The sequence below is a fragment of the Mastigoproctus giganteus genome, chromosome 14, assembly GCF_048544385.1.
Source record: "Mastigoproctus giganteus isolate SK-2022 chromosome 14, ASM4854438v1, whole genome shotgun sequence".
Taxonomy (NCBI): domain Eukaryota; kingdom Metazoa; phylum Arthropoda; class Arachnida; order Uropygi; family Thelyphonidae; genus Mastigoproctus; species Mastigoproctus giganteus.
In genome coordinates this window covers 90917763-91061941 of record NC_143588.1, presented here as the reverse complement: position 1 = coordinate 91061941, position 144179 = coordinate 90917763, and the positions used below count along the sequence as shown (strand labels likewise).

General features: G+C 37.5%; 2 protein-coding genes across 6 annotated transcripts in view; one reads left to right on the top strand and one right to left on the bottom strand.

The window, feature by feature from the left end:
• The window catches only part of LOC150075345 (chromatin accessibility complex protein 1-like), an 11601-nt gene extending 7278 nt beyond the window's left edge, over window positions 1-4323 (bottom strand). Inside the window, exon 1 of the mRNA XM_090388886.1 lies at window positions 4136-4323. Within this exon, the coding sequence (XP_090245012.1) occupies window positions 4136-4276 (141 nt within the window). The 5' untranslated portion in view covers window positions 4277-4323. The remainder of the gene's footprint in view (window positions 1-4135) is intronic.
• A 28076-nt stretch (window positions 4324-32399) lies between these two features.
• LOC150075344 (elongation factor 1-delta-like) lies at window positions 32400-140824 on the top strand. 5 transcript variants are annotated; one of them, XM_090389208.1, is made up of 10 exons: window positions 32400-32477; window positions 55387-55504; window positions 72617-72694; window positions 91578-91674; window positions 103430-103563; window positions 113764-113820; window positions 116186-116249; window positions 123270-123395; window positions 127759-127874; window positions 140737-140824. In XM_090389208.1, exons 2-10 carry the CDS (start codon window positions 55403-55405, stop codon window positions 140773-140775), a joined length of 813 nt encoding a protein of 270 aa, XP_090245334.1. In that variant the 5' UTR covers window positions 32400-32477; window positions 55387-55402; the 3' UTR covers window positions 140776-140824. The 5 variants fall into 5 exon arrangements, with proteins under 5 accessions (XP_090245334.1, XP_090245330.1, XP_090245336.1 ...); XM_090389204.1 differs by having other exon boundaries at window positions 91563-91674; XM_090389205.1 differs by having other exon boundaries at window positions 32436-32477; window positions 55391-55504; window positions 91563-91674.
• Window positions 140825-144179: the final 3355 nt, after the last annotated feature.

The following is a 144179-nucleotide window of genomic DNA, read 5'->3' as shown; positions in this document are numbered from 1 at the left end:
GATAACTCTTCTCTACAAGGCCCAAAGAATGGGTGATTCAGCTAGAGCAATAGTGGCTCTTTCTAGTCTCACACACTTTTGTTAGTATTTATTTGCAATGAATAAGATAATTAATTTATTACATTTAAAAACATTTTCTTGCTGTCATATGATTATAAACTTCAAATTAAACAATTAGACAGACCTCTACCTGATTTAAATATTGTGGTAAAGCAATTCTCTAATGAAAAAAAAATTTTTTTTTTTTTTTTTAATTTGGCATTATCATTTGAAATCACCAGCACCTGCTACTGATCTCAACTAATAACACAAAATATCAACCACAAATGGTCTTATATCATATATGCTACATTGGCAGAATTGCTACAAGAAAGCATTTATTAATCCCACACACACACAACAGATGCTGAAAAATTCACTGCATTTTAAAACTGTTTCTTTAGAGAGCTAAATGATGTTGTAATAACTGAGAGGAAAATGGGAGAGAAATTGATGAAGCTAAGCATAAAAAAGCCACAAGGGTGGACGGGATCTATCCAATTATATTAAGAGGCAACAAAAAAGGTCAGCAAACCCTTAGTTAGCCATAGTTATTGAGAGCACCGCTGGATTTAGGAGAGGACCCAATGGACTGAAGGTGTGCAAATGTATCCCCAATTAACAAGGGGAAATCAAACAATGACATGGGTAATTACAAACCAGTTAGTTTAACTTCTGTTCCAAGGAAATTAATGGAGCCACTGGTTAAAGAGGTAATGCAGGACCATCTAAACAGAACTGCAGTTATACTTGTCACAGCATGGATTTCTTAAAGTACTATCTTGACTGACCAATCTGATTGGATGCTTTGATGTGGTAACAAAGGAACTGGATACAAAAATAATTTTGATATCCTATACTTGTATTTCGGGAAGGCTTTTGTTCCTGTTGTACACAAAAGACTGCTTTTAAAACTGGAGCAATGTGGCATTAAAGGCAAGTTACTGCTATGGATACAGGGATGGTTAAGTGGAAGGACACAGAGAGTAGTTATGAATTAACCACTCTCTGTCTCAGAATATTTGTCCACAAATGGCAGTGTCCATTGAATGGACACTGCTATTTGTGGACTAACATTATTAGTGGAGTCCCCCCAAGAGTTTGGTGCTGGGCCCATTGCTGTTTTCTGTTTTCTGTATTTATCAATGATATTGATGAAGGTATACAGGGTGTCTCAAAAATACACGGCATAACTTCAGGAATGAGTTCCTCATATGTAGACAATAAAAATATTTTATATCAACACAGTTCCGGAAATGCTTGATTCCCAAGTTATTAACCAGAATGTCTTATCTCCCACAGGTGATTTCCTTCATCACAAGGTACTGACAGAATCTGGTGGTTTTCCATTCCGACCATGTACTCAAATCAGGAGCAAGTTGATATGCACTTTATGTATGGTTTGGCGGACGGCAATGCTTTGGAGGCTCGTCGTTTGTACCACGATTTCTTGGACGACACGCCATTGATCATTCGTCAACAAGCACACTTCTTCATGCACGATGGTGCTCCCACACATTTCAGCCACCTAGCCCGCAATTACCTGAATCGAAGGTTTTCTGGTCGGTGGATAGGTAGAGGTAGACCAACTGCCTGGCCTCCATGCTCATCTGATTTAAACCCACTAGATTTCTTCTTGTGGGGCCATTTAAAGTCACTGGTGAATTTGACTCCGGTAGCTGATGTGGAAACTCTCTGCAATCAAATTGTGGCAGGTTGTGAGTCAATACGAAACATGCCAGGAATTTGGCATCATCTTCGCGAGTCCATGAGACGTCAATATGAGGCTTGTATTCAGGCAGAAGGTGGACATTTTGAACAATTACTATAAGGTGATGTGAACAGTTACGTGTCATAGACAGACCTTCAAAACTCGGAAACAGCATTTCCGGAACTATGTTGATATAAAATATTTTTGTCTACATATGAGGAACTCATTCCTGAAGTTATGCCATGTATTTTTGAAACACACTGTATATTCTTAATGTCTAAGTTTGCAGATGATACAAAGATAGACAGGGTGGTTAATGGCAGTAATGACGGTACGCTACTGTAACAAGATCTAGAAAAATTAAGCAGATGGGCTAAGAAATGGCAATTGAAGTTTAACACTGAAAAATGCAAGATACTGTATATGGGCAGTAGTAATTCCAGATTAAAGTACCAACTGTGTGGTACTACACTCAGGGTAGTGGAAAATGAAAAAGACTGTGGAATTTGTACAGTCAGATATGAAATTCTCTGAGCAGTGCAGATAGTGTGCCAAGACAGCTCAAGGGGTTTTGTCAATGATATTACAAGAATTTCGTTGGCAGGGATAAGGAGGCAATTATACCATCGTATAAGGTAATGTTTAGGCCACATCTTAAGTAGTGCATACAAGACTGGAGACCTCATTTTAGGAAGAATATAGAGTTGCTGGAAGCTGCTTTCCAGATGCAGAGAAAGGCAACAAGGTTAGTGAGGGGAAAAGAGGGTGTTCTTACCAAAGAAGGCTTCGGTACTGCAAATTGCAGCATCTGGAAATTAGCCACTTGTGAGGTGATCTGATTGAGATGTTTAAGACTGAATGTATTGAGCAAGCTCAATGCTGATGGGATTGTTCCTCTTTTCTGAGACTATACATGAGGGGGCATAAATTCAAATTGAGGAAAGATGGTTGCAGAATAGATGTGTGGAAGTTTGCCTTCAGCCAGCAGGTGGTTGATTGTGTATAAGCCTGATTTCTTGTATTATTTAGCATTACTAATACTAATTTAGCTCTGAAAAGTAAACTGATAAATCAGGAAAAATTCTATTTTTCAGACCAGTACAGTGATATATAATGTGCTACCTCACTACTACTTCATTTTTGGTGCATGCAACTAGATAGGTATTATTAGTATTTTAAATCATATTCTAAAGTTGTAATTGCCATTGGAAAGGAAAGTAATATAGCATGAAGTTCCTCCCATTAACTCAAAAGAGTGTAAGAATATTTCAAATATCAGTGTATTTTAATATATCAGTAATGGTTGTGGTCCTGAACCCTTGAGCTTTGGGGATGGGGATAACCTTAAAGGTCGATAAAGTAGAGATTACACCAGGACCCAACTTATACTTATGATAATAATCCACTGACTAGTTGCAATAAAACAGTTACAATGAAGTTCTAAACCACACTGGCCTGCTGTGGCCATACAGAATATAAATTTAACCCAGACAGTCCTGGTTCCTGAAAACACACCCCGCTTGAGTGTATAATTGTCTGGGTTTCCAAGTTAATATAAAATAAAACAAATTCAGGTGAACATATGTTTATGGTAATTCTGTCAGAGTCCTCTAGATTACGCTTATTTCAAATGTATTTGTGTTTAATCTAAAGTTTGTTCTCGTCCAATTTCTTTTGAGCACGTACTGACAACCAGTTGATATATGTGTATACACTGAGTTGGCTTGGCATCAGCAATTACCTACCTAATACCTCATGGGGCCACCTTTTGCCCATGATACATTCAAGATGTGTGTATTATGATTGGATTCATCAGACTTATTAACTTTACCTCACATATATAAACTTTTGTATCCTTTGCTGCTGCTTTGCACACTCAGGTGCAAATGACATGTTAATCTATCCGTTACCACCTAACTTTTCACCCCATTTTTATACTTATTACACATATATATATATACAAATTTTAAATGAAATTTATATTTAAATAGATAATATGAGCATTTGTTCCCTCTTTAATAAAAGTTGTTTTCCTTAGAGTTAGCCCCTTTTACGCGGATATGTGAGTTTGATTAACTTGAATATATACACTGATGTCAGCATGATGGTACATTCAAAGAAAACTGGATATTTATTTTTTCCACTTATTTTATTTATTTTTTCCTCTTGGTAATGGTGGAGGCAACACCACAAGTTAAATAGTTGCTTTAAGAGTTAAAATGATATTCACCCTTTACAGAGTGATTAATTGAATGCATCGGATCTAAGTGGAGTTTTTCTGATCTCGCAGCAACCCGGCAGGCTCAAATATAAGGAATTACTGTTCGACAATTTTTAAACTACTATACAAGTATTTCAAGCAAATAAAAAGATACTGCGACTTACAGCGGCCTTAGAAACGAGAAAAATAGATTCTTGACTCAAAAAAAGAATTTCAGGCGAACTTTTCATAATGGTTTTTACCCTTGCTAAAGGTAAAAGACTTGCTTTATTATTGCCTTTTTGTTTGTCAGCCATAACGACCATTAAAAAATAACAAAACAGTTCCCTTTCACACTCCGGCAAGACGCGATTTAATCACAGACGCAAAATTTCCATCTGTTGCTCTACTCGAGCGACATCTGCAAGAAAGAAACTTATATAGAAAAATTATTTACTACCGTAACTTATTACATGCTCAGATTACTTATTATTATTATTTACAACAGAAATTAATAATCCAATGTTTTATATTCAAAAGTTAGCGAAATACAAAAAAATAAAAAAAAAATGACGCTGGCCCAGTGACGTCCTTCATTATAAACAAATTAATTTCCATTTTTTAAAAAGTAGCTTTAGTTCAAAAGAGATATATATATATAAAAAACATATCATCACTGGCCACTGGTGGAATCAGCAACGGTGATCATTCAACTCCACAGGGCCTCAGAAAACTGGGGCAAATACTATGTAATTTATAAGACAAAATTATAGCACGGTAGCTACTTGTGCTGTGTATATACTATACACTGCGTTCGCTTTGCATTAGTAATGCTCCCTTTTGTAAATTTGTACTGGTCTGTGATGCTGGTCAAACCTCAAATTCGGAAATGGCTGATATAGGATTGTAGTTCGAACACACGGCAATCAGTTTTTTAGCTTCTACAAGGAAGAAAAGGTCGGCATCAGAATTTTTCAGACTTCGCAAATGGAATGATTACGGAGACAATTCCAGCATCCCGACAATAGACAACATACACTGAGTGATCACTGATATATGTCCACCTACCTAATACTTTGTAGGTCCTCCTTTTGCCCTCAGTGCAGCAGCTATCCGACGTGGCATTGATTCAACAAGATGTCGGAATCGTTCGGAAGGTATGGCCAACCAAGCTGTGTGTAATATGGTCAGCAATGTAGATTTAGAGGTGATTGGTGTATCCAGCCGCCTAATATGCCTTTCCATAGTGTCCCACAAGTGCTCTGTACGATTGATATAGGCGGAGTTCAGAGGCCAATCGATATGCTGGAAGTCAGAACTGTGTTCCTCAAACCATTCCTGCACAAATGCACGCTGGCACTTGTTGTGCCATCCGGCACTTGTAACGAAGAAGGGATATAGCGTAGTGACCCATCTAACTAGCCCGCACAACGTAGAAACATCAATATTCACATGGACCTAGTGTTTAGTGTTTTCTGTTATGCAGCACCGGGAGTTCCCCCCCCCCAAATTCCTCGTACATGAAAGTTCACTGTACATTAGCTTATAGGCTACCGCAGTTGACGACTGTTATGGATTCAAGAAACTGGGCCTTGCATGGGCACGTCAACACAAGGCCATCGACATGATAAAATCTGTGGCCTGGTCTAATGAATCCCGTTTGCAACTCTATCATGCTTATGGGCTATCCGTATTTGGAGAAAGCAACATGATGCCATGGCACCTGGATACATTATTTGTACTCGGCAGGCCGTATGCGGCGATGTTCGATCTGGGGTCCGTTTTCATGGCATATTCTGGGTCCTCTGACCACCGAAAAACAATGGCTCGATGGGAATATCGGACTCAACGTCGGCAGTTCCCTAGCGGCGAATTATATAGTTATGTTGTGTTTGTGAAGCTCCTCAAAAGTTCGTTCAAATTTTGGATTACTTTTGGAATTAGCGATTTTAAAGTAGTGTCGTCGACTCCATATTAGTTGGTGAGTTGGTGCATGTATTTTTGTGGCTAAATTTTAAGTGAGTGAGAAGATATTAACGTTTTTCTAATTTGCATTGTACAGACATGCTACCTCGTTGTTGCTTGTATGTAATGGCCGCTCCCACTGTAGTTCTGCCTATGTCTTGTATGTCTTGTAATAATTTCTATAGTGTCAGTTAATACTGTTCCTGCTGCTTGTTAGTTTGATTAACTGTACTTTTGGAACACTGGGGAAATTGTTATTATTTCTATATCAGTTATACTCACTACCAAGAAGACTATGGGGTTCTTAGTATTGTTGCCACATTTAGCGATAAATTAATTAGCAAATAGTCGGCCATTGCTTCTTCCGGAAGCAAGTCACGTGAACAGTGCTTTCTTCTGTGATTGGTTGCTGGAATTCCTGCATTTGAAAACTGCCATGAACCTATATTTTAATTATGCTGCTGCTTATTTTCTTAAATTTATAATCCCCTTATATTTCATAATGTGTTATACAGTATAATGAGTGGAATTAATTCAATTGTCTCCACAATCAGTATAGTTAATTAGTGCTTGGAAACTTGATCAAAACCTTCAGATTGTAACAGCGCGCTATTCGCAGTGCCCCCTAGCAAGTTCGCAGCAAGTGCAAATTAAAAATTATCTCCTCAGACAGCCCAACCTCCAGCCCAACAAGCTGCTGGTTTTTGTCAATGCTACATCGCTACACTTGTGCTTTGCTTTTCATCCTGCACTCCCTTCACCTGACATGAGCGGGAGGGAAAGTTCCAGTTCTGCTAGTGAGGAGGAGCCTGAAACAGTTCCAGAGAATCCCCCTCCAACTAGTACCCTGCCAAAGATCCAGCTCAAAAGTGGCTATCTCGCGAGGAAAAAAGAAAAGAAAAAGAAGGCCAACAAGAAAACTAAGGAGACCATGGAGACATGGGCTGCTCTCCTCTGCTCGGAATTTGTGACCCAAGATGAGGGGCAACCACTGGCATTGGCCCCTGACCAAAGCCCTGTTGCTGAACCCACTGATGCTGCTCCACCTTCTGGGGAAATAGCCTCCACCCATACAGAGATTAAAAGTGTCTCCCAAACTATCACACCGACAGCCCTTGCCAACGCTATCGCAGTTGGGTTAAAACCCTCTCCTAGACTGGGGATACCTCCTCCATCTAGTGTCCCAGAAGGTGAACCCACTCCAGAGCCAGCTACCCTTCAACAAACAATCTCTCGACTTCGTAGGCAGTTGATCGCATTCCTAAACCACGACTCCAGTCGCTTCACCAGAAGTGCAGGTAACCGTGTGCAGGAGTTGTGGTCCACCCTTGAGTCAATTACAACTGAGCTCCTCATTGACAATGAGAGGCTCAAAGCTGTGAATGAAGAACTTCGATCCAAAACTGATGTCCTGGAAAAGGTCATTGATGCTATTGGCAGGCCCCAAAATTGTACTAATGCTGACCCTGACTATATTGAGACTCCGTGCCCCCCTGAGCCTGCTGCGGATGTCACTTCCTATGCTGATGCAGTGAAGTCGGGACAGGAGCCCCTTGCCCGTGGCATGATACAAACTCTCCATGTGCACCGCCCAGAGAAGAAGCCACAGCATCTACTACTGTTGAGAGCAAGTGATACCTCAGAGCTCAAGACTAGCAATGACGTCAAAGATCTGGTGCAAAGCACTATAAGGGCTGATTATAAGAATCTAAAAGTGAAATCCCTGAGACCCATTAGGAACAAAGGAGTCCTACTGGAGACCGCAACAAAAGAAGACCTAACAAGTATTGCCACATGTGGTATTCTCACAAATGCAGGAGTGGTCATAGCTCCTCCTAAAAAGTCAAATCCGTCAATCATAGTGTACGATGTTCCAAAGCACAGTTCCAACGACGAATTACTTGAAGATCTGTTCCACAGAAACCTACAGGACCGGGGATTCGCCTGGGAGGAAGTTAAGGATGAGACCACTTTTAGGTTTGCAACAAAATCAAAATCCAACTCTACAGAACACAAAGTAATCAGCTTCTCTCCACGGATTTATAGAACTGTCCTCTCTACAGATAGATTATTCCTTGGTTGCAGTGCACACCGATTTCGCCCGTTTACAATTGTCACTAGGTGTTTCCTATGTCTGGGATATGGGCATACCTCCCAACGCTGCTCCCACAAATCTCCATCCTGCGGGCATTGTGCCAGGAGTGGGCATGTCCAAGCAGAATGTCCCTACATTGACGAAGAGCCCTCTTGTGTGAATTGTAAAAGGAACAGGCGAGCACATAACCATTCCCTCCGGGATATTTTATGCCCAGAATACCAAAGGGCTCTGGAACTCGTAAGACTAAGGACCGCTGATGCCTAAATCAACAAGAAATCCCAGTTGTGTCCCCGCTCCAGTCCTGCCCACTCTTTCTGGGAGCCTAAGAGGAGCCCCTGTATCTCAAACTAAATACTTGCGAATGATGCAAATAAATGGGCAAAGGTCCCGCACAGTTGCGGATGAAATACGCCAGGCCACTGAGGAGCATTCAATTGATGTTGTTCTGATTCAAGAGCCGTATGCTGCAAGAATACAACCCCATCCAACCTCTAAAATTACTGGCTTTTCCATACACACGCGAGTCATTCAACCTGTCCCAGTGGACCCAAAAACATGTATAGCAATCATAAATAGGGATCTCGATGTCCTGGTTGTCCAGGGCCTCTGCAATCAGTTCTCCACCTGTATCCAGATTACATGTACAGATCAATCATTCTACCTGATGTCACTCTACAGCCCTCCCTCAAGTAACATCAATGAAGCACTAAACTTTTTGGAATTTGCCCTGAATTTTATTGGCTCCAAACAACTCCTGGTTGCATCTGACTTGAACGCAAAATCCCCCTTCTGGCACAGTGCAGTTGCCAATGGCCGTGGCCAGCTTCTTGAGGACTTCATCCTCAGCCAAAATCTTATTATCCATAACCAGCCTAGCCAGTTCACTACTTACTCTAGCTCCACCGGTGAATCTAATATTGATTTAACCCTGTCTACAAAAGACCTACGTCAGTCAGTTAGTTGCTGGAAGGTAACTCCGGATCTGACTGTTAGCGACCATAGAGCCATACTGTTCCATCTTGACTTGGTTCCACCGAGAAACAACAACAGAACAAGGCCAACTGACTTCATTAGATTCTCTTCGAGAAACGTCAATTGGGAAGCATATGACAGCTCCATAGAACTGGACTTTCCAAATCCAGACCCATCACAGATGGACTCGCTAAATGCACAGGACTTGACCACCTTTATCCAGCACTCCATACTCAGAGCCTCATACAGGTCCTCAAGGAAGAAGGTGTTCCGCCCAGCAATCTGCCCATGGTGGACCCGGGAACTTACCATCCTTCGTAAGGCAGTCCACTCTGCCCGCAGGAACTACCAGCGACACCGTGATTGGCCAGCTCCTGATGTCGAACGCCTTCATAGGGATTATATCGCCAAAAAGAATGAGTATACCAAGGCAATTGCAGCCAGAAAGAGAGAAACTTGGGCAAATTTCGTAAAAGAAACCAACCGTACAAATCCATGGGGCCTGGCATATAAGATTTTGAGAGAGAAAACCTTCTCCCCAGAAATATTCAACACTGTTTCAGTAGACGCTCAGGAAACTAAGTGTTGGCAAGATTCTGCCAACCTTATTCTAGACAAACTGTTTCCACCTGATGACATCTCTGAGGATCATCCAGAACACTCAGCAATTAGAGCTGCCAACAGCAATTACATAGCAAAAGAGCAAGCCAACCCATTCACACTAGAAGAACTGGGAGCAGTCCTTAAAAACATTAATGCCAAAAAGTGTCCAGGCCTTGACCTAATAGAATACATCTTCATCAACCGCTTTCACACACTGCGGCCGCACCATCTACTCCTTCTCTTCAATAAATGCTTGGAAGAAGGATGCTTCCCAAAAGAATGGAAATTTGCCCTCATTCGCCTCATCAAGAAGCCTCACAAACCACCAACAGACCCCCGCAGCTTCCGGCCTATTGCCCTGCTGGCTAACCTTGGTAAGGTCCTTGAGCGACTCATGGCTCTCAGGGTTGTCTCCATGCTACAAATGCACGATTTGGTCTCACCATGCCAGTATGGCTTCACCCGTGGAAGGTCGTGTGAAGAAGCTCTGTTCGATTTGGTTTTACATATTGAAAGTTCTGAAGAAAAATTCGAATTGGCCATCTTCATAGACTTCGAGGGAGCCTTCGATACCGTCTGGTGGGATAGTGCCTTGGCACGCCTTCGAACTGCCGCTTGCCCCCAGCAATTATACAGCCTCTTCCAGAACTATTTTTCCGACCGAGCAGTTATTCTCAAGTCAAAATTCCAGCAAGTCACAAGATCAGTAAATCGAGGTTGTCCCCAAGGGTCAGTCCTGGGACCCCTCATTTGGAACATAGTCCTCCAAGACTGGCTCTCCCGCACCTTCAGGAATACAAAAATTGTGGCCTTTGCCGATGATCTCACAGTTGTGGTGTCAGGGCATTCACGGAAGGCCATTGAAGAAAATGCAAACCAGGTCCTCGACGATCTCTCAACTTGGGCCGCACTTAATAAGTTGCATATCAACCCAACAAAAACTAAAATGATGCTATTCAAGAATAGACTGGATCTCAGGCGCCCACCGCAGGTAAAGATATGTAATGCTCAACTGCCAATCGTCACCGAAACCAAAGTACTTGGAGTGATTATTGACCACAAACTCAGCTTTCTTCCACATCTTGTTAATTTAAGAAACAAAGTTAAGAGATTCTCAGGAACCATCATACGCATCTCTAAGAATGATTGGGGACTCTCCAAAAGGTCCCTGCGGTTGTATTACAACGCAGTATTTTTACCAATTGTGACCTATGCAGCTGGAGCCTGGTTCCATCGGGTAACTCTTGTAAAGATGCGAGACAAGCTTGGAACCATCCAGAGGTCAATGTTAATGGCAATCTGCCGAGTGTGTAGAACGGTCTCCACTCCTGCCATTCAGGTCATTGCGGGAGCACTTCCGCTCGATCTACATGTCACCTTCCGAGGGCTGTGCTTCCGCATTACGAAAAATATCCCAACAAGGATCCTTGACATTGAGGTTAATCTGGATGCTGACCCCAAGGCTGAGATGACACGTTGCTACAACGAGCTCTTCAACATTTGGCAAACTCGATGGCATAATTCAACAAAGGGCATTGTCACAAAAAGATTCCTACCTGATGTAACCTACACTGCTACTAAATCTGTACAGTCTTGGTTCACCCCTTCACTAGAAACATCATACCTAATTACCGGACACGGATCCATGAATGAAAAATTACACCATCTGGGTCTCCACCCAACAGATCTCTGCCATTGTGGAGCCAAAGAGAACTGGTGGCATGTACTATTCGAGTGCATTGCGTATGCTGATCTGAGACACAACCTTGTCAGCTGTACACAGATCTCTGGCGAGTATCTAGAGCTCTTCCTACAGAACCCTAACAACCTCCCTGCACTGCAAACCTACTCAGCTGAAGTCTTTAGGCGCAGAAGAAGGATTAACAGACCACCAGTGGCAAACATCGATGACCCAGCAGTGGACTGAAACCGACCATGTATTTCCCCCCTCCCCCCAGCCTGCTGCATGGGCTGTGGAGCTTGTTTCTGCGGCCTGTGTTCAGGAAGGAAAACATCTCTCTCTCTCTCTTTCTCTTCCCCCCCCCCTTTTTTTTTTTTTTTTTTTTTTTTTAATAAATATATATGTATATATGTTTTTTTTTTTTCTCGCATTCTACAATCAATCCATGGCTGTTTTTTTTTTTTTTTTTTTTTAATTTATTTTATTTTTTAATTATTATTATTATTATTTTATTTATTTAATTTATTTTATTTCTTTTATTCTTACTATTTTTTATTTATTTATTATTTATTTATTTTTTCTCTCTTCGCGTTCTAAATCAGTCACATGGTTGTTTTTTTTTTTTTTTTTTTTTTTTTTTTGCGTTCTTCAGGGTTGCTGTCACTTTTTTTTTTTTTTTTTTGCGTTTTACAGTGATATTATTATTTTATTATTATTATTTTTTTTTTTTTTTTCTTTTGCACCACGGGAAAATCTAAATAAATATATATGTTTTTTTTTTTTTTTTTTTTCTCTCCTCTGGAGTGGGCCCCTAGAGGAATCTGGCCCACCTTTTGGCAACATCAGGTGGATCAGAGTCTCATATTGAGACAGTACGTGATTAGCTGAGACTGGCCCACCTTCCCGTGGTGTGGACGAGTACCCAGAATCATCTGTCCAGGTGACTGATGCTTCTGGGTAGCCAAGTGGCCAGAACAGAACAACAGAACACACACATAATACACACAAACCGACGTCACACACATATCTGGCCCATTTGTAGTGATACTGTTCTTCACAGAGATACGAGGCGGAGTTGAACTAACGTTCTAGGAGCCGCCCATTACAAAAACACATGTCCACATGTCCACATCAACGTCGCAGATCACTTAATTAAAATGTATTCAGAGAGCTTCGGCGTCCATAAAAAGAGAACGCGTCATGCCACAAGGCCTTGCTAACTGGTTTTAGAACATGGTGATGAATTCTCTGTCCGCCCAGCTCACCGATTTCAGTTCAACTAAGCATGTCTGAAAACAGCCATTAAATGCCACGACCTTCTACAAGGAAGAAAAGGTCGGCATCAGAATTTTTCAGACTTCGAAAATGGAATGATTACGGAGACAATTCCAGCATCCCGACAATAGACAACATACACTGAGTGATCACTGATATATGTCCACCTACCTAATACTTTGTAAGTCCTCCTTTTGCCCTCAGTGCAGCAACTATCCGACGTGGCATTGATTCAACAAGACGTCGGAATCGTTTGGAAGGTATGGCCAACCAAGCTGTGTGTAATATGGTCAGCAATGCAGATATGGAGGTGATTGGTGTATCCAGCCGCCTAATATGCCTGACACACCTGACAATGTGCGGCATTACTGGACACGTTGTATAACTCAATGGTAGCACTAGTAGACACCCTGCAACGTCTTATGGAGTCAATGTCAAGAACCGTACCGGCCGTATTACAGGCAAACGGTTGACCTATATGGAAGGGGGGCTATGTTAATGCAAAGCTAACTTTGGAGTTACCTTGCATTTCCCAAGAAGGGCTACTGCTAGAGTTAATGGAACTGAGTGCAAGAATTAATGTTGGAACCAACCGGATTCTGCTCCATGCACGATGGAGCAGGATACGATGGAGCACGATGGATGCGTGTACTCGACACTCTCTGACTCTGCTCCAGGAATTGGATTTGCTATTGTCAGAGCTGTATTGGGAATACGTTTCTCAGATCCATTAGTCTGTTATATATAACGCACTGGTGATCTTTCCAGTAACTATTTTAAACCTGTTTCCATTGGCTTTTTATCGTAATATTGTCGAAATACAGTATATTAATTAAATATGGTAATAATATATTAATTAAATTTTATTAATCTAATTACCACATTAGTTTTATTAACTCTAATGATACTCATTAATACGCAGTCGTGTAAAAATCCCCATCCCATAATCTTGAGGCTAAGGGTTTAAAAATGCTCAGTGCACACATTTGGATTTAATAAAGCATGTCACAACACGGCGCAGCTTAGAAAACGGTTTATCCCACTACATACTGTATTTACAATATTATGTAAAGCATATTTCCTCTGTGGTAGAAACTGTTATTAACCACTTCTGGGAGAGCACAATTGATGTCACTATAGCAACACCTGACATTCAAAGTAAACTGATCAACTGGGCTGTTCAAGAGTCATGGACAACATCAGACCACAGAGCAATCACCTTCTCCCTCGTTCGTTCTGTGGAACGTGCACCACCAATTCCTAGAGACATAGTGAGATACAACACCAAAAAAGCAGATTGGGGCCGATTCCAAGAGGAATTGGTCAAGTTTTTTCCGGAAGACATTCCACCACCTATTACACTCACACCTGAAGAAAGCGTTACCAAGGTAACAGCTGCCATCAGGAGTGCCTGTGATGCTTCCATCCCGCATAGAAGACAATACAGGTACGCGGTCCCCTGGTGGAATACAAATTTGCGAGATCTGAGAATAAGAGTCCACCTAGCCAGGAAGACATTTCAACGAGCCCGTGTACACCTTCCCCCGAGAGAAGTAGCTGCAGCACGAGAGGCTTACCGTGTGATAAGAAATGCATATTCCAAAGAAATACGCAGATGTAAGAAGGAGTCATGGCAAACTCTAGTTTCCACAGTGGGAAATGGCGATCCATGGGGCATTGTATTTCGGATCATTACAAACAGGCTACCCAGAGGTGAAGTTTTGGAAACCACACTCAGGCCGGATGGAACCTCGACATACTCTTGGTCTGATTCTCTCAACAACATACTAGACAATATCTACCCAACTGATGACTTGGCACCGACACTGGAGCAACAAGAAATCATTGACAGGAACAGGGCATACATATCAGATACTAGTGAACCGCTCTTCACATCCCTGGAAATGAATTTGGCCCTGGCCAAAACGAAGGAGGGTAAAACCCCAGGCTTGGATTTGCTGGAAGTTGACGTAGTAAAAAAGTTCGCAGAACACTATCCTATAACTCTCTTAAGTTTATTTAATAGATGCCTAGCTGAAGGAACATTTCCTGACTTCTGGAAAATTTCAACACTCAAGTTAATCCTAAAACACCCGAAAAAACCACCTCAAGTACCGACTTCTTACAGACCAATAGCCCTGCTTCCTGTTTTGGCCAAACTCCAAGAACGTCTTTTGCTCTCCCGTCTCACCGACTACTACAAAAAGCAACAATTACCATCTCCGCATCAATTTGGTTTTAAAACGGGCTGCAGTACAGAAGATGCTATCCACAGATTAATCTCTCTAGCTATCCAGACAGAATCTAAATACTCTCTAGCCATAATGGTGGACTTTGCGGGGGCCTTCGATCGACTATGGTGGCCCAGCATACTTCAAAGACTTCGACAGGCCAAGACGTCCAGCATTCTATATAACAGTATAAAGTCCTACCTCAGCAATAGAACAGTGCAGGTAACCAACAAATACCAAACAGTCACCAGGAATATACTGCAAGGCTGTCCTCAGGGCTCTGTTCTTGGGCCATTTCTTTGGTCCATTGTCTTGGATGAGTTCCTGGGGATGGATCTCGGCGAGGTCAAGCCCCTGGCCTTTGCGGATGATCTCGTACTGGTTATTCATTCTGGTACAAGAGCCACATTGGAAGTACAAGCCAACTTTGCACTGGGAAAACTTCAAGACTGGGCTGCCATGCACAAATTAACAATCTCCAGTGAAAAAACAAAGTCAATCCTTCTAAAAGGAAAGCTCCAAATCCGACGGCCACCAGTGATGAAAATTAACAACACCCCAATCCGTCTCTACACAGAAATCAAGTATCTGGGCCTGTATCTAGACGCCAACTTATCCTTCCATCCCCACTTAAAATACCTGTCAGCTAAAATCCGAAAATACACTGCAATGATAAGGCGGATTAGCAGAGCGGATTGGGGCCTAAAGAATAAAGCTCTATCATTAATATATAAGGCAGTATATGTCCCGATTGTGTGCTATGCAGCCTCCATCTGGTGTGAAAAGGCAATCCTGGAAAGGAACAAGCGCAAGCTTGATTCCATTCAAAGATTTATGTTATTATCGGTTACCAGGGCGTGCTGTACTGTCAGCACCCCTGCATTACAAGTCATTGCAGGATACTTACCTCTCTATCTGGAAGTTGTCAAGAGGGGTCTCTTCCAGCGCCTGAAGAAGGGAATCCCAACTCAATTGTTAAACCTGCAATTGAACCATGCAAATGACCCTAAGAAGGAAAGAAGAAAAATTGCAGACTACCTACAAAACCTCTGGCAAGAAACATGGGACACAACGCCTAAAGGAGCAATCACCAAAAGGTTTATTCCCTCAATTAGTCGGACTTCCCCAAAGCCTCCTCCCTGGTACTCGCCTGGATTGCAAGTCTCCTTCCTGCTTACAGGCCATGGACCGTTCCAGCAAAAATTAACAGCCATGGGAATAGAAAATAACCCATATTGCCACTGTGGTGAAGAGGAGTCCTAGGAACACCTTATGTACGAGTGTCTCACTTACGACAACGCCAGAGTTCAATTTCTCACAGAGATTCAAGGAAACCCCCGCAATCAGGAGTCAACTTTACTTCAAGAAGAGGCCACATACCTAGCCTTAACACGCTACGCCCAGGCTGTTTTCACTTGTAGAAGAGCAAGACTTGCGGAACTCAGGGCAGAACAGAATAACGCGCCACCCCTGCGATCCCCTACTGGGATAGGATAATGCAATTTACCCTTGGTGCAGGATACTCACAGGAGCACCTGCTCCTGTAATTTTCAACTCCCTTCTCCATCCTCTTCCTTATAGTGGACTGCCTTCCCTCTTTGGTCCACTCCAACTACTGTTCCCCACTTTTGACCTCTTCTTCTCTTACTCCCCCCCCCATATGCTCTCTTATCTTCTTATTTTATTTATTTTCATTTATTTATTTATTTTATTTATTTATTTATTTTTTTTTACAGCCTCAACTTTTTTATTTTATTTTCACTCTTCATTTTTTTTATTATTTTTTTTATTTTTTTATTTTATTTATTTTTATTTTTTTTTATTTTATTATAATTTTTTTTTTTTTTTTTTTTTTTTATGGCTTCTGTCAGGTAGCTTAGGCAACCCTGGCACAGGCAGCCAGAGTATAATGGGCAGCCTGGCTCACCTCCCAGTGGTTGTGGGGGCAATGTGGAGTCCCAGTAGGGGCCCCGCGGCCAAGCAGCCAGACACAACAACAGAACAAAGCACAATACTACATTAACCAGACATTACACTTTTTTTCTGGCTGTGCAGTAGTTCTGCATTTCATCACAGAGTACATATGGTGCAGTTGTTGTTATTGTTGTTATTTGGTTTTTTAGGAGCATTAGCAACTAAGGCCATATTGCTCCGGTGCGGTGGTCATTCCCTGACCTTTCCGCATGTTCCGTATTTGGTGGTGACGGGCTCGAACCCCGGTCTAATCAAGAAGGGTGTGCTACGCACTGCTGCTCCTTCCCACCTGGCTACGGAGGCGCCTAAAAGCCAACTACACCCGGTATATGGTGCAGATGTGGGAAACCACCGGTGGCGCCTGAACCTAAATACTATGCCACTAACCACTTCATTACTGGCAATTAAATTAGTATTTATTTAATCGTAAAATTATACTATAATAAATCCAATTACGTTCTAAATTAAACGGAATATAATAAATTAAAAATCCATTGTCCTTAAGGGGCTCACATCTGGTGAGTATGGGCTTGGCACACCCAGGATCCTGAGCTGGATATCATCATCATCTCTTTCTTGGTGATTCCTTCTACTTTTGACTCTCTCTCAGGGTAACTCGGGGAATTTTTTTTTTTTTTTTGGCTGGTGCAGGGTAAGCCTCAGGCTTCCTTGCACCATAGTAATTTATAAGTTAATTATCCCCGATCACACTTTAAAACTACCAGTACTTTTTATTTTGGACTACATGAGTGTTAATATTACTCAATTTAATTAGCATGGTTCTTTAATTGAATTAGGTAAGTAATAAATAAATTTTATTTAGCGCACAGGGAACCGTCTCCTTTATTATATGTTAACTGTGCCTTTGATACATGTACACTGCTCCAAAAAATTAACAGAACAAAATGTTTTTTTATGAATATTTTATTGTAAGCAGTGGATTGTTAACATTTGCACTCAAGGATGCCTATTATATCAAATATTCGCCGACGGCGAATATTTCATATAATAGGCATCTTGGCATGCAAACTCCGAGTATACAATGCTAATCGATCTACCACCTTACAGATGCAAATGATGCACTTTAGGCAAATTATACATGCCTATAAAAAAATATCCCAGGGGCTCACATCTGGTGAGTATAGGCTTGGCATACCCAGGGTCCTGAGCTGGATATCATCATTCTTCTCTTCTTGGTGACTCCTTCCTCTCTCTCTCTCTCTCTCTCTCTCTCTCTCTCTCTCTCTCTCTCTCTCTCTCTCTCTCTCAGTGTAATGTTCCTCAGCGTTTCCTGTTATAGTGAGTTTGCCGGACAACCTTTATCACGTAACGATCAAGACAATCAACTCATACTACTACTAAATGTTTAATGTGAAAAAATAAAATTACCGGGCAAGTTCTATCACTAATATTGCATTCCAGGAAACCTGGGTTTTAGATGATCAGCTAGTGGCTTATAATACGACAAAGTCTCGTATCCCCAAGACCTATTCTGTAACGTGGAAAATAGATCGCGACAGACAAGACTGCGTTTCGTTCTCCACTCAGATGGTCAGATTCCAGATGGTCCCTACCAGATGGTCAGATTCCAGAGCGGCCGCACAAGATGGTTCTTTCTCTATTATTTGTGCTACGGAGGTTGTCTGTGGCAAGAGAATGGTTATGAGACAAGAATGATCAAACGGAACATAATTTATTAAACATAGACAAATTACCCAAATAGTAAACAACAAAAAAAACTAATGGTTATGTCATCGATATGGTAACAACATACTATATGCCTTTACCTCAGGCTAAACCATAGATTAGTGTGATAATGTTATACTTTTATAAATTTGTCCCTGTTCTTCATGTGACTTCAGGAGGATAGCTATTACTCGTACTTGGGTGAAACAAACAGGCATCTCGCTGTCCCATCATCTTGATACAAGTGTAAGAGGATAAGTGAACTTGATAATCATATTTAATATTAAGTCACTTATAGTGATGGATCATGTCATTCTAATTCTAAGCGCTCAATAAGATAATATAGATACTCTTTAAAGTATGTATCCAGGAGGAGAGTTGTATGTAAACTAATTCAATATAAAAGGGTAGGTCTTATTGTTAGTCAATTTCATTCGGTTTGCTATCAAACACCAAGAAACAACTTACCAGAAAGCTTCGATGTTTTCTCAGAGATTCCCGATTCTCGACAGCGATCCATGAGATACTCTTTTCATGCACTTCCCCAACAAAAAACTCTATCCACAATTAATTCACGCTTCTCCTCAAAAAAACAGCGACCTGCGATTTTTCTTGCAACTCCTCTCCTCTCAACAAACCAACCTCCTTTCTTTTCCCCTCTCCATATATATATATGTCCCCCTTTTTTGGCTCCCCTGAACTTGTATCGTTTCATAGGTCAGCTCTGCGGACAGAAGAAAGAGGCCAGGGACAGTCATCCAGCAGGCCTGACACAGCCGAGCTGGGATTTATGATGAGTAAGGAGAACTTCATATTTGTATAGGGTTGTGTCTCCGGACTGCCAAGCGGAGGTTATCAGCTATAAAATTCACTCACTCCTACCCAAGGAATCTCCAAAACAACAAACACTCCAAAGATACTTGGTTCGGATTACAACAAAAGTATGTTTCTTTCTAACATTACACCTCTTTACTGACAAAAGTCGCACACTCTCTCCGTTTTTATCCATTTTATATCCAATTTATATCCGATCCGGTCGAATAACGACCTCTCGCTAAGAATTAACCGGACATTTAACGGGTGGAGTAGTGTTTCAACCGCCGCTCTTCCCATCGCGGCGTCACCATGCACGTGCAAAAACACTCAGGGAAACAGCCCTCTACGAAGGTGAACGTCGGTCTACACACATAGGAGTGGCAAAAGTATAGAGTGACTATTTTAACTGCGAACAGAAAGTAAAAATGAAGACATTTTTACAGTAACTCGGGAATTTTTTTTTCTTTTTTTTTTTGCTGGCATAAGCCTCAGGCTTCTTTCCACCATATGGTTAATAATAATAATGACAGGCATAACAACAACCCCGCCTGTTTACTTGGTAGCAATACCCGTCTCGAGGTGCAAGCCCAATCAGGGAGAAATATACAAGAGCAATAATAATAATATCCTTCCTTTCCGTTTTTTGGCTTGCTCAGTGGGATAACAACTTCTCCAGTACTCAGGATAGTAAGTCATCGTCGTTTAGATAATTTTTTTGAAACGGCGAGTCGTTGGATGACTTGAAGCCGGGCAGTGGAAAGTGGAGGTCCCACGTTGGCTTAACGTGTTATACAGTGAAGTCTCAGCACTATGGAAGCAGTTTGTTTGCGCGGGTTGCAGTGGTATCATTACTGTCCTTCCCCACAGCGGGTCGAAAAGGCCCTGGTTCGAATCCCGTCGGTGACGCGAGGAATTTAGTGGGCTTTTTTCACTCCGTGGTTATATCAGTCGGTCTCAGGCATAGATATCAAGGTTCCCCCACCCCTCCCAGAACTGGGGTTTTTTGTCCAGCAAAACAGGCAAACCGACTAGAGAACACATGCAATTTACAGACACAAATACCGGTTTTGTATTAAATTATGGGTAATTTGAATTTTAATGGAAGCAGTTTCAGGAGACAGGAACCATTACAAAAAGAGCTGGCCAAGGTCGACCGAGGGCCACGTCTACCACAACAGACCGCTATCTGGCTCTAACAGCAATACTGAAACTAGGGCAGTGCAAAGGTACTTTGGGCCTGGATGCAAAAGAGGATTTAGGGGCTTTGTTTATTTATGTTGAGACTTTGATGGCTCCCTCGATTGGTATGCCCGATCTAGGGGATACCAATCGAGGGAGCGGTGCATCCACTGCACCCCCCCCCCATTTGCTCTGACCTGACAGAACCCTACAATGTCCTGTCATCAACTGTTTCTTGAGATGGCTGCGGCCACAGGTGAAAACATTTTCAACCCGACTGTGTTAAGAAGGTGCAATTCAAGTGGACTCTAATAAAAATGATTTTTTATTTATTTATTTTTTTTATTTTTATTTATTTATTTTTTTTATTTTTATTTATTAATTTTTTTTAATTTTAATTTTATTTTTATTTTTATTTTTTTATTTTTTGGCCCTCCCTGGGAACCTCAGGCTAACCCAAGGGTCGGCCAGTGGTCTGGCTCCCAGTGCCAGTGACGGTAACTAGTGGTCTGTGGTGTTCCACAGACCCTAGGCTAAGCGGCCAGATGAACAACATAACCCGCACTAATCAAACATGATCATACACTAACATATGATATCTGGCCTTGACAGTACTGTCTTACTTCACAAGAGATTCAAATGCGGAGTTGTGCGAAAGCGCCGGTGCAGCCTATCAAAAAACACTATGTCACTGTCCCAATAACTCCCAGACTAGTGGATTCTCCCTTGTTCAGTGCTTTCGCTTGTAAAGTTAGCTTCCTGATAATTGCTTTGTTTTGTCTGTTCTTGGCTACCTCTTATTTGTGAAGTGTTGGTGAGTAAAATGACTCAGTTTCAAGTTTACAGTTGAAACTAAGTGTAGCTCTTGATGTAAATGGATTTGTAAAACTGACTTTTGTTTGGAATTCTTTTTATTTTTCAGTTATGGCGGCTATGGCTTTCCATATGTCTCCCACACTGTCAGCTTTGATATGTAATTAATTTTAATTGTGTCCTCCCAAATATTTAATTGAGAAGGAATATAGTTTCATTTTTGGACAGCGGGACATTTTTCGGGATACAACGTAGTCAAGGGACATTTTTGACTACTTCTTTGTGCTGGCTTGGATTTATTTCAATTTTTTCAGCTCTTGCCTTTCAAGGACATGAATATATGCAGACATTTTGCCTTCTTCTCCCATTTAGACAAATAATGGCGTCATGGTGGAAAAGATTGGCGGGTTATCGCTCGCTATAGGCTGCCATCTTCGAAAGTGACATCACTAATTTGACTTTTTCTATTGGAGAGGAGATATAGTGGAGTATTCATATACACTGTGCTGATATTCAGATAACTGTGTTACTATAAAATTGTCATAGCTGCTAATGGTTTTGTATTGGCCGGAAACAATCGTTAGAGGTCGCCATATTGTCTGATAACATTGCCCTGAGACAATTCAGCAATTCACAAAGTATAGTTTATTAGTATGTATATTCAATATAATAGTTATTATTGTGTATGTAATGTATATATAGCCTTGGTTGGGCCCTAGGTTACGCTTAGAGTAGTTTAGTATTGATTTTTCTGTGTTTTATTAATATAGCCTGCAAAGTACCACATTAGGCTATTTTTGTGCAGACCTTTAACCCCTTGCTGAGAGCCCCCCCTCCCCCCCCATGTAAGGCCCAACAGAGTGATTCTTATATTTTTGTTAACCATATAAAATTGCTTTTTTCTCAGAATTTTCATAGCGTTCTCTGCCTGTTTAGTTAGGAGATATAGATTCACAAAATTGCTGTGACTTTATATTATCATACAGATTTTCATCCAGATTTTAAGTTGTATTTTTATTGGGTTATTTTTTCTGATATACTGTTTGATATTGCTAACTTAGGAAAAAATATCAGATGATAATGTTTCTCAGTCATTGATGCCAGATGATTTGACTTGCCCCCCCCCGCCCCGATGTTATGGAGGCTAACTTGAACGAATTGCAGGAACCGTTCAAGAAATTTGTTGATCAAGATGGGACGGGAGTTCCCACTTTTGCATTCAACACAAGAAGAGTTGACTAACACTGTAAATAGTCAAGGTGTTATTGTACTTGTAGCTGATAACTTGACATTGGACTTTCATCTTTGCGTTAGAAAATTAACCTTTTAGATGTTTTGAGGGACAGTGCAAATGTTACCTCTTCTAGGATTTTAGAGGTTAGTCGAATCTGGAATTCAATGGAGAGGTTGATGCTGGACCCTAACGATAGAAAATTAGAAATTGAAAGCGAGGATGGATGAGAAAAACTTGCCCTATGACTGTCCAGGCCCCTAGCTTTGCTAGTGTGACAGCCTCTAAAATAGGCAAACAAGTATCGCGTGATAATGGGCTTATGCCGAAGCATATAGTCATTGTAAGGGCAGGACAGATCAGTACCTGCAAAACTAGTGAAGAAGTGCGACAGGAAATCTCAAGAAACTTTAAATCTGAGTTTAAACAGTTAAAAATTAATATCAGTGTGAAAGGTTGTGAAAAAGGTATTTTGATAGAAACTGCGTCACAGAATGATCTAGAAAAGCTTAAAGCTGTAATAAATTTAAAGAATTAAATTTTTCTGTGGACTTAACAAAGAAGCTCAATCCTAGATTAATAATTTATGATATAAATAAAAATGTCTCTGACCCTGACTTATTAGATGATCTTTGCCGATAAAAACTTGTCTGATCATAGAATTAGAAGAATTTAAGCGCACAGTAAAAGTTAGATTTAAAATCAGGCCGCGGAATAAAAATAACCTACACTGGATTATAGAAACCGCCTGGTATTATTAGAAAAAATTCTTAATGGTTTGGGTGCTAAGGTGTGCTTAGGCCGATTCCAGCACGGTGTCAAGGAATTTTTCATCTTCTTCGCGATGTTTTAAATGCTTAAACTACGGACATTAGTCCAAAAATTGTCATCAGGAACAAAGTACCTGTGCGCATTGTGGCGACCAGGGTCACCAAAATTGGTGAGTGCCCAAACAGGAAATCTATTGTCGTTATATCCAAACTTCAAGTTGTGAAAGGGTAAGTCTGACCATCCTTAAAGAGATATTAAGTGCCCAGAATTTATAAGACCTCAGGAAGCCACTAAGGTTAGAACTGACTATGCTTAGTACATCAATTAATAGAAATAATATTAGTGAAAACTTAATATTAGTAAATCAGAGAGTCTTATAATGGGAGATTTTAATTTCCCAGATATTGACTGGAATTTGGGGACTGGTCACTCACACACTAGCAGGGCTTTTGTGGATTTATTGGATGATTGTTTTCTACATCAGCATGTTCGGGAGGCAACTAGAGGGAGTTATACTCTTGATTTGATTATCAGCAGTGATTCTTCATGCATTAAGAATCTGCAGATAAATGAACCACTAGGTGGCAGTGATCACAGTGTGCTGAAGTGGGATTTACTCAAAGAGGTAACTACCATCAGGGGTAAAGGGAAGAGTTATTGCTTCCGTAAAGGTGACTACGATGGACTGAGACAGTATTTAAATTCTATACAGTGGGACCAACTGATGATGTTACCAACAGCAAATTCAAAATGGGAAGCATTCAAAGAACTTATCTTGGAAGCTACTAGGCTTTACATACCAACTAGGAAATATTGTTCAAGGTTTAGGCCAAAATGGATGTCAGATGAATTAATGAGGCATATGGCAGAGAAGAAAAAATGGGATACTTACAAATTAACACACGACACAGAAGCCTATGATAGATACAAGTTGATATGCAACCAAGTTACAAGGAGGTTAGGCAGGCGAAGGAAGATTACGAGAAATCCTTGGCAAGGGATGCAAAGAAAAACAGCAAAGAGTTCTTTACTTATGTAAACTCTAGAAGGAAGGGGATGAATCAGATTGATCCACTTGATATTGATGGGTCAACTGTTGATGATCCTGCTCAGGTAGCTAACAAACTAAATGAATATTTTGCATCGACATTCACACATGAGGAGTTATTCAGCAAGGGGAATGCCAGAGGTGTATTCAACTCTAGCAGTAAGCTGCAGAGTCTTGAAATAACTGGGAGTAAAGTGGAGGAGAATTTGTTGAAGATAAACACAAGAAAGGCACCCGGGGTGGATGGGATCTATCCAGTTATATTAAAGGAGGCAGCAATGGAAGTAAGCAAACCCTTAGCCATAATTATGAGAGCTTCCTTGGACTCAGGGGAGGTACCCATAGACTGGAAATGTGCAAATGTGACCCCAATTCACAAAGGAGGATCAAAGGCTGACACAAGTAATTATAGACCTGTGAGCTTAACTTCTGTTCCAGGAAAATTAATGGAGGCACTGGTTAAAGAAGCACTGCAGGATCATTTAGACAAGACTTCAGTTATAGCTCGGACACAGCATGGTTTTGTTAAGGGGAAGTCTTGTCTGACCAATTTGATTGGATACTATGATGCAGTCACAAAGAACTGGATGCAGGGAATAGCTTTGATATTATATACTTGGATCTTAGAAAGGCTTTTGATACTGTTGCACATGGAAGACTGCTACACAAATTGGAGCAGTGTGACATTGGAGGCAAATTGCTGCTATGGATAAAGGGGTGGTTGAGGGGGAGAAGACACAGAGCGGTAATCAATGGACACTGCTCATCATGGACTAATGTTATTAGTGGAGTCCCTCAGGGCTCAGTGTTGGGTCCATTATTGTTTTCTGTATTTATAAATGATATTGATGATGGTATATCAAGCTTAATGTCCAAGTTTGCAGACGATTCAAAGGTTGGCAGGGTTGTCAAGGACACTACTGACACTATGCTGCTGCAACAGGATCTGGAAAGGTTGAGCAGATGTGCTGAGAGGTGGCAAATGAAGTTTAACATTGACAAATGTAAAGTACTACACATGGGAAACAGCAACCCCAGAGCAACGTATTAACTCTGTGGTACTACACTGACAGTGGTAGAGAATGAAAGGGACTTGGGGGGGGTGGTTGTGCAGGCAGATATGAAGTTCTCTGAGCAGTGCAGACGGGCTGCAAGAGTAGCTCATGGAGTATTGTCAATGATATACAGGAATTTTTCCAGCAGGGATAAGGAGGTGATTATTCCCTTGTATAAGGCAATGGTTAGGCCACACCTAGAGTACTGTATACAGGTCTGGAGGCCTCATTTCAAGAAGGATGTAGAGCTGCTGGAAAGAGTACAGAGAAGGGCAACAAGATTAATGAATGGAACAAAGGGGTGCTCTTACGAAGAAAGGCTTAAGTTTTGCAAATTACAGTGTCTGGAGACTAGACACCATCGAGGTGATCTGATAGAGGTGTATAAAGCCTTGAATCGTTTGAGCATGCTCAATGCTGATGGGATTCTTCCTCTAACTCAGAATAATCACCTGAGAGGGCATAAATTCAAATTGAGGAAAGGCAGATGTAGGATAAACGTGCGGAAATTTGCCTTTAGCCAGCGGGTGGTTGGTTGGTGGAACAGACTTCCATCCCTTGTCGTGGAGGTTGATAGCCTAAATAAGTTTAAGGCTCAGCTGGACAGGTATTTTGAACGAACAGAGGGGTGAAGTGGAAGTGGGTTTTTTTTTTTTTTTTTTTTTTTGGCTGATGCTGCATAAGCTTGCTTTCTTGCATCAAATGCCTCTACTAATGCTAATGCTATTGCTAATAAAACATTGCAATTGAATTGTTAGCATGCAATTGCAGTTATGGGTGATTTGTCAAAGCTCATTGTTGAGCATAGTGCATAGTATCAAACTTCTTGGTTTACCGGAGGTTTACACATATAAGGACATTGTGAAAGGCTTACTTTCTTGTTGTAGAGTGATTCCACCCGTTGCACAAACTACTACAGGAGTTGTGGGTATTGCTATTACTAGAGTTTGGGCTGCTTTAGTGGTGGCAGATCCCAGGTTTATGGTCACTAGGGTTGATAGCCTCTGCACTACTCATTCTGGTTGTGCGTGTTAACTCTCATGGTCATCCACCCACTTTTGTTTCATCCCAGGGCCAGTCGTTTATCGATATTACAATTTCAAACTCAACATTTCGGCAAGGTATTAATAACTGGATGGTCCAGTGACCATAATGCTATAAATTTTGATATTACTACCAATTGTGACGCGCGTTCCTTGAGATGTTCTTTTGATTTCTCTCGTTGCAAAACTAAGGAGGCAAGTTGGAACACTTTTGACACTAAATTACGTGAATACAGTTCTCCAGACGACATTGGAAATATAGGGTGGTTAACTGCCAGCGCGCAGGAGGTGGAAGTACAAAAACTTATAAGCAAAGTTTGTGAAGCTTCATTACAAAAGAAAAAAGCGTAAGAACAATTTTGTTCCCTGGTGGACCAAGGGGCTCCCATCTCTTAGAAAAAATTTAAAGACAACTCGCAAAAATTATCAAAGTGCTAAAAGTGGTAATAGATCTCGGGTGGAGATTAAGCGTCTCTAGGAACTGTATAAAACGGCAAGGAGAGTATACTTTAATAGAATATACAGGGAAAAGCGTTCAGCTTGGGTTAGGTCAGTTGAATCTAAACTTAAAGATGACCCTTGGGGTTTACCCTATAAATTGGTCTGTGAGAAAATACATCCAGACAAAATTCTTTCGTCTATTTTAATTTCGGCTAATGTCGAAACACTTACTTGATCCGATTCTATTAATGCTCTGCTCTGCTTGATGGAATTGTTCATCAAGATGTTACGGTCCCTGAAAGTAATGGACAGACTATAATTAGACTTGAACATTTAACCTATGTTGTCAACAGTTATGAGGATCCTTTCTCACAACTTGAAATTGATAATGCAATAAACATAATGAAAATGGAAAATTTCCCGGAGTTGAACTACTTGAAGTTGCGGTGTTGAAAAGGGTTTGGAAGGTTTGTCCTAAACTCATAATAAATTCACTAAATACTTGTTTAAATGAGGGAGTGTTTCCAAAACCTTGGAAACTGCCAAATCTGAAACTGCTATTAAAGAATTCTGGCAAGCCGCCAAATTTACCTACTTCATATAGGCCTATCGCCCTTCTGCCGATTCTCGGCAACGTTATGGAGGAATTAAATGCAAAAACGGAATTTGGTTTTACAAAAGCAATGTTCACAATAGATGCAATTAAAAAGATAATGGATTCAGTTTCTTCTTCACAATCTAAATATGTTCTCTGCCTCTTCATGGACTTCAAAGGGACCTTTTTCACTCTTTGGTGACAAAATGTCTTGGCGATGTTCCGGGAGGCCGGGGTCTGTGTTCCTATTTACCTGCTTATTTCAAATTACTTTAGTGATAGATTTGTTACGGTTACTTTAGTGATAGATTTGTTACGGTTACTTTAGTGATAGATTTGTTATGGTTACTTTAGTGATAGATTTGTTACGGTTACTTCAGTTTATTGTTCTGTGACCACACCTATCACTAGAGGCTGCCCTGAGGGACCTGTTCTCGGCCCTGTTTGCTGGAACATGGTCCTTGATGGGTGACTCTCTGCGGACTGGGATAAAGTTCTAAAAATTGCTCACGTCGATGATCTTATTATGTCAAGTTTTGGAGAATCAAGGCCAGATTTAGAAAACAGAGCTAATGATATATTGGATTACTTAAATTGTTGGTGTTTTACACATAAATTTAAAATTTTAATCCATAAAAATAATCAGATGTTGTTAAAAGACTACTTAAATTTAAATCGACCCCCCAATATTAAACTTCATGATGAAGCAATTAAAATTACTCGTACTTATAAATGTTTGGGAATTATGTTGGATGACAGCTTTAATTTTGTTAATCACACTAAATACGTATTATTTAACATAAAGGTGTTGAGAGGTAAAATTTTGAGAATCACCAAAAATGTCTGGGGCCTTAAGCCAACTACTTTCAAATGGTATTATAATTGTTTATTTTTACCAATAACTTGTTATGCTGGTGGTGCCTGGGGCTCCAGAGTGAATCATTGTTCAGTTAGAAAGTACCTTTTGGAGGCTCAGCGCTTTTTCTTTTGGCTGTATCTAGCGCCTGCAGAACGGTTTTGACCGTGGCTCTGCAGGTTCTCTGTTCTAGGATATCAGTACAATATGAGGTAATTTTTCAATACCTGCAGTATCATCGTAGGAAACATCTACCGGCTGGTGTGGTGAATTACTTTCTGAATCTCGATTAATCGGAAACAGATGATATTGCTAAGCTCCGGTGTTAATTTTTAGGGGATTGGCAACAAGACTGGAGTGAATCAGAGCTGGGTAGAATTACAAATAAATTCATTCCTCATGTCTCGGAATATAAGAAACAGTTGAATTGGTTTAATCCTGGTCTTAATGTTACGTTTATGTTGACAGGACACGGGAACCTTAACAGTAAGTTATTCTCTTTTGGTTTGGTCAATTCTCCTCTCTGTCATTGCGGTGCTCCTGAGACTGTGGAGCATCTGTTATTTGACTGCAACATATATTTGGACATTAGACGTAAGCTTCAAATCCTAACTGGGATATTTGATTAGTTCAATTGGACTCAATTCTTAGAGAACAAGGATAATTTTATGGCTTTATCTGAATATGCAGATAGGCTGTTTAACAGAAGAAAATCTATAATGAATAGGGATATACCTTGAAGTGACTAACACGATTGTAATGCATTACTTTATTAGTATGTATTTGGATTCTAAGATTTATAGAAGAATGATTGGATATGAGCTGATTGTTTCTTGAATGGAACATTGTACATAGTTTTAAATAATCTTTGGACCGAAATTAAGGGTCCATGTTTCTGACGAGATTGATGATTCTGGATTAAAACTTGGAAAGATTATTAAATGTATTATTAAAGAATATTAAATGTAATTTTGCTGTATTACAAAACGTTAAACCATAGTCCTAGTATTATTAGGACTGAATCAGACAGATGATTGGTTTTCTTGTTTTTGAAAGTGATATGTTATTGAGTATTATGTTTATTGAACCTGGATTGCACTGTTGATACGTAGTTACTCTATTTGAGACTTGGTTTGTACATGGTTGGATTTCTCTTCCATGTATGAGACTTTTGCTCAGAGAAGTATTGTGGGATCTCATGATTGGTGTGTCTAAGCTATAGATATGCAGTGTGGATGAGAGAAGATCCTTAGGTCTTTGTATCTAGCTTAGTGTGAGTAATACATGTTTTTTTTTTTTTTTTTCTGTTTTGGTCTTGAGTTGATTGTAAGGACCAAACTTAGGATAAGGTTTAATTGGTTGTTTATCGTTGTTTTGTGGGGCAGTATGTGAAACTTGATTTCAGCATGGAAAGGATACATGCTGTAAGTTTATATTCTCTTTTACGTGTGTGTTGGTTAACCTACTTGATAGGGTTAATGAAGGTGTATCCTCTAAAATGGAATGAGTTTACATGCTAAAGCTGATTTCATCATTATTGCTTTGTTGTAGAATGTTAAAGTTTCTTTACTGTCTTATTATGAGTGTTCTGATTTCTTCACATAAGTGCAGGAGTGAAAGCACCCTTCCTACAAGGGTTAAATTAAATTAATCTCCAAAAGTGATTGCAGTTTTGATAACCAATTTTGGTATTTATTTATTGGTGTAAAGAGGGATTTGTCTATTCTTCTCTAGTTGAGAGAAATGTTAAACTGTTGGCTTTGTAAATAATGTGCATATTAGTTTTACTTTTATTTGGCTGTGTGGCGTTACCGAACTCTGTAAGCTTTGTCCACTAGTATCTTTTAATCTTTAATCTCTTACTGACTTCCTCTTCTGGGGATGCCTATTTCTTTCATCCCCTTCTTTCCTTTTCTTTCCCATCCATACCATTACCCCTACTTCTCACGCTATGTTCTTTCCTTTTCATTTTTCATTATTTATTGGGATAAGTTTTCTTGTTATCCCTGTATGAGTCTTTAACTGTTTGTGGTGCCTGGCAAGCCCCACGTGGCATGGGATGGGAGTCGGGGGGGAAGTGGACCAGGTGTTCCCTGCCCTCTGGCTGCGAAGTTGCCAGCCACCGGCACTCAACATAAAACACAAACTTTTCACACTTGCCGGCTTTGACAAATTTGCTTTTTAGATGCTACTGCGGTAAATTGGGGAAACCCTCGAGACCGTCTTAAAAAACAAGAATACCTTAAATCCAAATAACTCTGGCATATAGGGCACTGGAGACCACAAGAAAGTACAAATCACAATAACTCCAAGCCACAGCAGAAAGTACAAAATCACAATAACTCCAAGCCACAGCAGAAAGTACAAAATCACAATAACTCCAAGCCACAGCAGAAAGTACAAAATCACAATAACTCCAAGCCATAGCAGAGCTCGTCGAAACTGGTGCCATGAACAGGTGACTTGGAACTCTGTAAATGGAATACAGTTCTGCTCTCTGATGAGTCCGATTTTAGCCTACAAACAAGTTCTAGACGTTATGTCACCTAGAGACAACAAGGAATGCAATACCATCCTTCCAACGTGAATGAATGGGTCAGTTACAGTGGAGATGGTGTTCTTGTGTTAGGCGGAATAATGATAAACGGCCGCACATAATACTGTGATAGACTTCGACACTACGTAATGAGCAAAGGAACAACACTGAATCCAGCCTCTATATATATATATTTTTTTTGCTATTTGCAGGCACCCTGAAGCCAGACAGGTCGAGGTCGGAGGACAAGACAGACGGATCGGCTTCCTCCGTCCTAGACATCTTGTCGGCTGCATTTCCAACTTCCATAACTTACTGAAGATAAAAAGGAATTGGAGAGCAGTCTGGTCGATGAACGTGCTGGCTTTTGTACCTGACTGCAATTGTATCATATACAGTAGTTATATTATTTGTAGTTTATTCGCACTACTTTAAGTAGTATATACAATAAACTATGGCGAATGTTTTGACATCACTTTTTTTTATTTAATACATTTTGCCGTTAAAATTTAAGCACTTATATCCTTTTGAACCAGCTTCGTATTAAGTAAACAAAAACTTCTCTGTCCTAAATAAAGGTGAATTTTCTTGCCTTAATGTCATACTGTAAATTTTTTTCAGAGGTGGACAACCCTGCAGGAGCAGTCCCAGGTAGAAACTAATCAGGCTACAGCCCCGTTATGATCAAGATAATGTGGATTTTTTTTTTTTTTAATTGTGATGCTACATGTGATTAAAGCTTAATGATTCCTTCGAAGGCTACTTTAGGGACTGTCTTTGAAATAAAAACTCATTTAACTGCTCCTTTTATTACAAAAAAAAAAAAAAAAAAAAAAACATTAAACACAAACAAAGGTATTAAAGCTTCATAAATTCAGAATAGCACCAAATAACATTAAGCAAATGTTGCCCATGCGTAATTATTTTTATTCTTAACAAAATAGAGACATAATATCTATTGTTCCTCTATTTCTATGGTTTTAGGCAAATCAGCATCTTAGGGCATATTGCGCTCTATAATATGTCTCTTTAAATTGCGTGTGTGTGTGTTCTGTGGTCGATTTGCTGCTTGCGAGACGAAAAACTCGAGTGGGATTAAAAACCAATTCACCCTTACTTGAGATCAGCCATATTGTGAAAAGGGTCCATGAAGTTTCGCGCGTCCGTAACGGGATTCGAACTCAGGTCTTTTCAACCCGGGAAGTATGGTGATTATACCTACGATGCTACCCACGAGGACACCATATCTATTCACAGATTAACCCTTACAAAAAGTATTTATTCAATTTGAAGATAGGGTAAATAAAGTAACAGATATTTGAAAAAAAAAAAATTTTTTTTTAAAATGTATTTTTCTTTCTATTATTGAGAGCATATTTTGTATTGCAGTTATGTTTGTTTTATAGAATAAATAATATAAATTCACTTTCAATTACTGTATACTTAAATATTGAAAATGAAATACAGAGTGCATAAAATGTTTCAGACTTCATTAATTTTAACACATTTTAGGAAACAAATTTGCTCTTTATTTAAGATTCATCTAAATCGATCTGAACTAAAGTTTCCACCTTTTCTGTTTCGGTGGTTGATTTTGTTTCTCATTTTACTCTGCAGCCTCCTCTGGTGTTGTCCTCGTGGTTAGTTTCTCTATCCCGGTGAGTGCTCTCAAATTTTTGCCTATTGTTCGGTGTGATTTGTGCAGTTTTTGTGGAATGTTTCATAATCTTCGAATACATCAGTTTGGTTCTGCAAATAAAATAATTATAGGACGGCAAAATTCTAATTACCACTTTCACGCAATGCTCAACATTTTTAGCATTGTTCGAAATCATTAAAATATTTATAAATATATTACTGCTGTATTCATAGAGATAATTTTCTTTAAAAATGTCGCATCATTTGGTGGCTTTGTATTTCTTTTGTAAAATGTTTGTTTCATTCTATATTTTACCCTATTTGCTACTCCCCAAAATATGGTTTCAAATGGGATACATTCGCCATGAGCTTGTGTTGCTTCGATCATATTAAAGTCGCTTGTCGTTAACCAAGAAAGTATGGTGCCGATCATGATTTTCTTTTTGGCTTGGGCATTGAAATTCCAGTGGGTGGTTGCCATACTTTGCATAAGTGATTATAAGCAAATAGGTGATGTGGCAGTAATAGTGTTTGGGAGTGGGGAGTTAGTAGACTACAGTAGGATTTCCTGACTTTTTTTTTTTTTTTTTTAACTTCCTTTGCGAAAAGTCGGTAGTTTAAATAAATTTAAGGAAGAATTAGACATGACATTGCTAGAAGAAATGGACAGATGTTCCCTGCAGCCTGCTAGAAAAAAAAAAAACATCTATGTAAGTAGTAAAATGGTAAATACTACTTATACCCCTTCCCTATACCATTGGTGGGAACTAATGAACTGGAGCAATTAGAAAAGTTACAGCATTGAATGAATGACATAATTCCTTTGAGAAGGAAGTATTGGTTAAAATTCATATCTTGGGTACCACTCCACACTTCGACTAAAAGTCTCGCCTACTAGTTTGTAAACAAGCTAGGCGGCCCCCTCCTGGCTGACACAAAACAATCAGAAACAAAATGCCTTCACAATAATTGTCCAATCACAGAACTTGACTGTACAGTCACTCAGTTCTACTCCCAAGCCCACTGTGTGGAGACAAGTGGTACCCAAATAATAGATGTTGGCCCGAGTATCAATTCCACCCCAGCTTATAGCTGCCGTTAAATTAATAGTCTGTTATTCCAATGCAAGGTACTGCATATGGGTGGCGATAATCCCAGATTAACATACTGATTATGTGGTACTACACTCGGGATAGTGGAAAATGAAAAAAACCTGGGGATAATTGTACAGTCAGACACGAAGTACAGTAAACCCCCGCTATTCGCGGTATCTATATTTGCGGTCGCTGATTTAATATAAAATGAAACCTAAAAAAATGTGAATTTTAAAGCGCCGTGAACATTTTCAGCCATAAAAAACATGGGCGTGGCTAAAATTATCTTCCCAAGTCAAAACAGCACTCAGTGGGTGGGGGGAGAGGGGTGACAAAATCGCGAGCGTGGATGTTTCTCGCTAATCCTTGTTCGGTATGTGTTATGCGCTTGCCATGGGAAGTTTCGTCGTTTGTTTTTAATTTATATGCTTATAAATTGAATAAATTTATCAATTTATTAATTGATATGCTTACAAAAGTGATAAATCTACCGTTTTGCAGTGTAAAACAGACTTTTTCGAGTGTGTTAACCCGTACAAAAATATGGCTACGAATAACAAGGGAAATGTGAAAAGATCAAAGAAGGTGATGACATTAGCGAATAAAATTGAGTTATTAGATAAAATTTCTAATGGTGAAAATGTCTCCTCAGTGGCAAAACATTATAAAATCAATGAGTCAACGGTACGATCAATCAAGAAATCGGAAGAAAAAAATCCGCCGAAGTGTCCGTGAAAACGCGCTAATTGCTTAAAAAATTTGCTCTGTAACTCGTGATGTTAGATTAGAAAAAATGGAAAAAGCTTTAAATCTGTGGATAGAAGACCAAACTGAAAATAAAGTTCCGTTAAGTTCACTCATCATTCGTGAAAAGGCAAAACTCCTTTATCAACACTTTAACGAAACTTGATAGCACTGGCGGGATAAGTTTTTTAGCTAGCAAAGGCGCTGGTTTGAAATTTCTAATAAATATTACATTTAATATTAAATTGTTTCTTATTTTCATTTCGATTTTTCACTATGTACTGTCTGTGTACATAGTCATATTATGAAGGTACATATAATACATACATAGACAAAATTTTAGACTAGTTTTTCTATATATTTCATACTTTGGAACGGAACCCCTTTATTACTGTGGGAGCCATAACTCAGTATTCGCGTTTTTGATATTCGCGGCATTTCTCAGGAACGTAACCCCTCCGAATAGCGGGGGTTTACTGTACTCTGAAAAGTGCAGGAGGCTGTCAGGACAGTTCATGGGGTTTTGTTAATGATTGACAGGAACGTTACTAACAAGGGTAAGGAGGAGATTACCCCACTGTACAAGGCAATGGTTATGGCACATCTTGAGTACTGCATACAGGTCTGCTGCTGTGTGCATTGAAGGATAACGAGATTGGTGTACAAATTGATGCCCTCACCAAAAAAGGCTTCAGTTCTGCAAATTATATCTGAAGATTAGGCACCTGTGAGGTGATCTAATTGATGTTTGTCTTTGAATGGCTTGAGAAAACTCAATGCTGGTGGGATTCTTCCTTTTGTTCAGACTGCGAGGTGATCTAATTGAGGTGTATAAAGCCTTGAGTGGATTGAGTAAGCTCAGTGTTAATGGGATTCTTCCTCTTGCTTAGATTACTCACCTGAGGGAGCATAAATTGAAATTGACAGAAGACAATTGTAAAATAGATGTGTGGAGATTCGCCTTTAGCCAGCGTGTTGTTGATAGTTGGAACAAACTTCCATCTGTTGTAGTGGAGGTCAGCAACTTATAAGTTCAAGGCAGAACTAGACATTTGGAGTGAATGGATGGGTGAAATGTGAAGGGTGGGTTTTTTTTTTTTTTTTTTTTTGCTGATGCTATATAAGCTTGCTTTCTTGCATCATATGCCCTCCTAATGCTAATGACTGTGCACATGAGGGGGCATAAATTCAAATTGAGGATGGTTGTAGAATAACTGTACTGAAGTTTGTCTTCAGCCAATGGGTGGTTGATTTCTAGAACAAGTTTCCATCCATTGTTGTGGAAGTGGGTAGTTTGAATAAATTCAAGGAAGAACTAGACAAACTATTTGAGGGATACGTGATATATAATAAATAATGATATATAATAAATAAATAAAAAATGGGATTTTTTATTTATTTATTATTATTTTTTTTTTGGCTGATGCTGTATAACTTGCTTTCTTTCAAAATTTGCCATTATTAATACTCATGCAAAAAATCATCCTTTATCCATAGCAGTAAGTAGTTTTATCTATAACTTGCCCTTAATGCCACACTGCTTCAATTTGTGGAGCAGTGTGGAATAGTGTCAAATTGACACTATTCCACACTGCTTTTGACACTATTCCAATTCGTGGAATAGTGTCAAAAGCTTTTCTGAAGTCTAATTATGCAATTCCAAAATTATTCTGTGCATCCATTTCCTTTGTTACTGCATCATAGTATCCAGACAAGATTGCTGCGTAAGATATGACTGCTCCATCCAATGCATTCCTGTTTAGATGATCCTGAACTACTTCTTTAGCCAGTGTTTCCATAATTTTCCCTGGAACAGAAGTTAACAGGTGTATAATTACTGATGTCACCCTTTGATCCTCCTTTGTTAATTGGAGATACATTTGCACAGTGCATAGGAATTAATATTCCTATGCACTGTGCAAATTATATCCCCTTAATCCAAGGATACTCTTATAACACTGGTCGGCATCAGTTTCTTCCCTGAAACAATTTCAACAGTTTCTCATAGGAAATAAGTTCAAAAACTCGTATGTTCTTCAAAAGTACTTGTCACATCAGTTTTCAAATATCATAGGTTAACGACCGAAAACCAGGACTTTAATCTTTAATCATATTTTCCATCTGTTTTATCTATTTATATATTTTATTTATTTTTTCTAGAACATTTGGGAGACTTCTAGAGTATTCTGGAACTTTCTACAACCTTTGAGAATGTTCTGGAACGTTCTAGAATATTGTGTGAAAGAGAGGTTGGAATGTTTCTGGAAGGTTCTAACACTTTCAAGGGAGTTCTCTAGAAACATTGTGAGCCTTCTAGAAACTTATCTACGGGTATATATATACAAGTGGGTTCTGCACCATGCAAGCATTTTCGTATTTCAAAAAGTGTGTGTGTTTCAGAGAGCGAGTGGTGAACAAAATGAACATGTGTTTGTAAACAAGTGTTGTGTGCATAAGTGTAAATTGTGAACTGTATTTAAATTAGAAATAAAAATCTACAATTTCTTAATTGTGTTCTTATGCACATGTACCTCAACCATACATGAATTATGTCGTGTTCTTGCCAAACTAGGTCTGATAGCTTTTGCTACATTTGTGGAGAAGTGGTATTAAAATTGCAGCCGAAGCCACTGTCACAACTTGTGAGAAAAGCCCATGGACTCTGTTTTGGAGATCAAGTTAAAGTATGGGCTCCAAAGATTTCCTGTAGCCCATGTTCAAGGACATTAACAGGCTGGCTGAGAGGTAGTTCTGGTGATATGGTAGGAACCTTGAGACCACATAAATGATTGTTACTTTTGCATGACCAATATTTCTGGGAAATCCAAGCATAAAGTAGACTATCCTAACATACCTTCTGCTCTAAGGCTGGTTTCTCATGATAATACAGTGCCAAAGCCATCAGAAACTTATGGATTTGACTGATTCAGGATCGGAAAAAGAGTCTCCAGAAGATGCAGAACCCTCAGGTAGAATTGAACAATTTGGTCAGAGATTTGTACCTCTCCAAAACCAAGGCTCAGTTACTAAGATTACAGCTTCAGCAGTGGAATCATCTTGAAAAGGGTGTAAAGATGTCTTTTTATGGGAAGAGGAATCTAACATAATGACCTATTACTACATGGATGGTGCTTTAGTTTATTGTAACAGTGTCTAGGAATTAATGAAACAGTTACATCTGGAGCATGTCCCCAAGCAGTGGAGGCTTTTTGTTGATTCATCCAAGGTCAGTTTGAAAGCAGTTTTACACCATAATGGAAATAAGTATCCGTCTATACCATTCACACAAAGGACACATATGAGAACCTACAAGATTAGTGAATGGAACAAAGGGTTGCTCTTACGAAGAAAGGCTTAAGTTGTGCAAATTACAGAGTCTGGAGACTAGGCACCGGCGAGGTAATCTGTTAGAGGTGTATAAGGCTTTGAATGGTTTGAGCATGCTCAATGCCGATGGGATTCTTCCTCTTTCTCAGAATAATCACCTGAGAGGACATAAATTCAAATTGAGGAAAGACAGATGTAGGATAGATGTGTGGAAATTTGCCTTTAGCCAGCGGGTAGTTGGTTGGTGGAACAGACTTCCATCACTTGTTGTTGAAGTTGATAGCCTAAACAAATTTAAGGCTCAGGTGGATAGGTATTTCGAATGAATGGAGGGGTGAATAAGCTTGCTTTCTTGCATCATATGCCTCTACTAATGCTAATGCTAAAGTTCTTTTGCAAGAAATATGCTATCAAGAATACAAATGGAATATCTGTCTTGGCCAAAACATGGTAGCTATGTTGACTGGGTTGCAAGGTGGATACACTAAATACTGTTATTTTTTATGAGTAGAACAGCCGAGTGAAGAATTGCCATTACAGGGTAAAAAAATGGCCAGACCATTCAGAAACTACACCAGGCCAGAAAAATGTAGCACATCCTCCTTTCCTTTGGTGGATAGGTCAAAAATCTCTTTACCTCCATTGCATATCAAGCTAGTTTTGTTAAAAATATTTGTGAAAGTAATGGACAGAAAATAGAGAAGGATTTTCCTGTTTGAGGCAAAAGTTTCCTCGAATCAGTGATGCCAAGATAAAAGAGCAAATTTTTGTGCATCCTCAAATCAAACTATTCCAAGATGAGGAATTCACTAAAAAATTAAATGCACCAGACATAAGAGCCTGCAAGTCATTCAAAAAAAGTCTGCCAGAACTTTTTTTAGGCAATGAGAAATCACAAAATTGCAGTGAAATTGTGAATGAGCTAATTTTAGCATACAGAGAGTTGGGATGCAACATGTCATTAAAGCTTCATTTCCTACATTTCCATTTAGATTTTTTCTTGGAAAAAAGTCTAAATGGGAATTGGGAGCGGTTTGCAATGAACATGGTGAAAGATTTCAAGGTAGTTTTAAAATGGAGAAAAGATACCAGGGAAAATGGAGTCCAAATATGTTGGAATCTTGTATGGGAGACACCAACAGATAATTATAAAAGGCACAAAACGACAATAAGTGTTTTGTTATCAGATATTCTATTTTTATAAATAGAATAAGGTTAACAGACCCATTATTTAATATTTAGTACTGTATGCAACGTTTTCTTAAAATATATGAAATCTTTTTACTATAAACTTAGTTTTTGACTTTAATCCCTTCTCCCTTAAAATTGGTGTGTGTTACAGCAATATAGTTGCCATATTTGAATTCAGTAATGTCAAATCTACAGGAATCACCCTGAATTTTAATAGGTGGCGAAAAAATGTTTTTTTTTTTAACGGCCACTGTAATTATAGCTAAAGGTTTGCTTGCCTCTTTTGCTACCTCTCTTAATATAATTGGATAGATCCCATCCACTCCAGGTGCCTTTTTACATTTAGCTTCAACAATTTCTCTTCCACTTTCCTCTTGGTTATTATAAAATCATTTAGCTCCCTGTTAGAATTTGATTTACTTCTGGAACATCCTCATCCCTATAATACTGCAGACTAGATTATATCTATTGTAAGCTTCTGTATCACCTGATGGTTTATATGCATATGATGTATTTTTCTTCTGTAACAAGTCTCGTCAGTTCATCTGATGTCTATTTAGGTCTAAGCCTTGAACAGTTTTCCCTAGTCGGTGTAAGAAGCATAGTTCTGTGATTACTTCCTTGAATGCTTCCCATTTAGAATTTACTGTAATATTGTCAGTTGGTCCCACTGCTTAGAATTTAAAAACTCTGAGACCATTGTAGTCACCTTTTTATAAGCAAAAGTTCTCCCTTTGTCCTTGACAGTACTTACATCTTTAAGTAAATCCCACATCAATACCCTATAATCACTACCAGCCAGTCAAACAAAGCTGCCTGATGTGTGCCAATTCAAGATCTGCTGGTGGTTAGAATCAGCACGTCAGTGCCACTGAAACTGCAATCAGCAGAGACCGTGGCACGTGCATACACCCCATCTTTGAAACTCTCATACTTTGCGAGCTTGGCAGTCGCCATCACCATTCACCTACGTCAACCCTCTCCCCCCACCTTTCCCTCTCTTGACCACTCTCTTCTACTCCCTTGTCATCCTTCGATCCCCACTCACCCCTACTTCCTGACCTTGCTTGCTTACGTACTTCAATGTCAACTCACACACATTAAACCACCACTCTCCAGTGCTCAATCAGCTGATAAAGGCTGCTTACACTATCCTAAAGCTACTATTTCTGTGTTCTATGTTTGTGATAAATTGAATTACAGGCAATTCCAGCTTAACGAGTGCCTAGATTTACAAGTTCTCTTTTTAAAGTACTGTATCAAGTATCAACAAAATTGAAAATATGAATATTAATTGCAATAAATAAATGGCAAACATTCATAAATACGGCATGTCAAACCACGCTCGCAGCTATATAATACTACAGTCATCACAGCCATTTTCAATCCACTGCAGGATGAAGGCCTCTCCAGCAACTTTCCAGTTCCTTCTGTTTTGTGCAATGGCCATCCATTTACTACCCACAAACTCATGAATTTCATCTGTCCATCTCCGTCGTTATCTTCCAGGTTTTAGCATTAGCATTAGTAGAGGCATTTGATGCAAGAAAGCAAGCTTATGCAGCATCAGCCAAAAAAAAATAAATAAATAAAAAAAAAAATAAAAAAATAAAATAAATAAATAAAAAATAACCACTTCCACTTCACCCCTCTGTTCGTTCGAAATACCTGTCCAGCTGAGCCTTAAACTTATTTAGACTATCAACTTCCACGACAAGGGATGGAAGTCTATTCCAGCAACCAACCACCCGCTGGCTAAAGGCAAATTTCCTCACGTCTATCATACATCTGTCTTTCCTCAATTTGAATTTATGCCCTCTCAGGTGATTATTCTGAGCAAGAGGAAGAATCCCATCAGCATTGAGCATGCTCAAACCATTCCAGGCTTTATACACCTCTATCAGATCACCTCGCCGGTGCCTAGTCTCCAGACATTGTAATTTGCAAAACTTAAGCCTTTCTTCGTAAGAGCACCCCTTTGTTCCATTTACTAATCTTGTTGCCTTTCTCTGTACTCGTTCTAGCATCTCTACATCCTTCTTGAAATGAGGCCTCCACACCTGTATACAGTACTCTAGGTGCGGTCTGACCATTGCCTTATACAAGGGAATAATCACCTCCTTATCCCTGCTAGAAAAATTCCTATATATCATCGACAATACACCATGAGCTACTCTTGCAGCCCGTCTGCACTGCTCAGAAAACTTCATATCTGCCTACACAACCACCCCCAGGTCCCTTTCATTCTCTACCACTGTCAGTGTAGTACCACAGAGTTGATACGTTGCTCTGGGGTTGCTGTTTCCCATGTGTAGTACTTTACATTTGTCAATGTTAAACTTCATTTGCCACCTCTCAGCCCATCTGCTCAACCTTTCCAGATCCTGTTGCAGTAGCATAGTGTTAGTAGTGTCCTTGACAATCCTGCCAACCTTTGTATCGTCTGCAAACTTGGACATTAAGCTTGATATACCATCATCAGTATCATTTATAAATACAGAAAACAATAATGGACCCAATACTGAACCCTGAGGGACTCCATGATGAGCAGTGTCCATTGATTACCACTCTCTGTCTTCTCCCCCTCAACCACCCCTTTATCCATAGCAGCAATTTGCCTCCAATGCCACACTGCTGCAATTTGTGCAGCAGTCTTCCATGTGCAACAGTATCAAAAGCCTTTCTAAGATCCAAGTATATAATATCAAAGTTATTCCCTGCATCCAGTTCTTTTGTGACTGCATCATAGTATCCAATCAAATTGGTCAGGCAAGACTTCCCCTTAACAAAACCATGCTGTGTCTGAGCTATAATTGAAGTCTTGTCTAGATGATCCTGCAGTGCTTCTTTAACCATGCCGCCATTAATTTTCCAGGAACAGAAGTTAAACTAACAGCTATAATTACTTGTGTCGCCCTTTGATCCTCCTTTGTGAATTGGGGTCACATTTGCACATCTCCAGTCCAGGGGTACTTCCCCTGAGTCCAAGGAAGCTCTCATAATTATGGCTAAGGGTTTGCTTACTTCCTTTGCTGCCTCCTTTAATATAACTGGATAGATCCCATCCACCCCAGGTGCCTTTCGTGTATTTATCTTCAACAATTTCTCTTCCATATTTCTCTCAGTTATTACAAGATTCTCTAGCTTACTGCCAGAGCTGAATACACCTCTGGCATTCCCCTCGCTGAATAACTCCTCATGTGTGAATGTCGATGCAAAATATTCATTCAGTTTGTTAGCTACCTGAGCAGGATCATCAACAGTTGACCCATCGATATCAAGTGAACCAATCTGATTCATCCCCTTCCTTCTAGAGTTTACATAAGTAAAGAACTCTTTGCTGTTTTTCTTTGCATCTCTTGCCAAAGATTTCTCGTAATCTGCCTTTGCCTGCCTAACCTCCTTTGTAACTTGGTTACAGATCAACTTGTATCTATCATAGGCTTCTGTGTCACGTGTTAATTTGTATGTATCCCATGCATTTTTCTTCTCTGCCATATGTCTCATTAGTTCATCTGACATCCACTTAGGCCTAAACCTTGAACAATATTTCTTAGTTGGTATGTAAAGCCTAGTAGCTTTCAAGATAAGATCTTTGAATGCTTCCCATTTTGAATTTGCTGTTGGTAACATCATCAGTTGGTCCCACTGTATAGAATTTAAATACTGTCTCAGTCCATCGTAGTCGCCTTTACGAAAGCAATAACCCTTCCCTTTACCCCTAATGGTAGTTACCTCTTTGAGTAAATCCCATTTCAGCACACTGTGATCACTGCCACCTAGGGGTTCATTTACCTGCAGATTCTTAATGTATGAAGAATCACTACTGATAATCAAATCAAGAGTATTACTCCCGCTAGTTGCCTCCTGAACATGCTGATGTAGAAAACAATCATCCAATAAATCCACAAAAGCCTTGCTAGTGTGTGAGTGACCAGCCCCCAAATTCCAGTCAATATCTGGGAAATTAAAATCCCCCATTATAAGACTCTCTGATTTACTGGCCCACTCTTATTTCCCCGTACAGTTTCTTATTATACTCATCAGAGTCATTAGGCCTATAGCACACTCCTACTCTCAATTTTGATCTCCCAATGCTTATGTCACACCAAAGTGACTCGACACTGCACTGTCCAGCAATGTCGACTGGCTTCACTTCCTTGGATTTTATGTATTTCTTAACTAAAAGCATAACCCCTCCTCCCTTCCTATCCTGTCTATCCTTTCTGTAGACATTGTACTCCCCAAATTCCAGTTCTGCATTCCTTGTATCTGTGTGACACCACGTCTCTGAAATCCCCACAATATCTGCCTTTGATGTTTTGAGCAATACCTCAAATTCATCAAATTTATTTACTGAACTCCTAGCATTGGTGTACACGCAAGTATACACGCACCTGTTCTTTTTCTTAGCTACCCTAACACAACCTATGTGTTTAATTGTACCCTAATGATTCCCAGCAGTCTCTGAAATATCCTGCATCTTATTTTCCAGGCTGCGGCTCATTCCAATAGAAGCAGTGCAAGAATCACTTTCACCTCTGCCAGTGGCTACTGTTAATCTATTAGTCCTTGTATCCCCCCAATCTAGCAGTTTTCCCACCCACCTAACACTGCCTCGATAGCATCAGCAAACATTCTTGCACCTTTTCTATTTAAGTGTATCCCATCCCTGTAGAAGCAGTCTCTCCTGTTAGCAAGTACAGACCAGCCTGAAAAAAAATTCTACCCCTTGAGCCTTGCACAATCCTTCCAGGGCCGAATTGATCGACAGGGCTCTCATCATATACTCCCTCCCATCGTGTCTGGGAATAGCAGACACTTTCAAATTCAACCCTAATTCACGGCTTTTTTTCAACAGTGACCTGTACTTGTTAAGTAATTCCGCCGGTCTCCTACTCTTAATATCATTAGTGCCAATGTGTACAACTATATCACCTTTTGTGCCCTTAAAAGATGATATCCACTCTACAACGTCATCAACCTTTGCCTCTGGCAGACATACCCTGGTCCTGTTCCACCTATCCTTTTTACAAAGCATGTTTCCCGTTTCCCTGACAATAGAGTCACCAACAACTACTAGTTCTTTTGGGACCAGCGCATTCTGCCTTGGGAGCTGCCGCTGTGTTGCGTGATGACCAAGTGCAAGCTCTGGCATTGGTGTGGGCAGCTGAGAGCTTGATAGGCCCCTCTTTTAATCCTTCGAAGGCATGCACCCTGTCCTTCAAGCTCTCATATAGGCCCATAACAATGCTGAGTTGTCGCCTGATTTCCTTACACTCCTTGCATCGCGCACACACAAAGACATCCCCCATGGCAGTATCATGTCCCGTACCTGACTGATCCACAAACGTCAAGCAAGTAGTGCATTTTAATAGGCTGTGATTCAGAGGGCAACTGCCCCCCCTCAGTTCTCCCCTGATCCACAGCACTCCCATTAGCTTGAGCCTTTTGCTTTGCTGCTCTGGTCAGAGTCATGATTTCGATTTAATTTCAATAAAATTTCAATTTCAGTACAAAATTAAAACCCTAAACTTATATCTCAACACAGTTATAACGCTATATTTAGGTTTCAGTATCGAGTGTTATCTACGAAATCCCTTTATATAACTTCCGTATCAAGTTAAGTATTAATTATTTATTTTTTACTAATTATTTATGTTACGTAACCCAAGTCGTTATATGTATACTTAAAAGTACAATTTAATTGACAATGAAGTTCAACAAGATTAATTATCTGATTAATTGACAATATTATATTATGTACTATACTAAGCTTATGCTATCTATTTCGAGATATTTTGTATCGTGTAACAATGGCGGCTATTCACGAACGGTAAACACGTGGATTTGATACCCTTTCCGATACTAAGTAATACCTACAAAATCTCTATCTAAGTTACTTTAATCTAAGTATCGTAAGTAAGAATATAAAACTACTCTAGAAAATAAGTTAATATGCCAATTTAAGCTAATAAAACAGAAAATAAATCAGAAAAGGCTTCTCTGTTCCAGGAGCAGCAAAAATGTACATCCGCACAGGATACTCTCGTTCTCGTTCTTCGAGCTGTGTGTCCTGTCCAAGACCATTTTAGTTCTTTAGTTTTGATAAAAATGTCCTTTACTTGAGTTTGCTGCCTAATCCATGTGTTTCTCTTCTTATCTAATAGTCTGATTCCCAATATAATTTGTTCCATTCTATGTAGTTCTCAGCTTCTCCTCCATTCTTTTGGTGAATGTCCAAATTTCACTTCCATAAGTCATGGTGGGTAGTATACATTGGTTCATTATTTTACGTTTCAGACAAATTGGGATATTGCTCCTCAGTATGTGACTATATTTCCTGAATGCTATCCATCCAAAATTTATTCTTTTCTTGACTTCCAGCCATTTATCATTATTACAGGTGATGACTTGTCCCAGATAAGTATATGACTCTACCTTTTCAATTACTGCTCCTTCAATCATTATATCCCTTTCATATTCATCATACTTGTTCATCATTACTTTTGTTTTAGCCCTATTCATCTTTAGCCCAAAATCGTTATATATTTCTAAGAGGCTAAAGGTTATAAAGATTTATGCACCAACATCGAGCCATGATGATGAAGAGGTTGGAGAAATGTACAACCGAAATTGAGTCTTCTAGATGAGCAGAAAACCCACTACATTATTATTATTATGGGGGACTTCAATGCTAAGGTTGGAAAAAGACAAAACAGCGCAGAAAGGGGAACTATAGAAAATTTTGGAATTGGTGAAAGAAATGAAAGAGGCAAAAGACTTGTGGAAATTGCAGAATCTCAAGGACTGTCAGTATTGAACTCTTTTTTTCAAGAAAAGGGTGAACAGAAAGTGGACATGGAAGAGTCCAAATGAATTAACAACTAATGATGTCGACTTCATCTTCACTAACAGAAGATATATTGTGAATGATGTTACCGTCCTGAATAAGGTAAATGTTGGAAGCGATCACAGGATGGTAAGATGTACACTTGATATAGATGTTGGAAAGGAAAGGAAAAAACTGATTCGAGTAAATAATACAAAGGTCTTTGAGATAACAGAAGAGGAGAAAAAGCAGTATGTACTGGAACTTAAGAACAAGTTTGAGCTTCTGCAGACTGCTCAGGACCAAGATAAAGCCCAAAAAACCTATAGGGAAAAAGAAATCCAAAGAAGAAAAAATTAGTTATGATGAACCGAAGGCGAAAAATGAAGTGCAGGATAAACACTGACAAGGAAAAAATTTAGTATACTGAGTTATGCAAAGCTATTAGGAAGAGACTCGGAGAGGACATAAGAAGATTTAATACAAGAAAAGTAGAACAAGCATTAAGGGAAAACAAAGGATTTAAATCAGCAGCCATGAGCAGTAATACAGAAAGACAAATGGTACTGAAACTGAAGAATAGCGATGGTGTACTTATAAACATCAGAGAAGGCATAATTCAAATAGCAGAAGACTACTATAGAGAATTATACAAGGAGCGAGGGAATGATGCCAGCAGTGGGGAAGATGGATTGCCAATTAGCAACACACACATACCCGATATTCTTCTTGATGAGGTAGAACATGCATTGAAGAAAATGAAGAATCAGAAAGCCCCCGGGGGAAGATGAAGTTACTGTAGAGTTGTTAAAATTGGGAGGAAGAGACATAACACAAAAACTGGCAAGGCTCTTCACAAAGTGCATTAGAAAAGGTGTGATGCCTAAGCAGTGGAATAATGCAATCATAGTTTTGCTGCATAAGAAAGGAGATAAATCAGAAATTGGAAATTATAGACCAATTAGCTTGTTATCCCACATCTACAAGTTGTTCACAAAGGTCAATACTAACAGATTAGAAAGAATACGTGATGAGAATCAACTGAAAGAGAAGCTGGCTTTAGGACAGGATTCTCAACTATGGATCACCTTCATGTAATATCACAGCTAATGGAGAAAGCAAATGAATATAAAACACCATTATGCCTGGCATTTGTGGATTATGAAAAGGTATTTGACTCCATACAGCATAAGGCAATGTTTCGGGCACTGGAAAGACGAGGCATAGATACCCCACATATTATGATTTTGAAGAAAATATATGACTACTAAGAGAATGAGAATGCTACCTCCTTTATTAGACTAGACAAAGACAGTAGGAAATTTAAAATTGAGAAAGGAGTTCGACAAGGGGAGACAATATCTCCGAAGCTGTTTACTGCTGCCCTTGAGGAAGCTTTCAGAAGATTAGACTGGTCGCAGAAAGGAGTCAATGTGAATGGGTAATACCTAAATCATTTAAGATTTGCAGATGACATTGTGATCTTAAGCCACGATCCCAAAGAATTAGAGGAAAATCTTAATCAGTTATGCACAGTTAGTAAGATTTTGGACTAAAGATGAATATGGCTAAAACAAAAGTAATGGTGAACAAGTATGCCACAGAAAGGGAAATAATGATTGAAGGAGCAGTAATTGAAAAGGTGGAGTCATACTTATCTGGCACAAGTTATTAGCTGTAATAATGATAAATGGCTGGAAGTCAAGAGAAGAATAAATTTTGGATGGATAGCATTCAGGAAATATAGTCACATACTGAAGAGCAATATCCCAGTTTGTCTGAAATGTAAAATAATGAACCAATGTATACTCCCCACCATGACCTATGGAAGTGAAACTTGGGCACTCACCAAAAGAATGGAAGAGAAGCTGAGAACTACCCAGCAAAGAATGGAACGAATTGTATTGGGAGCCAGACTGTTAGATAAGAAGAGAAACGCATGGATTAGGCAGCAAACTCAAGTAAAGGACATTCTTATCAAAACTAAAGAACTAAAATGGTCCTGGGCAGGACACATTGCTCGAAGCCATGATGACAGATGGACTAAGAAAATAACAGAATGGTACTCAAGAGGAGCTAGAAGAAAACCGGGAAGACAAAGGCGGAGATGGATAGATGAAATTCATGAGTTTGTGGGTAATAAATGGATGGCCAGTGCTCAAAACAGAAGGAACTGGAAAGTTGCTGGAAAGGCCTTCATCCTGCAGTGGATTGTAAATGGCTGATGATATATATATATATATATATATTTTTTTTTTTTTTTTTTTTCTTAAAAACAACAATAATATAAAAAGTAGCAGAAGAATGAAAAACTTATTCAAGTTGACATGAAAGCACTGAATTACAAAGCAGAATAAAGACTTGATATATAACATATATTTACTGCCACCGCATATTCGCACCTGGCCTTTAGGCAGTTTGAGAATTTGTGCTGTAGGAAGCACGAATTAAGAGCTAAAGGGATTACTGTTCAGCAATAGAGTAGTACTGAGAAGTATTAATACATACCGAGAAGTTTCATTAGTCTGTTTTTTCTGTGTGTCCATAGCCAGTGAGCAAATTAAGGTGTATTCCCTACACAGCCAATAAGAATGACACCAGAGTCACTCATGTAACCACCCTAAAAAAATAGTGGCAGTAGGGTTCATTTGTATCTCATACTATTTGAGAAGTAAAGTCTCTACACCTACAGTATTAAAAAAGTAATTTTAACAACAGGTTTTTTAGCTTTTATGTACATAAAAAGTAATTTTATTTAAAAATTGCCACGACTCCTTTAATTTATCCCATGAACCCCAGAGGGGTTGTGCACCACCACTAGTGTATGTAATGACAACTTTCAAGTTATTCAATAATTCTCCTTTGCTTTCCACATTGTCTTCTCAGTTGATATAGTTACGAAGCATCTTAGACTATCATAATTCCCTTTGGTGAAATTTAAATTCCTGCCCTTACCATTAAATACTAAGACCTCACCTGTCATCATCCACCAGTCCATGGCCACTTGTTGCCAAGGATATCTGTACTGCCAGCATTCTGATATTATTATTATTAGCTACATGGTGCAAGGAAGCCTGAGGCTGCACCAGCCAAAGAAAAAAAAAAAAAAATTCCTGTGAGAGAGAGAGAGAGAGAGAGAGAGAGAGAGAGAGGGGAATCACCAAGAAAGAGAAGAATGATGATATCCAGCTGAGGATCCTGGGTGTGCCAGGCCCATACTCAACAGATGTGGGCCCCTGATGTAAGGTCCACAGTATTCTTGTTCCTAGTACTTTCCCTTACGTGCTGATACAGATAACAGTAGCCTGGAGCAGACTCAAATGTCTGCCTGGAGCAGACTAGATCAACTAGTCTGCTCCAGGCAGTCAGCCACCATGAACTTAGTAGACACTATCACCAAAATTATCCAGGCCTTTGAGAAGAGATTAAAATTACAATTACATATATCAATGTTTAGGCCACCTTTGCTGCCATTTCCATTCCTGTGCTCATTCACTTGCTGCATGAATACTATCACGTTAGTGAAGACTTGCTATGGTTTATTCGTTTGTTTGTTTGTTATTTGGTTTTTAGGAGCATTAGCAACTAAGGCCACATTGCTCCGGGAATATGTGGTGATCATTCCCTTGACCTTTCCGCATCCTCCGTATTTTGTGGTGACAGGCTCGAATCCCGGTCTAATCAAGAAGCGTGTGCTACGCACTGCTGCTCCTTCCCACCTGGCTACGGAGGTGCCGGTTTATTCGTACATTACTGGGAAACAGAATTATTGTTATATGGTGTGCAGATGATTTCACCAGAATGATAACCTGAAATGGACTGCAGGGTGGGGTCCTGTCTGGGTTCCTCTTCTCCACTGTTCTTGTCACATTTGTGATCATTGCAACAATGTAAATTACATATGCTGATAATATTAAGCTTTTTATTAGCATCAGGTCTGAAGACAACCTGGAAGACCTTAATATCAAGGTTCAAAACAAGATTTGAGACCTGGAAGCTTAACTTTCTGGATTTGGACTCTGCATCAGCCTGGCCAGATCTCACTGATTGACATTTTTGCTAAAGGATAACCCTGCCATTATGTGCCCATTTGATAAAAGGGTCATTATCTGTACCATTAAATGGCATACTGATTTAGGAATAGGTCTTTGACCACAAGCTATCGTTTCTTCCACATGTAGATCACCTGTAAGCCAAATTTTGCAGGATCATTGTCAGTTGCGGATACATCGTCACTCATTTACTCAGCAATTCTATATGCTGCACAGTTCTGGACATTCATAACTCCATCCCACCTGAAATGCATTTATGCTGAAGAAATGTATTAACTGTTGGAATGGGCAACATGAAAATTTGTCTATTACTTGCACTCATGACCCACAAAATATGTAGAGACCCTTAGCATCAATAGCTGCCCAGCAGCTATTCACAAGAGGAGACTGGTGTTCTCTATATAAGATGATGAAAGGCATTATTTCTGAACCCAACTTCTGGGACCACTATAATTAGAGAATGTCCCAATTCTCATACCTTGTTCCAAGTCTCAGATCAGTCCTCTCTTGGTGCACCCACTCAACAGCCAGAGACTATCAGATTTCTGCACAAAGTTGGAATTCATACAGTTGCTGTTGGAGACTTATAAATTTTCTATGTACAAAATTTATGGTGTAGCAAATAGGGTATAGGAAAAACATGCTCCTGAAGAGTTTCATCATTGACCCATTTGAAAGTTAGTGTTTTATCCGTGCAATCTTTCTGTGATATTATCACTTAATTTTCATCATTCGTGACTGCCAGTGTGCTGCCACTCAAGTATCCCCCAAAGATTATTTCAAATTTTCTATGTTGTTATCTTTCTAAGATTGGACTGCCCTTGTTATCACCCTCCCCCCATAAAAAAAACATGAAACCTGAATTGACTCTTGTGAACATTTTCAATAAACAATTGTTTCCTTAAGATAAGTAAGGCATGCTAGTAACTCTCTGATTTCTGGTTTTCAGTGTTTGGAATATCAATGAAAACAATGAAATTCATTCAAAAAGTTTTAGCAGCTTTTCTAAATAAGTGATACTTTTTTTTTTTTTTTTTTTTTTGTTACACCTGTTGTCTCCAAGAATATTTTTACATTAATTCTTTGTATTTTGCTTTTAGAGCTTTCAAGTAATAAAAAAAAAAACGAACTTTTCTTTTACTAATTTTAAACAGTTATCATTTGAATGTGCCCGGGGATGTTGAAAAGCCAGCATGGGCCCTGGAGCAAACAGCCTCACTAGGGTCATTCTGCCTTTCCCTATAGGCGGCTTTCGCTCTGATTCTGGATCCCCTCCACAAGTCCCAGCCTGGGGAAGTTGACCTGGCTGCCCTTCCCTTGATACTCCTGACTTTGCTTCCGGGGATGCCATTTTTGTTTGGAGAATGTTCAATATTTCTTCCTTTCTTGCAATATTGTCAAGGAGTACAGACATTAACAAAGCAAAAACCATAGAATTTTTTGCAAATTCATTTTCAAAAAAGATTAAAATTGTATTTGGTGCTTGATCAAAAGGTAAAAAAAATATTCCTTTATTATATTTGAATGGAATGTTGTATGGGTTATCTTTATCTAAATACTTTAAAGGACAGCTCTTCTTTACCTATGTAAAGTATAGAATCTGTTTAATAGAGGCTAAAAATCATCGTTTTTTCCCTCCACTTCTTCAATGATTGTAATCCTACTGTTACACCATCACAAAAAGACCAAACTGACACACTTTGTCAGCTTGGTGTATTTTATTATTTTTTTTCTTTTTGTGAAGATTGTTTCCCTGTTATGATTACTTCCTTGAATGGGAAGCATTCGAGGCAGCAATCACAGACTAAGCTTTTTATACCAACTGAGAAATATTGTTACAGGTTTAGACCTAAATGGGTGTCAGATGAACTGACGAGAGTTGGCAATTGAAGTTTAACGTTGACAAATGCACTGTACCTTCAAACATGGTTGTACGAAAAGTTTTAGAATACAAGCTTTAAAAATCACTAGAAAGACAACACCAACCGAACCTGCTGAGCCATGGGTTCCAGCAGTGGGGTTTAAGGACAAATGTCATGTGCATATTGACACAAAATGGAGGAAATAGAAATGAATGTCTGCTCATTTCATATGCACAAACTGATGGTCTGCTGTGCATTCTATCCTTTATAGAGTGTAGTTATAAAAATTAATTTTCATCATTAGCTTAACTTTGTTGCTAACAAATTCTTCATATTTCATGTTCTGCTCTTGTGTGCACCCTTAGTCATATTTTCTCTTCTATTTTGATGTCATGCTTTAATTGTAGTCATCAATCCATATCAATAGATAATGTTACAGTATGCCATATGAGCAGTGGCTAAACAAGACACCAGGAGAGCAATCTATTTTTTTCATAGTACACTGGTGTGCAAAACTTAAGGACCAACACTATTTCTAAAGGTTACAACCACAAAATCAAACGAAACAGCCTGTGGCAATTTGCATAACTGTGGCCATTCAGTAGAAAACTGGTGCAAAAATTTGAATCATGATGAGAGGGCTCACATAAACAGATAAAAGTAGCAGTTCAGCAGTTATGTGCAAATTACCGAATGGTGAGCATGATTTTTACAGACGTTCGATTGGTTTCATAAAGTGCTACAGACAACGAAATGGCCAGTAGACAACATCTGGATGACTTTACCAGGGGTTGAATAATTGGGAAGGTCGAAGTGTGAGGAGTGTGGCTGCAGAATTCGGTATCGCCCATAGCATCATCTCACGTGCATGGTCGGCCTTCAGAACAACAGGTACAGCTGTTCGAAGGACCAGCGGTAGTCGTCCGCGAAAAACAACCCCCCAGTCATGACCATTATATACTCCTGCAGGCCAAGAAGGACTGACACCAGACAGCTGGATCCATTGCAAACCAGCTGCACAGGACATCACAGTTTACTGTGGCCAGGCGACTCCACAAAGGTGGACTGTTTGTCCAACTGCCAGTACTCTGTGTCCCTGTAACACCTGCCCATCGGAGACACCGTTTAGTGGTGCATCGAACACAAGGACTGGACAGCAGTGCAATGGGATAAGGTACTCTTTATTGATGAGAGTAGATTCAGTTTCAGCAGCGATTCTGGATGCCAGCTAATCTGGCGAGAGGTTGGCACACAGTACAACCCTGCAAACATCACTGAAAGGGATCAATACGGTGGTTGAGGTGTTCTCATCTGGGAAGGTGTTATGTTGGATGGACATATATAACGCCAGATATTGGAAGGCGATACTGTAACTGGTGCATGCTACTGTACTGAGGTAATCCTTCCCTATGTGCGGTGCCTCCGTAGCCAGGTGGGCAGGAGCAGCAGCGCTTGATTAGATCGAGGTTTGAGCCCGTGACCACCAAATACGGAGGATGCGGAAAGGTCAGGGAATGATTACTGCATATCCCCATAGCAATATGGCCTTAGTTGCTAATGCTGCTAAAAACCAAATAATAAACCTTCCCCATGTGCATGTGTTCTGAGGTGCCATTGGCCCCGAGTTCTTGTTTATGGATGATAACACCACACCCCAACACCCTGCAAACATCACTGAAAGGGATCGATATGGCGGTTGAGGTGGGGAGGCGTTATGTTGGATGGACGTATATAACGCCAGATATTGGAAGGCGATACTGTAACTGGTGCATGCTACTGTACTGAGGTAATCCTTCCCTATGTGCGGTGCCTCCGTAGCCAGGTGGGCAGGAGCAGCAGCGCTTGATTAGATCGAGGTTTGAGCCCGTGACCACCAAATACGGAGGATGCGGAAAGGTCAGGGAATGATTACTGCATATCCCCATAGCAATATGGCCTTAGTTGCTAATGCTGCTAAAAACCAAATAATAAACCTTCCCCATGTGCATGTGTTCTGAGGTGCCATTGGCCCCGAGTTCTTGTTTATGGATGATAACACCACACCCCAACACCCTGCAAACATCACTGAAAGGGATCGATATGGCGGTTGAGGTGGGGAGGCATTATGTTGGATGGACGTATACAATTCCAGATACTGGAAGGTGATACTGTAACCGGTGCACATTATTGTACTTTGGTAATCCTTTTCTATGTGCATCTGTTCCGAGGTGCCATTGGCCCTGAGTTCGTGTTTATGGATGATAACACCACACCCCATCGCACTGCAGCTGTTGATATGCTTTTAGAAAGTGAGGACATTGTTCGTATGGATTTGCCTGCCCGTTCCCACTGATCTAAATCCCATAAAACACATATGGGATGCTCTGGGGTGACACCTAGCAGCACGTCCACACCTACCAGAAAATGTTCACCAGCTGAAGATGGCGCTGACAGAGGAATGGATGACATTACCGCCAGAACTTATCAACAACATTGTTCTAAGTGTGGACAGGCGGTGCAAAGCCTGCATCGACATTAGGGGTGGCCACATCTACTGAGGACTGCCTCTTCCCTTTGTTCCATCTTTGGCAGTGATGCATCTGTATCATGGCAGCCAGTGCTATGTTGCCATTTTTGAATAAAGTCCCTCTGTACCATTTTGTTTCCGTTGTTGTGTCAGTGTTGTTTCCTTCATCATTTCTCTACCTCACGAAGGTTCCTTTGGTGTGCTTTTCCCATATCCAGGTCACTCCTATGAGAAGCTGCAGGTGAAAACCTGACTGGTCCTGAAGTTTTGCACACCAGTGTAGTAATATAAACTAAGATGATGTTATTCATAGTTAAGTTAGTATCCATGTTCCAGAGGTTACAACATTAAAGTTGTTGAACATTAAAGATGCAAAAATGGATGACTGTCATATATGATTATGGATCACTGTCATATGCACTGAAAGTGTATTATTGAATTTGTTGTTATTCCAACTGCTAAATTCGGTGTTCAATATCTGCAAGAGTCTAGTGAGCTGTTGAAAAAAGTTGTGAAAATTAACCCACAGGGGAGAGCCCTTTTAGCAACACTGCCCATTAGTGGCAGTGTTGGTAACTCCTTTTGCTGAATTTTTTTAAATTGCAATTAAGAAAATTTAGCAAAATTGAACAAAAATTCAACAGATTTGCTACTCAAGTAGCCATTTTTCCAGTCAGGGGTTAAAATTTCTAAGTAAAAGATGTAATCGTTTGAAAAATTGGTTTTTAATAGTAGAGGAATAAGGTATAAATAAATTGATTTAATTTCTTTTATATATATTTTATTGTTAAATATAATTCAAGGTAGTTTAATTTGGGTGAATTTCTACAGTTCACTTCATTTAAAATATTGACATGCAATTTGTTTTTATTTTTATTTTAAATATTGAAACAAAATTATTTCACCTGCATCTGTTAATACTTAACTTCATTTGTTAAACAGTTCTTGTTTATCTGTCAGCTGCTGATATATTGCTGTACGTTGTAGTAAAAAAAAAAATAATAATAAAATCAAAATTCTGTTAAAGTGGTGACCCCATGGATTTTAATATTCCTTCATTATCATTTTGCATTGTGTTAAAATTTGGAAGTATAGTTTTGAAAAAAAAAAAAAAAAACACTTGTTGGCGTATGGTGTTACACAAATGCTTGCATGGTGTTTTTGGCACTTTGTTGCATTTAAATAGAAATGTAGATTGTTGATTAATAGCTTAATATTTTTTAAATTATATTTCCAAAAAAATTTTAGTGTTTGTAGAATATTGTTTTATAAGTAATTACTGCATTATAGTTTTATTCCCCCACCCTCCCCCATCTGTTAGTTAGATACTAAGGAAAATGGCACAGGCACTGCTAAATGAAACTGTTTGGTTTGATAAATACAAATATGATGATGCAGAAAGGCAGTGGGAAGAGTATAAGGCCAAGGAAGGAAAGGTGGTAAGTGGTTTGATATTTAATTTAATATTTTTATTTCATTAAATTGCAAATTCATCTCAAAAACTCTGCTGTGAAGAAATGCTTGGTATTCACTATTATTTGATCAGTCTTCAGTATATTAGGCACACAAATCTTTTCAATATTAAGCAAGTGCCCCTGTAATTTTGCAGGGATGAGGAATAATCAGTGTGGAGGGAAAAGAAAGCCAACCTTATTATAAATATATTTTTAATACATTTAAGAAAAACAGGTTAAAAAATAAATTCCACTTATCTAACTTAAATAGTATTCAGACATCCTTAAGAAATAATGTTTTATTAAATAGTTTTTACAAGGACTTTTTTGAATGAACAGTAGGTTCGGTCAGCCTATGATATGAGAAGGTTCAAAACTTGGTGCATGTGCCGACCATTGTGTTGATTTTTAACTGCTCTTGGAAGTAGAAACAGGAATGGATCCCAAATGGCCTTTCAAGAAACAACTACTCTTTCTTTTAAGCCAGGGAATCCAGATTTTCCAAAAGGAAGTAATATATCAGAAAGAACCTTGACTTTGGTTTTGATAGATGGGCACTCAGCTTGCATGTTAAAATTCAGCAAAGAAATGCCAAAACTAAAATATTCAAGTACAGCTTTAGAAGAGCATCATCGGGTTGTTGAGAAGTAATGGACTGCAACACTTGGTTTATATCCCGATAATTTCTAAAGAAAAAAAAAGGGAAGTGTCAAAAATTCCTGTTGTAAAACTTGCTGCTTTTGGGTAGTACCCATTGATTGTGTAGTTTGTATAACTTTGATATGAATTTACGTAGATTTTAGAAAAGTTTTTGACACATTTACATATGAACATCTTGTGTGTAAACTGATGTATGGCTTATCAGATAGGGTTCTACAGTGAATAAAAGGATTATTAACTTGTAGAAGACAAAAGTGGTTATGAATTTATTGGTGCAAATGGAGTGGATTCCCCATAGGGTTCTGCGCTGCAGTCCTTGTTGGTCTAAATTTTCATTAATGATGTTGATGATAATTTCTGTAGTTTCATGTCAAAATTTACTGATGATATTAACTTGGAGTTGTTAACAACTCCAAGTTAATATAACGTCAGAATTGTTAATAACAAGAACCAGGAGTGTTGCTGCAATGAGGCTTAGAAAATTATACAATTGGTTCAAAGAGTGAAAATTACTGTGAATCTGATGCAAGGTTCTGCATCTGATTCACAGTAACCCCCAAATTAAATTATCAAATAGAGAGTAATTACAGTGAACACTTTTGAAGGTGTAAAGTTTTCTCAACATTGTATTAAGGCTATAAGCACATAGAGGAGTGACACGCGCGCGCACACACACACACAGTAGAGCTTGGATAATTCAAAGCTGAGGGGCATTAAATTTATTTTAAATTTCCAAACTTTAAATTAAATAATTCTTTTTATAGAATAGGAGGTTCAATGGCAGAAGAATAATTCAAAATGAATAGAGCAGTAAGTGTTTATATATGAATTGTGTTGCATAATTCTGTTAGGAAGTGTAAGGAGCAGTTTGGGAAGAAGTTTCACTGTATTATTCACATTCCACACAGAAATAAAGTTCATAACTTAGTACTGAACTGAGAACCAAAGCCAGTATTATTGAACAGTAAACTGAAGTGTTCCCAACAAGTATTAACATAAGCAAAAACTGAACAGTATTGGTGCTCTGGAACATTCACTTCCTGAGTCCCTTAAGCATCTCTCACAAAAAATGGAAGTGTCGAAGAATATTGCAAGAATGGCAAAAAAATTAAATTTGCAGCCCTACAAAACAGTTCAGTTTTTTATCCACAAAACAAAGTAGTGCAGTATTTTTATCCACAAAACAAAGTAGTGCAGTATTTTTATCCGCAAGATCCTGTTACGAGGGTCAGTTTTACAAATTCCTTCATTCAGTTCACAATGGAGAAATTGATCCAGAATTGGCATTATTTTGTGTGAATAGACAAGTAAACAGCCAAAATTAAAGACATTGAAGCTTAGAAAACCCACATCTTGTGCACTTGGTTTCTCTCCATGATACGAAAGTGAATGTTTGGTGCAATATGAGTGCAAGGATTATTGGGCCTGTGTTCTTTATAGATACAGTTAACCCAGAGAAGTATGCGGGGCAGTTATCGATTATATAAGACCATAAAAGTAAAATTATATGGGCATTTTCAGGAAGATTCTGTTACTGTGAATATGACCAGTTACTCAATGCAGGTTAAGAAGTGTATTCAGTGAAAGGATAATTGTTTGAAGATAATGAAGTACTCAAACTTACATTGGTACAATATAGTTCTAGAAGGACATTACATGGTGTTTTTTTTTTTCAATCAAATTACTTTTAGTAATTTGAAAATTTGAAAATTTTAGTAATGTGAATATGAATGCTTCAATCCCTAATGTGTATTCTCTAATGAATACACAGTAGGGATTGAGACATTAAGCAAGCAGCGGGCTGACAACAGCTGATATATGGTCTGATGATGGGTACCAGCAAGGTTCTTGAAATGTCACCTTATAATGTATAGGGATTTAGTTATTAACTGAATAAACTGTCTTAATATTCTCGTGGTATAAGAGTGGTCATTACTAAAAGTATAATTCGATTGATATAATTATGTTTATTTCTGAATTGGAAAAGATAATTATGTGTGGATCATGTGCACCATACTCTCCAGACATCATGAGTTTGGCACTTGGCTGTGAAAAGGGGAGGAATATGGAAATTCCTGAAAGAAGTGTTTCTTTGTAAATAGATTGTGCAGATCCTAGTATTTTTCCTATTATTTTTACAACCGTTTTATAAACTGATATCTTGGAGTGATCATAGGTAAAATAAATTATTTTTAGTTACCATATTTCCCCATGTACAAGATGCACCTTAATTTTGGGGCCCGAAATTTGAAAAAAAATGTATTACATAAAGTTATTGAACTCAAGTTTTATTCATCATAAAATTCATACAACTCCTCATCACTGTCAAAACTCCCATCCATTAGCTTGTCCTCATCTGTGTCTGATGACGAATCACTGTCTTCATATATTGCCTCGTCCTCTGTTCCATCTATGGCATTTGAAATGCCACACTTCTTAAATGACTTGACAACAATCTCAATCTTGATATTATCCCAGAATCTTTTCACCCAGGTACAAACTTCTCCTATAGTTGGTTTCTTCACTCTTCCTGCTGGTGTCAGATTGTCCCCAGAAGACTTCATCCATTGGTTCCATTTGTCTCTCATGGCAGCTTTGAAGGGTTTGTTAATGCTGACATCAAGTGGTTGGAGCTGGGATGTCAAGCCTCCAGGTAGGACGGCAAGTTTTGTTTTTTGCTCTGCAGCAATCTTTGTGTTTTTTGTTGTGTGCCCTGAACTGATCAAGCACCAATAGGGCAGGTTTGCGTAAGAGCCCACCTGGTCTCCTGCTCCAAACTTTCTCAAACCAGATCTTCATCCCATCCTGATCCATCCAATGTCTTATTTTGGCATTGTTTTTCGTTTGAAAATCAGCATAGGAGGCAGCTTGGTTCCTTGGTTCCGTTGGCACAACAAGCTAGAACAACTGTATAATGGCTCTTTTCATGTCCACTTGTCTTCACAGTTACAGTTTTCACCCCCTTCTTATCAACAGTTCTGTTACTTGGGACATAACATAAAGTTATGTCCCAAGTTATGTTTGTGTATTTATCAATGATATTGATGAAGGTATATCAGGCTTAATGTCGAAGTTTGCAGATGACACAAAGGTTGGCAGGGTTGTTAATGACAGTAATGGCAGTGTGCTACTGCAACAGGATCTAGATAATTTGGGCAGATGGGCTAAGAAGTGGCAACTGAAGTTTAACCTTGACAAATGCAAAGTACTGCATATGGGTAGAAGTAACCCCAGAGAAACGTACCAACTGTGTGGTACTACACTTAAGGTGGTAGAAAATGAAAAAGACCTGGGAGTAATTGTGCAGTCAGATATGAAGTTTTCTGAGCAGTGCAGACAGGCTGCTAGGGCGGGTCATGGGGTTTTGTCAATGATATATAGGAATTTTGCTAGCAGGGAAAAGGAGGTGATTGTCGCTCTGTATAAGGCAATGGTCAGGCCACGCCTTGAGTACTGCGTACAGGTCTGGAGGCCTCATTTTAGGAAGGATGTAGATTTGCTTGAGCGTGTACAGAGAAGAGCAACACGATTGGTGAGGGGAATGAAGGGATTCTCTTACCAAGAGAGGCTTAAGTTCTGCAAATTGCAGTGGCTGGAGACTAGGCACCTGCGCGGTGATCTGATTGAGGTCTATAAGGCCTTGAATGGGTTGAGCACGCTGAATTCTGATGGGATCCTTCCACTTGTTCAGATTACCAACCTACGGGGACATAAGTTCAAATTAAGAAAGGACAGATGTAGAATAGATGTGCGGAAATTTGCCTTTAGCCAGCGGGTGGTTAATTGCTGGAACAAACTTCCATCTGTCGTTGTGGAAGTTGATAGGTTAAATAAATTTAAGGAGGAACTGGATAGGCATTTGGAGGGAATGGTGTGATTTTTTTTTTTTTTTTGGCTGATGCTGCATAAGCTCCTACACTTGCTTTCTTGCATCATGTGCCACTACTACTACATCAAATTGAAGGGGGACTTTGTCCATATTTGCAATCTGTCCCAACTCAAACTGATGTATCTTCCGACATCGAATGACAAAACGAGGAAATTCAAGGATCTCCTGCTCATAGGTTTCAGGCATCTTTTGGGCAAGTCTGGTGCTTGTACACATGCTTAATCCATTCCGTTTCATGAACCTGAAGCATCAATTGTGTCCTCCTTTGAAATCAGTAACTTCTTTTTCATCAGCAGTTCTTGCCTCATGCTGAACCATCTTTGTGGCCACAGGAATTCCAATTGCCCTTTGCTCTTCAATCCATATCTTCAATTCCCTCTCTAAATCAGGACATTTTGCTGACTTGCCTCTCATGGCCTTCTGCCGTGGCGTTTTCAGTAGGGTTTCTTCTTCCTGTAGCCAGTCTCGGATTGTTTTCTCAGTTGGAGAAGGACCAAACTTACGTTCAGCAGCACGATTTCCATTCACTTTTGCAACTTTTTTCAATTCACTTTTTTTAACATGAATTCAGCACTGTACGAAAATATTTTCTGAGCCATTTCTGGGCAGAATGTGGCAAAACGTAACCTAATATACCGGTAACAAGTGCGAAACAATGAGTGCAAAGACAACAAGTGCCAAAAAGCGGGAAATGCAAGTAAAAAAAATCTACAACCACTGTATAAGACGCACCCAGTTTTTAGACCCCAAATTTTTTGAAAAAGGGTGCGTCATATACATGGGGAAATATGGTATATGTGAGAAACTGATTTTAATTTACAAATAAATAATTTTAGGATCATATTTTAAAAAATCATTTTCTTGGTTTTTTTTTTTTTTAAACTAAACTATTATTAGTTCATTTATAAGTTAGCAATCTTGGTGATATTTATTATCTTTTTTTTTTTTTTTTTTTTTTGTATAATGCAAAATGTATTATGATCGGTGATATTTATGACTTTAAATTTTAGATATTTTACGACTGAAAATGTCTAAACATTTTTCAAAAGCAAATCAGCAGAATTTATTTTTATTTCATTTATTAATATGTAGTAGTGTTCATATCCTGATTAAGAATTCATGTACAGAATCTCATTTGTGGATAAAGCTGTCAAATATTTCTGAAATTAATATTACTGATGCATGCTTGCTGTGTGATCATGCATGATTTAATTAATCTCAATTTCTAACTAAAATTTTTCTGAAAATGTTTTGCTACATTTAATCTAAATAATACTTTTAAGAAGAATATGCATTGCTAAACTGATTGCAAAAGGTTTCTGGAAAGTAAGGTTCAAATAAACATATCAGGAAGCTGATGCATACAATGGAAAGTATCATTTTCACACGTGGTTGGGGAACAACAGTGTATGCAATTCAGCAGGTCAACCTATGCTGACCTCGCTCTTTAATCACTGAAATCACATCTTTCATGGAAGAAAATTGTAACCAGTAAGCAGGTGATGATGGCATACCTGAAATCACAATTTCTTTGCAGTGGGTATTCCTGTGCTCGTACACTGGTAAAACAAGTGTATAAACTGTGGTGTTAATTATGTAGAAAAATAGTTGTTTATAAACCTTATCAAAGTATGTACATAAATCCTCGTTTTTCATGTATGAGCTTTGGGAAGTAAATACGTCTGCATTTTGAAAGTCACTTTAAACAACGTTTCTATGAAGTGTGTTGAAATTTTTCGGTATTTATCTGTTTTTCCAAAGGGTTACAACCCTTTGGAAAAACTTTTTGTTTTATGCTGCCATAAAGCTGTTTACAAACAGTTTTATGGCAGCATGAAAATAGCTTTGAAAATCAGAGGTGGTCTGTTGACCTCAGCTATCCAATTTGAGTTTACAAAAGGGAGAATTGAAGATTTTCTATGGAATTCAGATCCAGAATTTGATAAAACCTAATCAAGTAATATGCAGAGGATATTATGCATCAAAAAAGTAATGACAGGTTTTGTGTACAAATGGTTTTTTTTATTTATGAATTTTTTTTATAAAAGATTTCATAAATAAAAAAAATTCTTAAAAATTCTGATGTTTTTTTACAATAATTTTACTGTTTGGCAATAAAGCCAAAATATTTTAAAGCATTTATTTACAGACTTTCACAAAAAAAACTTTCCACAGAGCCTCCTGCTGTGAAAATTCACTGTGAAGAGGCACCCACATGCTCCAACTCACTGCTGAAAGGGTTAAACTCTGTGTGCTGTCTATGTCAATAAATTTAATTGACTTTTTGTGCCTTACTTTCAGGATATCCTCAATATTAATCTTAAACTGTGCTAATGTTGTGATACTAATGGTGAAGTGTTGTTCTGCAGGATAACCACTTATTTCCTTTTAACTGTAACCCAAAAATGTGTATTGTACTTATTATTTTTATTTTATTATTATTTTATTTTTTTCATTTTAATCAAATCAAGCTATTAAAAATGGGGGAAAGCATAGTTTTTTGAAAAAAAAAAAAAAACTTTATTTTTCTTTCCCCTGTCTTTTATTTCTTAGGCTGACTTCAACAAAACCAAAAAAGAATTCAATATTTTTCATAAATGTTGATGTTATCTATGTGGAATATCTATTTTGCTTTAAATACACTGGTCAACAAGGTTTTTCTAACATGGGTGAAAGTAAGCATTTTTTGTTAATTTGTATGAGCTGATTACGAATATGACAGTAAAACGTTTCTATCACATCACATTTTTTAGAAAAATGCAAAAACAGTTTTTAAAAAAACGTAAAATAGCTTCAAAATCAACGAAATGGTCCAACATCACACTGTACCTTTCCCAGTTGAATGTATTGTAACAAAAGTGTTAATGGTATGCTAATACCTCTTTTTAGTTTTATGGCCCTGAGGAAAGGCCACTCTGAATTATATTGCTATAATCCTTATGCGGTAGTACGTTTGGACCCTACTATATTTCCAGCGGCCAGGTGCCTCTGTGAAAGACACATTGTTTACAAGCTGTATTTAGCCCTTAAATGTACATTTTTGGGGTTAGTTTCGATTTGTAAGATCTAGTGGTAGGTTGTGGTGTTTTAAAGTTCTGTTTTGGTCTTGTGAAATGGAGTGAAAATGCTGTGCATGTGTTAATTTTCCAGACAGTTTTTGCTATGTTTGTGGACAATTTACAGTGAAGCTGCAACATCAACGAATCACAGACAAGGTGAAACAAGCTTATTATTTTTATTTTGGTTGTCACGTGGGTGATCAGGATAAAAGGTAGGCACTGCATATGTACTGTATAACATGCTAGGTAAATCTAATGAATAGATGAAGGGGAACAATTGTAAAATGCCTTTTGCTTCCGGTAATCTGGCAAGAACCAATAAGTCATCTTGAAGATCGTTATTTCTGCCTCACAAAATACCGAGGGTTTCAAGAAAAAATTGGGTTAGAATAAAATACACCAACCTTCTATCTGCAATAAGACCCGTGCCACACACACACTAGAACTGCCTATTCCTATTCTTCCACCTAGTTGTGAAGAAATCACTATTCTGGAAGAACAGCAAGAGTCACTAGAACCCATACCTGCTCCCTCAACATCTGTCAATCCTAGTTACAATCCTGAAAATGACAAAACCCCACACTTAATTGAGAAAAGTGAACATAATAATTTGGTTAGGGATTTAAATATTTCAAGCAACAGGCTGAGCTCTTAGGATCTAGGTTGCAACAGTGGAATTTGCTGGTAAAAATTACAAGGATTTCTGTGTTTAGAACCGAAATGGAAAGTTTGCAATTTATTATCAAAATGGAAGGTTCTCTTTGTGTCTGCAAAGATGTAAACTGATTGATGAATGACCTAGGGTTTGAGCACAATCCTGAAGAATGGAGATTATTCATTGATTCTTCTAAACTCAGTTTAAAAACAGTTTTGCTACGCAGTGGTAATATCAAATCGTTGGTCCCAGTGACTCATTCAGTGGCTATGAAAGAAACCTATGATAGCATGTCATTGCTATTAAATGTCTTAAATTATAAGAAATATTGTTGGAAAATCTGTGGTGATTTAAAAGTAATCGCTTTGTTGCTTGGACTACAGGGTGGTTTTACTAAATATTGTTGTTTCCTGTGTTTATGGAATTGTCGAGCAGTAGAACATCATTATATTGTGAAGGAATGGCCCATCAGAGAAGAATAAGTTCCTGGGAAACTCTCCATCCAATGCATACCTTTAGTGAAACCTGAAATGGTGCTTCTCCCGCCTTTGCACGTTAAGTTGGGTCTCGTGAAAAGTTTTTGAAAAGCTCTGGACAAAAATAGTGAAGGTTTCGAGTACTTAAAAAGCCAGTTTGCAAAAATTAGTGATGCAAAATTGGAGGGTATATTCATAGGCACTCAAATTAGACGGCTTTTAAAAGATGAAATCTTTGAAACTAAGCTTAACGCCACTGAATTAGCTGCATGGAAATCCTTCAGAGCTGTTGCTAGCGGGTTTTTAGGGAATAAAAAAGTAGAGAACTATAAAGAGTTGATAGAAGAGTTGTTGCATAACTATCAAAAGTTATAATGCCGAATATCACTGAAGATACACTTCCTACATTCATACCTGAACTTCTTTCCGGACAACTTGGGATCTGTAAGTGGGGGGGGGAGAATAATTCCACCAAGATATCCACACTATGGAGCAGAGGTATCAAGGACGATGGGACCCAGCAATGATAGGTGATTATTGCTGATAAGGGAGGACCATTCTGCTCATCAGAGGGAAAAATAACTAAGTAGTAAGATTTCCTATTTTTGCCTCCACTTTTGTGGATTAATTGCTTACTTAAATCCAAATAGGTGTTTATAAAGTTTAAACATGTTATTTTTTATCCATTTGGAATGTTTACTGGTTGTCATTTCTATTCCAAGAAATTAATATACAAGAAAAGTAGTCAAGTACATTTAGATAAGCAAAAATTCACAATTTTTGAAAAAAAGGAGCACGAAGCCGTAACATGAAAACGTGCTACGAAATTTCTACTGTCATTTTCATTTTCAGCACATGTGATTTAGTCAAAATCAATTGATTTCATTCATGTTATCGAAAAAAAAGTTTAAAATTGTTGGCTAGTGATATTAAACTTGAATAAATTAACATAGTAACAAACAAGAATAGCTTATTTAAGTGTCCTGAATTTGTAACTTGTTCCTACAAATCATGTTATTGCTATGGGTTCACTAAGTTGCTATGAAAACTCTTGACAACCTGCATTTCTACTATGTACCCATTGGATAGAATCATTTGTGAGTAAGTCACTGTTGTGCAACAGTGAGGGATTGGTAGCAGGCATCAGCACTTCCAGTACATGTTTAGTGTAATTATACTGTTTTCCAATCTTGGATTTGCTAACTTTGGCTTCAGATGCTTAACAAGAAGTAGCTATAATGGCATATGAAATGCAGATATCAGCTGTCAAATTTATATAAGTAGCTCAAAGGGATACCCCTCATTCAGCATAAAATGTAATAATATAAAAGTCTAAAAGCCTTTGCCTCTTGCATTTGGGGTATTCCGTCAAGCCATTGTCAAAATTTTTCGGATTTTGATATGCAACTGAAATATGCAAATTTTCACATGCCAATTACGGATGCTGAACAAGGGCAGTTGCAATGGCAATTCTGCATGTTAAGTATCCTCAGAAATATTTTTAATGGCAGTGTGTTAGCTCAGAGGCCTTTGGTAATCAGTTTCTTTGATGTGAAATTATTGGCTGATATTTTTGTTAATTTAGTAGATATAAGAAATGTAAAATGAATGGTATATTAATGAGTTTGCATTTAAGGATGCTAAAAAAAATTAAACAGCCTTGCATCATGTATGCACTATATATATAGAATATTCTCTTGGAGCATTGAACTTGTGAGCTGTGAATCCCCCTTTTAAAAGCAATTCTGATGACATAAAATTTAGTTGTTTGGGTAACTTATTACAGACACGGGCAGTGATTTGCTCATCATATACAGGAACGCCCCAACTTACGTAAGGGTAGCATTCCGTGGAATGTTACGTAAGTCGGAATTTCCCCCATGCTCGTGCAGCACTCGCAACTGTGCCCGCTGAATTGATTGAATCAAAAAATAAATGTTCGACAAACACGGAAATATAATTATTTATTGTATTTATTCAATTTTTTATCTCGTGCGCAGGAAAAATTACAAAAGCTTGCAATTTAAAAAAAATTCAAAATTATAAAATTACAAAAAAAAGAGGAGACAGGCATAACGTCAGTAAGTTTTATCACTCGAGCATCATTGCCAGAATTGATGTCTTCAGCTGATAGGTACGCTGTTGCGGAGATTAAGGGCTGTGGAGATTTAGAAGGAGTTGGCCGCTCAACCTTGCGAAAGAACATATTAATGGATGACTGGAAGGTGGCTTTTTCTTTTCATCATAGATTTCTTTGTAGGAAGCAAGCATATTATTCGCCACTCTGCTAACTTTTAAGAATCGTTCGATGTCAGGATCAATCTCCTCATAACTCGCCATTGCCGATGCAATTTCACGAAATGCCATTTCCATCTCTCTGGTGATGAAGCGCCTTGGCTCCTCATTTGGTTCATCTTGAGCTTCGTCAACATTTTCTTTCACTATCGCTGCCTACAAGTCAATAAGTTCTTCGTTAGATAATTCCTTCTATTCTTCCTCTATTAACTCCTCCACATCTTTGGCATCAACCTCCAACTGAAGTAGCTCTGCAACCTTTACAATCTTGTCTGTAACCTCTTCATATCATTCGTCTTTTTCAAATCCTTCAAAGACTTTTATGTGCCGTGGGCATATTTTCTTCCATGCCTCATTTAAACAACTTTTAGTAATTTCCGCCCAGGCCTTATTAATGTTTAAGATGGCTTGGTAAATATTGTAAGATTTCAAGTCTCTTAACGTAAAATTTTTCTCATCGTCTACTGCAGACAATGCCTGAGCAAATGTACGTAAATAGTATGCTTTTAAATTCGAAATAACACCCTGATCCATAGGTTGGATGAGTGAAGTCGTGTTTCGCGGTAGAAATATGATTCTCATGTTCAAATTGAGATCATCTAGATGCATGGGATATCCAGGAGCATTATCTAATAAAAGCAAAATCTGGAAAGGAACATCGCTGTCTTTACAATATTTTTCAACCTGGGGAATGAAGCAGCATTTAACCAATCCTCAAAAGAGATATTGTTATCCATACTCTCTGGTTCAATCAGAAATGCACGGGTAGGGTGGCTTTATTGATGCCCTTAAATGCACGAGGATTTCCAGAATGGTACACAAGCAGTGGTTTTAATCTGTAATCTCCCGCTGCATTAGCCCCAAGCAAGAGTGTGGCCCTGTCTTTTGATGCCTTGAAACCTGGCATTGTATTTTCCTCTTTGGCAATGTATTCGATTCGGCATTTTTTCCCAAAACAGAGCAGTCTAGTCAATGTTAAAAATTTTCTGCATTGAATAGCCGCCTACATTTTCCAACACATCATAAAATTTCTCTGCAGCTGCAGAATCGGCACTGGCAACTTAACCGCATACTTTAACATTGTAGAAACCAGCGTGATGCTTGAACCTATTAAACCACCTGTTGCTTGCCACGAACTTGGGTTGGGGTTCGCCGTACTTATCCTTAATATCTTTATAAATACTTGTTGCTTTTGCTTGAATGGGCATTAGACTCAGGGGCACTCGCTTCTGAATCTGATTTTTCATCCATATTATTAACAGCTGTTTCATCTACGATATCGTACGTGAACGCTGTTTTGTGATTGCTTTTGATCTTAAGTACATTGCTCCTTTGATATGTTCTTTTACATGCGCACTGTCCTTTAAAATAGCATTCACTGTTGTTGCAGCGAGAGATATAATTCCCGTGCAATAGATGACAAACTTTGTCCTGCTTCTTACTTAATCATTTTCATCTTCTTTTCTAAATCAATTTTGTTTCATTTCCTGGCACTACCACCATTTGCACTTTCCGTTGGTTGCTTTCCCTTCATCATTGTAATATGTAAATAGGAATAAAGAGAAGTTTCTGAAAATTTGTTTTTTATATGAGTGAAGATTTCAGTGAAGGGGAACACATTTCACCATAATAGTGTAAAAACCCACACAATTGCAATTATCGGTATTATTGTAAATACAATAAGATAGTTTACTACCCGTTTATAATTAGATGCACTAGCAGAGAAGCCCAATAAACCAAAAAGTGCAAATTGTTTCTATTGTTTTATGATCGTGATCTCTAGAAACGTGCTTTAGAAAAATATCACAAAGGCCTTCAAAATTGATTCTTATAATGGGAACATATGATAACTATGAAAGGGTAGTGCAATTTCCATTATAAATATAACCTTTTAGAGAGATAAAATGGCTTAGTAATATAGCAAAATTTTAACTTCCGAGAACTTGGAATGAATTACAAAAAAAACAATGTGGGTTCACATTATGATATTTTTACAATACCTCCATTTATTCCTACAGGATGCAAAATACATTTCCACGATTTTTTTAAGTTTGCACCAGCTGGCAAAAACTTACGTAAAGTCGAATTTCCATAAGTTGAGTGTTACATAAGTCGGGGAGTTCCTGTACTAATAGCCTGCCGTGTAAAAGCTGACATTATATATTATATCACCAAAAATATTTGGGCATTCCCCAACAGATATTGTGTACTATGTCAGAGGTCCCCATGCATGCATATTGGCTCAAGACATGCCACTATAAATCTTGGGTATCTGCCTGTGCAGCATCATGTTAAAGCTTACAGGTCATGGATCAGAACTTACAGACTTATGTGGAATGGTGGTTGGATGGCACCTCAGTAATCTTTCTGCTTGTGCAATCGTGACTCATTTGAACTTACCAGAATCTAATGTGGCAGATGTTATTCAAAAATGGAAGACACCTTAAAGATCTAGAAAGCTTCGAAAACTTGCACATCATGTTTAATAAACAAAAAAAAAAAAAAAAGGTAGTCTGTGCCTTACATGTTTTATTCTCTTTGGAAGAAATCACTAAGCAGGTTCAAGAGAGGAATATCATCAGTATGTGAACCATCTGTAGCAAGCTGCACATAAGCTCTCTGGTACAGTGACAGCAGATGCTCTAAATTGATGAAGTTTGCTCATAGTCACTCATGCACCATAAAAACCAAAATCAAATCAGATGAATCTTGCTATATCACTCATTAAAAATTTAATTTCATTCTGATATGCAAGGTGTGGCAATACAGTTTCCAGACTAGTGCGGTTATGGTTATGTTCAGTGAGTTTGAAAATAAACAGAAGTATTATGTTGCAGTTTAAACTTCCTGAGACAGATGGTGGTAAAGAGATTGTCCAGTAGGCTGATAGGTTGCAAGTAACAACCAGTTTCGTTAGTAGTGTTATCATTTGCTGTCACAATTTTGCAATGGCTCAATAAACAAATCTCAAATTTTGCTTTAAACTGGGAAAATCTGCAAGGGAAACATAAAATGTTTGTGTTTGTGTGAATGGTATAAGCTATTCAAAGATGGGTGTGAGGATGTTCGCAATATTCCATTAGTGAGCATCTATAAACCTCTCCAAATGAGTTGCAAAAGTTCGGGAAATTGTAGCAAGAAATTGTTTGATCCTCAGAATGTGATGGCTGATAAGTTGAATATGAATAAGGAGACAATATGTCAAATTCTGCATAAAAATTACAAAAAAGAAAAGTCTGTGCAAAATTTGTGCCACACAGCCTCATGGATGAGCAGAAGCAACAAAGTGTGATCATGTGAAGATTTCATCCAGACTTGTCGAGACAATCCTAATTTCCTCAACTGTATTGTCACTGGAGGTGAGTGTTGGGTGTTTCGGTATGACCAAGAAACTAAGCATCAGAACATGCAGTGGATTTCAAAATCTTCACCAGTGCCCAAAAGTTTTGAAAACTAATTTCATTTCTGATATACAAGGCAGTAAAGTTCCTGGACTAGTCCTGTTGTAGTTCAGACTTACTCCAACAGAAGTATTATGTTGTAGTAGTGATTCAGAGATTGCCCAGTAGTCTTGATAGGTTGCAAATAACAACCGATTTTGTTAGTAGCATTGAAGTTTAGTGTCATGATTTTGCAATGGAGCAACAAACGATTATCAAATTTTGCTTTAAACTTGGAAAATCTGCAACAGAAACATAAAATGTTAAAAACTGTTTATGGTGATGAAATGTTAAATCATACCAGTGTGTATGAATGGTATAAGCTGTTCAAAGACAGATGTGAGGATGTTCACAATGACTCAAGAAGTGGGCATCCATCAACTTTTTGAAATGACGACAGAGTTGCAAAAGTTCAGGAAGTTGTGGCAACAAATCCTCATTTTTGACCCTCAGAATGATGGCTGATGAATTGGGCATTGATGACCACGATATATTGGGCTTATATGCTGCTCCAGATGGTTGGTGCAGCAGATGTAGAGGGTATACTGATGATGTTCCTCTCTTGAACCTGCTCAGTGATTTCTCCTGCAGACAATACACGTGAGGCATGGACTATCCTTTTTATGACTTATCAAATGTGTGGGTTTTCAAGGTGTCCAGGATCGAGACTAAGCCAATCGTGTTTCTCAACAAACAGTATGATTCACAAGTAATATATATTTGAAAGGGAGTCGATGCTGTGTTCTATGTACAGGTGCTTCAAAGACTAGGCGCCTCCGTAGTCAGGTGGGCAGGAGCAGCAGTGCATAGCACACGCTTCTTGATTAGACCGGGGTTCGAGCCCATGATCACCAAATACGGTGGATGCGGAAAGGTCAGGGATTGACCACCGCATATCCCCGGAGCAATATGGCCTTAGTTGCTAATGCTCCTAAAAACCAAATAACAATTCAAAGACTATTGAAGCACATTTCCTGGATGAGGCTGCAATTTTAAGAGAAACACAACTGGTTCTTGTTGCATAACAATGCCTCTGCCCATTTCATATTTGTTGTGAAAATATTTAACATGGCATCATACAGATCAACCATTTTCCCTATTCTCCTGATCTCTAGTGCCAGTAGATTTGTTCCTCTTTCCCAAGGTGAAAACTGCTCTCAAAGGAAAGAGATTTCATGATTTTGATGATATAAAGAAAATAACAGCAAACTGAATGTTGTCTGTTTTGGACACCTTTACTGACTCTTTTCAGAAACTTTTAAAATGGTGTAATAAGGGCATTCAATCTGGGGGGGGGGGGTGGTTACTTTGAATAAAAATAAAACCATTTTTGAACTCCTTCAGTTTGTTTTTTTTTATTGCACCAGTCTGTGAGCTATATTAGCACAGCTAATATATGCTTGGGTGGAGAGATTGTGCATCGGGTGCTTTCTGTTTGAGTGTTGTCTCAACCATGAAGTTTAGTTGAGGTAATCTGATGATGTGGTACTATTTCAGTTGTTTCAGATTTGGTCCGGTGGGGTCAATATCTGAAACTATGAAGTGTATGGTCTGTACTTGGGCAATTTGGATAATTATGTAAACTTACACCGTGGAAGTACTGTGGAAATGGGCCCTGTCATTATAAACACAGTAATGCTCCATATTATATAGCAGTGATTGTGCAGAAGTTTGTGGTCAATTATATTGTAAAGTTGGCTTAGTCAGCTTGGAGCCAATACCTCGACTCCATAGCAGCTGCTTTGCAGGAGAGGTGAATTGCAGTCAGTATTTACCAGAAGTTGATATGAACTATGCCTAGGAGAGATGATGCTATCATATAGGCCATAGGTAGCCCAACTGCGTGTTCAGTTTTTGAATTAAAAATCACTTTTTTTTTAAATTTATTTTATTTATTATTTATTTATTTTTTTGCAGCAGTATGTGTGTGTCTGAATACTTCTGGTTGTATAGTGTATCACAACAGTGAATAAGATTATTTAACACACTGATTAACAATCAAGACTTGTTGGTCCATTTGTGTACACAATAGAAAAGTGGATTGTTGATATTTTTTGTAGTCAGTGAACCTCTCCACTCTCATATTCTCAAAGTCCTTATATACTAACTTGAAGGTAGACAAGGCCAATGAATGGGAAACAATTATCCTCAGATTATTCCTAACCAGTTAAGGGTTAAAGCAGTTTTTCTCTCGGGAAACTTTTTTTTTTTTTTTTTTTTTAATTATTTTGCTATACTTTTCTGCTTCTAAAACTGACTCAAAATAGGTTAAGTTGGTTGTGCCGACTTTAAAAATATTTACAAGCTTGGTAGACCTTCAGTAGTTAACTGGTTTGTCTATTTAGAGTTTAAGCAAATTCTCAAACATGAGTGGGGAGGGAATTGAACTTTTGTATATCCTGTAATTTTTTATTAAAGTACATTCTTTGCCAAATTTATATAGTTTTGTTGTTTGTAGCACTTAGCAATGGCAAAACAATCGTTGAACTCAAAAGCATGTGGATATGAGTAATGTGATATTTTGGTTATGAAGAACACTTTTTTTTTTTTTTTTTTCTTTTCTTTTTTTTTTAATCAAAATTTTCACCCTGTTGGTGTCAGTGTTAATTTTTTTCTTTACTAGGAATTACCCGAGTTCCAAAGTAAGATAGTTGAAGAAATTGCCAGAGTTCGCCAATTCATAAAAAATTCCCTGCAGACAGTGAGTAGCTTGTCTGAATGTATACCTATCATTACAACAGTTATTAGTGTCTCTACAAATACCTCACTTATAAGCATGCAAGATTTGTAAAATTTTCTTATATCCAAGCATGTATATTTGTGAAAGCATTAAAATGATATTATAATATTTAATATTTGGTAATAACACAAATTGCCTGTGCATGCTGCAAATTCTTTGTAAAAAAATTATATGGTTTAAATGAAATAAGATGTTTTTAATCGTCTTAACATAAACTTCTTACATTTGCTGTCTCTGGGTTTTCTTGTATTGGCTAAACCTCATATTTTATTAGTATTAACAACAGCAGGTACACATAAGAGATAAAATGTATTCATGATGTTGTCAGTGTTAACCTATTAGGAATCATCCTAATAGGTTAACTGCAATAATTGCTGATTAATGAATAACTCGGATTTCTGTACGTGGCACAGGACTTAGATATACGATGACTGTCTGAAACATGGTAATGCCCAATATTATTTCCAACCACAGCTAGGATATTTAATTCTTCAGATATTAGATTTCAGCACTGATTTTTAGATCTGTTCTTTCTTAGACTTTCTTCTTTCACATTTTTCAAGATGTAATCAAGTATACATAAAGAAAATTATATGTGAAAATATATGAAGTTCTTGACTTCGGAAGGACTAATCTAGCATGTCGTTTTTGCTCTGACACAGAAATGTAACATTAATATGTATTAATGTTTAATATTCTTTCATGTATGTTATTAATTTGTTTTTCTTATTGCTTTTATGATTTTTGAAGTACCACATAAGGTGTGAGCTATACATAAGTTAATTTATTAACAGTAGGTTAGAAAAGTAATTTAAGTGCCTGTGCATGCTGCAAAGTATCATGCTACTTATATCAGTTACTTTCAGTCTAACTTATTACTGTACAAGTGGGACATAACTTCATTTTGTATGTAGCAGTGAATGAACTATGCTTGCCACTTAGTGCATAGATTTCGTATTGTGGAGGCACTACTTTAAATAAAAAACACTTTTCCTTTTTACCCACTGCACAAGTTTTCAAAATTCAAAGTCAGACTGTGAAGTACATCATAACTTAAAGCTCTTTTCAGGCTATGTACACTGCTGCACTGTGAATACAAGTTTCAGCACAAATCAGAGTTGCTGCATGTACAAATGAGAAGAAGTGATGGCATTTTGAAGATTATATATATGGATTGTGAATTAGTTGTTTAGTATAAAGTAATTAATGAATTTGTATAATAATGAATGTAAGAGTTTGAGTTTGGCAAGATTTGAAAAGAGGAAACGAAAAGTTAAGTGTGCTGTGTCAAATCCATTAGAAAAATGATTAACTACATCGGCAGGGTCATCTAATGCTAATCAATATAAATATGTCCCAGCTAATATCATACCAACTGATACATAATTGTGAAAAATGTTGATGCAGACAAAGAAAATAATTTTGTTCCAAATATGCTGTGTGATTCAGCTGAACCTTCAACTTCTGCCAACCAAACAAAGTGGCAGATATTCCAACTGATAGCTCACCATCATCTTGACTGATGAAAAGTAACAAATTTTGTGAAGTAAAAGAGTTAAATGTAAAAATGACTCTTCAGCATTTTCATGTAAATGGACAGCATTATGTTTAATGTTGACTGTCTTAAATTTCCAGAAATCATAAAAATCACTCAAAAATCCTATTTCTAAAGATTGTGGTACTATTTTCTGTAAGGAAACAATTGATAAGCATTTTTTGCAACCATACCACATGGAATGTGTTAAAGGGTGGATACTGTTGAGATATCAGATACATGGTGTCACACAGAGATAAGGAATCCAGAATTGGAATTTGGGAAGTACAATGTGTACAGAAAGGATAGAAGGGGAGGAGGTGACAATGCTGTTAGTTAAGAAACATTTAAAATCTAAGGAAGTGCATCCAGTTGACATGGGGGGGGGACAGTACAGTGTTGAGTTAGTTTGGTGTTGACATAAGCACTGGGAAAGCAAAGTGAGAGTAGGAGTGTGTTATAGGCCTAATGCCTCTGATGAGTACACCAAACAACTGTATACAGAGAAATAGAGTGGGCCAGTAAATCAGATTGTCTTATAATGGGGGATTTTAACTTCCCAGATATAGACTGGAACTTGTGGGTTGGTCACTCACACACTAGCAAGACTTTTGTGGATTTATTCAATGATTGTTTTCTAGAGCAGCATATTCAAGAGGCAACCAGAGGGAGTAATACCCTTGATCTTATTAACAGCAGTGATTATTCATGCATTAAGAATCTGCAGATAAAGAAACCACTAGGAGGCAGTGGTCACAGTGTACTGCTTTGGGATTTACTCAAAGATGTAACTACCATCAGGGATAAAGGGAAGGGTTTTTGCTTTCATAAAGGTGACTACAGTGGTCTCAGAGATTTTTTTTAAAATTCTATACAGTGGGACCAACTGAGGATGTTACTAACAACAAATTCTAAATGGGAAGCATTCAAGGAATTAATCTTGGAAGCTAGGCTTTTCATACCAACTAAGAAATACTGTTCAAGATTTAGGCTTAAATGGATGTCAGATGAACTAATAAGACTTACGGCAGAGAAGAAAAGTGCATGGGACTCATAAGTTATCATGAGACACAGATGCCTATGGTAGATATAAGATAGTCTGTAATCAAGTCACAAAAGATGTTAGGTGCCTCTGTGGGCAGGAGCAGCAGTGCGTAGCACACGCTTCTTGATTAGACCGGGGTTCGAGCCCGTGATCACCAAATACGAAGGATGCGGAAAGGTCAGGGAATGACCACCGCATATCCCCAGAGCAATATGGCCTTAGTTGCTAATGCTCCTAAAAACCAAAACAACAACAACAAAAGATGTTAGGCAAGCAAAGACAGAGTACGAGAAATCTTTGGCAAAGGATGCAAAGAAAAACAGTAAAGACTTCTTTACTTGTGTAAGCTCTAGAAGGAAGGGGATTGGTCCACTCAATATTGATGATTTGATTGTTGAGGATTCTGCTCAGGCAGCTGACAAACTGAATGAGTATTTTGCATGTACATTCGCACATGAGAAATTCTGTAGGGAAGCAGAGGCGAGAAGCTTATCAACAGGGAGTTAAATAATTTTGTTATAACTGAGAGCAAGGTGGAGGAGAAATTGCTGAAGCTAAACATAAGGAAGGCACCTGGGGTAGATAGGATCTATCCAGTTATATTAAAGGAGGTAGCAAAGGAAGTAAGCAGGTCCCTAGCCATGATTATGAGGGCATCCATGGACTCATGGGAGGTCCCCACAGACTGGAGATGTGCAGATATCCCCAATTCACAAGGGGGATCGAAAGGTGACACAAGTAATTACAGACCTGTTAGTTTAACTTCTCTTCCTGGGAAAAAAATGGAGTCACTGATTAAAGAAGCACTGCAGGATTATCTAGACAAGACTGCAGTTATAGGTGACACAGCATTGTGTATAGGAAGGGGAAATCTTGTCTGACCAGTTTCATTCTGTTGTCACAAAAGGACTGAATAGAAAAAATAATTTTGATATCATATACTTGGATTTTAGGAAAGCTTTTGATATTGTTGCACATGGAAGACTATTGTACAAGTTGGAGCAGTGTGGCATTAAGGGCAAATTGCTACAATGGATAAAAGGATGGTTGAGTGGGAGAAGACAGAGTGGTAATCAATGGACACTGCTCTTCATGGACTAATGTTATTAGTGAAGTTCCCCAGGGGTCTGTGTTGGGCCCATTGTTGTTTTCTGTATTTATCAATGATATTGTTCAAGGTATATCAGGCTTAATGTCCAAGTTTGTAGATGATATGAAGGTTGGTAGGGTTGTTAATGACAGTGAGGACGGTACACTACTGCAACAGGATCTAGAAAAGTTGAGCAGATGGGCTGAGAGGTGGCAACTGAAGTTTATTCTGAAGTCTATGCTGTAGTTGGGTAGTAGTAACCCCAGAGAAATGTACCAACTATGTGATACGACACTCAAGGTAGTGGAGAATGAAAAAGACCTGGGGATAATTGTGCAGTCAGATATTAATATTTCTGAGCAGTGCAGACAGGCTGCAAGAGTAGCTCATGGGTTGTCAATGATATATAGGAATTTTGCTAGCAGGGATAAGGAGGTGATTATCTCCTTATTTTGCTAGCTTAGATTATCTGCTATTTTGCTAGCAGGGATAAGGAGGTGATTATCTCCTTGTATAAGGCAATGTCGGGCCACACCTTGAGTACTGCTTACAGGTCTGGAGGCCTCGTGAAAAAGCTAACTTGTGATTGTTTATCTGTCTCTCCTGTGCAATGGCAGTGTTCATTCCCAAACTGATAAAATTTATCTACAGATTAAAGTTGTAAGCATATCTGGCATAACCAAATAATATATTTTTAGAATAAATGAGCCAACCTGTTGCAGAGTTAAGGCACTTCTTAGTGCTAAAGAAGTTTGTTGCAACCAAGCAATAAATAAAAATGCTGCTAACCACATTTTCAAATTTGCTAGTTTGTTTGTCACAGATAGAGCTTCAGTAAACACTGGTGAAAAAGCAAGATTGTGGGAGCTTTTTCATTCGAAATTTAGAGACAGTAACACTGACACAGACCCTCCACTTTTAAAATTTTGTTGTGCTGTGAACAGGTCTAACCTGGTGTGAAAATCAACAAGTAAATCTGTTGTCGACCTGAAGACACATTTCAAGAATTCATAGGATTAAGAAGTTATTTCCATTCTTCAGGGTTGTGTTCTAGAGAACTCAGAGATTTTACCAAATAAATGGTTGCAACCTTCTTTCTCTGCTAATATTATTTGAAGTGAGATGGATGGAATTTACCTTTGATCTCATAAATGTTGTACTTTCTTCTTGACATGTTCTGGCACTTTATATGCAAAATTGTTCTGATCAAGAAGCATGTAGTCATAAAATGTTTCTCCTTAGTCTGGACAATCTTCATCTACTTGCATTTTTGGCTGATGTCCTAACTATTTAGCAGATACTAGTAGAAGCTACAATCTGACAGAGTCACTATTTTAGACATGGGGAAAGAGAATTTCTGTAAAGTCCAAACTTCACATTTTAATTGAGCAGCCTTTGTTTGGAGGATGGGTTAGAGCCCTTAATGAGCAACTCGTTGAGAAGTTGGGGGGAAAATATTTTTTGAAAGATATTTTGCTGTTTCAAACCCCCAATTTCTGTCTTAAAGAGTGTCACAAATATGTCTCTCAAGAGCGACCAATTTCAACAGTTTTCACAGAAATGGTGAATTCACTTGTGGAATTTCTCAAAAAATTTTATGTTGATTTGGAACATAAAAAAAAAAAACAAAATTTTTTTGCAATCCTGGATCCTTTGGCTAATATTGATAATATTCATTATATTTTAGGAAACTATGTTGATTTGGTAGAATTGTCAATGGAATATGAAGACATTTTGCAACATCAAAAAATTAACGAATTCCGAAAGATGACTTTTATTGAATTTCTTCCAATTTCATGTGCTTCAACCAAATTTCCTAACATAACACACTAATTATGGCATGTATCTTGGCTGCTAAACCCAATACTGCAGATGTTGAATGCTTAATTAGTACAAGAAATATGTTAAAATGGTGAGAGTAGATTGTCTATAGAGTCTAAAAATGAATATGTGTACATTCATCATAACATGCCATCATTGGGTGAATGGAATCCCAGATCATTTTATAAAGTATAGTTTCATTGTTTAATTAAATATTTTCTGTATAATACTTTTAACTGCACAATTTTTAAATTCCCACTGCATATTTTTTGTCCAGCTGCATGTTAGAATAAACTCTGGAACATTGTGGTGGTGAGGTGCAGCATCTTCTCTGTCATATATTGTTATTGAATCTACTGCTCTGACAATTTACAGGGATGCCTTTGACTGTGATATTTGGTTACAGAACTCTACCTTTTGATCATATCAGAACCAACTGCTATGTTACAACGTAGATGAATTAACATCCCTCGCAACCCATAGAAATTTGTATCAGAATTTTTATAAGTTTTTGTTACTGCACTAGGTTATCCAATTTCATTCTGAGGCAGAGTTTTGAATATTTTGACTAATACATGTAGTAGTACATAAAATTTAATATTAAAAATAGAAGTAAAACATAATATTAAAGCTAGTTGTGTTTGTTATTTTGTGTATTTATATCATTTTCATCTGTATTATTCATATGATATTTTTATATTTAAGCGGATTATAAATATTTAATACAAACTATTTAATAATGTTGAACTTTGGTACTTCAGGATTCATCAAGACTGATTTTAAATGTGTTCATAGATTTGGCTTTGTAATTTTATTCCACTGATTAGTATTTCTTATTAGGCGGGAAAAAGTACATATGAAGTATGCAGTCCAATTCAAAAAGGAAAATTTTCATTTATCTTTGTTGGTATAGATGGTCAGAGAATTTATGAAAGTTTCCTACAAATCTTACAGGCCCTCAACACAGGCCGTGTGACTCACGTGGTAGAAATTGATTCACTAGTTCATTTCTTCCAAGGCCTTTGCCAGTATTTCGGTAATTGACACCACCTCTTCGAACTTGTGTTCAGTTCCTGAAAGAATAAATGTTCAAAAATGTTTGTTGGTAGCGATGCACAAACACAGCTTCCTTTACACATTCACATGGTGCTAACACATTTTAAATTTACAAGGAACACCATATGTCATCTTCAGTACCTTGTTCATCTCCCATTCATCACTGAGGTAGTGTGTTATTGAGATATTCTCACACATCAACATGAAAGGGAGGGGGTACACCACTCTTCCTTCTGTACATAACCTTTAGATAGTACAAACCAGGGCCGTAATGCTCAATACGTTCTATGTTGATATCAATATTTGTAAAATAATAAGAGAAGTTTACCTCAATATAGTGCGTAGAATACTTCTGTATGATAATGTCCAGGTGGGTAGGGGCAGCAGTGTGCAGCACACGCTTCGCACCGTGACCACCAAATACGGGGGATGCGGAAAGGTCAGGGAATGACCACCGCATATCCCCGAAGCAATATGGCCCTAGTTGCTAATGCTCCTAAAAACCAAATATCAAACAACGATAATCTCCAGAAATTAAAACGAAAAAATCGAAAATCTTACATTAGAGTAGCAAATAATTAAAAATCAATTTAACACAATTAAAAATTAAAAGAATTTAACGAAAACGATTTTCCTATAAGAAGGAAAATCGTTTTGCAATTTTTTCGTTAAATTCTTTTAATTAATTTTAATTAATTTTAATTGCATTAAATTGATTTTTAATTATTTGCTACTCTAATGTAAGATTTCACATTTTTTCGTTTTAATTTCTGGAGAGTATCATATGGAAGTGTTCTACTTACTATATTGAGGTAAACTTCTCTTATTATTTTACAAAAAAAAAAAGTATATAGCCTTTGTAATATGTACAAAGGTCACATTGAAAGTAGTTACAGGTCGACCATCACTAATCCAGTTCCACCGCTAATTCGGACATAATTTCCACGAACGTAATTTCAAGTTTCCCGGGTGGACGCATCGACTTGCCGCTACTGTTTTGGTGGCATTGGTTGCAGCCACAGAGTGGTATGGTTGCAGCTTCAGCTGTTGGCACGAACTTGTAAACACTGGCAAGCCTTTCCCACTTGTTTTTCTGTATTTATTATTATAACCTGCTCACATTTAGCCCCAGCCATGGTTCCAATGCATAAAGGAAGTGCCTCTCGTGATGTTAAGTGCAAACACCATACATTGTCCATAACAAATAAAGTTGAACTTCCTGAAAAAACTCGACAGCGGTGTGTCTGCAAGAAGTTTAACTCTGCTTAATTGTAAATTCCAGCAGTTTCTCTCAGTTGCTCTTATTTTAGTAATTTTCTTTTAGGCTTTCCTTTTTAGATTTTTTTTTTTACAACACACTTGTACAAACTTGCGAAAAAACATAACACAATATGATGGATAATATAGTGCTCTAACGAACTTGTTTTCACAAAATCTCTAACAATACTGACAAACTTATTGCGATGTTTGAGAGTTTATTTTATCATAATTAGTTTTATTGCAGTGCTCACCACGTGTGCAATAAACTAACCGACCTTCATATGTATGCCGGCGCCTCCGTAGCCAGGTGGGAAGGAGCAGCAGTGCGTAGCACATGCTTCTTGATTAGACCGGGGTTTGAGACCGTCACCACCAAATATGGAGGATGCGGAAAGGTCAGGGAATGACCACCGCATATCCCCGAGCAATATGGCCTTAGTTGCTAATGCTCCTAAAAACCAAATAACAAAATAACAAATAACATATGTATGCCGTAATAGCATCACACGTATGTGGCCGACACGGCTTCTCAAGAAATAAAGTAACCAACATATGTGGCCATATTGGCCACATATATGCGACATAAAAAAAAAAAAAAAAGACTTTTTTTAAAAATATTTTAAGCGAAAAAAGGACAACACTGACATTACAATATTTATTTTAGAATTACTAATCAAATTATTTCCTAAATATTTTTTTGCCCCTGCAAAATTTTTTTTCTTAAACTAGCTTGGCAGTCAACGTGTTAAAATTAGGAGGAGGTGGTTAGCTGTTGGGTAAACTGTATATGCTAAAATAAACCACCAGTGATCCGGCACCCCACAGGTCCCAATGCTGCCGGATTAGCGATGGTCGACCTGTATTAAATTTTGTCTTTTTGCAGCAGGATGACTCTTTACTGAGAATTAGTCATTTTAACAAATTCCCCCCACTAATTGGATATGATAGAAGTTAAATTTCTGATGATGGTTTAAAAAAATCATCTGTTGTTTGGTATTAGAGAATTTACTGTCATATACAAGGTTAGCATTTCCTAAACATCTGAAAGTATTTTTTTTTTTTTTTTGAATCACCTTGTATTCCAATTTTTGCAAGCTTTAGTGATCTATTACTTTTCTCATGTTAAGGGTGTTAAGTTTGGTAATAAAAATTGGTTAAGTTCTGTAATACCTTATAGAGAAGTTACAAAGACTAATATAGACTTTACATTTTAAACAATAAAGCTATTTTTGTTTGGAATGTCATATATTCACTGTGAGTATAGTGATTCTGTAGAATGTTTTGTCCTCTGTTAGAGGAATTTTAATAACACTGAATTCTGTCAGGTTGTTCCTCATTTTGCTCACAAGATGCAATTTATAGCAAATTGTGTTTGGCCTTCTAAACCCTGAAACATAAAGTGAAAACTGTCTGTGTTATGGAATTTCATATTCCTGCTATTCTAGTAAACAAATGAACAAAATAGCTATTGTAATCTTATATTATATTCTTGTTTTTGATAAGTTTATAGCTAAGTGTGAAATAGTGATTTTTTTGGCGGTAGTTAACCATAATTAAATACCTTTGTATATATGTGTTTGCAAAATTTACAAGAAATTTTGAACAGGCTAAGAGTAGAAAACTTGCTTCTTGTCCAGATGCTAGTCAAGAATTCTGGTCTCTTTCCAAAGCGATTGGCCACAACTTCTGTCCATTTATACTCCTACTCTGTTACAACCTGATGGGTTTGTTACGTCCTCAGTTAAAGCCCAACTTACTAGCATCCTACTTTTTTTCTAATTCCTATACTGGAAATTCTGGCAAACCACCTCCAACCAGGCCCAATATATGCACATGCACGCGCACTAACGCTCCGCTGAGTGTTTTCTGTGGTGTTCTGACAAAAAATGTCAGATGGTACCGAGTGGAAAATTCTGAACAGTTTTGATGCCAAAAAAAATCCCTAATCCTGATGGCATTTCTTCACTTGTTTTCCAAACCTGCTTCTGTTCTGTGTTGCCTTTTTACATTTTCTTATTCCACTGGTGTTTTTTCTTCTGCTTGGAATTTTGCTCATATCCAGCCTTTTTCTGCAAGGGACGACATGTCCCTCCCATCAAATTTTACCCCATTGCACTTATCTTGGCTCTTTCCAAGGTAAAGAAATCCATCAATGCATATTAATGAAGTCATTTCAAGCATTGTGGATTCCATCAGTGTTGATCCACTGGTGATATGCTTGCTCACTAACGTTAGCTATCTGTGAAGATGGCTTTCAATATTTGGACAAATTTACTGAAAAAAGTTTGAAATTCAAACAGTTGCTCTTGACATTTGCTCCCAAAATCCTGTCTGTAGTTTTACTGATGATAGCTGCTATTGCTATGTTCCACCTCCCGTTTTGGGAAAGCTAGCACTAAACAAACAGTCCCAACTACTTTAATATCCACCACCAGTTCTGTAAATGTAAATCTCCAGGTAATTCTCTAATGGGATAATGATTGAGATGAATCAACCTAATTAACTGTAATCCTTCTAAAACTGTCCTGTCTTATTTCTAGCAAAAAAAAAAAAAAACTCTACTACTCCTATTCCTATCTTTGGTGACATTCATATCTGATATTAAGAATGCTTCATTCTTAATACAGTCCTTGACATGTGAACAGGTATTGCTACATAATTGAGCCTGATATTATTGCAGAAGGCTACAAACCAAAAGAACTTGCAAATAGTAGGTTGCCTATTTACCACAAAGAGTAAATATACAATTCACACATTTTCTAGGCGCCTCCATAGCCAGGTGGGAAGGAGCAGCAGTGCCGTAGCACACGCTTCTTGATTAGACTGGGGTTTGAGCCTGTCACCACCAAATACAGAGGATGCAGAAAGGTCAGGGAATGACCACCGCATATCCCGGAGCAATATGGCCTTAGTTACTAATGCTCCTAAAAACCAAATAACAACAACACATTTTCTATGCTTATATATTTGCTCCTTCAAGTACTAGATATTTTGCACCCACTTGTAGTATGCTGCAGTTATACTTTGTGCTCCAGTTAAACAAGATCATAGTATTTAACTCGCATAAATATGCAATGGAGTTGAAGGCCTCACTGACTTTCTGTTTCTGTGCTCTCCAACTACATTGTCCAGCTGTACATGTGGCGTGTTTGAAGGACAATGCAGCCATATGATAATTTTATTCAAGCTGTATAGCATTAGTAGAGGCATATGCAAAGAAAGCTAGTTTATATAGCATTAGCCAAAAAAAAAAAAAAAACTTGTTTCACCCATCCATTCACTCCAAAAGTTTGTCTAGTTCAGTCTTGAATTTATTTAAGCTATCAATGACAGGTGGAAGCTTACTCTAGCAATCAACCACCCGCTGGCTAAAGGCAAATTTCCGCACATCTATTCTACAACTGTCTTTCCTCAGTTTGAATTTATGTCCCCTCAGGTGAGTAATCTGAGCAAGAGGAAGAATCCCATCAGCATTGAACTTGCTCAAACCATTCATGGCCTTACACCTCAATCAGATCACCTTGCAGGTGCCTAGTCTCCAGACACTGCAATTTGCAGAACTTAAAACCCATCTTGGTAACAGCAACCCTATGTTCCACTCACTAATCTCGTTGTCCTTCTCTGTACTCGTTCTAGTAGCTCAACATTGTTCCTAAAATGAGGCCTCCAGACCTATATGCAGTACTCAAGGTGTGGCCTGACCATTCCCTTATACAAGGGGTAATCACCTCCTTATCTCTGCTAGAAAAATTCCTATATATCATTGACAAGACCCCATAAGCTACTCATGCAGCCTTTTTGCATTGCTTAGAAATCTTTGTATCTGACTGCACAATTACCCCCAGCTCTTTTTCATTCTCCACTACCCTGAGTGTAGATACCACACAGTTAGTACATTTCTCTGGGGTTACTGCTACCCAAATGCAGCACTTTGCATTTGCTGCATTGAATAACCACCTTTATCAATAATTTTTTTCCAACACCACAAAATTTCTCTGCAGCTGCAGAATCATCACTGGGGACTTCACCGCATACTTTAACTTTGTGGAAACCAGTGCTGTGCTTGAACCTATTAAACCACCCGTTGCTTGCTACGAACTTGGGTTGGGATTCGCCGTACTTATCCTTAATATCTTTATAAATACTTGTTGCTTTTGCTTGAATGGTCATTAGACTCAGGGGCACTCACTTCTTAATCTGATTTTCGATCCATATTATTAACGGCTGTTCCATCTTTGATATAGCACCTGAACGCTGTTTGTGATCACTGTTGATCCTTTGTCCTTTAAAGTAGTATTCACTGTTGAAGCAGGGACACCTAATTCCCTTGCAATTGATGACAAACTTTGTCCTGCTTCGTACTTCTAAATCATTTTCATCTTCATTTCTAAATAAATTTTGTTTTGTTTCCTGGCACTACCACCACATGCACTTTTTGTTGGTCACTTTCCTTTCATCATTGTAATATGTAAATAGGAATGAAGAGAAGTTTCTGAAAATTTGTATTTTATATAATTGAAGATTTCAGTGAAGGGGGAACATATTTCACCATAATAGCATAAAAACCCACACAATTGCAGTTATTGGTATTTTCGCAAATGCAATAAGATTGAGTTTACTACCTGTTTATAATTAGATCCACAAACAGAAAAGCCCAGTAAACCAGAAAGTGCAAATTGTTTTATGAAAATTGTATTGACCTCCAGAAACGTGCTTTAGAAAAATATCACAAATGCATTCAAAATTAGCAATTAGCATTAGCAGGGCACATGATGCAAGAAAGCAAGCTTATATAGCATCAGCCAAAAAAAAAAAAAACACCCTTCTCATTTCACCCATCCACTTGCTCCAAATGTTTGTCTAGTTCTGCCTTGAATCTGTTTAAGCTATCAACTTCTACAATGATAGATGGAAGTTTATTCCAGCAATCAACCACCTGCTGGCTAAAGGCAAACTTCTGCACATCTATCCTACAACTGTGTTTCCTCAATTTGAATTTATGCCCTCTCAGGCAATTATTCTGAGCAAGAGGAAGAATCCCATCAGCATTGAGCATGCTAAAACCATTCAAGGCTTTATACACCTCAATCAGATCACCTCGCAGGTACCTAGTCTCTAGACACTAATTTTCAAAACTTAAGTTTTTCTTCATAAGAGCAACCCTTTGTTCAATTCACTAATCTTGTTGCCCTTCTCTGTACTTGTTCCAACGGCTCTACATCCTTCTTAAAACAAGGCGTCCAGTCCTGTATACAGTAATCAAGGTGTGGCCTGACCATTGCCTTATACAAGGGGATAATCACCTCTTTATTCTTGTAAGAAAAATTCCTGTATATCGTTGACAAGACACCATGAGCTACTCTTGCAGACCGTCTGCACTGCTCAGAAAACTTCATATCTGCCTGCACAATCACCTCCAGGTTCTTTTCACTCTACCACTGACAATGTAGTACCACACAGTTGATACGTTACTCTGGGGTTACTGCTTCCCATGTGCAGTACTTTATATTTGTCAATATTAAACTTCAGTTGTCACCTCTCAGTCCATCTGCTCAACTTTTCTATATCCTGTTGCAGCAGCTTACTGTCATTAGTGTCATTAACAACCCTGCCGATCTTTGTATAATCTGCAAACTTTGTATAATTAAGCCTGATATACCATCATCAATATCATTGATGAATGCAGAAAACAACAGTGGACCCAACACTGACCGTCTGCACTGCTCAGAAAACTTCATATCTGCCTGCACAATCACCTCCAGGTTCTTTTCACTCTACCACTGACAATGTAGTACCACACAGTTGATACGTTACTCTGGGGTTACTGCTTCCCATGTGCAGTACTTTATATTTGTCAATATTAAACTTCAGTTGTCACCTCTCAGTCCATCTGCTCAACTTTTCTATATCCTGTTGCAGCAGCTTACTGTCATTAGTGTCATTAACAACCCTGCCGATCTTTGTATAATCTGCAAACTTGGACATTAAGCCTGATATACCATCATCAATATCATTGATGAATGCAGAAAACAACAGTGGACCCAACACTGAACCCTGGGAGACTCCACTAATAACATTAGTCCACGAAGAGTAGTGTCCATTGATTACCACTCTGTCTTCTCCCACTGAACCATCCCTTTATCCATAGCAGAAATTTGCTTCCAGTGCCACACTGCTCCAATTTGTGCAGCAGTCTTCCATGTACAACAGTATCAAAAGCCTTTCTAAGATCCAAATATATGATATCAAAATTATTCTTTGCATCCAGTTCCTTTGTGACTACATCATAATATCCAATCAAATTGTTCAGACAAGACTTCTCCTTAACAAACCCATGCTGTGTCCGAGCTATAAAAGTCTTGTCTAGATGATCCTGCAATGCTTCTTTAACTATTGCCTCCATTAATTTCCCTGAAACAGAAGTTAAACTAACAGGTCTGTAATTACTTGTCTTCCCTCAATCCTCCTTTGCGAATTTAGGTCACATTTGCACATCTCCAGTCCATGTGTACCTACCCTGAGTCCAAGGAAGCTCTCATAATTATGGCTAAGAGTTTGCTTACTTCCTTTGCTGCCTCCTTTAATATAACTGGATAGATTCCATCCACCCCAGGTGCCTTTATTATGTTTATCTTCAACAATTTCTCCTCCACTTTACTCTCAGTTATTACAAGATTGTCTAGCTTATTGCCAGAGTTTAATGCACCTCTGGCATTCCCCTCCCTGAATAACTCCTCATGTGTGAATGTCGATGCAAAATATTCATTTAGTTTGTTGGCTACCTGAGGAAGATCATCAACAGTTGAACCATCAATATCAAGTGGACCAATCTGATTCATCCTCTTCCTTCTAGAGTTTACATAACTAAAGAACTCTTTGCTGTTTATCTTTGCATCTTTGTCAAAGATTTCTCATCTGCCTTTGCCTGCCTAACCTCCTTTGTGACTTGGTTACAGACCAGTTGATATCTATCATAAGCTTCTCTGTCACCTGTTAATTTATATGTATCCCATACATTTTTTTTCTCTGCCACATGTCTAATTAGTCCATCTGACATCCATATAGGCCTAAATCTTGAACAGTATTTCTTAGTTGGTATGATAAGTCTAGTAGCTTCCAAGATTAATTCTTTGAATGCTTCCCATTTTGAATTTGTTGTTGATTATTATGATAACAATGAAAGGATAGTGCAATTTTCATTACAAATATGACCTTTTAGAGAAATAAATAGCTTAGTAATATAGCGAAATTTTCAAATTCCAAGGACTTGGAACGAATTACATAAAAAACCACCCCAATGTTATTGGGTTCACATTACGATATTTTCGCAATATTCCTATATTCATAATATTCCTATGATATTTCATAATATTCCTATATTATTCCTATGGGATGCAAAATATGTTTCCATAATTTTTTTTAAGTTTGCATGGGTAGGGAAAAACGTGCATAAAGTCGAATTTCCGTAAGTAGAGGGGAGTTTCTGTATATGATATCAGAATTATTTTTTGCATCCAGTTCTTTTTTAACCACATTGTAGTATTCAGTCAAATCAAATTGGTTTGTAATTATGCATGTTTTTTGACTTTTATTTACAATGTAATTATTCATTGTAAATAAGGATAAAAAATGTCACTTTTGCAGCATCATTATTTTTGTTTAAACAAGTTTTTTATGTCATTACAGTGCTTTTCAGCCATGTAGTTGAAAGCACCTCCTCATTTATGTTCCTTACACATGCATATTTGAAAAACATGCAAGTATAGCACAGCACAACTTGACTGAAATCCAGAATAAAAGTAAACTTTCCATAAAACTGCAAAAAACATGTAGTTTTTGGAAATCTGATAAAGCCAAAAAGTTTGCAAGGAATGCAAATGTCCCATTCTTTGCACCAAAAAACTTTTTTTTTTTTTTTTGCACCTGGGTATTATTTTCCTTTTGAGTAGCTGTTAATGTATACAAAAGCACATGCATGCTGCCATGGAATATTGGTAGGACAGGTTTGAATGAGCATCTAAAAATTGTGATGAAATATTTTCTTCTATCCAAAAGATAGCAGTTAGCTTGATTGATTGATTAACCCTCTTACCCTCATGGACTTTCTACTATTACACACATTTTGCTTCTGCTTATTTTCTTTTCTGCAGATATTTCCATGGGTAGTCTTCTTTTTAATTAGTATATGTAATTTCATTTTCCTCTCTGAAGCAGTCAGAACAGTCAATTCAACTTTTTAGCTCACAAAAACATTTAATTTATTTCTAGTTGCTTGTTCTCTAGAAATGCCCCCCCCCCAGTGTATTTTCAGTAAATTACATAATTCCATCTGTACGAAATCGGTCACTGCTGTCCACATGAAAGAATCCTATGAGAACGTGAAACTTCTCATAATGTACAATATGATTGAATTTGGTAATTGCCAAAGAAGATCTGTAATTTGGTTATATGAAACATTGTTACATTTTATGCACATGGGACAGTTGAGCCAAAATCATTCGTTACAAAACTTAGAAGTGCCCTCCAATGAAGCTTGTACTTGGAAAGGAAAATGTCATCTATAAGCCAGGAGTTAACTGAACAAAATATTTTTGTTGCCGTTTTACATAAAGTTAGGTCTAATGAAGAATTCCATAACAGGTGTGTAGGTGACTTTCAATATTCAAAAAGTGTATTGTTCGGCAATTTTTATGTATAAGCTTTAAAAAATCTCAAAGAAAGCTAAGATTGGAACTTAATAAGTATACCTAAAAAAAAGTGTAAAAGGAATGATAAAGGAACTCAAATACAAGGCTTATCATCCCATGTTTCTATGAAGTTTGAATGAGTCTGCCTTAGAAGATTGGAATTTGCCAAATGGTTTTTGGCCACGAGTGTTACAAACCTAGATATCATTGATAATGTTTTGTGGACTGATGAAGATTTGAACTAAATAGAACTGTTAATTGCCCTAAATGTGTTATTACTATCTTAACAACCCCAATTTATTTCTTAACAAAGATTTAAATGCTCTTGACATGCAGTCCATGCTGGAATTTGGATAGATGTTCTCGGATATTTTTATTTTGAAGAAACCATGAAGACTGCTAAAGGACAAAATCATTCCATTAATGCAGTCCAAAATCAATTTTCTCTATTGCTTATTTATGCAAGATGGAGCACCAGCACACTATGCAAAAACTGTCCACGGCTTCTTAGACAAAAAGTTCCCAGGTCTCTGGATTGGACAGCGGGGCTCTATTGAATGGCCACTGTGCTCCCTGGATTTAACATCCTTTGATTATTTTTTGTGGGGATTCTTAAAGGATAAACTATTTAGTAATAAGTTAGAGCTTCAGCAATCAATAGTTAAGAGAATTTGAAAGCATTTCTGAGGTAACTGTCTTGCTCTATACCCAAAGGATTACAATTTTGTAAAGACCAAAATATTGGCCATATTGAAGAGATGTTGAAAAAAAAAATTTTTTTTTAAAGTTTATTTGTGCTCTTTCTATTGCACTGGCATTAATTAAAATATATATTTGTTTCCTTATGTGTGGCCTACCCTATATTTAGTTGAACTGAATAAATAAAGTCTAGTGTGTAGATGGGCACAATGTTTTCAAGAAGGCTGCAAAAGCATTTTGGGTGACTCAAAATTGGTGGGATGAACAGTAACTGATGACACCTCAGCCATCATTGTTGCTACAGTTTTTGTGGATAAGATCAAAGAATGATAATAGAAGAAACTGCTGTTGAAGCCTACATCCAAAACAAACATTTATGGATACTAATTAAAGTACTATGCAAGCAAAAGTTTTTGCCAGATAGGTTTCCTTCATTTTTCTGACAAATAAAAACATGCACACCTTATTACAGTGTCTTTAGCATAAAGGAAGTGAATTCTCCCATTAATCATAATAATAGACAAAACAGATTTCAGATTAATGAACTTGAACTCTCAAGACTCAAACAATTCATTGGAAGCACCCTCCATCACGGTGTGCAAAAAAGTTCTGTTGACAGTAGTGAAAGGTCAAATAAAAGATTCTTTTGCCTATATGTTATGCATGTCACCATTATCACAGGTAAAGTGCATCAAGGAATGAGGACTGATTCTGACCATCATGCAGAATTTCTGTAATCAAAGCTGAAACTGAAAATTAGCAAAATTTGTCCAGAAGTTTAGGAAGCAGGAATTCCCATTCTCCATGAAAATGCAAGGCTGCATATAGCACAAGGGACTAATTTAATGGATAAGTATAACTGGAAAATTCTACCCCTCACCCATAAAAACTAGATTTGACCTCTTTCCATATAGTTAAAGGAATCTTTCCATGGAATGAGGTTTTTGTCTCTTATTGAACTTCCAGAAGCCATAATATGAAGTATCCTTTGCTCAACCAAAATGGCTTATTAGATGGTATTTCAGATGCTCCGACATTGGTGACAAGAAATGATTTCATGTGGGGACAATTGTATTGAATATCTTTTTTGAAATAAATTTATTGCACGAACAATGGGAAGTATTTGTTATTTTTGGAACTACACGGGAGGGGGGGTTATAACAAAAAAATACATCAGAATAAAATATACAACTTGGGAATGGCACTAATCAGGCATCCATTTACTCAGAATATACACAGGAATATATACAAAATGCTGATAGTAAGAATCAGAGCTATAATACTCAATACGTTCTACGTTGATATTAATATTTGTAAAATAATAATTATTGAGGTAAACTCCTCTTATTATTTTACAAATACAAAATGCTGAATAAATTTTCCAGGTTTTAGGAAAAAATTATGCTGTACATATCTGTTTATTCTCGACCATTTTAATTCAAGCAAATGTAGTTTACCACTTCCACAAAGGATTTGAAATCTCTAATTTGAATTATAAAAAATAAAAACAAAGTGTATATATTTTGGAAACAACTGAATTTATAAGTCATCTGTATTTTTCATTGTTTGTGAAATTTTTATTTAAAAAAAAATTGACACTTTAAAAATAAAAAAGATAAGTATTAAATGAGGTATAGGTTTCTTTTCCACAGGGTGACAGCTTGGAAGTTAATTCCTGTGTTGGAAGTCTGAGTGAACTGAATTCTCGATTTCAAAGGCTAGAAGAAGAAAACAGAAGTTTAAGGAATTGTAAGTAGTTTATGGTATCTTCTGAAATGTTTATCACCATGCATGTTAAATGCATTTTTATTAGCATCAATCTGCAATAACTGTTTTCTGTGAGGGTTGGTCAATTAAAATGCATTATTCAGTAAGGGACATTTCTTGGTAGGGTTAGAGAAACAGGTGCACATATACTTAAAGGGGTGGGTAACTTTTATATAGCTGGGCTAGATGAAAATATTATAAACTGCTGTAGACCAGTGCTGCCTTAGTTGTGTATACTTTTCTGTTTTCATTTATATATTCTTTTTACAGAGATTTTTTTTTGATTTTTTCTAAATAACCGTACTAATTACTAAAACTATTGGAAATATTACAGTTGAAAACATTAATAAGGAACAATGGTGCAAGGGAAGCAGAATCTTTACATCAGGCAAAAAATAATTATCTTATTAGTTTAATTAGTACAAATGGATAGAAATATAATGAATGACCATATGAAATTATTTTATAATCATGCAAGAAGGAGAAATAAAATATTGTTAATATGACTGTTGGACTTGTAAGTTTTCACAGTTGGAAATGTTTGGTGAAATGCTTGTTGTGGCTATTCATAAGTTATTTTGGAAGTTATGGTCTGTCATCCTCAATGTATAGAAACCTTTGATTAGGAACATTTTGGAGATCCTTTGTGAGGAGGACTGGAAGACATGGGAGGATATGATCCTACTTCCAAATTCAGAAGAAATTTGCAGGAAAAAAAAAGAAGTCTCTCAAATGTTATGGAAGGTTAAAAATTTTAAAAATAAAAAAGGCGTGACACCAATGAGCCACTTCAAAAGGATGTGTGGGTTGAGCCCAGGATGATCATCCCTAGCTTAAACCAACATGACAAGATGCTTATTCATAACAAGACCTGATTCATTTCACTTGCTCTTTGTTTACAGTTGTGCTGTGTAATTTTTCTTATGGCATTTCAAATAGATGGTGCATTCAAAATATCACTGTGCAGTGATTCAGTTTTTAACTGCTGAAGGGAAAGAACCATTAGAAATTCATAACAGAATTTTGGTTATGTATGGTTGTTTGGTTGATTGGTTGGTTGTTGGGTTTTATTGGCGCATTAGCAACTAAAGCTATAATGTGCCAAAACCAGGTGGGTTATGTATGGTGAAGGTTGTCACTCTCCTATCATAAAATGATCAAGAATGCAGTGATTTGAAGTATCTTCAGTCCCCCAAGAGCAAATAAAAAAAATTAAAAATAAAAATCCCAGATTTCTATTTCCTCAGTCACCATTGTCTTTTTGCTGTTAGACTTCAAACTGTTGCTAACATTAATTTTGAATTGTTTGCTTGTGTTTGATGCTGAGGTCATGCAGATGTGCTGAGAGGCATTTAAATATCCTGCTTACAAGTCAGATTTGTTATCATACTTATTTTTGGTCTACTGAAAAAAAAATTTTGAACAAGTTAGGTAATGTACACAGTGCATTATATTTCAGATGTGTTCTTAATTTCTTGAATTTTTTATTTTCTCTGATTAATAGAAATGAACAATAAATAATTATCTTGTTACCAGTTAATTAACTAATAATATATAAAAATAATTCTTTTCACTCCATTGCACATACATACCTTGAGGGGGGGGAAACTCTTACAAAAAAACATTGACGTTCATGTGCATATTGCTTAAACCAAGAGCATTTGTTTGCTGCACATCTCCATTTATTCCTCCAATTAGCACACAGCAACAAACAATATCTGGTGCTTCAGTATAATGTATGGTATATGGTTATGTGATGTACATGGGGGAAAAAAGAAAAAGAGATATAATAATTGGATTTCTATTTGCCCAATTTTAATGAAATTTGGAATGGCTCAAATCTTTCTAAAAAGAGCAAAATATAAAATTTCATGAAAATCCATCAAATGGGAGTCATTATTATATGCAGATAGACAGATGGACAGGGAGAAAACAATGAATACATGCAAACTTGCCTAAAAAGGATGTTGTTCTAATTCGTATGCTGTAGTCAAAATAGCCATGGCTCACTTAACAGCCAATAAAATTTTGTGAAAAGAACTGAAAAATTGGGATGCATGTCTAAAATGGCAAAGGAAACTTCATAAATTTTTTTTAAAAGCATTAAATGTGTTTTAATTGAACAACCTCTGTATATTATAACTGACTTTTTTCTTTGTTGTAGTTAGGTTTAATATTTTCTTTTACAAATTTTTGCTTTAAAGTTATAACTATTCTATCAAAGGACTCCTGGATTCTAGACTCCTTTTTGTAACTATTGCTAGAAGATGATTGTTTCTATTTTTTTTATTTTTTATAACATTTGTTACTCTCTTATTGTATAGAAATGCATTAAACACTGTAGTGCACTTACCTTGATAATAAAGTAAAGGATGTAGAAGGAAAACTCCTGTTAAGACTTGTTAAAATGAATTTATAACCAAGGACTATATATCATTTGAAAACATTACCTTTGCTTTCTTTTTTCTTTTACAGGAGATATTTAATTTAGTGAAATGTTGCTAGAAGAAATTTTGGTATGTTTACAATGTAGAGATCTTGATGGCCAAAAAGTCAGCCTCTGTCGCTAGAAGGATCAAAAATCCCCTAGATGAAACTAAGTGCAGAGTTATGTACAGTTTTCAAATTGTTGCACACATTGCGAGAAAAACACTAACAAAAACAAAGCATGTAGCTTTAAAAACAAAAGCCTATCAGGAAAGTTTCCAAAAGTTGCAAAAGCATTGGAATCTATGTATGCAGTATCAAGGGACTACTTTGAAGGAGGTCCATCCACATAATGGGTAAGCGTCATCTTTTCCCAAATATTAGTTTAGTCCCTAAACTTCCTGATCACACCTTATACTGTGGAGAAATTCAATCTTTCTTGTACATCATAACAAAAATCATAATACTTGTAATCCATGCATAAAAGGGTGACATTTCTCTTTTAGCACTGTCCTTGCAAATTACAGCTACATTAACTGTAATCTGCAGGAGCAGATTGCTTGGTTCATGCAGAAGCCATGAATGAGCCAGTAACCAAATTAGGTATTACAGCTGTGAGCAAAGAAAAAAAAAATGCTCTCCTCTGTGTGTGTACTGGTGGAAAAAATGTACATTTGGTTATATTTTACTTTAGTTTTATCAAATTAAATATATTTTATTATTGTAAAATTGCTTATGAATTACCCATAATAAAACTATATACAGGTAACCCTTGTAGGTTAGGTTCCTATAAAATCTCGTGAAGTGCAAAACCGTGTTATATGGTACTAAGAACCAGTACAAAAAGGGGATTATGTTCCAAAAGATAACAAAAATACACAATTTTTTTATAACTATCAGAAACTTAATTTTTATTAAAATTAGTAAGAACTAAACAAACGTCTTAAAAACTGATACATATGTCAGATAATGTACTTACATTTAATTTTTTTTCCTTTCCGTCACAAGCACAATCAAACAAGAACATTTTTCTCTGTTGCAGAATATCTTCACCTTCTGAACTTTCTTCTGCAGCATCTAGATTTCATGTATCTTCTGCTGTCTTTAAAAAATCAGTGATCTGGATTTGTTTGCTTTTGCTTGAAAGACCTTTGTAAATTCCTTGATATGGAGCTAAGCATGTTTGAAAGCCCCTTTTGAACTTTGTGCTCCTTTCAGTCAAAGGATCTGCATTCAAAAAATAAGATTCTAATTGCTCGGCTATGTTTATGCCTTTCCATATGCTTTTTAGTGTAAAATTTGGAATTTACAAAATTTTCATCTGCACTATCATCTCTGAATTGATTTGGTTTACCTCTGATGCCATTTCCACCAAATTCGCTTTGGCAGTCTCTTTTTCTACCAGTAATTCTTGAATGTCTTCAGTAGTCATATCATCAAAACCTTCCCTCCTACCGACTTAGCAAGTTGTACCACTAATTCCTTTTTCTGCCGGTCCGACCATATTTCCTGAATGAACTGACTCTGGCCATACATTTTTCCAACACTCCGTTAATGTTGACAGTTGATTTTACTTTGACCGATAAAGCTATGATACCGATACAGTCCACAACTGAATAAAGTTTCCATGCCTCCTTCAATAGATTTGGAATCTATTTTTTCCAAAATCCATTGTAACAATTTTCTGATGTAGTGAGTTTTAAAGGTAAATTAAACAAGTTGTATTAGGTGGTAGGAATATTACTTCAACTTTTGGATGGCCTGGCATGTTATCCAATAGTAGTAAAACTGAAATCTAGATTTTTTTTTGCACAAGTTGAATAGCACAGAACCCAATGTGAGGATTTCCCACTATTTTTATTTTAACAGATATTTATTTAAAGTATACCCAGTAAAATAAAATAAAATAAAATATTTCCAGAAGCTTTCGCCGTTATACCATCGAAACCTCCCATCACACAGCTCGCTATGGGCATAGAAGCCAGTATTACCAACCTTCCCGAAGAAACTGCCAACGAGATCCGATTCAAGACTGCCGCAGTCCTCCGCAACACTCGAAAAACGTGCTCAAACCTCAACCACCGCCAACGTGCCGCCCTGTCATCTATAAGAAAAGACAACTCCATCGTTGTACTTCCTGCGGATAAAGGGCGCCGGACTGTTGTGCTGGACCGATCAGCCTACCGAGAGAAAGCCTTGGCCCTATTACTCGATCCTAACGTATATGAACCTCTACCTGATCCTCCCGTTAAAGTCTTGAAACGTCTGGAAGCAAATGTTAATAAACTTGTCCACGCATGGCTTAAAGATAAGAAGATCCCGACCGCGACTCACCATCTTCTGCGTGCTACTGGCTGCCAACTACCACAATTCTACGGATTACCAAAGATCCATAAACCGGGTATTCCTCTCAGACCTATAGTGTCTTGCTGCAGTGCCCCAACGTATGAACTGTCCAAACACATCGCGAGCCTCCTCTCGCCTCTTATAGGTAATACATCTCACACCGTTAAAAACAGCAGTGAATTCATTAACACCATTAAGGACATTTCAATCCCTGATAACTCTGTCATGGCATCATTTGACGTGGTTTCTTTATTCACCTCGATTCCCGTCCAACAGGCCGTGCACTGCGCCAGAAGACTCCTTGAGAGCGACTTAAGCCTCCAATCCAGGACGTCACTATCCACTGATGACATCTGTACCGCCCTCAACCTATGCCTCTCTAGCAGCATCTTCACCTTTGAAGACTCACTCTACAAACAAGTACATGGCACTGCTATGGGTGCCCCTGTCAGTTCCGTAGTAGCTAACATCGCCATGGAAGATCTGGAGAAGCAGATACACCAGAACCCACCTACACCTATTACAACGTGGTGTAGATATGTCGACGATATTTTTACCATAATACCACGTGGTTCTGAAACGGTACTACTAGAATACCTCAACTCTCTATCCAATTTCATCAAGTTTACCGTAGAATCAGAGGTGGACGGTTCGCTCCCGTTTCTGGACGTGCTAGTGCATCGCGTAGGCCCACATCTAGAGACCTCAGTATACCGCAAACCCATGTGGTGCGGTCAATTCACCAACTACGGGTCCGGCCACGCTCCAAGCCATCTCAATAGCACTGCCCGCACCCTGTTCTCCAGGGCCTGGAGCCATTCCAGCACCGACACAATTAGACGTAACGAGATCTCCCGTGTGAAGGCGGACTTAACCAGATGCGGTTATCCATCCCATGTACTAAACAGATGCTTGTTACAGGCACAAGAACTTACTTCCAACCCAAGACCTCCGAAGCAAGTCGGCATATCATCCGCCTACATTCCGTACTATCCAGGAGTGTCAGGACGTATCTCGAAGATCCTGAGAAGTTACAACATAAAATGTGTACAATTACCAGGTAGGAACCTACGTTCACTTGTCTCCAGTGTGAAGACCCCTGTCACACCTGTCTTACGCAGCAATGTAGTGTACCGTATCACCTGTAGGGCCTGTAACAGTTGCTACGTAGGTGAGACATCGAGACGTCTCCAGGATCGCCTCACGGAACACGACAGAGCAATCCGGCTTGCCGAAACTGACCAGTCCGCGCTTGCAGAACATTTTTGGGCTACCAACCACGATCTTGACCCCAAGCGCGACTTTGAGATAGTGGACCACGCGCGACACTTTCGCCACCGCCTATGGCTAGAGTCACTAAACATAATGAACAACCCTAAGGCATTAAATCGCCAGAAAGGCATGCGTATACATCCAATCCTGGAGACAACCGTTTTATTGATGGATGATCACTGGCGCAAGGCAGCACACGTCCGTGCTACAACAATGACGAATGAGTAACGTGCCACACTTTGCTTGTAATGTATTCAAAAATTCTGCCAGTTGAGAAAGGGACACGAGTTCCGAAAGCTTCTGGAAATATTTTATTTTATTTTATTTTACTGGGTATACTTTAAATAAATATCTGTTAAACTATGGACCCCAGTACTCCAGGCCCATTTGTCACTATTTTTATTTTATTTTATTTGTTTTATTTTTTTGCATAATGACTAGCGAGCCAAAAGCAGGGAGTCACAAAAGAGAATGAAAATGCTGAAAAATTATATCCAACATAATAGCAGGATTTTTCCTTGCATAAAAGTTCAAAAATACCTCGTTATGCGTGGTTTGCCGCAATTCTCTGACCGTGTTAGAGCGAAACCGTGTCATATAAGTACCGTGTTGTGCGAGGATTGCTGCAATTTATCAATCGTGTTAGGGCGAAACCGTGTTGTAGAAGTACAGTGTTATACGGGGGTTGCCTGTACTGTTACTATCTCTATGCAGTACGTACTCAAGATGTGGCCTAACCATCACCTTATACAACAGGATCGCTATCTCCTTATCCCCACTGTATAAATTTGTGTATGTCATTGACAAAACCACCATGAGTTGTCTTAGCAGCCTGTCTGCACTGCCCAGAGAACTTCATGTCTGACTGCACAATTATCCCAGGTATTTTTCATTCTCTGCTACCTTGAGTATGGTGCCACATAGTTGGTATTAACTTCAGTTAATACCAACTATGTATTATACCTAATTAGTTAGGAATAACTTTGATATAATTTACTTAATAAAGGCTTTTGATTGACATGGCCTCACATAAATGTATTGTGCAAGTTGGAAAAGTGCAGTATTTGGTGTCTACAGTAGATAATGGGTTGCTGAACTTTGGGAAGACAGTGCTTATACAGGGTGTCTCAAAAATATTGGTACAAACGTTTAGGGGAGGTAGGTAACATCTAAAGGAATGTGAATCGCATAGGAACCCATAACCGGAAACATCACGGGAAAGTAGTAGCAGAGGCACAAGAAGCAGAAATGGCACAAGACAGTAATTAGTGGCAAACATTTATTTGGCATAATATTAACAGTGGAGTATGAGATGGATGCATTTCATGATGCAATTTACACCAGATGCTCAAAGGTTCCACCATGAGATGTGATGCATGCGTGACACCAACGCAGCATGGATTGGCAGACACGGTCTAACACACCTGGAGTTTCTTTGACAGTAGCAGCAGTGCAGACGAGTCTCGCCACGAGATCCATTTCCATCTCCACAGGCGATTCATACACGATAGATTTGAGAGCCCCCCCCCCCCACAGAAAGAAATCAAGGCTCGATAAATCAGGTGAGCGTGGGGGCCAGGCAACGGGTCCACCGCAGCCAATCCATCAACGCCCAAAACGCCTGTTCAAATGGTCACGAACACACCTTCCATAATGGGCAGGCGCCCTGTCATGTTGAAACCAAATGTTGCGTCTCACATTTGCTGGAACATTGTCAAGTAACCCTGGTAGAACTTGTTCAAGAAAGATCCGATATTTAGCGCAGTTCATGCGGGATGGTAACAGGTATGGGCCGACTAAGCAGTCACCGACCATACCTACCCACACATTTATTGTGAAGCGATGTCGTGCCGCATGGGAGTGCACACCGTGTGGGTTGTCGTGAGCCCACACACATGAGATTGAATAAGCCTTCCCGAGTAAAATAAGCCTGATCCGTGAACAAAACATAGGCTGGAAAATTCAAGTCTTGAACACTTTCTTGTAGAAACCACTGTGCAAAAGCTACACGTGCAGGATGATCTTGGGGGAGCAGTAACTGAACCCTTTAGAGATGAAAGGGGTGTAAGGAATCGTCGTGCCAGACACTCTGTACACTGCAACGAGACACTCCTAAGGCAGAAGCAACAGCATGTGTGCTGGTAGTAGGATTATTCTGGACGGCATTCAACACACTTTCTTCCATGGCAGGAGTTTGTGTCGAACGTGGTCTGCCCGCACTACTCCTGGTACCTCTAAATGACCATAATCGCATAAATTTTGATGCACACGTGCAAACAAACGGCAGTCCGGTACATGTCTGTCTGGGAAGCGTTCTCCATAAATTTGTTGAACGGCTCGTCCATTGCCCTCTGCTAATCCATACACTATGCATGTCTGCCAGGTTACAGTTCGTATATTGATGCATGCTCTTCGTGCGGCAACTACTGCTTGAATGAGTAAACCAGAAATTTTCCCTCTCGCGAACTAATGAACAGCGCCGTGTACTGACTTACGGTGACGTTTCCGGTTATGGGTTCCTATACGATTCACATCCCTTTAGATGTTACCTACCTCCCCTAAACATTTGTACCAATATTTTTGAGACAGCCTGTATATCCACTGCTCTGAATGGACTAGTGTTATGAGTTGGGCTCTTTATGTTTCTGTGCTAGGACCCTTGTTTCTGATGTTCATGAATATTGTTGGAAATACTATGAGTGTTATAATATAATTTGCTGATGATGTTAACTCTCAATCGGGTGCTTAAAAAATCACTCCAGGAGGCATACAGAAGGTACCATTCAGGTTTAATTGCTTATTAAATCTATTAGAAATGGCTATTATTTTTAAATTTTTTTTTTTTTTTTTTTTTTTTTTGTGACTACAAGTGTCCTATGGCTTTGGGGTACAGACTACCGATACAATAAATTTTTTTATAAATTTAGAGTTGGTACTACAGTATTTTCTTCTCAATCTGAAATATCAGTACATCATTATTAGGGCCTGAACTGGGAAACTTCAGAAAAGAAATTTCATTGTGTGTCTTCTTTGAGTGTCCTGAAATAGAAAAAGCAGTTTCGTTTTCAAAGTTTATTTTGGTCATTTATTTCCTTGTTAGAATGAGCTGTTCCTAAATTACTCATAATGGAAAAGAGTTAAACCAGCTACAGCAGGGAAGTAGCATTCAAAGATATTATTTACAGTAGATATACTGAAAACTGATGTGTTTATCACAGAAAAATTTGAAAGTTTGCATATTAATAACGAAACAGCATTGTAATCAACACAAGCATTATACACTATACTCAGTCATCTGAAAATCTTCAAAGATGTTGTTTCATGGGTTGTGTGATGGATGCAAAATATATCTACTGAGATATATATATATATATATTTACTGATACTACTGTATATATATATATATATATATATATATACAGTAGACTTTCCGTTAACCGGAATTCAAGCAACCAGCAAAGAATCTTGGAAATAGTAGGTTGTTGAAAAATTAAAATGATACATATTAATTTCTACATAAAATGATTCAAACTTGGCGCACCGCTTTGTGCTGTGATGAGGGACATACGTGCACGCACGTCCCTCATCACATGTTTGTCTTTGTGTAAACATTACCGGTTGATTTATTGTTATTCAAATTCTGTGTTCTCTTTCAATCCCTAGTATGCTGAAACAGGTAGCAAGTAAGTGTAAACGTGTAGTGCTTACCCTCAAGCAGAAAATGGAAATATGCTTCAGAAAGGTGAAAGTCGTGCAGTGCTCATGGAAGAATTTAATGTTGGCTCGTCAATGATCTGTGACATTAAGGCTCAATCTGAGAAAATAAAGGAGTTTTATGCCAAGTCGGAGAGTGACAAGAGTGTAGAGAAGCGTCATACTCTTCATACACCAAGAATGGAAGTGCTTGACCAGGCCCTGTATGAGTGGTTTTCGCTGAAAATATTTGAGGGTGGTTGCATTTCTGGACCCATGTTGCAAGAAAAAGCGAAAGAATTTCATGAGAAAATGAAAATTAAAGGTAAGTGTTCATTTTCAAGTGGCTGGCTTACTCGATTCAAGGTTCGTCACGGCATCCGTAAGCTGGATTTGTCAGGGGAGCAAAAATCGGCTGATTTTCAGGCTGCAGCTTCATTTCGTTGAGGTGTTTAGTGAAATAGTGGAAAAAAATGACTTGACCCCAGAACAGATTTATAATGCAGATGAGACAGGGCTAATGTGGAAGTGTCTGCCTAATTCTACTTTGTCTGGTAGTAATGAGAAGGTAGCTCATGGGTTTAAGCAAAATAAAGAGCGTGAACTGTGCTCATTTGTGCGAATGTATCAGGAAATCATAAACTAAAGCTGTGTGTGTGGTCGGCAAATTTGCTAAACCAAGGTGCTTTAAAGGCATAAGTAACCTTCCCGTACATTATCATGCACAGAGTAACAGTTGGATGGATGCAGGAATCTTTACCAAGTGGTTTCATTATTTGTTTGTCCCTAGTGTTAAAGAAAATTTACAAAAGAAAGGATTACCAGAGAATAGTAAAGTTTTGTTGCTCTTGGATAACTGTCACGCACCTCCTGCTGAAGAGCTAGTTAATGGCAACATTTTCGTGTGTTATCTTCCAGCTAATGTCACAAGTCTGATCCAACCAATGGATCGGGGATGATGCAAAACATAAAAATGTTTTACAGGTGCGACTTCATGCGGAAAATGACTAATTTTGACAGGACAATTCTGGATTTTCAGAAGAAATATAACCTCAAAGATGCTATCTACACTATCAGTTGTGCTTGAGACTGTGAGAAATGAAACTTTACGGAAATGTTGGAGAAAGATGTGGCCAGCTGTGATATTTGAGAAGTCCTCCTCTGTCGAATTTGAGGAGTTTCCAGGCAATAGTGCAGCTGTCGATAGCACTGTTTATGATGAAATCTGAGTTAGTTGACGAAAGGAATTTGCCTTGATGAAGTCGACAACTGGCTTGTTGTGAATGAAGATATACAGTAACTCATACACTGAATACGGAAGACATTATAGAAGCTGTTGTGAATCATGGAAAAATGAAAGTTGCAGAGGAGGAAGAAAGCGATGACGATGTGTGTCAAGTGGGAAAAGTATACTGGCAGAGAGTTACTGCAGCATTTGAAACTTTAATAGCTTTTGCAGAACAGCAACCCTTCTTCACTTCTCAGCATCTTATGCAGCTCCACATCATGCATAACTTGACTTTGTCTGAGAGACGTAAGACCTCAAAGCAAGGTGATATTCGTTAATTTTTGAAGAATGCTGAAAGCAAGTTTGGCAGCACAACATCATCTACTGATGCAGATCCAAAACCATCTACAGACCCTCCTGGTCCTGTCCCAACTACATCAGCAGATCCTGACTATCCTCATGCAATGTCTACCTAGTAAACTTTCTACCTACTGCAACAGTTTTGAGTGTTTTTTTTTTTTTTTTTTTTTTTTTTGTAAGTGACTGTATTCAAAAAGCGGTTTCTATAATAAAACTCAGTTTCTTTAGTAAAATTTGTCTATGTTTGTCTTAATTTTTATAAGTATTGGGCTTAGTATAATAGTCAAGTTTTTTTTTTTAATACTAACTCTCAAGCAACCAGAAACTACAGTTATATGGCATCTACCAATCCGCATAGGTGCCGGTCAACTGGGAGTTTACTGTATATATATGTATATGTTTGTTTTATAGTGATTGATGACCTACAACACGTGGTTACAAGACTTGATGCAAGAGTGTCTAAGTTAGAGAGCGAAGAATCACCAAAACCAGTTCCAGTTGAAATTCCAGCAGCGTCTACACCATCACCACCACCACCAATAAAGGTACAGTAAATCTAGGGAAACAAGGTTAATGATTATTTAATGGGTATTAGAAACTGATAATTATGACCTGACAAATCATTTTAGTTTATAGTGATAAAATTGATTTATCTTGAAATAAAAATACAAATTTTATCAATATCCATGCAGATCAGGTATTAAAGTAATTATTATCACCAATATTGAAATAATATTCTTTAACCATCCAATTACAGTAAAACCATAAATTCAGAATTCTCAAAAATCCAGTTGCTTGTTGAAAATTTTACAAATAAACTTCTCAATGCTGGCATGTGAAGCTGGGAATGCTCTTGTCATGCACAAGCTACTAATGACAGTAGTAACACTATGTAACATAACTTCACCTGTCTATCCTTCCTTAATACATTGTATGTATTGTAACAAAGTTTCTCATCTCCATTTTGTGGGTGATAGGCCTGATGTAGTTGAGTAGATTAATATGAGAGTGTAGTAACATGTTTCAGTTGACTATGGTCAAGCCTGCTAAATACAATTTAATGATTGTATTCTTGTCAGACTGTGAACTCCTGACCCATGTGGCATACTGGAGTATAAGAAGAATGTTTTTCACCCATTATTTGGCTTTATCCTAATCAATAGTTCAAATTTGCCCATTTTATTAGTAACATTCGTGGTTCTGAATAAGTATTTTTATATTATTTACTGCTATAACATATCCCTTAAAGTTTTTGAAGCTTGTCTCTCTAGTTTTAGCTTCCCACCCTCTTTATTATCCTACACTCTGTCTTCTAGTGATAGAAGACTCATTTGCTTATGTAACATCACACAAGAACAGTTTGCTAGCAGAAAGCAAACCTACCATGATTCAGCAATCATGGTAGGTTTGCTTTCTATAAACTATAAACATTGTTTTATAGTTTATAGAAAGTTTCTAAATACTATAAACATTGTAATTACAACTGGCAAAGGTTTCATTGTCATTTGATTGACATTAGAAATATGTGATTTGCAGTAAATACAGTAAAAGTCTGTTGTTACAATGAATGCTGTCTTTATAAAAAAAAAAAAAAATCGCTACAACAAAAATATTTCTAGATCCCAGCTGACTTCCCTTATTACTAATGCTTCATAAATCTCCTTTGAGTGAAATAGTATTAACTGATGAAAAATTCAGTACAACGAATTATTTGTAAAGTCTGGATATGCCTAAGTGTGGTTTACATAAGTGAACATTATGAAAGCCACAATGAATGACCCTCATTGTAAATACAACTATAGGAGAATTCAACTGAATAAAAAAAAAGTTTTAAAAAATACAGCAAAAGAATTCAGTATCCACACCCTTGACAAAGTTGTCCACATTTTTGAATGATTGTGCTCAAATCCAATTTGTTAGGGCACATTGGTGCCATTTTCTCCTCCACCACTCTAAAAAAAAATGACCCGAGATGATGTAGTCTGTGAGATGAAGAATTTGTGCCTACTTTTTTTCCCACCTCAACTTGAAGACCAAATTACAAACTTCTATTTCCATCATTTTGTTTAAAAAAAAAGCCTTAGAGAAACCTGAATTACACATTTTCAATTTATATTAAATGCAAAAAAATTAAATATTAAAAACAAAAATTACCATATTAATATGTACAAAGTCACGATAAGCTATATTTACTATACCATATTTCTATAAGTGTGCATTATTAAAATTTTGTAAAGATAATATTTCTTATACAGGAGAGAGTCGATGTGTTATTTAACTTGGTTTTAGTGGCGGCTGTCAGAAAATTAGAAGTGGCTGGACACATCCAGTTGATATAGATGAACAATGCACTGTTGAGTCAGTTTGGTGTGACATAAGCACTGCGAAAGCAAAAATAAGAGTACGAGTGTGTTATAGGCCTAATGACTCGAATGAGTACAATGAACAATTGTATAGAGAAATAGTGGGCTAGTAAACCAGAATGTCTTATAATGGGGGATTTTAACTTCCCAGATATTCACTGGAACTTGTGGGTTGGTCTCACAAACTAGTAAGACTTTTGTGGATTTATTGGATGATTGTTTTCTGCAGCAGCATGTTCGAGAGGCAACCAGAGAGGGTAATACTCTTGATCTGGTTATCAGCAGTGATCATTCGCGTATTAAGAATTTGCAGATAAAGGAACCGCTAGGTGAGAGTGATCACAGTGTACTGATGTGGGATTTACTTAAAGATATAATTACCATCAGAGGTAAAGGAAAGGGTTTTTGCTTCCATAAAGGTGAGTACAGTGGTCTCGGACAGTTTTTAAATTTTGTACAGTGGGATCAACTGACGATGTTACCAACAGCAAATTCTAAGTGGGAGGCATTCAAGGAATTAATCGTGAAAGTTACTAAAAAGTTTCATACCTATTAAGAAATACTGTTCAAGGTTTAGGCCTAAATGGTTATCAAATGAACTCGTGACAGAGAAGAAAAATTCATGGGATGCATATAAATTATCAAGCGACTCAGAAGCCTATGGCAGATATAAGCTAGTCTGTAATCAGGTCACAAAGGAGGTTAGGCAGGCGAAGGCAGATTACGAGAAATCTTTGGCAAAAGATGCGAAGAAAAACAGCAAGGATTTCTTTACTTATATGAACTCTAAAACTGAATGAGTATTTTGCATCTACATTCACACATGAGGAGTTATTAAGGTTTGAAAATGGCAGAAGGTTATCAAATTGCAGCAGGGTGCTTAATGATTTTGTAATAACTGAGAGCAAAGTGGAGAAGAAATTGTAGAAGTTAAACATAAGAAAGGCACCTGGGGTGGATGGGATCTCATCATCATCAGCCATTTTCAATCCACTGCAGGATGAAGGCCTCTCCAGCAACTTTCCAGTTCCTTCTGTTTTGAGCACTGGCCATCCATTTACTACCCAAAAACTCATGAATCTCATCTATCCATCTCCGCCTTTGTCTTCCAGGTTTTCTTCTAGCTCCTCTTGGGTACCATTCTGTTATTTTCTTAGTCCATCTGTCATCATGTCTTCGAGCTATGTGTCCTGCCCAAGACCATTTTAGTTCTTTAGTTTTGATAAGAATGTCCTTTACTTGAGTTTGCTGCCTAATCCATGTTTCTCTTCTTATCTAACAGTCTGATTCCCAATATAATTCGTTCCATTCTTCGCTGAGTAGTTCTCAGCTTCTCTTCCATTCTTTTGGTGAGTGCCCAAGTTTCACTTCCATAAGTCATGGTGGGGAGTATACACTGATTCATTATTTTACGTTTCAGACAAACTGGGATATTGCTCTTCAGTATGTGACTATATTTCCTGAATGCTATCCATCCAAAATTTATTCTTCTCTTGACTTCCAGGCATTTATCATTATTACAGCTAATAACTTGTCCCAGATAAGTATATGACTACACCTTTTCAATTACTGCTCCTTCCATCATTATTTCCCTTTCCGTGGCATACTTGTTCATCATTACTTTTGTTTTAGCCATATTCATCTTTAGTCCAAAATCCTTACTAACTGTGCATAACTGATTAAGATTTTCCTCTAATTCTTTGGGGTCGTGGCTTATGACCACAATGTCATCTGCAAATCGTAAATGGTTTAGGTACTCTCCGTTCACATTGACTCCTTTCTGCGACCAGTCTAATCTTCTGAAAGCTTCCTCAAGGGCAGCAGTAAACAGCTTCGGAGATATTGTGTCTCCTTGTCGAACTCCTTTCTCGATTTTAAATTTGCTACTGTCTTTGTCTAGTCTAATAAAGGAGGTAGCACTCTCATATATTTTCTTCAAAATCATAATATATGGAGTATCTATGCCTTGTCTTTCCAGTGCCCGAAACATTGCCTTATGCTGTATGGAGTCAAATACCTTTTCATAATCCACAAATGCCAGGCATAATGGTGTTTTATATTCATTTGCTTTCTCCATTAGCTGTGATATTACGTGAAGGTGATCCATAGTTGAGAATCCTGTCCTAAAGCCTGCTTGCTCTTTCGGTTGATTCTCATCAAGTATTCTTTCTAATCTGTTAGTAATGACCCTTGTGAACAACTTGTAGATGTGGGATAACAAGCTAATTGGTCTATAATTTCCAATTTCTGATTTATCTTCTTTCTTATGCAGCAAAACTATGATTGCATTATTCCACTGCTTAGGCATCACACCTTTTCTAATTCACTTTGTGAAGAGCCTTGCCAGTTTTTGTGCTATGTCTCTTCCTCCCAATTTTAACAACTCTACAGTAACTTCATCTTCCCCCGGGGCTTTCCGATTCTTCATTTCCTTCAATGCATGTTCTACCTCATCAGGAAGAATATCGGGTATGTAGTATGTGTTGCTACTTTGCAATCCATCTTCCCCACTGCTGGTATCATTCCCTCGCTCCTTGTATAATTCTCTATAGTAGTCTTCTGCTATTTGAATTATGCCTTCTCTGCTGTTTATAAGTACACCATCACTATTCTTCAGTTTCAGTACCATTTGTCTTTCTGTATTACTGCTCATGGCTGCTGATTTAAATCCTTTGTTTTCCCTTAATGCTTGTTCTACTTTTCTTGTGTTAAATGTTATGTCCTCTCTGAGTCTCTTTCTAATGGCTTTGCATAACTCAGTATACTCAATTTTCTCCCTGTCAGTGTTTTTCTTGCTCTTCATTTGTCGTCTTCAGTTCATCATGACAAGTGTTTCTTGACTAATTTTTTCTTCTTTGGATTTCTGTTTCCCTATAGGTTTCTTGGGCTTTATCACTTTCAGAAAGTTGTAATATTCCTCGTCGATATCTTGGTCCTGAGCAGTCTGCAGAAGCTCAAACTTGTTCTTAAGTTCCAGTACATACTGCTTTTTTCTCCTCTGTTATCTCAAAGACCTTTGTATTATTTACTCGAGTCAGTTTTTTCCTTTCCTACATTTATATCAAGTGTACATCTTACCATTCTGTGATCACTTCCAACATTTACCTTATTCAGAACGGTAACATCATTCACAATATATCTTCTGTTAGTGAGGATGAAGTCGATTTCATTAGTTGTTAATCCATTTGGACTCTTCCATGTCCACTTTCTGTTCACCCTTTTCTTGAAAAAAGTGTTCATTACTGACAGTCCTTGAGATTCTGCAAATTCCACAAGTCTTTCACCTCTTTTATTTCTTTCACCAATTCCAAAATTTCCTATAGTTCCTCTTTCTGCGCTGTTTTGCCTTTTTCCAACCTTAGCATTGAAGTCCCCCATAATAATAGTGTAGTGGGTTTTCTGCTCATCTAGAAGACTTTCAATTTCGGTGTACATTTCTTCAACCTCTTCATCATCATGGCTCGATGTTGGTGCATAAATCATTATAATCTTTAGCTTGTACCTCTTAGAAATCTTGAGTATTAGTCTTGACACCCTTGGTGATGTACTTTTGAATTCCAAAATGTTGTTTTTAAAATCTTTATGGACCAAAAACCCAACTCCACCTTTGCTCCTTTCACTGTTTCCAATGGTGTACAGCAGATTTCCACTTGATAAACTTATAAGTGATTCATTTCTTCTTCTTGTTTCAGCCAAACCGATGATATTCCAATTCATATTTTCTAATTCCTTTTCCAGTTCTAATATCCTGTCTTCACCGATGAGTGATCGTATGTTATAACAGGCCAAGTTCAGTTTCCGTGCATGGCAGCCTGGTCGTACCCAGAGATTCTTAGCACCCTCTGCTTCCACTCTGATCCTCTCGCTGCCGTAAGAGGGAGAGTGAAAGCTGCTGGGGACTGAGGGCCATTTGTATTGTTGTGCTCTCATATGCTGGAGGGTTTGGTCTTTCCTCTTCACGCTGACCAGGCATCTTGAAGAGAACCACTCTACACATTTGTTGCCACCTAAGTGACGTAACAGGGCTTACCATCGAGAAGGTGTGCATGAGTGGATTTTAGGGAGGCAGGCCAACCGGACCTCTCCTAAATCTTCTGTAATAGAGAGATATTGGATCCATCAGTGTTTTAGGCTGAGTGTCTGATAACACACAGGATACCTGTTCCCCTCTAAGCCCCTAACCTTTAATATAATTGGATAGATGGGATCTATCCAGTTATATTAAAGGAGGCAGCAAAGCAACTAAGCAAACCCTTAGCCATAATTATGAGAGCATCCTTGGACTCAGGGGAGGTCCCCACGGACTGGAGATGTGCAATTGTATCCCCAATTCACAAAGGGGGATCGAAGGGTGACAAGAGTAATTACAGACCAGTTAGTTTAACTTCTGTTCCGGATAAAATAATGGAGTCACTGGTTAAAGATGCATTGCAAGATCATCTAGACAAGACTGCAGCAATAATTCAGACACAGCATGGGTTTGTTAAGGGAAAGTCTTGTCTGACAAATTTGATAGGATATTATGACATGGTTACAAAGGAACTGGATGCAAAAAATAATTTTGATATCATATATTTGGATTTCAAGAAAGCTTTTCACACTATTGTACAAATTGGAGCAGAATGGTATTAAGGGTAAGTTGCTACAATGGATAAAAGGATGGTTGAGTGGGAGAAGACAGAGGGTGGTAATCAATGGGTGCTGCTCTTCGTGGACTAATATTATTAGTGGAGTCCCGCAGGGTTCGATGTTGGGTCCACTGTTGTTTTGTATATTTATCAATGATATTGATGAAGGTATATCAGGCTTAGTGTCGAAGTTTGCAGATGATACAAAGGTTGGCAGGGTTGTTAATGACAGTAATGGCAGCGTGCTACTGCAGCAGGATCTAGAAAATTTGGGCAGATGGGCTAAGAAGTGGCAACTGAAGTTTAATCTTGACAAACGCAAAGTACTGCATATGGGTAGAAGTAACCCCAGATAAACATACCAACTGTGTGGTACTACACTTAAGGTGGTAGAAAATTAAAAAGACCTGGGAGTAATTGTGCAGTCAGATATGAAGTTTTCTGAGCAATGCAGACAGGCTGCCAGAGCAGGTCATGGGGTTTTGTCAATGATATATAGGAATTTTGCTAGCAGGGAAAAGGAGGTGATTGTCCCTCTGTATAAGGCAATGGTCAGCCATGCCTTGAGTACTGCGTACAGGTCTGGAGGCCTAATTTTAGGAAGGATGTAGATTTGCTTGAGCATGTACAGAGAAGGGCAACAAGATTTGTGAGAGGAATGAAGGGATCCTCTTACCAAGAGAGGCTTAAGTTCTGCAAATTGCAGTGGCTGGAGACTAGGCACCTGTGCAGTGATCTGATTGACGTGTATACGGCCTTGAATGAGTTGAGCACGCTGAATTCTGATAGGATCCTTCCACTTGTTCAAAATCGAACCTAAGGGGGCATAAATTCAAATTAAGAAAAGACAGATGTAGAATAGATGTGCGGAAATTTGCCTTTAGCCAGCGGGTGGTTAATTGCTGGAACAAACTTCCATCTGTCGTGGAAGTTTGTAGGTTAAATAAATGTAAGGAGGAACTGGACAAGCATTTGGAGGGAATGGTGTGATATATATATTTTTTTTTTCCCCGGCTGATGCTGCATAAGCTCATACACTTGCTTTCTTGCATCACATGCCACTACTACTACATAGGCACAAAGACAGTGCAGGTCTGTGCATATGCTGATAATGTCACTATTATCAGTAGGACTAAAGGAGCACTAGAGGAAACAGTGGCCAGGCTGGATAGTGAAGCACAAAGTAGAGGACTTAGGATAAATGAAGCAAAGACAAAATATGGAAGTCCGGAGAATGGCAGATAACACAGAAAATTTAAGAGCCAGCAGCTTCTTGATTTTTGAACATGATCAAACAACTCGTTTGATCATGTTCAAAATTTCGCCTGTCTAGGTTCGCAGATAAACCAGTCCAACGCTATTACTAATGAAATTAAGTCCCTTATCCTGAGTGGAAATAGATGCTTCTATGCACATGAAAAACTAATGAGGTCCAGAGTATTGAACAGACATTTAAAATTAAGAATATACAAAAGTCTCATTAGACCAGTTATAACATACAGTTGTGAAGCTTGGACATTATCAAGTAAAGATTAGCAGTTGTTGAGAGTATTCGAGCGTAGAATTTTGTGAAAAGTCTTTGGGCCCATGCAAGACATTAGTGGATCCTGAAGGATCAGAATGAACCATGAACTTGACAATCTTATTCAGGGTGCAGACATTGTCATATTTGTGAAGAGCCAGCGACTTGCCTGGTTAGGACATGTTATGAAAATGGATGACAGCAGAACAACTAAGAGGTAATGAAATGGAAACCTACCAGTAGGAGAGCAAGAGGAAGAGCATGGAAAAGATGAATGGATGATGTACAAAAGGACTTAAAGATCATGAGAATAAGAAGTTGGAGAAGTTTGACTTCTGGGAGGGCTTACTGATGGAACATCGTTGAGAAAGCTAAGACCCACCATGGGTTATAACGTAAGAAGAAGAAGAAGAGTCAATAATCTGAACTAATTGGGACTGGGGGTAGTTCGGACTTCTGATTTGTTCGGATTTTTGAACTTGCAAAAAATATTGTTCTGAAGACTAAAAAAAAAAAAGGTTTAGTAAGTTTAGAAATAAACACTAAGTTTTACTTGAGGTATTTTTATTCATAGGGTAACACAAAACAATTGGAACTTTCAGCCACAATAACATGTGTATAGGATTTTAACGAAAATAATTGCTTATTTTTTGCTGCACCATTTTTGAACTTAGTTTCTTTCTTGCCAGATCCTCTCTCTTTTCAGTAAGAGTAGTTGAGTTGGTCAGCATTCAGTTTGTTTACCGATTTTAACGTCTCATTTAATTTTGTTAATTGGCAAGTTAATAAATGTGTAAATTTGTGCTTTATATCTTCTTTTTTATAGCCTGTGGATAATATATCTCCAATTTTCACTTATTAGAATTGCCGTTTAATAGAATCAAAATTCAATTTGCAAATGTGATCACAATAGCCGGTGCTTACTGTAATTATTTTATGGTACCAGCATAAAAAAAAAAATAAATGCTGGCTCCTTCAGATTATTGGATAATTCAATAATCTGAATGTCAATAATATCGAATTATTGACACTCTACTGTAATTACAATATGCTTTCAAAAAAGATTTTTTTTTTACTATTTTATAATAGTGCAACTGCATATGTACAGTGGATTCCGGTTATTTGGGCCATCGGTTAATTGGGACAGCCTGAAAATAGCCAGGATTTACTTCGCTTAATTGGGACAAAATGCCATTTAATCGGGGCAGGAGACCGGAGCACTGGAGATTACCCTACGCTTGTCTCCCACCGTACCACGTAGTTCGGTTGGATTTCTGGAGGTCACATCCATAAAACAATAAAAACAATTAGCAGTCACCTGTTTATCGGGCTTTTCTGTTAGTACAATCTATCATAAATGGATAATAAACTCTATCTTATTGAATTTACGATAATACTGACAGCTGGAATTCTGTGGGTTATTATGGTAAAATGTGTTTACACTTCCATGGAATCTTCAATCATATAAAAAAATAAATTTTCAGAATCTTCTCTTCATTCTTATTTTTAAAGCTTTGTAACTCGTTACTCCGTTCCCACTTGCACATATTATGTTACTTGCAATTTGTGTATGCCATGTTTTTTGTTATTGATTGCTTATCTTTTTTACTGTTTTAAATTTTAACCCCCACCCACAAATGTCAGTGAACAGAAATGTCAACTAGTTTAGTTAGTATGTACATATTACAGTACGTATTAATTATTCCAATTATCACGTATATTCTTCTGAATTGCACGTATCATTTAATTTTTTAATTGGTAAGGTTACAAGAGTAAATTTGTGCTTAATATATCTTTACTTTTATAGCCTGTGGATAATATTCCTCCTATTTTCGCTAATTAGAATCGCTGTTTAATAGAATTAAAATTCAATTCACAAACGTGATCACAATGACTGGCACTTGCTGCACATTGTATAGTGAACGGTACTTTACTGTGGCGAATTCGTCGTAACGTGATTTTGATTGTACAGTGAACTAATTGTAAAGGGGAGGTACATGTATATTTAACTATTTACGTGAAACTTCGGATAATTGGGGCAGCCGCTTAATCAGGCCAAAATGCACTAGTCCTGATGTGTCCCAAATAACCGGAATCGACTATTTTCAAATTTTAGCTTGGTGTTTTTTTTTTTTTTTTTTTTTTAAATCTTCATTTGTTCTTTTCTGTATTTCATTTCTCAATTCAAGGATACTGATATTTCATATAAATTATGTGCTTTAAATATTTCAGAACTCTGTAAAGCAGGAAGATGATGATGATTTAGATTTGTTTGGTTCAGATGAAGAGGTAAAAAGTGTTTTCTTATTTCAGAAACTTAGAAAATTACAGTTAGTTTATATATTTTTTATTTCTAATTGATCTTTGTATCTTATGACAAAACAGTCTAGTCTTAAGTTTTAATGCTAGATAAAGATACAGGATCCACTTATTTAGGTGAAAAAAATAAAATAAAATAAAAACATTGAATGAAAAATCTTTTGTAAAAGAAAGCATTGCTTGTTATTTTTGAACATGACAGATAAATAAATTCCAGGGTTTGTATTTCAAGACTTTCTGATAATGTAAAAATCTAGGGTTCAAAATAAGCTAAGTGTGTAAACACATGTCCAAAACACTTTATTTTGGAGTTATTAAACTTTCAGAAAGGCATACAAACATAGCAGTCTTTAATTTTTAAATTCATGTACTTGATGTCCTTGCACTTGGACATGGACCTCAACTCATTGAATTAAGTGAATACCAGACAGTCTTGCAGTTGTGCAGATTGTTTCATGGCCATGTTCTTTTCTTCAATTCTGTGATATTGTCAACTTCTGTTTCATATATCAGCCTCTTTAAATGACCCCACTGTAAGTAGTCAAGGCAGGGGCATCAAAATCAGCAGGAATTGCCATCATGTATAAACCACAGTTTGCCTTACAAAGGAACATCTTAAGGAATACCAGCAAAATATCTTCTAAAAAGTGTCTCTTGCTGTGGAAGAAAATATCCTGATTAACTGATCAACAATACTACACCTGTTGCTAATAGTGAATTGCTTTTGATGAGCCATTTCTGTTACGGTATGCTAATTTTCTTCCCACTTGTACAAGTTGATAATTCTCTCCTGCACAAAGCCCACTTCATTAGTAAACTGTGTCCAAATTGCAAAACCTGGACTTCGTTATGGTGATAGAACTGTTGTCATTGCAATTAGTCCATTAGAGTCAGGAGGTCTGCACTTACTGCAGATTAAAGGAGAAGAGTTATATCACCAAAGAATGTACTGAACAGACATGAGGGTGCTGTAGAGGGGCACCAGTTTTTGAGTACTTGTCTGAAACTCTGGACATGGTACTTACTCTTTTTGCACTATGGCAAGAATTTCATCTTCAGTGTCTTGATAGTAGGCTTGCAGTTTCCCTGTTATCCTTGCAGCATGAAATGTACTTCTTTTCTTCAGATCCTTTTGTCAGCCAGAAATGTTTGTCAATTTAACAAGCATCTTTTGTTAGAAAAATTTGTGTGGTATAATAGTTTTACTTCAAGTTTGTTTGTTTGTTATTTGGTTTTTAGGAGCATTAGCAACTAAGGCCATATTGCTCTGGGATATGCGGTGGTCATTCCCTGACCTTTCCGCATCCTCCGTATTTGGTGGTGACGGGCTCAAACCCCGGTCTAATCAAGAAGCGTGTGCTACGCACTGCTGCTCCTTCCCACCTGGCTACGGAGGTGCCTTTTACTTCAAGTGCATTCCTTCCTGTGAGACCACGTGTGAGGTGCAAATCTGCATTCCCACTTGGAAAATGAAGTCTTTTCTGTGAAACTAAACAACATTGTCACCAAATGCATCCCAGCAAATAAGTGATAATATGTACAGAGAAGATATACTGGAATGTATTCTCTCTTGGAGAGAGGAAGGGAAGGGAGCATGTGCACAAAAGCTTTCTTTTCATTTTGAGATTGTATTATTTTTAAGAAAGCAATAGTATTAGTGTTTTATTTACTGCCGTTCCTGTCACATTCACACTTCTGTTCCTTTTATTCTGAGTTAAGGATATGACTTCATGAGAATGATAACTCTTAATTGATACATTTTTGGACACATGCTTATGATTCCCCTCACCCCGCCCCATTTGGAACTTTAAAATGCATAATAGAATTGGATCCAGATCAACCTTTTTTTTTTTTATCCTGTCAACCCAGAAACTCCTCCCCAATTTGGTAACCATTAGGTAGCCATGACCATGTGATTATTTAATTTTATATCATTCTCTTTATAGCCGTTATAAGGCATTTTTAATTCTAGGCTGATAAAGAGTAAAACTTCCATTTGAAAGCTTCCTAGTGTGTTTAAATGTTTGTATGTTTCTGGCAGTTGTACAGATATAAATTATATATCCTGTTAATTAAACAGTGTCAGCTAGTGTCTCACAGTAGTTAGTATAATTGAGTTTAGAAATTATTCAAAGCATTCATAAAAGAAATTTAGCAGAGTGCTTTACAAGACAGTGTACTTCTGGACTTGGAAGAGGCCTCAGTATTTTTATATAGCACATATTACTTTATATAATGACTTATTTATAATTTCCATTAATGTTGCATGTTAATTTTTCTTTTTTCTTAAGTTACATTAATATTATTTTGAAATGTTGAAATATTTTGATAATAGGATGCAGATGCAGCTAGAGTGAAAGAAGAGAGGCTTAAGGCTTATGAAGAGAAAAAATCTAAAAGTAAGCTACATACATACACTAAGCCAATATTTACTTAACTTTTTGTGTAGTTTTTGACCCATCCTTACAAGAGTGACATATGCACACACGCACATATGCATGCTTAGGTGATGGCCCCAGTATCAAGTAGTCATCCAATCTTAAAAATAGCCCAATTGTAGTAAAGGTTGAGGGGGTTATATTTCAGTGCACATATTTAAACACATTGTAAATTATGCCATTAAGTATCGTGTCTTTGGCTTATGATCAATTACAGATAATTTAGCTTGATCCGTAGGTCAACCTAAATTGTCTCTCATTTCTGCTAACCATATGTTGCATGGATTTTTTACATAGAGAGAAAGACAGTGTAATGAGTTTAGTTATGTATTCGTTAACAAAAAATACTGCCTGGCATTTGGTAGTTCGAAGAAGTTTGAGGTAGCCATTCTTGACCAATGGAAAAGTTGAGCAGAGGAAACATGTTAAATTTTAAAAGGGTGTTCTTGCAGAAGCTTCTTTCACAGTACAGTCAGTCCTCGTATAGCACGATAGTTGTGTTCCTAGAAACCCTCATGCAATGCAAAATCTTGCAATATAAATAACAGGGCCTATGGGAAAATAGGGCTAGGTGCCGACCACCCAAGATTGAACACACATTTGTAACCAAAACGTTGCCAAACACAATAAATAATCGTAATAAAATACTTACGTATTTTATTACGACTATTACATAATAAAATGTTGCTAATGCCTTTGCTTCTATTGTAAGCAAACTTGTTCTTTGTTTGATCTTCTGTCCAAACAGATGACATCTGTTCCATCTCTTCCAATTCTTTGTCTTGATCTAATGGATTTTGTTACACTTTGAGTTGTTCCTGTTATGAAAGTTGTTTTTGTTTTCTCTGCGTTCTTTCTAATTCTCGGCACAGCCTCATTTAGGCCTGTAGCACATGCAACATCAAACGTTCTTTCATTTCGCTCAAAGCGCTTCACAATTTCATATTTTTTTCTCTATCGACAGAGGTGAACTGGCCATACTAAGGAAACCCCAGTGGGCCTAGGCCAGAAGACGATAGAGGTCGGTGTGATTTTGGCCATAAATGGGAGTATGAGGCCACTACAAATTTTCCCAGGTAAGAATTTTTGACCCAGTCCACCTCTGTCTATCGCTATTGCTTTTCTTTTTCTTTCTGAATCTGTAGTGTCCTTCACCAGGACACTTCCCTTCACTGATATAAAAAACATAAACATTTTCAGGAACTTCTCTTCATTCCTATCGTGTTGTGTTCAGTTGGGGTGATTCCGCGTTTGACTGCCATTTCTTGTAAACCCAAAGGCGAATCGTGCATAAGCGAATTCGGTTTGTGTTATATATAATATCATTCCCCAATTTATAAATCATGTAATGTAAACATGCGTTATGAGGACTGACTGTACATTAAACTCTTTAAAATTTGACACCCTCTGGGATCAAGAGGTGCTGGATTTTAGGAGGTATACCTATGCATTGAACAGTGTTTTGAGATTTATATTCCCATAAACTAACTTATTTACATATGTAAATATTTATGACATCTTGTCTGTCCATAATAATATTTTTTTAGTTTGTGAGTAGGACTTAAACTGCATGGCTTTAAAAGCAAACTTATGCAGCATCAGCCAAAAAAAAAAACAACAACCCTCCCATTTCACCCCTCCATTCATTCCAAATGCCTGTCTAGCTCAGCCTTAAATTTATTTAGGCTATCAACTTCCACAACAAAAAAATGGAAGTCTGTTCCACCAATCAACCACCTGCTGGCCAAAGGCAAATTTCTGCACATCTATTCCACAACTGTCTTTCCTCAATTTGAATCTATGCCCCCTCAGGTTCTTAATCTGAGCAAGAGGAAGAATCCCATCAGCATTCAACTTGCTCAACCCATTCAAGGCCTTATACACCTCACTCAGATCACCTCTAATGTGCCTACTCTCCAGGTGCTTTAATTCTCACAGCCAAATAAACTTTCATATATAATGAGTTTCCCTAGTATTTCACTACTTCCAATAGTTATATTACTGAAGAACTCGGAAAACTGATTTTGGACAGCTCATATCAGACAGCTTAACTGTTTTGTCTGAGTGTTGTTACTAGAGACTACCTGCTGTCTGATGAGAGACCTTTGAGTCTTGAAACAGGCTATCACAGTAGCCTCATCTTTTAAACAAATGGCCAATCAAAGTATTCGTAAAATAACTGTTTGAAAGTAGTGCAATACCAGTGCAACTCACTGCAAAAAAAAAAAAGTTTATTCTGCTTGGAGAATTAAGATCATTGCATTATCTATGCAGTTTAAATCCTGCTGGCTATAAAAACAGATTAAAGAATAAGATAGTGCTAGAAGCATCTTATAAAGAAAGAAATATCACTTTTTTTTTTTTTTTTTTGGATGGATCCTTAAAAACAAATGATTGTCGATATGAGTGCCAGGTTGGTTTCGTAATATTTCCGAATTATAATATTTTGATTTTTTTTAATGTTTTGTAGAATTTGCTGGATTTTAAAGTATTCTGGATTCTGAAGTGCTAGTTTACAGAGTTTTACTGTAGCTGCATATGAGCTTAATACATATGCAGTTACTATAAATTATGCAGGCGCCTTCGCAGCCAGGTGGGCAGGAGCAGCAGTGTGTAGCACACGCTTCTTGATTAGACCGGGGTTTGAGCCTGTGCCTACCAAATACAGAGGATGCGGAAAGTCAGGAAATGACCACCGCATATCCCCGGAGCAATATGGCCTTAGTTGCTAATGCTCCTAAAAAAAAACCAAACCAAACTATAAATTATGCAATAAATTCTGTCATTCTGACTTGCCGTATTTCTTCGATTCTAAGACACTTTTTTCTCCTATAAACATCTCTAAAAACAGGTTGCATCTTAGAATCAATGGCGTCTTAGAACACAGTTTTTTTTTAAATTTTTCCCGCGCTTTGCACAGCAGCACCTCCAAGTTTTACCGTTATCGCATTCTCCAATTCCATTGGAGAATAAAGTGGCATGGGTGATTTCACGTGCTTTCGAAATGTGAAGCTATCATTATTTCGTTATAGTGGCGCTCAATCAGCAAAAACTAGGAAGTTTTGTTTGTATCTTCAAAAGTACGTAAGAAGTGGAGTTACTGTATTTTGTTAATTTTAATCCCTTATTGCACATTAAAATGTCAAAAAGATTGCACTACGAAGCTGCATTGAAATGAAAAGTTATTATGTATGCAAAAGAACATGGAAATAGAGCTGCAGGTTGACATTTTGATATTAGTGAAGTAAACGTTCATCGTTGGAAAAATGATCGCAATTCCATATTTTCGTGCAAAGCAACAACCAAGTGCTTTACAGGGAGATTTCCACAAGTTGATGAAGCTGTGATATGTTTTGTAACGGAGACATGCGCAAAAGGATTACCCACCACTCGACAAGCCATGCAATTGAAAGCCAGAGAAATTGCCAACTCCCTCTGAATAGAAAAAATAATTTTTAAAGGCAGTTGCGGCTGGTGCGACAGAGTCGTGCATCCTAGTGGATTATTGTTAAGGCGCCGAACATCTATCTGTCAAAAAATCCCTGCAGACTTTAACAGAAGCTGATTAACTTTCAGCGACAGGTGATGAAATTAAGGAAAAAAAAGAAAATACGAGTTTAGTCAAATTGGTCAAATTGCTGATGAAACCCTGGTCTTCTTCGATATGCCTTGAAATTACACTGTAAACACTAAAGGTGCTAAAGAAATCAAGATTATAAGCACGGGCTACAAAAAGCAGTGTATCACTGTGATGCTATGCATCACCGCTGATGATTGAAAGTTGCCACCATATTTAATTTTAAATCGAAAAACCATACCGAAGAATGAAAATTTTCTCCAAAGATGTTATTGTGCATGCACAAAAAAAGTGGATGGATGTCCACAGAGCGTATAGAAGACTGGCTAAATGTTGTGTGGAATAGACTTCCTGGAAGTCTTCATGACCCACCTAGCATGCTAGTACTTGATGCATTTCGTGGACATTTGTCCGAACGGGTCAAAACTAAAATCGTGCAAAAACATGGTGACTTGGTTGTGATTCCTAGTGGCATGACTAGCCAACTGCAGCCACTCGAAGTTTCAGTCAACAAACCATTTAAGGATTACTTGAGAAGGGAATATGAATCCTGGCTGTTGACCGACAACCTTCCTCTGACACCTTCCAGGAAAAATTAAGAAAGTGCCAGCATCAAAATTGGCAGAATGGGTATCAACAGCTTAGAAGCTGATCCCAGAAAGAATAGTCAAGCACTCATTTAAAAAATGTTGCATCACCAATGCCGATGGCTCAGAAGATGATATATTATGGGATAATGAAGATAACAACGGCTCAGAAGAATCTGACTCTGAATGTGAAGTAGACTCTGATATTGATTCAGATGCAGATAGCAATGGCTTAGAAGATTCAGAAGGAAGCTATGAATAACATACCTACTGATAAATACCGGTACTACTGTTGTTAATAAATTGAATTCTATTATAATAAAAATATTTGTTAGATTTGTTTTAGTGTTTTATTTTATTTATTTTTTCTTAGAATCAAAGCTTTTTTTCTGAAATTAAGGTGCCTCTTACAATCGATGGCATCTTACAATCGAAGAAATATGGTATCCACATTTTCCTAAGAAATGGCTGGATCATCTATGAAGTAAAAATTAAAAATGTGTTTAGTATTTTCCAGGAAACTTCAATTCTTTGAGAACTAGATGTTTTAAACTACATTTTTGCTTTCTAGACATCACAAGAGTTCTATGAGCAAACAATGCTCATTTCTGGGCTTAGAAAATCTATATACTACTATTTTGCATATGCATATATTAATAGTTTTGAATTTAAAATACTAAGATCCCAGTCAAACTGATAGGTCTCTTCAATTTAAAATATATAGAAAACCACGAATGTAGGACTATTTTTACATTATGAAAGCTATCACCCCTTTTCGTATAAATAGTCGGTTATTTTGAATCAGTTTATGAATGCCTATAAATATATAACTACCCAGGTAGACCTGTGGGATGAAATAGAGGAACTGACAAATCGTTTTTTAAATAGGGGTTATCCCTTAAACACCATAAATATTAAATTACAGGCTGTTAATAAAATAAAAAAATACACTACACAATAATACATATTCTAAAAAATATTTTATTTCACTTCCTTATATCGAACAGTGGCATATAAGGCAAGTATATAAATATACTTTTTAAGAACACAGAATTTAAGATAGTGACTAGGTCTACCCATAAACTTCAGTCTTTAATTAAAAATTCTTTGGTATTAAATAATAGTGTTGAAAAGAATGATATCGTTTATTGTATTCCTTGTGGTGTGATTGTAATGTGCTGCTATGTATAGGTTCTTCAAAAAATATGCTTTGTAAGGCTGAAACAACATGAGGCTACAGTTGGGGCTCACAGGTCAGGAGCCTCAGAACTTTCTTTCCACACAAATTTTAATTTATCTGATTTTATCCTGGAAATTGAAAAAAGATCTATTTGGATATTGAGGTAATAGGAGATAACTCTCATTATTTATTATTATATTAATAGTTTTGAGAGACTTTCGTTATGCAGAATGGTACTACCAGAGGAAAAAGTTACACGTACAAGGTGTCACAGAATTAAAATTTTAACAAAAATAAACATGTTTATATTTCTTTTAATTAAAGAGACTCAACATTTTCCCTGATTGTACTAGTCTTAAAATATATAGAATTGAAGGGACCAGTTTTAACATTAGTCTTCTTCCAGAAATTGAATGTCACTCACAATATGATGTACATTTCCCAGTGATTAGTTTATATTTTTGATGTTTTTTATTTATTCTCTGGAAATATTAAATCCCTTTTAATTTAATTAACTGAAATCTGAGTTTCCTCCATTTTTGTTAAATTAAAACTTTAATTACAACAAAGCAGGAATGGAATTTTTATTATTTTTTTTAATTAGTGGGAATCACCCATTTGTTTGTGATCCCTATATGTCTAAGAGCAGTGTTAAAGGATATCTTAGGTTGTTAAAGCCTGTGATAAATGAAAAATGCCAAACAGAAACTTAAAGAAAGAATAGAATTAAATGGAACTAACTGACAAATAAGAGAGTCACAGAATAGTTGAACTTTGGTTATATCAAAAAAGATTGCTAGAATTAGAACGATGAGATAGATATACTGTCGTGTTTTTCACAAATTAGATTAAATTTCACAAATATGCCAATTCTCTCCAGAATTGGCATATCCATACTAGAATTATTGAATATTGCCAATTTTAAAGTTTCACAGAATAACTTGATTCTTTTTCTTATGAACTTTGGCAATAATTTTTGAACTTTTGAAACTCAACCCCTTCCCCTTTTGGAATTGGAGGAAAGGGAGAGAATGCAGCTTTTGCAGGATTGAAACCAAAATTCATTTTTAATTCTGGTTTCAATCAAAGTGAAACATTTTAGAAGTGTGTGAAAGTACAGACTGAATATACAAAAACAGATTAATAAAAATATTTAAATGCTGTTTGTAAATAATTACCCAATGTGAAGAGGGAAATGCTGCAAACATTTCTGAGCTAGTTGCAGTACCTAAAACCTTCATGGAATGCCCTACATTGTTACTTTTGGAAATACTATACCATCTGCAGTATAAAAATTCTGTAGAACAGGATTCTACACAAACCAGCATAACACTTTGGGCTACAACCCCAGAGTGTGATGCTGGTTCCTTTTTGGGGAAAAAGATGTAGAATTGACCCAGATGGGCTCACAGTCTCAACTTGTCTGAGTTGGATCAGGGAACAGTCAATATGCTTTCTTCAGATATATAGCAGATGACTATTAAAGGAAAGTAACAAAACGTAAAGCTGCTGACTCACATTAATCCATTTTCTTCAATTTTAAAATTAAAATTTAATTATCTTGCAGTTTAACCATAATGATGAATAAGTAATTTAGAATGGGTTTAGTACTTATTTCCATATCTCTTTTATTGCAGAGAATCCTGTCATTGCAAAGTCCAGTATTATTTTAGATGTCAAGCCTTGGGAGGATACAACAGACATGATAGAGATGGAAAAGAAAGTTCGAGAGGTTCAGTGTGATGGTTTAGTCTGGGGGGCCTGTAAGTATTAGGAAAATGCTGCAATTTACTTTACATTTTTTTTTTTTTTTAACTCCATAATTGAGTATAACTGACTTCTTGAAATCTTTACACATTATTGCAATATGTATGACATCACCAAACTTTTATCACATCTTGTGATCAAAAAGTTCAGAGATACTGACATTATACCTTAAAGTTGCAGCATCATAAATCATAGTGAGTTACAACTTGTCACAAAATGTTCAGCTACTCATCTAGACACAGAAATACATAAAAATGCTCAGTTATCTGCTCAGTCTGAATTAGTGCATGTCGAATATTCTGGCCACACTTCATCCTCAGAAAAGGTGATTCATTTATTTCATGTGGGTGATCTGATCAGGATCATCAACATTTAACTATCTGTGAAGTTACCAGTGAAATTAGTATTTCTTATGGGACATGTTAATCGATTCTAAAACAAGATATGGAGCATGCAATGTGTTTCAACCGAGTTTGCTTAGCATTCTTACTGATGATTACAGATAGTGGAGAGTTCTCATGTCAGGATCTTCATCAGCATGCTGCTGCTGATCTACACTTTGTTTCTTCTATCATTACTGGTGACGAATCATTGGTGTGACTGTGGTCCAGAAACAAAGGCCCCGTCCTCTTAAAGGAAAACTCCCATCTCTTCTAAGGCCCTAAAAAGTAAAACAGTTTCAATCAAATATGAAGATTATGCTTATCATATTTTTTGACTCATGGAGGTTCATTATGAATTCATACTGCATGAAACAGTGAATCAGGAATACCACAAAACAATTCTACAGCAATACCACAAAACAGTTCTACAGCAATTACACAATACCATTGGGAGAAAAGAGCTGGAAAAGTGGGCTTCAGGGAATTCAGGCTCCTGTACACTCGTTTTCCATTCAAGGATTTCTTACAGAGCACACCATCACTGTGGTCTCCCCCATCTGCCATCAGCAGATTTGGCTCTGTGTTTTTCTTGTTTCTATATCATTGAAAGCCTGAGGAAATTTTTCAGAATGTAACACAGGGGCTAATAGCAATTATAAAGTGTGTGTGTGTGTGTGTGTATTGAAGAAGAGGAGTGGTGTTGGGTGGCAAAAATTTGACTTGAACAAATTCAAATTGTGCCTTAAGTGATTGAACAAGGTTGGGATCATGGCCTGGTGCATTATCCAGCAGAAGCAGTGCCTTCACAGGAAGCTTATTTTTCTCAAGATAACTTTTCACTGAAGGACAGAAAACTTCAAGCTCCCATTCATTGAGGACATATCCCAAGCATTCTTGTTACTGCGCCAAAACACTCCCAACATGCGTTTACTGACCTTTTGTTGTTTAAATACTCTGGGGGTGTTAGTGATACACAAGCATAGGCTTCAGCTTAAAATCTCAAGAGGCATTGGCACCCAACAGGAGAGAGAGCCTATCAGGTAAACTAGCGTCATCCTTAGTGAAGTACATTTTCTTGGAAATTCGCTTCCAGAAGAGGCCGGTTTCATCAATGTTAAAAACCTGTTGGGAAGATAACCCTCCTGATCAACAAACTCTCGGAATTCAATTTTAAATGTCTCAGCTGCTTTTTTTATCAGCACTGAATGCCTCCCCGTGCCTTTCAACACTTTTGATATCCCCCCCCCCCCTTTTTTTTAAGCGCTCGTCTGCTGGCTTTAAAGTCTTCAAAGCACACTGCACTGCCACTGGTTGATGGAGCTTGAAGTTTCAGATCGTCATAGATCTGAAACAATAATCGTACAAGTGATGTTCTGCACGCCACACGTTGAACAATAAAAAAGATGCTATTTGGTTGAGGATAATCGTACAAGTGATGTTCCATGTGCCATGCGTCTGAATTTCCACCCATGTATCATTCCAGCTATATTGGAAAGCCATCGGTACCTACAAATATCGTTAGTCCTTAAATTAAAGGATCGTATGGAAGGTATATTGGTTCCTGAGAATATCGGATGTCGATGTCATCGTAAATCGAGGCCCCTACTGTATATACTTTTTTCAAGGCTGTTTCAAACACTTAACACTATGCTGTAGATCTTCCAGTAAGTGCCGCCATCTTCTTATCTATGTTTCTAAATAATTGCAAGCACAGTTTATAATAGATGGCAGCATGAAAATAGATTTTAAAACTGGAGGAGGAGATCTTGCCTGCCAGCCAATCTTGACTTATAAAAGATAATTCTCGGTGAAACTCAGATCTAGAAGTTTGTGAAATTGTATCATGTGATCCATAAATAGATGTAGATGGTACTATATCAAAAAAAAAGTAACAGTGAATTTTTTATGACTTTATTACAATTTTTTTTTTAAATTCTGATTAGATTTTTGAATAATTTCACACTAATATTGAGAAACTAAGTCAAAATAAATATGAATTAATATTTCAAAGCATTTATGTATAGCCAATTCATTTTATGAATTTTCCTATGACTTAATCCACACACACACACACACACACACCTGTTGATATGTTTCGGTTGGGTGGATGTTACATTCCAGAAACTTAATATAATTGGGAAAGGACATTACACGATTTCTATCCATACAGTAAAATTTATACTATATATATAATAATAATAAATAACACTATTATACCACATGAAAATTCTTAACAAATAGGTTTTGTTAAACTCATATATAATACAAACTCAGTACTACACTAATTTATTAGCAGGTGATGTTTCAGGATTCTTTCCAAACTCCATCTTCAGACCATAAATGACTGAAGGAACTAGACTTCTTACTTCTTGCACTGTATACAAACAGTTTGTATTACAATGTAGAAAGTAATTGAATCATGAAAATTGCAAAGAAGCAAGTTTGGAGTATAAGGATGCTCAGGCAGTTGTGATAGTGTGTTCAGCCATGTGTTGACCATATACTTTCTTTTAGCAAAATGAACTTTCAGCCAAATATCTGGGTCTCTTGTTTCTGGTGACACATTGCAGATCAACTTTCAGAAGAGAATTTGTGAATCGGATGTTTCATCTCTACATGTGAAATGGCATAGCAGCAGTTCCCCACGAGTTGAACTGCACAAGCATAATCATCTCAGTGCTTTCAAGTCTTGAATTTCTTCAGTTGTGGTAATAATTGATTTTTCTACTATATGCTGCATCACTTGCTCTCTGGTTCAAAATCCTTGCACTGTTTCATCCACAATCACTCTCTTACAAGAAGTAATTTCATTATCACATTGGATTAGGGACTGCAGACACCATTCATGATGTCTGCATGTAACATCCAAATGTTTCCTTTTATCATTGGGACACTTAGGAATTCACTTTGTGCAAATGCTGTAATTGTTATCCAGTCTCCTAGCCACATCAACTGTTGTACACTGATCTCATTGCATTTCTGCAATAACTGTAAATTTTTCTTAGACAAGGGTCATCCACCAGAAATTTTCCTTTCTGCTTTCATACGTTTGTTGATGCGTGCCTTTTCCTTATGCTGGTGAACTTCTGGAGAGATGTCCCGAAAGTAAGAAAGTGAATAACATTGCACTGCAGTAGTTAATGTGTATTGTACTGTTAGTGCAGTGAGTTGTTAAATCCTCTTCATGAAAACTAAAAGCTCAGTAGTTTTATTGATTAATTCAAATAATGGCAAAGGTAATGAAAGCCAACACAAGAACCACGGCAAACTACCGGAAACTTACTGGACAAATTGGTTTGCCGCTACCGCAGTTTCTCCCTGAATTCTTGGTAAACAGATGGTGCGTATTATCGGTATCGGCAGTAGAAATCGAGAACGATATATTGATTGACACGTAGGCGTGACATATGATAACATCATCGCTTAAGTGATTCAGTGACGTTATGATATGTATGTATATAAAGAATCTTTCTTTCTTTTCCTATTATTTCCTATAGGAAATATAACAAAAAATAAAGAAACCTTTTCCTTTTTTCCTAAACCTTAAAAACAAAGAAATCAGAAATATAATTTTTTTTTAATAGTGAAAACACTCATGAACTCCAATTTTAATAATGAAAAAAAAAACTAATCATTATATTGTCTGTCACGCCAATGTGTCAATCAGTATATCGTTCTTGACTTTTATTGCCATTACCGAAAATACAGAAACTGCGGTGGCGGCAAACCAGTTTGTCCGGCAAGTTTCCCGATGTTTTCTGTGGTTCTTGTGTTGACTTTCTTTACCTTAGTACAAATAATTTATTATTTGAATAAAACTACACTTATATTCTTTTTTTTTAAGTTCATAATTTCTTAAAGTATGAAATATCCAAATAGATATTCCAAAGAAATGTGGAATTGTTGAATTTTTTTCATTTTGCAAACTTTGCACATCTGGAAGACAATAAAAATGAGTTATAATAATTTCTTTCAGCAAAACTGGTACCTTTAGCATATGGAATTAGAAAACTGCAGATCTGCTGTGTTGTGGAGGATGACAAAGTTAGCATTGACTGGTTACAAGAAACTATCCAAGAAAATGAAGATCTGGTAGATATTCATATTTTACTAATTTATCACACACTTATATTACTTTATCTTTGTATTTTGTTATAATACATGCAAATAGAATAATGTACAACATGTGATTTTTATTTTTATGTACCCATTTATTTCTATCAGTAATTCTAACCTAAAGACAGCTGGTAGCTAGCAGAGCACACATACTACAGTTTAAAAAAACAATCAAAACCATTACTTACAGAGAGACCATGACAGTAGACAGTATAGTAATTTCACCACTTGTCATTCATTGATAGGCGTATTCCATTGGAGACAGGGCAAATTCTTAAAGGCCTCTTCATTTGGGGCTGTAGTTAGCTGGCCTGAGGTAGGAATTATTCATGATATACACTCAGTGATCACTGAATTATGACACCTCATCCATAACGGACTATGCTGCATAGCTCACAGCACAAAAAGCCAAACAGGTTCCTACATTAATTTGCAGTGGTATTTTGCATCTGGTTGTGCAAGTCAAAGTGATAAAGTAGCAGTTATGGGACATGGTAAAGATATGGAGTTTCAGAAGGCTATAATTGTGGGAACTTGTGCATCAGGTGCTTCCATACCAGAAATGGTATGTTTTTTTTTCAGTTGATCATGGTACACTGTGTTTACAAAGTTTAGTGCCAAAAAGGTCAGAGCACCCCCTATTGACAGAACTGTAAAGGATTACACAAGAGAATGTTTATGGTAAGTGAAGAGTGCAGCCATTGTACAGGCACAACAGCAGGTCACTGCATGACAGTTCATATTGCAATACAATATGAGGAATGTAAGAATGATATCCCAAATGATGATGTGCTGCACACTCAGACATGAGGTTCCACAGCAGACAACTCAAGAAACACTCTCCTCACTGCTGATCATCATTGACTGCGAATGCTGTGGTGTCAACAACACACTGGTTGGGGACTGGAAATAAGTGTGCTGGTCAGATGAGTCCACATACCTGGTGCAACATGCTGACGGATGACTGTGTGTGTGGTTCAAGCAGCACGAGTCCGTGGATCCATTGTGTGGTGCCAACTATCCAGGCTTACTATCTCACTAAGAGCTGCCAGTTACCTCACCAGTGTTTCACTGGTGAGGTATACTGGCAGCTCTTAGGAGACTGTGTGTACCCTGCCATATTGCATTTTTTTCCCCAGACAGAAACAGAATCTTCCACAACAATAATGCACGGTGTCATCAGGTCCACACTGTGCTCAGGTGGTTCAAGGAACGCAGTGAAAATATCCTCCATCTTGATTGGCCTCCAAATTTGCCTGACCATAGTCCAATTGAACACCTGTAGGATATGTTTTGGAATGGGAAGTGAGGTATATGGACACAACTATCATCTGTTCGATGATAGTTGGCTGCAGATCCCTACGGATGCCTTCAGACATCTAATGGAGTCAATGCTGGGGGTAAATAGTGGCCTGTTATCCATGCCCAACATAGTATTAGTTAGGTGGTCACTCGGTGTATGTTCTGGCATAGCATTTTGTTTATACTTATAGTTCAATAACTTGTTATGCTGCTGATGCCTGGGCTCCAGAGTGAATCATTGTTCAGTTAAAAAGTACCTTTTGCAGGTGCAGTGCTTTTTTCTTTTGGCTGTATTTAGGGGCCTGCAGAATGGTTTCGACGTGGCTCTGCAGGTTCTCTGTGGTAGGATACCAGTACAATATGAAGTAATTTTTCAATACCTGCAGTATCATCGTAGGAAACATCTACTGGCTGGCGTGGAGAATTACTTTCTGAATCTTGATTTACTGGAGAAATATGATGTTGCTAGGCTTCGAAGTGAATTTTTAGGGGATTGGCAACAAGACTGGAGTGAATTACAGCTGGGTAGAATTACAAATAAATTCATTCCTCATGTCTCGGAATATAATAAACAGATGAACTGGTTCAATACTGGTCTTAATGTTATGTTTTTGTTGACAGGACACAGGAACCTTAACAGCAAGTTATTCTCTTTTGGTGTGGTCAACTCTCCTCTCTGTCACTGCAGTGCTCCTGAGACTGTGGAGCATCTGTTATTTGACTACAACATATATTTAGATATCAGATGTGAGCTTCAAATCCTAACTGGGATATTTGATTAGTTCAATTGGACTCACTTCTTAGAGAATAAGGATAATTTTATGGCTTTATCTGAATATGCAGATAGGCTGTTTATCAGAATAAAATCTATAATGAATAGAGATATACCTTCAAGTAACTAACATGATTGTGGTGCATTACTTTATTAGTATGTATTTGGATTCTAAAATTTATAGAAGACAATGATTGGATATGAGCTGGTTGTTTCATGAGTGGAACATTGTACATAGTTTTAAATAATCTTTGGACCGAAATTAAGGGTTCATGTTTCTGACCAGATTAATGAGTCCGAATTAAAACTTGGAAAGATTATTAAATGTAATTTTGCTGTATTACAAAACGTTAAACTATAGTCCTAGTATTATTAGCACTGAATCAGACAGATGATGGTTTTATTGTTTTTTAAAGTGATATGTTATTGAGTATTATGTTTATTGAACTTGGATTGCACTGTTGATACTTAGTTACTCTATTTGAGACTTGGTTTGTACATGGATTTCTCTTCCATGTATGAGACTTTGGCTCACAGAAGTATTGTGGGATCTCATGATTGGTTTGTCTAAGCTGTAGATATGCATTTGTGAATGAGACAAGATCTTTAGGTCTTTGTATCTAACTTAGTGTGAGTAATAGATGTTTTTTTTTTTTTTTTTCTCTTTTGGTCTTGAGTTGATTTTAAGGACCAAACTTAGGATAAAGTTTGATTTGTGTTTATTGTTGTTTTGTTGGGCAGTATGTGAAACTTGACGATTTAAGCACGGAAAGGATACATGCTGTGTATGTTTATGTTCTCTTTTACGTGTATGTTGGTTAACCTACTTGATAGGGTTAATGAAAGTTTATCCTCTAAAATGGATGGAGTTTACATGCTAAAGCTGATTTCATTGTTATTGCTTTGTTGTAGAATGTTAGTTTCTTTACTGTCTTATTATGAGTGTTCTGTTTTCTTCACATAAGTGCAGGAGTGAAAACACCCTTCCTACAAGGGTTAAATTAAATTAATCTCCAAAAGTGATTGTAGTTTTGATAACCAAATTTGGTATTTATTTATTGGTGTAAATAGTGATTTGCCTATTCTTCTCTAGTTGAGAGAAATGTTAAATTGTTGGCTTTGTAAATAATATGTATACTAGTTTTACTTTTATTTGGCAGTGTGGCCTTACCAAACTCTAAGCTTTGTCCACTAGTATCTTTTAATCTTTAATCTCTTGCTGACTTCCTTTTCTGGAGATGCCTATTTTTTTCATCTCCTTGCTTTCCTTTTCTTTCCCGTCCATACCATTATCCCTACTTTTCACGCTATGTTCCTTCCTTTTCATTTTTCATTATTTATTTGGAACAAGTTTTCTTGTTATCCCACCAAGAGTCTTGACCTGTTTGTGGTCCCTGGCACGCCCCCCTCGTGGCAGCGTTTGAACCCATCACCACCAAATACAGAGGATGCGGAAAGGTCAGGGAATGATCACCGCATATTCCGGAGGAGCAATATGGCCTTAGTTGCTAATGCTCTTAAAAACCAAATAACTAACAACCCCCCCCCCCTTGTGGCATGGGATAGGAGTCGGGGGGCAGTGGACCAGGTGTTCACTGCCCTCTGGCTGTGAAGTTGCCGGGCGCTGGCACTCACCATTCAACATAATACACACAAACCTTGCACACCAACACTTATTCACACTTGCCGGCTTTAGCAAATTTGCTTTTCAGATGCTACTGCAGTACATAGGAGAAACCCTGGAGACCACCTCAAAAACAAGAATACCGTATACTTACAGTTATCACGTGTTCAACACAACACAATGAGAAAACTGTATCCAAGAGTTTTAATTTTCAACTTTGATACCCAGGAATATCTGTTTGAGCAGCTTTGAAACATTGTGCTGTCACTTTACATGTTGGTTGCAGTTTCATAAACAGTTTTGTTGGCATAAATCTTGATCAGGTAACTGAAGCAATTCTACCATATCCACTGCAGTATTTCAAGTTATTTCTTACAGTTCACTGTTTCAAGTTCTTTTTATTGAAATCTGGCCCTTCAACCATCATAATAAGAAAATGAGGGGTTTCTTAAACCTCTGCTGCTGATGTGTATAGGACATTTATTATTATTATTTTTTTAATTTGGAAATAATCAAATCCTCATGTGTATCTTTCCCCACTATTTTTCTCTAAATGATTATACAGTATTTTCCATTTTAGTATATTATGAATTACAAGAAAACAATTTATTGTTTGGTGTTTAACAGATGCCAAGCAAGTGATAGCATCTGAATTTCTTGAACTGAACTCCATACTTATGTGATGTCAGTGAGAGCTGTCTAGTCATACTGTAGATACTTTTTACTTCTGCAGTGGCTTTACAGAAACTAGTGCCTGCTAGGCATCACATGAATATCTGTGTTGCAATCTGGGGAATGAGTGACCATTTAAAAGTTACAAAAAATATACATTAAAAACATTCATCATCATTATTATTATTATTGGTTTTTCTCATTAATTTTTACTCAGTATTTTGTAAATGAGTTTAGTAAATCGAAATTTAATAGAACACAGTTTTTAATACGCTAAAAAGGCTAAAAATTAATTTTTTATAAGAGCAGTGTGGTATTAAGGGCATGTTATGGCTATGGATAAAGGGATGGTCGAGTGGGAGAAAACAGTAGTTATCAATGGACACTGTTCTTCATGGACTAATGGTACTAGTGAAGTTCCCTAGGGTTTGGTGCTACTGTTTTCTCTGTTTATAATGACAATGATGAAGGCATATCAGGCTTAATGTCTAAATTTGCAGATGATGCAAAGGTTGGCAGGGTGGTTAATGACAGTAATGATGGTATGCTACTGCTACAAGATATAGAAAATTTAGGCAAATGGACTGAGAAATGGCAGCTGAAGTTTAACATTGGCAAATGCAAAGTACAGCACATGGATAGCAGTAATCCCAGAGTAACGTACCAACTGTGTGTTACTATACTCAGGGTAGTGGAAAATGAAAAAGACCTGGAGGTAATTGTACAGTCAGACATGAAGTTCTCCGAGCAGTGCAGACAGCTCATGGGGTTTTATCAGTGATATACAAGAATTTTGCTAGCAAGGATAAAGAGTTGATTTTCCCAAGCTACATATTGAGTACTGCATACAGGTCCGGAGGCCTCATTTTAGGAAGGATGTAAAGCTTCTGGAACAGGTACAGAGAATGGCAACTACATTGATGAGGGGGAACAAAGGTGTGCTCTTACCAAGAAAGGCTTCTATTCTGCAAATTGCAGCATCTGGAGACTAGACAACTGCAAGGTGATCTGATTGAAGTATTTAAGACTTTGAATTGATTGAGCAAGTTCAATGCTGATGGGATTCTTCCCCTTGCTCATACTACATGCATGAGGGAGCATAAATTCAAATTGTGGAAAGATTGTTGCAAGGACAGATGCGCAGAAGCTTGCCTTTTAGCCAGCAGGTGGTTGATTGCTTGGACAAACTTCTATCTGTTTTGGAAGTTGATAGCTTGAGTAGATTCAAGGAAGAAGATAAACTATTGGAGGAGGTGGATAGGTGAAATGGAAAGTTTTTTTTTTTTTTTTTCTGTGTAAGCTTGCTTTCTTGCATCATTTGCCACTACTATTAAAAGTACCTTACAGATACCACAGCATATGTTTAATTTCAGGCAGAGTCGCAGTGGGTTAATTTATGTAAGTTGACAATTACTAATAAAGATGCTAAACTTTTAACTTATGCTAATTCATTATCAGCATGAATTAATTAAAAAAGCAATTCAGTTTTCCACTTTTTTGGGAGAGTTTGAGGTTTTGTTTCCTATCTGGGGCTTGGAGGAATTCTTAAAAAGATCAAATATAATTAACCAATAACCAATCTCATGCTTGGGGAGGGGGTGTTAAATTTTCTCCTGTGAATTATTCCAATTTTTTTAAAACCAGTCCATAACTGCATATTTGGATAGAAACAAAGCAAACGGTGAGAATTAGATTGCCATTGTAATTGATACACTAGAGCAGAGGTTACCAAACTTTCTTGGTTCATGGTGCCCTCAGTGTTCCAATAATTTTTTTTCGCAGCACCCCTAGGCCAAAAGAAATACCTAACACAGTGGTTTTCAGCCTTTTAATATATACCTATATAATAATTTTATTCTTTATATAGAATTAAATAAAGATCAATTATAGATCAAAACAAAATTAAAAAGATATGGTACAATGGATACTGCACACCTTTTTGAGGCAGTGTTAGGTGGGTCGGAAAACTGCTAGCTTGGGGGGAGACAAAGACCAATAGATTGACAGTAGCCACTGGCAGAGGTGAAAGAGATTCTTGCACTGCTTCTATTAGAATGAGCAGAAGCCTGAAAAACAAGATGCATGGTATTTCAGAGACTGCTGGGAGCCATTGCGGTACAAATAAACACATGGGTTGTGTTAGGGTAGCTAAGAATAGAAACAGGTGCAGGTATACTTGCGTGTACACCAATGCTAGGAGTTTAGTAAATAAATTTGATGAATTTGAGGTATTGCTCAAAACATCAAAGGCAGATATTGTTGGGATATCAGAGACGTGGTGTCACACAGATATAAGGGATGCAGAACTGCAATTTGGGGAGTACAACGTCTACAGAAAGGATAGACAGGATAGGAAGGGGGGAGGGGTTATGCTATTAGTTAAGAAACACATAAAAACCAAGGAAGTGAAGCCAGTCGACATCGCTGGACAGTGCAGTGTTGAGTCAGTTTGGTGTGACATAAACATTGGGAGATCAAAATTGAGAGTAGGAGTGTGCTATAGGCCTAATGACTCTGATGAGTATAATAAGGAACTGTACAGGGAAATAGAGTGGGCCCTCAGGGGAGTCCCTCAGGGCTCAGTGTTGGGTCCATTATTGTTTTCTGTATTTATAAATGATATTGATGATGGTATATCGGGCTTAATGTCCAAGTTTGCAGACGATACAAAGGTTGGCAGGGTTGTCAAGGACACTACTGACACTATGCTGCTGCAACAGGATCTGGAAAGGTTGAGCAGATGGGCTGAGAGGTGGCAAATGAAGTTTAACATTGACAAATGTAAAGTACTACACATGGGAAACAGCAACCCCAGAGCAACGTATCAACTCTGTGGTACTACACTGACAGTGGTAGAGAATGAAAGGGACTTGGGGGTGGTTGTGCAGGTAGATATGAAGTTCTCTGAGCAGTGCAGACGGGCTGCAAGAGTAGCTCATGGAGTATTGTCAATGATATACAGGAATTTTTCCAGCAGGGATAAGGAGGTGATTATTCCATTGTATAAGGCAATGGTCAGGCCACACCTAGAGTACTGTATACAGGTCTGGAGGCCTCATTTCAAGAAGGATGTAGAGCTGCTGGAACGAGTACAGAGAAGGGCAACAAGATTAGTGAATGGAACAAAGGGGTGCTCTTATGAAGAAAGGCTTAGGTTTTGCGATTTACAGTGTCTGGAGACTAGGCACCAGCGAGGTAATCTGATAGAGGTGTACAAAGCCTTGAATGGTTTGAGCATGCTCAATGCTGATGAGATTCTTACTCTTGCTCAGAATAATCACCTGAGAGGGCATAAATTCAAATTGAGGAAAGACAGATCTAGGATAGACGTGCGGAAATTTGCCTTTAGCCAGCGGGTGGTTGGTTGGTGGAACAGACTTCCATCCCTTGTGGTGGAGGTTGATAGCCTAAATAAGTTTAAGGCTCAGCTGGACAGGTATTTTGAACGAACAGAGGGGTGAAGTGGGTTTTTTTTTTTTTTTTTTTTGGCTGATGCTGCATAAGCCTGCTTTCTTGCATCAAATGCCTCTACTAATGCTAATGCTAATGAAATAAATATACAAATTAAAAAAATATATAATAATAATAATAATAATAACTTTAAGTAACTTAAACCCAAATTACATGGCACCCCAAGAATATTGTTGTGGCACCTTGGTTGAAAACCACTACACTAGAGCCTGAGCAGTTGATGTGATAAATTTCCAAACCCAACAAGAACTCACTTTTTGTATCAGATCTGCATGTGTATTTGTCTGGTTAATTATATACAGTGGATGAGTATAAAAAGATTTTACACACACACAATGAACCCCTGCTAATCCAGATTAATTGGGGGAGAGGTCATCTGGATTAAGTGATAATTCAGATTAGTGAAGCAAAAGATTGGCCTAAGGGGGGGGGGGGACTTAGAACACAAATAAATGAAAAATTTAATGATATAGGTAGTGCTGATGAAAATAAAGAAGTTTCACTGTAGAGCCTTTATTTAAAAACTAAAAAGACAATACATCGATAGAAGATTCAGAAGTTGTACAGCAGACTTGATTTACCGGGACAAGACCCCAAAGTAAAAAAAAAATATCTGACAGAAATCATAAAATTTAAGTAATAAATATAATAGGTATAAACAGATATTTTGCAAGTCATAAATAAGCGACATTATAAGTAGGGATTGGGAGATAAATGTACCTATTATCCTGCAACCCCCCCACTGTGTTCACAAAAAAAAAACAATGGAAAGAAAACAAATGTTTAGTTTGTTTTAGTGCATTGTGTGGATTGTTCTATTCCGTAACATTGCAAAAAGACAAATTTTGTTTCTTTATTTATGTCAGTATTTGTATTAAATTTTTTTTTATAGTAAATATTTTTTTTTGTTTAGAAATTGCAAAAATGATGGGTAAACGCATAAAAGTTGGCATTCAATTGAACAAAAATTTGAAATTATTGAAATGTTTGAAAATGGTACATCAGTTAAATCTTTAATGAACCATTATAACCAAACCATATACTTGACATCATAAAAAATAAAGGGTAACTAAAAGATTTTGTGGGCACATTTGATAGCAAAGGCATGACTATAAGAAAAACAATGTTACAGTCTACATATGAGGTCCTTGACAAGGCAGTGGTGTTGTGGTTTAACTTAATTATATAAAATGGTAGTTTATTTACATTTATACGTATAAAGAAGTATAGCAAATGAAGTAATATAAGCAATAACATCCATCCGACTCAGTCAACAACAATACTGAACAACGCTCAAGACAATATGATGTATATTCCATCTCTCTGCGCAGTCAGAGTGCCTTCCTAAATCCCGCATGTCTTTCAAAGTACGGTAATCAACTGTAAACAGTTTTTTCTTATTTCGATCTGGATTAACAAGGGTTTACTGTACATATTATTATTTGAACCACGTGAAACTGAAATGATACTTTGTTTACTCATATATTACTCTGGACAGCTTCAATCAACATGCAGGAAGTAGTAGGCGCCTCCGTAGCCAGGTGGGAAGGAGCAGCAGTGTGTAGCACACGCTTCTTGATTAGACCGGGGTTCGAGCCCGTCACCACCAAATATGGAGGATGCGGAAAGGTCAGGGAATGATCACCGCATATCCCGGAGCAATATGGTCTTAGTTGCTAATGCTCCTAAATAACAAACAAACAACAACAGCAGGAAGTAGTCATCTCAAACCATCACCTGATCTATATCAGGCACACTAAGTGTTGTGTGTACTCATGATACATGATGCACCATAAGCACACAATGCTTTCATTGGGCAAATATGGAAATAGCATCACCTCCATGTTATAAAACTCTGTTCTCCATAATAGTGTCAATTGTGAGGCATGCTCTGGGGCCAGATTGATTTTTGTGAACTGATTCACTGTTATACTGAATACAGTGATAAATGTAAAAACTTTCCATTACATCACTAGCAATGATGCACCAATGTTTGTTCCTGTACTATAGTACAGGCCCACATATATATCCATCTGAAAAATTCAGCTGTACATCTATGATAACTGATATCTAAATAATTTTGATATCATATACTTGGATTTCAGGAAAGCTTTTGACACTGTTGCGCATGGAAGACTGCTGTACAAATTGGAGCAGAATGGTATTAAGGGTAAGTTGCTACACTGGATAAAAGGGTGATTAAGTGGGAGAAGACAGAGAATGGTAATCAATGGATGCTGCCTTTTGTGGACTAATGTTATTAGTAGAGTCCCGCAGGTTTGGTGTTGGGCCCACTATTGTTTTGTATATTTATCAATTTGATATTGATGAAGGTATATAGGGCTTAGTGTCGAAGTTTGCAGTCATACAAAGGTTGGCAGGGTTGTTAATGACAGTATTGGCAGTGTGCTACTGCAACAGGATCTAGAAAATTTGGGCAGATGGGCTGAGAAGTGGTGACTGAAGTTTTAACATTGACAAATGCAAAGTACTGTATATGGGTAGAAGTAATCACAGAGGAACGTACCAACTGTGTGCTACTACACTTAGGGTGGTAGAAAATGAAAAAGACCTGGGAGTGATTGTGCAGTTAGATATGAAGTTTTCTGGGCAATGCAGATAGGCTGCCAGAGCAGGTCATGGAGTTTTGTCAATGATATACAGGAAGTTTGCTAGCAGGAAAAAGGAGGTGATTATCCCTTTGTATAAGGCAATGGTCAGGCCACGCCTTAAGTACTGCGTACAAGTCTGGAGGCATCATTTTAGGAAGGATGTAGATTTGCTTGAGGGTGTACAGAGGACAACAAGATTGGTGAGGGGAATGAAGGGGTTCTCTTACCAAGAGAGGCTTAAATTCTGCAAACTGCAGCAGCTGGAGACTAGGCACCTGTGAGGTGATCTGATTGAGGTGTATACGGCCTTGAATGGGTTGAGCATGCTGAATTCTGATGGGATTCTTCTTCTTCTTGCTCAGTTTACAAACTTAGAGGGCATAGAATAGATGTGCAGAAATTTGCCTTTAGCCAGTGGGTGGTTAATACCTGGAACAAACTTCCATCTTCTGTTGTCGAAGTTTGATAGCTTATATAAATTCAAAAGGAACTGGGCAAACTTTTAGAGGGAATGGTTGTGTGAATTTTTTTTTTTGGGCTGATGCTGCATAAGCTCATACACTTGCTTTCTTGCATCACATTGCCTCTATTACTATAACTTGGTTTACAAAGAATGACATTGCAAAGATGTCATGGCTAGCCCATAATCACCACTTGAACTTCTCTAAGGATATTTTGGAATGCCATCCAAGGGGTCCTAATCAATAAACCAAAATCCGTTTCTGCGCATGTCACGCTTGTACTGTGGTTGCTGCTAAAAGTGGACTAGCACTCTATCAGAAATAAGATATTTAATGGTTGGTATATTACTAACCCTGTACAATGGTCACTATGTTCTGATACTTTTATTATAACACATCATAAAGTTTCATTATTAACCATCAGCTGGACAAATGGAAAAAATTTGTGAGTTGATGCATTGATGTACAAAGTTTACCATTGAGTTTTTGAATATTGTGCTTTTTTTTTTTATGCTCCTTATTTTGACAGTACAGTAAGGCCCCTGTATCCAAAGGGGATACATTCCAAGACCTACCATAGATATAAGTGAACATCTGCTAACCCCATAGCATATATAAGGCAATTTTATTGTGCATGCATGAGTATAATAAAGTTTAATTCATAAATTAAACACACAGTAAGACATTACCAACATTAAATACGGTAATAATAAAGTACAGCAGACTCTATTTACCAGGACACTTCAAAACTCCAAATAAAAAAAATATATATATCAACCAGAAATCATAAAATTCAAGTAATAACTAGAATAGGTATAAACAGATATTTTGCAAGTTATAAATAAGGGACAAGAACCAGCATTATAAGTCGTCATTGGGAGATGAGTGTACCTATTATCTTGCAACCACTGCTGTCTTCACACCTACCACTGAAAACAAAGAAAATTGAGAACAAATGTTTAATTTGATTTACTTTACTGCGTCTGTCGATTGTTGTGTTCCGTCACACTGCAAAAGGACAAATTTTGTTTTATTTGTCAGGGATGTCAATTTTTAAAATTTTTTTATAGTAACTTTTTTTTTTTTTTGTTTAGAAATCACAAATGATGGGCAAACGCAAGAGTTATGCTTTCAAATTAAACAAAAACTTTGAAATTATTCAAAGTTTGAAAACAGTGCATCCGTAAAATCTCTAAAGAACCATTATAATGTTGGTGACCAAACCATATGCGAAATTTTTAAAAAATAAAGGAAAACATCGCATTAGACACGCAAGTAGTACGTGTTAAGTTTTTTTTCTGTTGTTAACTGCAGGTAACCAAATCGGCGGATACGGGGGCACAACTGTATAGGGAATACAATTGAGGGAAAAGGGTTATTTTGAATTGCAGCAAATTACCCATGATGACAGATTTTTTCCTTATCAAAAAGTGTTCCCCCCCCACACACACACACACACTGATGAAATGAATGTATTAGAATATTGCTTATGCTATTCATATATCTTTAAAAAAAAAACAATTTTAAATGAAATCAGTTGTGCGGAAAACGTTATGCGAACTGGAATTCTGGCATATATGTATACCAACAGTGAGGTCAAAACGATATTGAAGAAATACTGAAATTCATACGATGCTGCCCAGTGGGACCCCCCCCCCCCCAACTGAAATTTCATTAGTGTGCCTGCTTGATGGTTAAAATCCTGACTACTAAAGACTTGTACCCTTTTGTTACTAAATAAAACATCAAATAGTAGTAGATTGAAGAGGGATAGAATATTGTAGTGCTGTTGTTATTGGAAAATATCTAAATTTTTAATATTTCAGAGTATATATACTGATGCAATTATTTTCCTGAAAGTTGATTACCTTTAATCTGTAAATTTTATTTTTATTTTATTATTTTATTTTTTTCCCTTTTTTAGGTTCAGAGTGTAGATGTTGCTGCATTCAACAAAATTTGAGGCCTTACACTGTTTCCTCTAACTATATAATAAAGATTCTTAATTTTCAGTTTAGTTTCTCAGTTCTTACATACATGCAGAGATGGCAGATTCACAAATAGTATCCTTCCAAAATAAAACAAGCAGCCTGTTTTCCACCTGTAAACAAGATATATAAACTCTGATATAAGTTAACATTTAGTTTTATCAAGATAAAATGTTAATCACTTGTTTATTATTTATTTATTATTAATTACTTATTTATTATTAATATATATTGGTTGTTTAATGCAAAATTCCATTTAATTTGATAAAAATAATTCTCAGGAAAATACAAGTTACATTGTATATACATGAATGAAAAATGCACTGCCTGAACTCAAGGTCAAATTTATACTACAATACAAGAAAAAAAAAGTTAAGAATGTACTTCTTCTGTAACGTTGGTTTCAGAGTTTTGAGTTCCTGTAGCTTAAAATGCTCAGTGTTCACCTTAAGCTTCAATAGTCTGTCTGCAACTAGCATTAGTCTATTAGTGACTTGCAATGTCAACAGAGCAATGCAGGCAATCTGTGATGTAGCTAACCACATCATCAAAGTGTGAAATTGATGAAATGGCAGAGTACAATTATGCTGAAATGGATAATGGGCATTTAATGTTTGACCAAGCTTATGTTAATGTATGTGAAGCACATATGCAGCAAGAAACATTTTCTATTAAATTAAATTGCACACCAAAAAAACTTTTTCCACCATACATAGACAATTTAGAGAAAACTGTTCATATAACACTTTGACTGCTGCATCAGACATATATTGCTGACACCCACTGTTTCAGTTGGAGCTGTATAGCACTGATGATTGCTGGAAATTTACATTATTTTTGAAAAGGTGGTTGGTGATACATGTGATGAAATTTGCATGGCACTATGAGAAAAAATAAGCAAGTAACTGGTCATTATTTAAAAATTCTTTATTATTACGAATTTTATAATTACAAAATTATGAAGATTTATGGTGTTGTCCAAACCGCATGAAAGGCTGAATACAATGGGCAAGACGTCGAAACTCTTTCACGTTTCTGCTAGCAACTGATCTTCCTTCCGACTCTCAACAAAACACGCATGTTCTTCTAACTTTCCTGTTGTTTACGTTGAATTTTGTCATTAGTATATGAGTGTTAGCACATTTTGGCTTTTCACGTTTCTCTTTCCGTTATATATTTAGCAAATCCGTAACTACCTCTTCCCAAAAGTTGCTTAATTTTATTTGTTTTCGCATGGCAACTCCTGTATACCACATGTGTTGACAACTGATATACCAAGTATATATTCTATTGCTCGTTTCTGGTACCACTTTACCACATTTCTTAGCATTGTGATCAGATCAATGCCTACTTTTCCCTTATATGCTAGAATAGGAAGTGGTTGTTTGGCTTCTTTTCACCTTCCTTTACTGGTGGAGGGTCCATCAACCATTTCTGGGGCATGCTTTGTTAATAGTCTCAAATCTCGAGCATCTCGCCTGGGATATTTCTTCAAATATCCCAGTCAGGATCTTTCTCCAAATTATTCTGAGTAATTTGGTTCAGTCTGTTTTCCACTTGTTCTTTAATGTCTAATTACAGACAGAAGGTAGTCACGATTTTGAAATCTATTTACCAATATTTTTATTTCGGTGTTTAAAGCCTATTCAGATGAAGAATATTTTAATGTATTTAGGAATTCGTTTAACATGATCGACCTTTTATACGTGAAGGGATGGTAGCTGTTATAATGTAAAAACATACCAGTGTTGGTAGGTTTCCTATATATTTTAAACAGAATATCATTCATGTTACGAGTAAAGGTAAAATTTAATGACCTGTTGTCTATATTCTCAGTTTCTACGGTAAACTGTAGCCTTGGGTAGATATTGTTGAAAGTGTAAGATTCCTTGTATAGTAGTAGCATGTGTTGCAAGAAAGCAAGTGTATGAGCTTATGCATCAGCCAAAAAAAAATTACAACACAATCCCCTCTAAATGTTTGTCCAGTTCCTTAAATTTATTTAACCTATCAACTTCCACAACAGATGGAAGTTTGTTCCAGCAATTAACCACCCGCTGGCTAGAGGCAATTTTACGCACATCTATTCTACATCTGTCTTTCCTCAATTTCAATTTATGCCCCCTTAGGTTCATAACCTGAACAAGTGGAAGGATCCAATCAGAATTCAGTGTGCTCAACCCATTCAAGACCTTATACACCTCAATCAGATCACCGCACAGGTGCTTAGTCTCCAGCCACTACAATTTGCAGAACTTAAGCCTCTTGATAAGAGGATCCCTTCATTCCTCTCACAAATCTTGTTGCCCTTCTCTGTACATGCTCAAGCAAATCTACATCCTTCCTAAAATTAGGCCTCCAGACCTGTACGCAGTACTCAAGGCGTGGCCTGACCATTGCCTTATACAGAGGGATAATCACCTCCTTTTCCCTGCTAGCAAAATTCCTAAATATCATTGACAAAACCCCATGACCTGCCCTGGCAGCCTGTCTGCATTGCTCAGAAAACTTCATATCTGACTGCACAATTACTCCCAGGTCTTTTTCATTTTGTACCACCTTAAGTGTAGTACCACACAGTTGGTACGTTTCTCTTGGGTTACTTCTACCCATATGCAGTACTTTGCATTTGTCAAGGTTAACTTCAGTTGCCACTTCTTAGCCCATCTACCCAAATTTTCTAGATCCTGCTGCAGTAGCACACTGCCATTACTGTCATTAACAACCCTGCCAAACTTTGTATCATCTGCAAACTTCGACACTAAGCCTGATATACCTTCATCAATATCATTGATAAATATACAAAACAACAGTGGACCCAACATCGAACCCTGTGGGACTTCACTAATAACATTAGTCCACGAAGAGCAGCACCCATTGATTACCACCCTCTGTCTTCTCCCACTCAACCATCCTTTTATCCATTGTAGCAACTTACCCTTAATACCATTCTGCTCCAGTGTGTACAGTAGTCCATGCACAACAGTGTCAAAAGCTTTCCTGAAATCAAGTATATGATATCAAAATTATTTTTTGCATCCAGTTCCTTTGTAACCACATCATAACCAATTAAATTTGTCAGACAAGACTTCCCCTTAACAAACTCATGCTGTGTCTGAATTATTGCTGCAGTCTTGTCTAGATGATCCTGCAATGCATCTTTAACCAGTGACTCCTTTATTTTACCATGAACAGAAGTTAAACTAACTGGTCTGTAATTACTCGTTTCACCTTTTGATCCCCCTTTGCGAGTTGGGGACACATTTGCACTTCTCCAGTCTGTGGGGACCTTCCCTGAGTTCAAGGATGCTCTCATAATTATGTCTAAGGGTTTGCTTACTTCCTTTGCTGCCTCCTTTAATATAACTGGATAGATCCC

Coding starts and splice junctions, on each gene's coding strand:
- LOC150075344 (XM_090389204.1), top strand. CDS start 55,403: ATGGCACAGGCACTGCTAAATGAAACTGTTTGGTTTGATAAATACAAA. Junction 91,675..103,429: donor AAACAGAAGTTTAAGGAATT/GTAAGTAGTTTA, acceptor TTTGTTTTATAG/TGATTGATGACCTACAACAC. Junction 103,564..113,763: donor CACCACCACCACCAATAAAG/GTACAGTAAATC, acceptor TAAATATTTCAG/AACTCTGTAAAGCAGGAAGA.